General features: G+C 41.2%; 4 protein-coding genes across 4 annotated transcripts; 1 reads left to right on the top strand and 3 right to left on the bottom strand.

The window, feature by feature from the left end:
- Positions 1-21831: 21831 nt before the first annotated feature.
- On the bottom strand, positions 21832-27588 carry GEM (GTP binding protein overexpressed in skeletal muscle; the record flags this gene model as incomplete). The annotated part of the gene is made up of 4 exons (XM_079533215.1): positions 21832-22109; positions 23718-23922; positions 24409-24485; positions 27255-27588. The coding sequence occupies 4 exons, from the start codon at positions 27586-27588 to the stop codon at positions 21832-21834; spliced, it is 894 nt and encodes a 297-aa protein (XP_079389341.1).
- A 34374-nt stretch (positions 27589-61962) lies between these two features.
- RAD54B (RAD54 homolog B) lies at positions 61963-120565 on the bottom strand (the record flags this gene model as incomplete). The annotated part of the gene is made up of 14 exons (XM_079533956.1): positions 61963-62183; positions 64890-65090; positions 66238-66304; positions 67572-67833; positions 70014-70195; positions 71503-71793; positions 72363-72502; positions 73045-73252; positions 77600-77825; positions 78509-78671; positions 81456-81734; positions 83481-83681; positions 119547-119721; positions 120428-120565. 14 exons carry the CDS (start codon positions 120563-120565, stop codon positions 61963-61965), a joined length of 2754 nt encoding a protein of 917 aa, XP_079390082.1.
- Positions 99860-105050, bottom strand: FSBP (fibrinogen silencer binding protein; the record flags this gene model as incomplete). Its single annotated transcript, XM_079533957.1, has 2 exons — positions 99860-100385; positions 104680-105050. 2 exons carry the CDS (start codon positions 105048-105050, stop codon positions 99860-99862), a joined length of 897 nt encoding a protein of 298 aa, XP_079390083.1.
- Positions 120566-129841: 9276 nt separating the features above from the next.
- LOC306944992 (RING finger protein 151-like) lies at positions 129842-135738 on the top strand (the record flags this gene model as incomplete). The annotated part of the gene is made up of 5 exons (XM_079533672.1): positions 129842-130047; positions 131298-131437; positions 132717-132879; positions 134432-134552; positions 135502-135738. The coding sequence occupies 5 exons, from the start codon at positions 129842-129844 to the stop codon at positions 135736-135738; spliced, it is 867 nt and encodes a 288-aa protein (XP_079389798.1).
- Between the last annotated feature and the right edge of the window lie 118 nt (positions 135739-135856).

Raw genomic sequence — 135856 nt, 5'->3', positions numbered from 1 at the left:
TCTATGGAGGTGTGGGACATTCCTCTGTCTGGCAACTTCTCTGCTTCTCCCAGCACCTTCTGAATACACTGGCCAATTTCAACTGCATTCAATAGCAGACAGGAGCCTCAAAAAATGAATTACTTATGGTTGCAACTGGAACAGAAGACCTGGGAATAGCTTGGTTTGGGTTTAGGGAGAAGAGAAGGAGCAAGAGAGGAGAAAGTTTATGGATGCGGCATGTTCACCCTTAGCATAAGGAACAGAAAATACACTCTTTCATGTCCATCTGTGCTATGTCTTCGTCAGGTGTCTCTGCCCAGAACTGACTGCAAAGTTTGGCAGTGGAAATACAGACATTTCTTGGATTGGACACAAAGTGTCCTTACTGGAAATAAATATCATGCCCTAATGAGGTACCCTTTGCAGGGCCTGTTGTAAGGCAGTGATGAGTGGTATGAATCTCCATTGTGCATTTTTAGTGTCAACCATTGCATGGCTGAAAGCTGCTGCCAAGTCACAGCACTACCAAAGACCAGAGCACCAAAACACGTTCTCCTCTGTCACTTAGAATAGATTTTGGGTGTATATGAACAGATACATAACTTATCAGCATTAGACAGTTTCAGGATTGAAATAATAGCAAAAGCAGCCTGAGATCTGGATGAAGACTGGACCCGTATTTCCCCTTCATTTCTCTGTTTCATTGCACCCTATATCCCTAGTAATTTTTTTTTTGGTTCCCCTACCTGAACAGAAATCTCTAGGATAACCTCTAGCATGCACATATCTGAGCAACTTTCAGTAATAAACATTCAGAGAAGAAAGAACATTCCTGGAGGCTAAAGATCAGGAACAATCAGAAATATTTTGTTCCATGGAAAAAAAAAAAAAAAAGAAAGAAAAAAAAAGAAAAAAAAAGAAAGAAAAAAAAGAAAAAAAAAGAAAAAAAAAAAAGCTGATTTTCTTAAAATGATTGATTTCAGATGTTAAAATTCAGTGAAGAGAAAACAGGGGAAATAGATCCAAATCAAATACAAACCAGACAGCCCAGACAGCCTCAGCACAAGCAGACATCCATTTTACAAGGACAGCTGAGTTCCTAACACTGCCAGCAAAGCCTTCAGCAAATCCCTTGTTTCAGCCTTTAAAGTCTCTCAGTGAAACAACAGCTAGCTCACCGCTTACCTGTAACACAAAAGGCTTCTTTTGATCTAAAAAATGCTCCTTTCTTCCAGCCGTGGTGCTTGCCTTTGCACAAGTTGGCCGTGTCCGTCTGTGCGTCTCCGCACAGTGTAGAGTTTCTGAGACTCGCCCTAGAGGTTCAGCAGCTCAAACATTAACAGCATGGAGAATTATTGATTCTTAATGACTAGGTGTGGTGGCACAAAATGGCAGCTGCGGAAGGAAGCAGTTCAGCTCTAAGATAATTTACAGCCTTCGGTATATTTTATGTCCGTTGGGGTTTTCCTTCTGAATTCTGTTTTGCAGTGGGGTCACGAGGAAGGTGATGCACAGAACGTGGGTTGGGGCCACAGGGGAAAAGTTGTCCTTCTAAGAGGACGGGAAGTGGCAAGGGGACAACATGACCCCGGGTAGGGAAAGTGTTTGCTGCTTGCCTTGTCAAACAGACAGTTTGGAGATGGAAGACAAAGTTTTGGGCATAGAGGTGATGTGTTTTCTATGTGTGGGGAGGATTTGTCCTGTTTGTAAGAATACTCCACCCATTATGGACTCAGAGGGCTCAAATTCTTCCCAAGGTGTGCAGCAAATGAACTTTGGTAACTGGGCAAATCACTTGCTCATTTCCAGATGGGCCTCTCACAACAGATGTAATGGTTCCTCTCCCCTGTATGACAGCTTTCATGTCTGTTTAGGTGTTAGCCCAATGGTTAGAACCACTGCCTGCTGGTCTCTGTAATTACAGCACCGATGGTAAGGGGAGCTGAAATCAACTGGACTGTAAGAGGCAATAGTAAAATAAAAAATAAATAAAATAGCACTGAGATCAAATCTCAAAAAGCCCACAGAGACACTTAGAAATACAAGAATCATGACGCTGTACTTCCTGTTAACCCACTTTTTAACACCGTGCTTATTTCAGATGCTTTGAACAGACTGGTTTTGTTCTCTTATGAAATGTTAATATTCATCCAGATTCTAACTTCTGGTGTCAATTTCCCAAGTAATATTACTCCTGAACATTGTTCAATCATCTGTGCAGTGCATTAAGCATTTTCTGAATTAGGCATCCAAAGAAAGACGCATTTAGAGCTGCTTATAGCTAGAAGTTGTACAATTCTGGGAAAGGTGAACTTTCTGTTTGTACTCCAGATCACACTTTAATCTTGAAGATGGCATTTGTTTCTGTAGGAAAAAAACCTCTAGACAGTGCTTCCAGCTATTTCAAAAACAACTGCTCTTCATTTACTCACGTACTCAGAGTGATTCAGACATTCTCAGAAGCTGCCTGCTAGGAGCAAGTTATCTTTGGAGCACAGCTCAGAAACAACAGTTTCCATTAAAGCATTGATAATTATTTCAAAGTAAATATCATAAGGGAAAGGCAATTGGACTTTCTTGGAAATATGTTGATGTTGAAGTGATTTACATGCAGATTAATTGTGTATTAGTTGAACATAAATGAGCAATGCTTTCAAAATGAAGCCTAAGGAAACAAACTCTTGTGAACAGCTTCTGACCTTCACTTTTTAGCCCTCCTTTTCATTAGAAAAAGCAAAATAAGTCGAGTCGTAAGTCAGGAGCACATAAGAAATTAGAGTCTGCTTGGATGTCTTGCTCTTAAGAAGTGCAGTGGGGTACTTCACATACAGATTTAAGAAAGGTAATATGCTTAATTGAATGCATCTATTTTTTTTAATGGAAGAGGTGAGCTTACTCACTCCTCAGCATCTTTCTTTGGCTGAAATAATCCCCCAGCTGCAGAACAACCAGGTTGTAAGCTCATAGGAAAAAAAAAAGCTCCCATGTCAAAAATATTACAAAGTCCAGAAGCACTTAAGGCTTTAAAATAGTCATAACATGATGCCACAGATAAAATCACAAGAAGAAACTCAGCGCTGAGACTGGATCTTTGAGCCAGCTGCTTCTCTGAGTAAATCTGATGAAAAGAAGGCAAGTGTCCAGGTGTTTATTGTGTGAATCACCATCCAACACGTCAGTTTTTCCAGAAACAACTCTTCTCATATCATTAGTCACATCCTTTTTACTCTTCCCATTTATCAGTGCTGACATTTCTACCTCTTTACTGTCTTGCTTTTCCTTCTTGTCTTTTTACTTTTACTCTTTGTTTTGATTCACCTCATGCCTTTCCACATACCTCTTCTACTTCCAAAATTAAGGGGACCTCCCTTACCTCAGGTGCTCTCCCTTTCTTCTCATTTAGAAAATGTTTTTTGGTTTTTTTTTTTTTTTTTTTTTTTTGTCCTTTATTGTATGATAATTTCAGAACATCATCAATATGTGTCAAAAGGAGATAAAACCAAAAGAAAAAAATAACTCTGGAAAGAAACCTGAGTTTCCAGTCACCTAGCTCCTTCATTTCTCCTGAAACAGTGTCTGCTATACCTGGAACTTCCCTGATTGTAAAACATGAAAATAATGGCCACTCATAATCTCCATAGGTGGTACTTCCAGACATCTTCTTGATCATATCATTGTTCTCAGTTCAGTTGCTTCCCACCTTTGCCTATGAGCCATGCCTCAGATCTTCCCAGGCAAGACTTCTCAGTGCTGCCACAGACAGGCTCCTACAAACAATACTCCCTGAGCAATGTAACTCTTATCAAAGCCCCTATATAGTATTTTCATGTTAATTTCACTGCACTCATAGTTGAATCTCAGTAATTCTGATTTGGCCTGGATTTACCTGTACTATATGCTCGTTTCTGGAACTTACAACTCCGGTACTTACAACTACTCATGACTGTCTTTATGCTTCCTTGAGTGAGTTTAAGATCAATGAAGAGCCTTGTTTAACAAAGTCATTTATTCTTACTACCTAATACCACATCTATATTGGAACACATTGTCCCCTTCATTTCTTTTAGAGAGACATTATTATTCCTGGTAATTTTCTTGTTTTCTATAAAGCCCTTCTTATCAGTAACCTTGTTTTAAAGAAACCTTCTTTTTTTCAAATGTACTGTACTTCCCCCAACACAAGAATGACATGGAGCTGTTGAAGCAGGCCCAGAGAAAGGCTACAAAGATGATCAGAGGGCTGGAGCAATTTCCCCACAGGCACGGGTTGAGAGAGCTGGGGCTCTGCAGCCTGGAGAAGAGAACGCTCCAAGGAGACTTTACAGTGGCCTTCGAGTAGCTGAAGGGGCCTACAGGAAAGCTGGGGAGGGACTTTTTATAAGTGCACATGGCGACCGAATGAGGAGAAATGGTTCTAGACTGCAAGACAGTAGATTTAGACTAGATAATAGGAAAAAGTTCTTTACTGTGGGGGTAGTGAGACACTGGAACAGGTTGTCCAGTGAGGCTGTGGATGCCTCCTCCCTGGAAGCATTCAAGGCCAGGCTGGATGGAGCTGTGAGCAACCTGGTCTAGTGGGTGGTGTCCCAGTCTATAGCAAGGGGTTGGAACTACATGATCTTAAAGGCTCCTTCCAACCCAAACCTATGACTCTGTGGTTCTGTGGTTATGGTACAATTACCAGGCACCTACATCACTCCTCTCTTCTGTAGTCTTCAAAGCAAAGATTTGCATCCCCATCAGCATTTCATCCTTCTATACAAACAGTTCAGTCTTGTATTTCTCAGCCAAATCTTTATGGTTCTCACAATCTTGAGAATATATGATGAGTTTCAGAACTTCATATTAATTGCATTTAAGATGCTCTTCAGGCTTTTATTTTATCCCTCCCTCAGTTTTTCAAAGTCTTACCCTTTTTACTGCTTAGAACCCTGTCCACATTTCAATAATATATGTTTATAAAATGGTACAAAATATAGCATTGGGAAAAGGGAACTTGGATAAAAAGCACAAACTAGGAAGATCGGATGGACACTTAACTCACTCATAAGAAGGGTACCATGGTAAAGGAGATAAGGGGAGGTTACTAGGTGTGCACATGTTGGGATGGGAACAAAGGACGGTACTGCCTGTTCAACTAGTTCTCAGTGTAATTTTATACTGTGAGGTTTTACTATCACCTCCCTTTGACCCCATTTTAAACTCTTGTTCTACCTTAACCAACAGGAACACAGAAAAGACAAGCAAGTGTATTCAGAAGCTCAGGGCATCAATACTTGAAGTCACACCACCTATGCAGCCCCAGTAGATACATTCTTCTGACTGGCCCTTGAATTAATTAGTTCTTGGCCAAAACCTTAGTGTCTGCATGGGGCAGCTGGTAGCAGACCACCAGGAGCTCAGATAAGGTACCTTAAACTGTCCCCTGTGCTCGGAATATATTCTTTCTTCTTTGGAGCTATCATTGTGAGTTGTTCATCTGCTGGGAAACTCTAGTCTTGTCCTCCATCAGGAACCTAGTAGACCATTTCCAAATCACTGAGGGCCTCTTCTGTCCCTACTGCTGCTGGTGTATGTCTCCAGCACCGTCATTTGGCCATCCATGGAGGACTCCACGTCAGTTATACTGAAATTCTCATGGCTATCAGTACATCTCAGCCTTGCCACCTCAGCTCTTCATCCACGAAGTAGCTTGTTCTCAGCTCATGGTGAAACTGATGGCACGCTGCAGTTTAGCAAATCCTGACCAGTACTTGGGTGGAGATGTTCCAGTCTGGCACATATGGCCACCATTAAAGCAGGCAGAAGCTGAATCAGCCTGCCTGGCTCTGATAAGGTGTCTCCTCGAAGGCCTTGTCCAGCCCCAGCTTTGCAGCTGTTACCCCACAAAAGTTGTGCTCCTAGCCACATCCCTCACCTCACCCAGGCACAGATGTCTGAGCTCTCCCTCAGCACACAGACGACCACACCAGCTTGCATTCTTCATCTCTAACATGAGGCCTGATGTAAAATTCCCATTTGCTGCCATTGGGTCCTGGCCCCTGCTAGTTGCTGAGCTAATGCAGTTAAACTCTTGGGCTATTAAACTTGCCCAGGTCAAGATGATAGATTTTAGTTTCCCTTTTTCTTCATGCAAGCAATGACATAATGGAACCAAATAGCTCTTCTGGAATAAACAATGCATATTCTAGAGATTACTTGTGTTTACACTACTTACTGCAAGACCTCCAAAGGAGATTAAAACTTGTGCTCCATACTGAAATTCTCTTTTTTTCAGCATGTTGGTGTCCACTACTTAATTCTCAGGAGGACTTGAAGTGACATATGCATTAGAAGTTATGACCCACGTGTTTCAAAATTACATTTTGTTGCTAGAAATGCCGAAGAAAGAATTTTTTTAACAAACACTTTTGGTCATTATTCAACACATACGAAGACAAGTTCACAGTTTGCAAGGCTCAAAACGTAACACAAAGCATAACATTATGTCAAAACAAAATAGGAAACCAGTCTTTTCTCAGCTAAACCCTGTTTAGAAAACAGCAAGATAGTATTATGACAAGAAACAAGAAGTAAACTGCCAGGCTGATGCTGTTTTTGCTTATTCACATGCACATGTAAGTGCACGTGGCTTTAGGACCCGTGAAGCAGATGGTCTGAGAGCAGTTAATCACCTGGATATACATACCCACCTATAGGACTTTGGAATGGGCACAGTAAAGCAAACCAGTCTCTGGAGCTGTTTTTATCACTGTGATCACATATTGTGCTCTCTGGACATACAGCAGTCACTTCATAAATATCAGAACCTGGAAGCAAAGCCCAGGCACGAAGGCTCTCCTCTGCAAACCAAAGCAGGCCTTGGATATTCTTCCCATGTCCTCTCCTCTCAGCCTTTTAACAAAAATCAACTATGACTACATCCTGCACTGACTGACAAACGAAAAAAAAGCCAAAATACATTGGACTGTACACTGCCATCTGCAGTGGCTGGGCAGCCCCAAGTCCCACAGCTCTGCTGTAAGCCTGAAAAATGGAACATATTTTTCAAAAACCAACACAAGCAGCTGGACCTCAGTTCTGCAGCTGGAAGCCGATGCTGTTTGTCCTTCTCCCACTTGTACACCTCTGAGTACAAAATAAGTTTCTGCCTGAGACTTCACTAACTCTCACTTTGCCTAGACTATAAAAGCAGCAGGAGATCAGTTCAACTCTGTCTGCACATCTTTTCTGAAGAACTGCCAGATGGGCACAAATGTAATCCCTACTGGAAAATTAAGTCACACATCAATTCCATTAATCCCATCTCAGCAGGACCACAAGGTCTGACTGCAGCAGTGCCTTCCATTGGAAGCGTGATGGACTTGCACAGAAGAGCTAGAAGTGGACTTGAGCCTTCTTGAGATCTGGATCAATGCAGAGACTGAATATATCCATTTGAAAGAATATTACATGCATTAGAGGCCAAGACAAAAATAAATTATCTCATTTCAGTTTAATTATCTGTTTCTGTGATTAAAGCCTAGTTGCGTGGATGAGCCACCGGAAGATAAGGCTCACTATTTGCAAGACAGAACCGTGCACATGCACTGCAGCCATCCACGATTAATATTATTTAAAATACTAATTCCTCTGCTTAGAATAGAAAATGCCATAAATACCACATAGCTTCAACTCCTGCCAGCAGTGGATAACCAGCTTTCCTTGGCACGCCATGTACAAGCTGGGACCCCAAGGGACTGCTTCTGTGACTAAACAGCAGTGCTATTGGGCTATCAGCTTATGTACTTTTTGTTCACTTCTTCTGTACTTTCAAAGACTGCCGTGTGACCATTTTAGCTCTTTCTCTGCCTCATTTGTGACTTATATGGAAATGGTTCCCTGAAGGTATACCTCTGCTTCTTGACCTTAACTGAAATAGTATGACTCAACGCTCTTCCCCATCTCCTATCTTAAAGTCTCAAACTTGCTTGTCATGTAACTTTCAAGTTAAAAGTCAGTAGGAAAAATCCATCAGTTTAGATCTACATCTGACTTTGTTGTATCTCAAGTTTAATTCAAATAGAGGATAAGCCATGATTTTGATATTGCAGTGCCCGTGAGCAGAGGTGCAGAGGTGCAGAGGTACTGCCCTACGTTCCCAGTGTCAACATACATCCTAAACCACAGTGACCCAGGACAGACAAAGTTGCAACTATGTTGTGCATTCAGGCATTAATGTTGTGGTTGAAGACAGCAGAAAGGCAAGACAGACTTCCTTCTTGGGAGCCCAGCCACAAGGCTAAGGTTTCACTGAAGCAACAGAAGTGCAAAGCTGTTTCCTTTTACCCAAATGCTTCAGCGAGACGTTGCAATCAGTTTGACTCATGGCAGTATCTCTAGTCTGCTTTCAGGTTTGCACTTTCTGTCTGCATAGCTACTTCCCAGGCCATATCCCCAGAGCAGGTACAGCAGGGCAGGGCTGAGCAAACATGCACCCAGCACCCGATGAGCTCGCTGCCATGGCACGTTCTCCTCCCAGTCCAAAGGGAGACCTGTGCCTAGAAGCATACCTATTAAACAGAAATCAGGTTGCTGAGGTACTATTTGCCTCAACTTCTTCATTTTTATGGATCCCCAGTAAGTGGTGAGTGAAAGCAGCAGTTCTTGGGATACTGGTGAAATTTTATCAATTATTGGTTAGTAATACATTCACATTCAGGTAATGTGTTTTAGGAGTTCTCAGCATGTTGTAGACCTGAACTCATGCAGTTCTGCAAGATCTGTAAGAAAATTTATCTCCCTTCTACAAACATAAGTGCTGCTGCCTATTTCAGCAATGCAAAATAAATAAATAAATAAATAAATTCAGGCCCCAGAATACAATGATAGGTTTAGGAAGATCTAAGTAATGATGCCACCACAAATGAATGTCCTTGTATTCTTCGTTTGCTGTGTGACTCACAATATTTCTTTATAGTTATGGAAATTATGCTTTTTTGAACTAAAGAGAACTTATCACGTATTCGTAGAAAACAAAATGTGTGACCATTCGATGCAGTGCACTGGGAGAACAAAAATACAGCTTTGAACTTTCTGCATATTCTTCAAATGAATTAACTCTCTAGGACAAGAGGGTAATGGCTTTAAACTAAAGGAGGGGAGATTTAGATTAGATGTCAGGGGGAAGTTTTTCTCTTGGGCAGCGAGGCCCTGGCACAAGCTGCCTGTAGAAGCTGTGGGTGCCCCATCCCTGGAATCATTCAAGACCAGGTTAGATGGGACCCTGGGCAGCCTGAGCTGGTGTGGGGCAGCCCTGCCCATGGCAGGGGGTTGAAGCTGAGTAGGCTTTAAGGTCTCTTCCAAACCAAACTATTCTATGATTCTCTGATTCTATGCTTCTTGGAACCACAGATATTTAGCTGCTGTCTTTAGCTAATCTAAAGGATAAAAAGCTGTTACCAGTGTAAGGACTTTGAGTTATGTTCATGAAATAGTAATGTTGGCAGTAAATTCTTACGAGTGACTTTTGTTGCTAAGTTACACAGCAAGTGAACATTGTATGTAGAAAGAGAAGCAGTGCATGTCCAGTGTGTCTGATGCTCCTGTGAGCAACTGTGACAAGATCACAAAGAGGAGAGATGTAATGAGGGCAGGGTGTGGCACTTTAGACTCTTTGTTGCCCCAATATGTTTAACCATACTTCTATTTGTTTTGGAAACATTCTCATTTCTAGGTTGGTCTTTAGGTTTTTGCTAAATTTGTTTTAGCCTTAGTCTACTTAGTCTACATCTTTAGATTAATATGCTGCATTGTTTGTGCAGAAGTGATCAGTGCATACTTAGAAACAAATAAAAGTTGTCCAGGAGGCTTCTGTTACTTTTCTTCTAGTGGCCATGCTTTAGGAATTCATTCCCAGGTGAGTGCTGCTGTGCACACTCTTCATCCCAGCTGCCTGCACTGAAAGTGAGGTGTTCCCTTTAAACATCAGCTATTTTCAGGCAAACGCTGTCATATTACGTTGATATCAACTTCACTCACAGCACCGTGCAGTGCTTTGTGCCCCAGTGACTGAGACATGTGAACATGTTCCTGAGTTCTGCTGTGAGGGAGGGCTGTAATGCATTGGAACAGGCTGCCCAGGGAGGTGGGAAGTCAATGTCATCGGTTTGAGAAACGTGGATGTGGCACTGAGGGACGTGGGTCAGTGGGCACAGTGGGATGTGTTGGATCAGTTAGATCAGGTGATCTTCGTGGCCTTTTCCAAATCTAATGATCCTATGATCCTATGATTTCCAGGGTAATGGGCAGCTGTGGACAAATCCTCTCTAAATCTGCAACAGCATCAACTGCAATGCCACCTTTGTCAGACACTGAAGCTTTTATTAATTTTCTCAACATTTATGGTTTTCTGTTTTTTTTTTTTGTTTTTGTTTTTGTTTTTTTTTTTCTCAGAATTGTATTATCTTTACTTCAAAAATGCAAGTCAGGTTGTTTTAAATCCCCGTTAGGTTAAGAACCCATTTTCTTCCAGAAAAATCTTAACTTGAAAAGAAATACGTGAACACAAAGCTTTTGTAGCATTTTGTGTTCTTGTTATGTGTTAAAAACAGCATGCCAACAGCAGCATGTTTTGATAATTATATTTTACTTCATGTGAAAATAAAACCTGGACTTGTGAGCATGTAGTTTGACTACAACAGAAATTTATGGTTAATTTCTACAGAGCACTAGTCATTCTTACCTCCCACCACTGTAATCTTTTATTAAACTAACATCAGTGAGTATGAGATAAGCAACTTTATTGTCTTTATATTTTTGTTTCTTTTTTCATTTGCTGCTTATGGAATCCAGTTTAATTAAATCACATTTGCAGGCTTTCTGTTGTAATCTAAAATCACAGTATCATAGAATCATAGAATGGCCTGGGTTGAAAAGGACCACAACAATCATCCAGTTTCAATTCCCTGCTATGTGCAGGGTCGCCAGCCACCAGACCAGGCTGCCCAGAGCCACATCCAGCCTGGCCTTGAATGCCTCCAGGGCTGGGGCATCCACAGCCTCCTTGGGCAACCTGTTCCAGTGTGTCACCACCCTCTGAGTAAAAAACTACCTCCTAATATCTAACCTAAGCCTCTCCTCTCTCAGTTTAAAACCATTCCCCCTTGTCCTATCACTATCCACCCTCATAAACAGCCATTCCCCCTCCTGTTTATGTTCCCTAGTCAGCCTTGATGTTTTTAAGTTTGCTTTTCTTTGCTTTCAATATTTATCTGGTATGGAAGTTAGGTATGTGTATTTCTGTGCAGATATTTTCCAGGTTACTTGCAAAATGGAAAGCAATTTCTTGAGCAGTTGCAAGTATTTGACCTAATTTAAATGCTCTGACTGACACGTGGGACGGCGTGTTACGGAAATGTTAATAACTTCTATTTACATAGTGAACCATTATTGTATATAAATAATAAAGATCTTCATATAAGTTGTAAATGCACGTGGTCTTAGTTTATTTGTAAACGTTAGTTCTTTACCTCTTGTAAGGTTAATATAAACATTTCTTATGTTTAGCACAGTTCCATGCATATGTAGTAAGGCTGTTCATTTTTGGTGTTAATTTTTATCCAATCTGGAAATTAAAACTACAACTAAGATTTTATCATAGATCTCCCAGAAACATAGTTTCTTGCCGTTGGGAATTTCTGTAGCTGACTTTAGCTTCTGTATTTAGACAACAGTGACCGCTGTGTATATGTTCTACACAAAAGCATTGATGGCCATGCAGCACCAGCTGCTATCAAGATTTGCCTTTATGGGGATTTCTGCTGAATGCTGAAAGCTGGAGCTGAGCTGATCACTGGGGACCCACTCTTGGCTTGTACCACCTAGCACATGGCTGGTTTTCAGTATTGAACCTATGTAAGTGTAGGGACAATGTTTCTGGATATATGGCTGATACATCATTTTATCAGAAAGAGAACTTAGATTTGAGGACAAGAGCTTTGACCCTCCAGTGTGCCCCCAGGAGGGCTCCCAGGAGGGACTGGTCACACTGGTGACACCCTGGGTACTGCTGTCACACCGCAGCCAGCATGGAAGTGCTGAGTGGGCTGCTGCACAGAGCAAGTCTGCTCTCACCTTCATCTGCTGCTGCTGCCATATCACTTCAGAGCTGGATGCCAGCCCTGCACATTGCCACCAATTCAAATCATTTATATCATTTCTATAATTGTGTTATTATCCTCATAGGCAGAAAGGAATATTTCTGGCTGGTTGTGTTGTGGTTCCATTCAAATCTTATTACATGCAGTCAGAAAGAGAAGATTCACAGCGAAAGGCAAGCAAAGGCAAAGACAAATGAAAGGAAAGAAAATACAGCTTCTCAAGTGCTTTGATTATACTGGCATGGAAGAATTCAATGCCAACAAGTCACTGGCTCACTCCTTTGTTTTTCTTTCCAAGCACAGCAGTACTTCTTGTACACCCCTCAAGGTCCTTCCCTCTTTTCCATTTTGACAGGAGCTATAGCCGTTCCATGCCTTGTTGCCCAAGCAGGGACCAGCAGGGGTCACCTTCCAGCTGCCGTCAGAGCCAGAGGCTGGCATTGCACTTGCTGAATGGTGAACAGTAGGTTGGGCATCACCTTCAGCTGCACCTACTGTGCTGCTAGCTTCTGATGCCAAGTTCTGTTGCAAGATAGCAATGACCAGAACAGAGACAGAAGCCATAGGGAAAGAGCAACACTGGTGTTACTTACACAGCCCAGGAGCAGAGCTGGGTGGTAGCCGTGTGCTGTGCCCACAGGAATGCCACAGGCGCTGCTCACAGAGGCCTCGACTACGTCTTCTCACGCAGAAATGCTCACAAACAGAGCAGTCCCATTAGAAACACTGTGGCTTTTTTTATTCTTGATTTGAAGTTGTTTCATTTCCTTGAGATAGACTGAGTGCTATTTATGATCAACATTAACATGTGCGTCAATAGTGGACTGTTACACTCTACTTCTGTAAAGTGGTTAATATTTCTGCAGCTGCTTCAAACACACTGCATGCACGTAATAATGTGGCTTCTGAAGACACGCAATTTTTAATCTTACAGTTCAGATTCAAAATCTCTATGTTCTAAATGTATACATCTTAAATACGCAGGTCTACAGTCATTTTAAATTCTTTTTTTAACTAAAGAAGGAAGAGTTTGCTTGTTAGTTTTCTTTTATTTTAAAAAACTTTGGAAAAACTTTGCCAAGCACAGCCAAAACCACTATGGTAAATGCACAGTGACAGAGCGTGCTCAGTTCTGAGGAAAGGTTTCCTCTAGAACAAAGCATATATCAGAACAGACTGCTGTAAAAAAATATCTGATTGCCATAGTAAGGCTGGGTACAAGTATCCTTCCCCTCCAGGCTACCACCCCAGAAGCCAAATCTGTCACTAGTAGGGTGTACTTCAGCAGCAGAGCTTGTAGCAGGTTCCATCTGCCAGCAATGCAGATGTCAGTATGGTACTCCTAGCAAGTACTGCCTTCCAGAGCCAAACATTTAAAGCCAGCAAGAGTCCTTTTATGGATATAAAGCATTCTGGCCATTTCCCTCTTCTGCTCAAGAGTTCTATCAAAGAGCAGGTAGAAACCATTGTAGTAATGGCCTTCAAATACGGAGCTGGACCATGGCAAGCTTTGCCTGCACCTCTCCCGGCTGGCAGCTCCAGAAGTCCTCAGTCTCCCTATGACAGAGTCCACATTTCTTATCATCCTCCAGTTCCTGGCAAGTGGGCGTGATGTTCTGGGGGGCTGGCAGGGCTGGAGGCCACCTACTGTCTCCCAAAAGGCAGCATTGAGTCCTGCAAAAACATTCCAACTGACATCCTTCAACCATATGTATTAGAAAAGAAAGCAGTATCTCTCTGAGAATGCAGAGGGCGAAATGAGATACATGTTTGTTAACCTGGCTATAATTGGATCTGAAGTCAAGGACATGATCAGGAATAAAATTAGGATGTCATCCTGTAGCCTTAGAGCGGCCTCTTTCCAAACAAATTCTATGCATGAAATTACTCTTCCAAAGCAAACACGAGTCAACTGGTGCATCTATATGTTTTTTTCATGGTTTCCAGATATTTTAAATGGACTTTGGTAATCTGAACAGCAGGTTATGGAAGTGGCTGCCCAGAAAATCTGAGTGGAAAATTATACTTGCTCATTTCGTTTCTCCCCACCCAGTGTGCCTCCTGCTCTGAGCTGTCCAGAGAAAAGTCTCTATTTTGTTTCAATACAGTATCTTGTTTCAGTGCATGCCAAAGTGCAGGACAGTTCCAGGTCCACCCAACAGAGATAAGAGTACATCATACTGAAAGTATCTGATGAATCACACGAAACCATGATGTACTTCCTATTCACGTGGAAGAATGACATAACTTTTTAGTCACATGCAAAACAACAGATCCATCTTCTGAAAAGATGCTCCCTAGTTCTGCAGGTACCATTAGTTTGAATTATATTCACTGGACCATTTGCCTAAGCAAACATTTGCAAACACAGGCTGCAGGCATCCCTCCTTGTGTTCATTATATGATATAATGCCAGATACTAGCATGGTTGAAAGAGCTGCTTTCACCAACTTCTTTTCAGGTTTCCATTTGAAAAGGTCTACGAAAAGGTCTTGATCCAATAATCCTTACAAAAGCAAGTTTTGCAACACTCAGAATATAGGAGTTGTACACTGCAACCAAATACGCATTTAAGTCCCAAGTTTGGAGGACTATACAGTATGATTTGCTTGGTTGTTTTCAAAGCAATGCATTAAAGAAGTCTGTGGTGCATTTAAAAGAAGGATATTTTTCAGAATAAACTATTTTTGGTGATGAAGGATTTTGTAAAAACTAATCAGTGAGTAAAAAATATACCAGGTGACACGTCACTGACCAAAAACATTGGCTCATTTTACAATGGCAGCCAAAAATGCAAAAAAACCAATAACCCGCGAGCAAACAAAAAACCCCATCAATTCAGGATCCAATTAGAAATGATACTGAAAGCAGGAAATAAAATGATGCTTTGTCACTATTCAAATCCTAGCAGCACATAGTGCTGGAGCCTTTGCTTTTTAGGTAGGGTTGTGTTAGAGAAGGAACAGAGAAAGACAACAAATGAGGGTAAGCAGTTGGAGCAGCTCCTTTAGATGAGAGATTAAAAGTTTGGGGCACTACAGTTGGTTTAGTTAAAGGATAAAGGGGAAGTGATCGATATTTTCAGATTCATAAAGCCAGTGGAAAAGGTGAGTGCAAAGATATTGTTGATAAAAGCCCATAGGCGATATCCTTCAACAGCATGTCCTGCTGTCACTTTTCCTCCCCCAGTCAGATAGAGCATGGGGTGAGAAGCAGCTCTAGACCAAAGCAGTAGGGCATTTCTTCTAACTGGGTCCTTAAGCACCATGCTGATAATTCTTCAGTGGCAATCTGAAATTTATTAACAAAAAATATCAATGTGCTTTGACAAGAATATCAGAGGAGGGCTTTCTATATGGATAGAGCACTTATCTGGGATGTGAAAGCAACACATTTATCCCATCACCCTTCCAATCCTCAGATTTATTTACTGCAAGCTCTATCTACACTTTCTCTCTCTGGAGCCTAAGGTATCTGGGTCATGGATGGGAGCCCAGAATTCTCCTGCCAAGTTGTATTTGCTTTTTATGACGGGTAGTTTCAATACAGCCACAATGCACAGCTCCACTCCCAGGACATATCCTAGCCACAGCACAGGTGCTGGGGTAGTTTCTCTTTAGGAACCCACGTGCCAGAGTGTTTTGAGCATATCCTAGTGGGGATGGGGAGCTCCAAAGTAGCTTGGCAAAATGCTGCCAAGGGTGCTAAGAGAGCATCCCAACTGGATTCCAGCAGTTTGCTTCTGAATGCAACCATCCAAAGACCTGTTGATTGAAAGATATTGAACATGAGGAATTACGACACAGAAATAACATATGGCCATGGAAAACCTGTTGAGAAATCAGCAGAAGTTGAGCCATTCAGTTATTCAGCAAAAATCAGACAGTGTCAGAGAGGAATAAGTGCAAAGCTGAGAGGAACCGTAGATCTCTCCTCCATAGAGGCGGTTGCTTAGCTCCCTCACCCTGCACTGCAGAGATGAGAAAATAATTTCATTGTAAAATTACTCAGGCATAATTTGAGGAAGTGTTCTGCGCTAATCATTTCCTTAGCAAATTATTAACCAGGTGATGAGGCAGGCAGGCACAGCAAAGCAAGTTACCCAGGACTGGTGTGCTCTCTTGTGGGTGCATTGTTCTTGTTATCTGATAGCTAAAGTCACAAGTAATTAGTACACTGATTTTCAGTGTCTCTAGGCAAGAAAGCCATTGCTTTGATATCTTAGAAGTATAGAATTGCAAAGGTTGGGAAAGCCCTCTAATATCATCTAGTCCAACCATCAACCCATCCCAACTAACCCTTGTTCAAAGGCCACATCTACACAGTCCTTGAACAACTCCAGGGATAGAATGGAGACATCAGAAGATAAATGTAGAGATATTTGCAGGTGAGATGGCCACTGATGGAGGAGCTTCTGTTTGCCTTGATGTCTGTGGGAGATTTCTAAAGTGAGAGCACTGGGAGGAAGGGCACATTGGGAGGTTTCATGTCAGGTTACGCACATTAGCCCCCCAGCACTGGGTCCATACAGCTGCTGCTCACCAACCCATGGTCCCTACTGGATGTGATGGCAGGAGCAAGACTTCTCCACAGCTGCTCTAGAACATAGTGAAAAGTGTCACATAGCTGTGACATTTCCTGTTTTAACAGGAGGAGGCCACACTGAGAGACCTAAAGGTCAATGTATAAATATATCACAGTCTCACACATTGAAAAATGCTGGTGGAGTAATTTGAACATAGCCACATATACCTTGGGTGTTGCCACATACTTTGTACTGCATGAGTCCATCAAGTAGATAAGCACCAAAGAAACCAAAGAAACCTGTATGACTACACTGAACTAGAGTAGAAGGTGACAGTGGACAAGGAAGGCAAGTCTTATTAAATATCGTTTTGTGTATGTGGAGATATATCTGATGAATTCCAGCAGTGTGCAGAGCACAGTCGAGCCTGCAGTTCTGCATTGAGCAACGGCCTCTGGTAAGCCCAGAAAAGACAACTGGAAGAGAAGCTGCACATCTTACCTCCTGTGTAAGTAAAAGCATTTGCAGGTCAGATGTGGAAATTATTTGTGTGTTTAGTTCTGCAGCCTTCAGAGTTGTTGGAAGGAATGAGTGCAGAGTACACTTTTGGTGATCCAAGAATTTATTTGTCTGGGGATCTCATCAATAAAACGCTACTAGTACTCAGAGAATCATAGAATCATTTAACTTCTAAAAACCTTCAAGATCATCAAGTCCAACTATCAGCCTGGCCTACTGAGCCCCATCATTAAATCACAACCCTAAACACCACATCAACATGACTCGTAAATAATTCCAGGGATGACAGTCTATGGGAAGCTTGTTCTGATGCTTGACCGTCATCTTTCTGAAGAAATTATATCTAATGTCCAATTTAACGTGCGCTGGTATAACTTGAGACATTTTCCTCACTTTGTCACTAAGAAAAAAGACTAGCATCTGGATCCTGCAACCTCCATTCAGGGAAATGCAGAGAGTGATGGGGCCTCCCTTGGCCTCTTCTTCTCTAGGCTAAACAGCCTGGGTTCCCTTTCATGCCCCAGTTTTCCAGTCCTGTCACCAGCTCCACTGCTCACACTCAAGCAACTCAGTATCCTTTTTGTAGTGAGGAGACCAAAACTGAACACAGTACTCGAGGTGAGGTCTCTCCAGTGCTGCGTGCAATCACCTCTCTAGTTCTGCTGACATTATTTCTGATAGAAGTCAGGATGCCATCAGACTTCTTGGCCACCTGAGCACAATGTAGTCTCACATTCAGCCAGCTGCCAACCAGCACCCTCAAGTCTTTTTTTGTCTGAGAACTTTCCAGTTGCTTCCCCAAGCCTACACCACTGTATGGGTTTGTTGTGACCTAAGTGTGGGATCTATCACTTACCCTCTTTACCATCTCCTCTCTTCTCTGAGTGCTTTCCTTAAAAAGCCTTTGTAGAGAGCAAGAAGGGTCATCTGTGATCGTAGAGGCAATAGTGCATAGAAAACATCTGCTTCCTTCCTCTACTGCTTCTTTCCTCTGCTGCAGCCCTCTGTAGCTCACATCATCACTGGGACTGCTGCTGACAGGAGCCCTTCTCCCATTTGTACTTACACTCCAAAGCAGCCCAAGAGCAATAACTGTGGTCCACAGTCTTTGAAGCTTTTGAAGGAACCAATGTTGACAAACTTGTATATGTGAAAGTTAAATCCACATTGTATCTGCTGATTTTATTGCAAATGGTATTCTTTTAGTTGACTAAATTGCATTAACAATTCTGCAAGATCTGAATGCAATGGAAAACCTGCACATATGTAGTGTCCTAACAATAACAGTTCTTTAGCATCTAGCTTATTACAGTGCATAAGTAAATCTTCCTTCTTGCAGTAAAACTATCATGATTAAATTAGTTAAAGCTGGACATGCCTCCCAATTCTTCTTGTTGATCAGATCTGCCTTCTTAAAAAAAAAGAGATTTTTGTAAGAGCTATTACACTATAATTGGTATTTTGCGTGTTCTTAGGCTTTTTTTCTCTCTCTATTTGTTTTATTTTGTTTGGACTCAGTGAGTTTTGCCTTTTTGGCCTCAGTGTGCTCACTGCTGTGACTCATGTATTCCACAGCTACTGCCAGATCTCTGGGCCCGACACTGCAATTATTACATTAGGACCTGTCAGTGCAGCCCTGACTTAATAAATAGGGCAGAGATTAGAATCACTGATTGATCTGCTCCATGGTTTTGGACACTCACATCTGAGATGAACAGTGGGCCTGTGGATATTTAGGGTTGGAAATGTCAGCATTGCAGAATAGACTAGTATTAATTAGATATTTTACCTACACCAGCTGCTACGTATTGTGAGCATTCTGATAATCTGGTGGATTTGATAATTGCTGCGGCTGTGCAGCAAGGGGCTTTTCATGTGAAACTCAGGGTCCTTCAGGAGTGCAACAAATGCACTGCAGTCCTGGATGGGCACTCTGTCCCATAGGACAAGACCAGGCCTGATCCAAAGGAAGAAAATCCCCAAAGTGTGTAGATGCTCAGCACCAGCCTTCCCACTCTACATCCAGAGGTAACAAACAGTAACACACTCCAACACCTCAGTGAGCTGAAGCAACAACCCTCTGAGCTAGTGCTTGCTGCTAGCAGTTCTTCACCCTGTAGCTTCCTCCATGCCCAGAATAATAATGCAGATAATGCAGAACTGAGCAAGAGGGTGAGTGTCAGGTGGACTGGGATGTGCAATGTGGAGCACCTAAGTGCTTCAGTCCTGTACAACTGAGCACATAAGTGCTTCAATCTTGAGGAAGCACCATGCTAAGAAGGTGGACCAGCCCCAGTCTGGCAGCTACCCCAGGAGACAGACCTAGAGTGCTGACTGCTCCTCTTGGCTATGGGAATGATGCAGAGTTATGGCATGCTGTGTATGACTGTTCCATGGCTGTTGGTGGCTGCTCCACCATAGGAACAAACACACTGCATCGCCACGACTGCTCTGCTTTTAAAACGGACCTCCAGGATTTCTGATCCAGAGAAAAGCTTGAAAACACAAGATTATTTTAAAGGCCAACAAATAAAAAAATTTGATTTAAGAAAATTTTCTTTCAAAATGAAATTTCATTATTCTGATTCAGAGGAATCAGGTATGAAAACTTACTACGTAATTTCAAGTTATTATGATGCCTTGCATTAACCATGCTGTGAACACAGATGGCTATATGATCAACATGGATGTTTAAATTTTCTTCAGAACCTGCTTGGGTTAGAACTTTAGGATCCATAGCCTGACAGATACAGCAATAAGCTAAGAAATTGTCCTCCTTGCATTCAGCTTCACTCTCATCTCTTGAAAATAAACATCTGTTTAATTTGTGCCCATGAACAGGGGCGATATTAAGATTGCTTCAAAGTTAAGAAATTTTATACTGGAGTAAGCTGTATTCTCTAGTCTGCTCTGAATCAACCTCAAATTACATGCTGACAAAACAGAAGTGCTCGTTCAAAACCCAAGAATGGGGATCTTGTCTATTCAAAATATAATTTTCTCCTCATATCAACATGTTCTAAATTCAAAATTCCTTTCCAGGAAGATCTGAATGCTGCATGAGCACAGAGCCATCCTGCAGTGTGATATTTTACACCATATCAAGCTCTTCCTTACCAGAGCATTTGGTGGATAAAAGCTGCACAGATTGAAATGTGGAAGGCAGTCTTCATCCTACTGTGTCTCCTTTTCTTGCATTCATCCACAATGAAAATGAGCTGCCAGGCTGCAGATCTGGCTTTTCTGAGCTATCTGTTGGTAAAACAGAATGACTCTACATCTACCTGAAACTCTGAGGAGTGCCCATATAAACTGGCACAGTCAGGAAGGAAATCTGTGCTAACATCATTATGTCCAACATAAACTGAAGATTAGGGCATCTAACTCAAAGGTAGCATTTTGCTTCATTTAGACCCAAAAAGTGAGCTGATGGTTCTGAAGTGCTTTCGGACTTAGGAACACATACATTTTTTTAAGAATGGCTTATTTTTATCTTTGGCACCTCAACCTGTTTGCACACGAGGCAGCACAAATAGCTTTGAGACTGCGGGTGATCCTTGCTTAGTGGCTCTGGGTTGTTAAGTAGCCTCTGTGTTCAGAGACACAAGGAATCCTCCCCGTCCTTGTCAGGCAGGAATCTTCCCAAGCATTCAAAATATTTTTCTCAACTTGAAAGGATTATCAGGGATTTCCCACTGAGTCTCAAAGGCAGTCATATATTTTATTTGTTTTATTACAAGGCATGTAAGTAAAAACTTGCATATCTGAAAAAAGATATTAGATAGAAAACAGTAATAAAATTAACATTATTCTTTAAGAAACTTGGTAATAAATACATTTCCCCTCAACATTAAAATGCTTGTTATTTTGCACAACAATAAATACAGCACAGCTCTGGCATAGAGAAAGGCCAAGACTGGATACAAGAAGTCCGTGTGGTTTCTTAAAAAAGCTCAGGTGATTTATAAAGGTTTGGCATCCTGCACTTGATGTACTTTGATTAAGCTTGTGCTTTAATTTTATTTTGACTATGAGTTTTAAACAGGCCCCTAACATAGAAATATGAGAGGAAAATTTATTCGACTATAGGATTTTTCCTTTAAATATTTTTAAAGTAAGAGACGTGTGAACTCATTGAAACCAATCCTTGAAATAATAAAAAGAAGTGTTTGGATGGCTATTCTACAACAATGCATATTTTCAGCTGTGGGTGCTCAAGCCTGACCAGCCAATTGGCGAGGGATCAATGCCTAGTCAGTTCCTCAATTCTTTACACAATTTTCAAAAAAGAAAAAGAATAAAAATTAAACAAGTAATTACAGTGAGAAAGAGTAAAGAGCGTAGTATTCACTTCCCAAGTCATGACAGTTTGAGGTTCGTAAGCTATTATCCAAAGGTGAGTGGAGAAGAAATAGGTATATTCCGGAATGCTCTCCCAGCACAGTTTTGGATCATTCGGGTTTATACTTTTCTTACAAAACTACCAAAGAAAATGAAAGAGAGATATTTCCATGCACTGTGCTGTTCTTATGTCAGCACGTATCATCACAATCACAACTGTGAATCTAAATCATTTTCATAGCCCAATCTAATATAGATTATTTCCCACAACAGAGTTCGATAATGTCCACAAAATGCCACAAGCTCTGGCAGAGTCCAACATTCTTAAAGTACCGATAGGTCATGACAAGACTTGGACTTGAGTTTGAAGGCCATGTTCTTGTTGTTCTTGGCAACTATTTTGCCCCAAAACCGCCTGGCTTTTTTCGGGATGCTCTCCCTTCGTTTCTGGTAAGCCAGCCGCTTCTCGTTCTTTTCCTTGCTGTCCCTCCTGAGCCGCACTTGCCTCACAATGCCTTCAAAGAGCTCTTTCACGTTGTGCTGCACGGCTGCCGAGGTCTCGATAAACTTGCAGTCAAACACAACAGCGCACGCTCGGCCCTCTGCAAAATCACAACGGGGATCGGTCATGAAATGCCATGAACCAGAAGGAAGCAATATGGCTGTGGGCTGTCACAAGGGGGGTAGCCAGTGGCATCAGGGGAATTCCTCAAGCCTAATATAGCCACGGATAAGTCTTTAATCATCTAATGCTGCCTGGTAGGCCATGATTCATCGGCTCTGTGTCACAATCCCCTGGCAGTGAGGGAGGCCAATCTCCTGAAGAAGGCTGGTTCTCACCATTGGCTGTGAAGGGAGGGAGCTGGCTGACATGCACTGATGGGGTGGAGACGTCAGCCATGACTCAAAATCACCTGGTCATCATACGAGCAGACTTCCACAAGTCGTGTTAAAGGGTGACAGCAGTGCCCCTCATGAGCCCAGCACAGCTCTCATTAGCAGAGGAGGCAGGGCCCAAGCACCCTCCATAGACCATGTGTACAATCCAGGGTCTTCAAACAACACCAGACTTGGTGTGAACAGTCACAAGTACCAAATCCTTAAAGGCAGAACTGTGTCCATAACTTCAGAGGTATATCTGAAATCACAGTTCTTATCTCACACTGTTTAAGTATAAACTAGCCCTGGCAGATGTCTTTAACATGCAAGCCAATTCATGCTGTCTTCTAACTTGCTGGAAACTCATCGCCAGGAAGGCTAAATCTTTCAGGGGACTTTTCAAGTTGGCCAGAGAGACATGAGAAGGAGCATTGTCATCTCTGGCTTCCTGATGAACTACCTCTGTTCAAATCCTTCACTTGGCACAACCTTGACAGCAAACAGAGGAACCTATCCCAGTGAAACAAAAGTCTAGATCAATTGGGAAATAATCAAGATAGCTGCAGAGAGAAGAAAACATTGAGCCAAGAAACCCAGGTTTCCTGTGTACTCTAGCCAAGAAGAGATTATCTAATGAGGTACCATGTGTTATGTCACCTAAACCTCGGGGAAGTCTGCATAAGAAGAGATTCTACTGTCTGAAGAGCTTGAGGGTCAGTGGTAACTTTCCCAGGTATCTTTCTATTCCTATTTATGGGCTTAGGACTGCTCAAGCTTTGGGAGAACAGCACAAGCTCTTTAGTCATTTGCATGTAGCAGAGGGATGGCTGCTGTAGCATCTCAGAGCAAGGCACCAGACAGATCTGTCCTGAAAGGCTGTGCAGCACCTGACCAGGTCAGTGAAATGAAGGATGAGAGAGAATTTTAATTCATCAGGGAGTAAAACTTCAGATAAGAGGAGGACCTGGTTAAACAAGGAGATAATCTTTGGCAGCAGAAATTGGAAACCTAAGCTGTTCCCACCTTTCAGCTCAATCTGCTGTGGTCAGCTCAATCTAAGTAGTCTTACATGAGAAGCTGGAAAGGAAAAAATTCAAGCTGTTTTTATGAAGGAATTTAAATTTGGGAAAGAAATTATCTGACATGCAGCTAGTGGAGACTTGAAGACTTGGCAAACCTTTCCCAGTCCTCTGTCCTCTCTTTCAGCACTCTGTTTTATTGCTCTTTTGTTGCCTCGTCCTGATCACAGTGTACTCCAACCATTGTAATGTTCAACAGCTATTGTATGGCTCTTACGCTTACAAGGTTTTTATCTTCATCATTTCCCTTACCTGCTACTGAAACTTCGCGGCACCTGACAAGGTCACTTTTGTTGCCAACCAAAATAATGGGAATATCTTCTCTCTGTCTAGCCCTGCGGAGCTGTATTCTGAGTTCAGAAGCTTTTTCAAAGCTTGCTCGGTCTGTGATGGAGTAGACAATCAAGTAGGCATCTCCCACTTTCATGCAGTGGTCTCGAATCCATTCTCCTTCACGCTGTTCAAAGCAAACAGTCAGACATCATTATGCCCAGGGCAGATTTTGCTTAGAAAATATAACATTGGAGAATCTAAACACATTCCTGCTGTAACTGCTCTGGATATGGTTTGAATCACAGTTGTACTAAAAGCAATTCCAAAGCGGTGACCACATGAATACTTCAGCATAAAGGAGGGTGAAATTTGCCCCTGATAATTCATTATACTGGATTTAGATCGGAATGAACAGTGTTTAGAAAATGGCTTGAATGTTTTGTTTTTTCATTAAAAAAGTAAAGAAGGTTTGCTCTTCTCAGCCTCACACTACAGTCGTTATGCATGCTTGGTTTGCTATGGGGAGGATATTGATGCTGTGTTTTCCCTGATGCTGAAGTATAGAAAGGCATATTTTCTTTCCCAAAAGATAACTACTTTTTATACTAGCCCTCATTCATATGTACTTTTGTTTTGGCATTTGACTAGTATATACAAATAAATGTCATACCTTGTTATCCCACATGTCGAGCAGTACAATCGTTGCACTCTCCCCATCCACCATCAGGGTTCTTTCATATGTGTCTTCTGTAAGAAAAAAATAGAAACATTGGTAACATTATTTTGTGATATCACGTACATTATAAAAAAAAAACCACAAATAGCTTACTAAGTATAATTTTTTCACAGTTCAAGTTAGTGAGCCAAGTTTTGTGCTGGCTCATGTTCAGTTCTTTCCACATTTCCATCAGCACTAAACCTGCCTTCTGTTCATTACTGGTTGTCTTACTTTCCATGATATATGAAGGAGACAGAAAGATCAGAAAAGGAGATGTTCATTATTTTGGTTGATATTTTCTTTATCTTATGTGAGACAGAAAATAGAACCAGTGGAAGAAATAACCAAAGGCTGAACATTTGCCCCACGGGAGTAGCAGAGTCCAGTGAGGCTGAGTAATGGAAAATATTTGCTTTCACTTTAGCAGGGACAGTTCACGGGTGAACAGACACTGCAGTTGAGAGCAATGCAGCTAACAGCCCACCAAGCAAAGAGGGCAGTTTGTGAGGCAGGAGCTGTTGAGTTTTAGAGACTGAAATGACTGCTGCATCCCATTTCTTCCCCATTTGACAGTTTCCAGCATTACCTTTGATGTCAAAAAGAAAAGCAATCAACAAACCACAGCAGTATTTATTTTGTACTGAAACCAAAAGGACCCATATCTAGATTATAAATGCCACATTACTAAGCTCTGCCTAGATCTGGAGATCTGTTCCCACTCAATCACAATGAATCCTTGCTGTGAAATTCTCAGTCTAGTTTCCGCTTCAAATACTAATCCTTCTTTCCCCCAGATCCAAGGGCATTTGGATGAGCAGTATGAGGCTTGAATCCCTCTCTAGTCTTGTGTTCCAACAGTGAACGATGCTGGGCTTAGGGCTTCTCAGTGTACTGCATCTTTCCATGCACTGTGTAAGGAGTCTGTTCCAGCCATGCTTGTAGATAGGACCATGCCTTAACTTCTGCCTCATACAGTTTCTTCTAGGTATTAGCAGAGTGAACTTTCCCCCAAACTATAATCACAGGCTTTCCTCGAAGCCAGGAATCTACAACCATGAAAAAGACTGAGTCAAAAAATATCCTATATTTAAAATAAAATCAAACTTTGTAAACAAGAGCACAGGCTTGACACAGCTTAAAATGGAAGGATTCGAAGTACAAAGCTAATCAAGAGGAGCATCTGTATTCACGGGTTAGATGAATCTTATAGCTGGTTGCAAAACTAATCCCTCAGAGCAGCTGTTTTCCCTCTGTGAATTCGCTGTCCTGGAACCATCATCTCTTATTTCCAGTTTGTAAGCTCAAGTTTGGAGAATAGTTTCTTTGACTGATCAAGCATTGGCATGGGAACAAGATCCATCTGCATCAGAGGACAACATTTAGAGGACTACTTCTTTGTTCTCTGTGACACAGGGAGAGGTTGAGAAGTACATAACCACACTACTCGAAAATGTTCAGCCCCAATCAGAGAATCATAGAATCATAAGGAAGGGACTTCTAAGGGCCATCTGGTCCAACTCTCTTGCCATTAACAGGGACACCTACAGCTAGATCAGGTTGGTCACAGCCCCATCCAGCCTGACCTTAGATGTCTCCAGGGACAGGGCATCCGCCACATCTCTAGGCAACCTGTTCCAGTGCCTCAGATGGTCATACTCAGAAATTATTTGCACTTTGGACAATCCAATGGGACTTCAATAGGATATAAAACAGACTGCAAGTGAGCAATTAGTTCATCTCATGCTTCATTTGAAGTTGATATTAAAATAGGAAAAATAAAACAGCAGGTTTTCTGATACTTCCATAAACCTGGCCTTGAAAACTTGTCATGGCTACACTCCAAGCAATATTGCTGGGAGTGCAAATGAAGGAAAAAATCCATACTGTTTCCCATGAAGGAGAAGGAAACCATCTGACAAGGATGTGCAAAGCAAATCCTGGCATAAGAACAAGAAAAGCTGTCCCCAAAAAAAGCTCAGTAACACTCCATGCTAGCACGGGCACCAACACAATGGGAACAGATAGAGGAGTGTGTTGAACAGCAATGTGTGTTGAATAGCAGTAACAGCCAGAAGCTTGCAAGTGTTCCCAAGATGGCAGCACTTGTGTTCTTAGGACCACAGCAGGTTTCCATCGCTGCATGACCCACAGCACCTTGCTCACACAGTGTGCCTCATGGCTGGGTGCCACAGCCTCACCTTCTGCATTGACTTTGGCACTAAGTTTCAAAATCCTCACCAACACAGAGGAACATAAAATGAGGGGTAGACATATTTTGCTCAGACTCCCTACAGCCTATGCTGACACAATATATTTATATGTAAGGCTGAGATGACATACAATGGCAAATGTTTTGGAGAATTGGATAGGGCTTTTTTATTTTTTATTACGTGTTATTTCTGAGCGCTACATTCTTGTGGACCACAGGGAAAGGTCCTAGTTTTTCTCTGCCCTGTAGAAAGCTGGTGATGGTCCTGTGGTGACTCAAGAGTTGGACTAGAATGAATACTGAATGGCAGCTTCCAACAGATTCTTTGAAACAAAAGAGCATGAGAATCTGTATTGTTCCCTTACAGAGGCTTTATGTTGTTGTTAGAGAGTATCATCCTCTTTGTAGCTTGTTTTGCTCATTCTTGTTTTCTTAAGAGAGATGCATGTGTTGGAATTGGTTTTGACAATCAGATCCAGATGTTTGCTACGTCAATTTTAGATTAAATGACCTTTCTGATTTTCCATGCCAATTTCTGCTGCCATGGCTGATGGCAAGCAAACGCAGACCCCAGAGCATAGTGACCTACCTCCCAGCACCTCGCAGTCACTGTCAATGCTGTCGTGTACCCCTGCAAAGATGTTGGCCAACGACGACTTGCCCACACCTTGCTCCCCTATCAGCACCACTCTGTAGCAGTTGCTGCAGGACTCAGAGGAGATGACAGAGTCAGATGACTCCGAGGACCAGCTTCTTCTGTAGTATTCATCAGGGCTGATGGTGTATCGCTTCTGCGCGTTGTACTCATTGGAGTCCTTCTGGACCAGCAGGTTCTTCCCATCAGCAGGGATGCTCCATCGCTGCTGTTGCTGCTGCAGGCTGCTGTGGTGGGTGCGACGCATGGTAACGTTGTTGAGGGTCATTTTTTTACCCCTGCTGAGAAATATGGAAGCCACACACTTTATCCACAAAATTCTTACAGATGCACCAACACCTTATTAACTCAAAGCAGTTGGTCCTGCTCTTCTACAGGGATCCAATATGCAACAACAACAAAAAAGGGGACTTCACACTCTTTTGCAGTTGCTAATACGCAAAGAAATATTTCTAGCTAGTGAGTCAGAGGCTTTCTCCTAGGGATGATACCACCCCCATACACTAATCCTATCCGTCTTTCTTTAGCCTGTACACGCTTCCTGCAATGCTAAGTGCTTGGGCAGGGAAGCACTCAGCAAAGCTCACACAAGGCTTTATCCCCATCAAGAGATGGGCAGCACCTGCAGGCACTGCTCTCTTCCCTCCTGCCTCCTGGTGCAAGCAGAGGGACTCATTGAACTCAAAACCTTACACAGCTCTCATAGGAGAGGAAAGCCATGCAAGCAAGCACGTCTTTGGGTCTCATCTGGACGTGTCAGGACAAGCTTCAAACAATGCCTTTCTGTCTGCTAATGGGGACACAACCAAGTCCAGTGACTTTTTAGAGGAGGTATAGGTTCAAGCCACTAAAGAAGGTGGCACTGGAAGAAAGTTCATTTACAGATTTACAGATGCTTCATTTATTGCAACTACAGCAACTTCATTATTGCACAATTGGCTAACAGGTTAGCTCTTCCAACTTTAGCATGGCCCCTAATTACATTTAAATTAGCAAACTTAATTTTGCCTCGGTTGGAGGCAGAGCACAGTGATGTCATTCTCATGGACCACCAGCTACCATTTTTAGGAATGTTACTTTGATGCGTCCCAGTTCTCAGAGTGATGGTTATTCGGACATTTTGCTTTTTGGAGTATATCTGAACTTTATCAGCTCTCTTCTCCACGTCAGTATGCAGGAGAGCTGCCCATGAAATGAACTCTCAAACTTGAATAATAAGCGGTGAATGAAAATAAGCACAGCAACACATAAAAACAACATGTACAAACCACTACTCCTTTTCACACAAGCTATCTGAAAACTTCTTCGAATGAATGTAGATCAGGCTGGAGAATAAGCAGACCAAAGCCACTTTCTATCTGAACATATTACAGCACTCACAGTATTTTCTCTGTGACACACAATGCTTAGTGGCAAAACTAGATTACTTGCACAGTCCCAGATGCAATAACTTTGCCAACAAGAAATACAACTGACAAGAAACTAGGCAGCAAGCAAAGCCCGCTTCACCAAGTCAAATATTAACCGCAGTTTTATTTACGATGCATTACTTTCTTTCAGCTTCCCCACTGAAAAGACCAGATGAGAAAAGGCAATTCCAAATCAGTTACACATCAGAGCCCAAATAAATGATGACTGCCAATAAACAATCATTGTCGTGGTCATGAACATATCATGATTTCTTCCCTAACAAGCTATCATCCTTCATTAAACAAACCCTAATGAGACAAACACTTCTAAGTCACCCCTGCACATCTCAGTCCAAGCCCAGGTTTGACGGCATGCACTGCACTTAGCTGTGTGGGTCTACAAAGCCACAACAAACCCACGGACACACAACCCAAGGCACTGTAGCCAGAGCAGCCTTACTTTTGTGCGTCTGTCTGCGCCGTCAGCTCCGGGTTTGTGCTGCTCTCTGCTCCGTGGGCTGTGCTACACTGAGCTGCTCTGCTGGAGTAAATCCCCTCCCGCTTACGGGCTGCCTCTTTAATTCCTTCTCAGCGAATCTGGTTTATATTAAGCCCATCTGATCGGAGACAGGGCTTTTCCGTGACGTGGTTGGCCTTTCCATCCAACAGCCAACCCCCAGCTGGGAGGGAGCAGACATGCAGAAAAGCAAAAACTCACAAACAGCCTCAAAAGACTTACTTGAAATCATATGATTGTCTTTGTGTTGCCAGTAAAATAAACACATTTGGGTCTTACATGAGGAAAACAGGCAAGTGGAAAAATTAAAAAAAAACGTGCCCTTCCATCTCACTCAATTTTGCATTCAAATGCTAGTAGGATTAATGATGTTTTTAAAACTACATGTTTCCTTAATGCATTAAATGCAGTGAATGTGTAATGTTCTCTGTCTGCAAAATGCGTTTAACTCCCCACTGGACAAGATGTTTTTCTGGAACAAAATATCTGAATGTTATTTTAGAATTATCTCACAAGCATGAACATTATTCTGCTGGCTTTTTGTCTTTTAAAGGGATCCAAAACATACAATCCTATTTTCTCCGTCACCTTTCAAGTCACTGCCCAGACATCTCCCACCTCTTGCTGTAGCACTCCTCCTGCAAGGGTTCAACAGCAGAACAGCTGCCCACAGACTGAGTGCTGCTCCAGCTGGACGCTGGCAAAGATGGATGTGAATTAGAGAGCACAGAGCCCGGGCAGTACAGCGCTGATTCCATCTGTAGTTTATTAGGAGAGATGGCTATATAGTGTATGTGCCACAAAGCATGAGCCTGCTCCTCAAATTGTGACATTTCTAACAATGTGTGCGGAAATTTCTTCTCGATTGACTGAGTGGAGTAATAAACCTCCACAAACCACTTGGTAGGGATACCATCAGTTATATAGAAGTCTATGGAGAACCCCTACTCTTTTTCCTTATTTTTGCATTTTCCTAGTTTTTCTATTAGTCTCCTAACCAACCGGTGAGTGCCCTTCTCACTCTGCACTTAGAAAGTCTGAACAGCTTTGTTTCTGAGCTGGGAAAATAGCGTTTCATTTCATGATGGCTGCAGCCAAGCTTCAGCACCATTGCTGTGCAGTATGGGACACCCCTTCCCCTGGTGCTGCCTGGCACTCATGTCACAGACTTCTGCATTTTCATGTCTTGCTTAAGCCTTGCCCAGTGTATTATATTTCCTGTGATAAAGAGGACCTTTATGAAATTCTTCCACTGAGATACGCCTGCTTTCTTTCCCCTTCAGCTTTGTTGCCCTTCTGCATCTTTCATGAGGATTTTCAGGGATCTTTTGAGCCCATTCTCAAAGGGCCGAGAGCATTTCTCAAAGTCACGCACACTCACCTGTATGCAGAAATTACTTATTGAGATGTACTGGGTGGAGGCTTCAACCAAACTGTGTCTTGATTTTGGATCACTTGTGTTCAGCAGCAACTGCCCTGGCCCCAAGCCCTGCACCTCTGCGTAGGATGCACACAGCGGCTGTTTGTGCTCACTGTACAGCACAGCAAAACACGGCACAGCCTCCGTCAGGGAATGTTTATGGCAAGGCCAGTGGCTCTCAAAACAGTGCACTTTGCTCTCGTGCTGTCAGTACACCAAGCTCTGAAGTTGCTCCTCCTTTTTACAAAATGTACAAAATGATGTAGGGGAGTGGATAGCTGCAGAGCTGCGTGCTGCACCCTCAAAGGGTTCAAGGTCTCTTTATGTTGCCTGTCACTTGTCACCCCTTATAGAAACGCAAAACCTGTCCATCACAGGGCTGCAGAGATTTATGGCAATATGGATGCCAGCAGAACTGTAGGCTCTAAAGTCTTACCCACGTGTTTAACTTGTATTATGGCAGAAAGCACAGACAGCGGAAATAAATCGGTCAGAAAAGGCTTTGCATTTAGTTACGGTTAGTGATAGATCAGGAATTGTCAGACTTCATCTTGTGCATCGTCTTCATAGAATTCAAGGTAAAGAAAACACAGCTCTCCAGGGATCCCACAATACATGCCCTATTTGCTTACCAGGGATAAGAGTAGGTTAATTAAAGAATCATGAACGGAGCCCTACCCAATAAGGCTGACCATGGGCTTGCATTTCCAAACCTGCAGTCTGATGCGGGGCTCTGTGATCCTGAACTGCTCTGTCCTCTCACACTCTTTGCCCATCAACATTTCTGCAACAAAAACTGCCTGAGACACAGCGCAAGAAGAGAATAACCATAAGGCCAGGTGCTGTCGTAAAAACATGAGGGCTTGGATGCTTCTGGCTGGTGCAATATTAAACTGAGAGTGATCTCATGTTTGAATATTATCCGTTCTGTGCTTCAGTAATCATGTCTTAAAGGAATGCTCTCTGCAGGATGAAGTAAACTTCACACTGCCATCTCTCTCTGTCCACTCACAGTTTGACCAGGTGGTGCTTGTTGCAATTAGGCAGGAATTTTCCATCAAATATAAAACAGGAATGCTTTATAGCTAGTACTTAATTAGCTATTTTGTATTTATGTACATGAAGGCAAAAGTAGCTCCTCAAAAAGTAGCGCCACACCATCTAGTGAGAGGGTGGTGCTTAGAGTAGGTCTGAATCAGTTTGGAGGAGGAAATGTACCTGTTCCTGTGTCACCACCCATGTCTGCAGCACAGGCAGCCACAAGCAGCTCACTGAGCAACCATCATAAAAAAGGAAAAAATATAGCAAAGCTGACTTAGATCCGCAGAAATGGGACTGATGGCTTATGTACAGCAGCTCACGCCTCCAGCTTTGCCTTTGGCTTTCCTGCTTCAGTCCAATGACTGGGTGAGAAGTTTCACACCAGGTGAGAGAGGTAGCATAAGAAAGTATGCTGAAATTGGAGGTATGAGGAAGATAAATTAAGAATTGCCTGGGGAGAACTGCTGAGGATCTTAAATGGAAAATGAGAGGAAAAACTCAGAAATTAAGGGATAATAAAACTTGATTTACTTAACGGGAAACAGGATCAAAGAAGTATGATCCTGAAAGTGCTCCCCAACTCAAAAATGCTTAACAAAAGAGCCATTGCACCACAGAGGAGCAGACTTGGTAGCTTGCAAAGGGTGCTGAATTTGTTCTGTCAACTTCTTTTCTCCTACACCACAGCAGATTTTTACAGTCCTACAACTGATCGCTAAAAACAGAACACAATCCTCTGGTGATGGAGCACAAGGACGGGGAGGATCCCCAATATGTTCTTGTGTGCAAGAAAGCAGTAAGGTTGGCATTAGAGCTGCCGGGGAATAGGATTGCCTTTAATCAGCTGCCTCATTAGGAAACCCCTCTTTAGTCTATTACTTGCAGATAATCTGGATTCTGATGTACCAAAAGGGAGATGTGCTCCACATCCGTGCTCAGCAGAGCTTTTATAACTGCAATTGGTGACCAAAAGGTATTTTCTCATTAATGCATGAAAGTGGCACAATTGAAATACCAAGCAAAGAGTGAAAAATAAGCAGCCAAAGAAAGCAGTGCAGATAGGTTCATAATAAATAACAAGTTGCTTTTTAGTCTCATTAACTGGAGAGAATAAAAAGCACAACAGCAACAGTTAAAGACAGTGTCAGATGTAGAAAAAAAAAGGCAACAATAACAAAGAACAAATTGCGAAAGTGAATCATTTCAATAAGTTAGAAAAAGGAGGGCTTATTTCCCACCCATGCTTTCAGTGACGTTAAAGAATTCTCCTGATAACTGTCCAGGGAACGGGATGAAGTCATGCTTGACATAAATACATTTGCTTTTCAATTGGAATCAATGCAAATAAAACAAAATTCATGAAATGCTAATAATAGAAGGATGTGATTTAGCCATAAATGTTCCTCGAATACAGAGCTAAAAAAGTCTTCAGAGTAGTGGTACCAGCATAGACCGTTTCTGCAGCAGGGATCTTTGTGGCACATCACAGTCCACAGCTGAGTCTGGCTTAAAGTAATGGTCTCCACTTCAGACGCTGGAGACATGTTATTCCATAACAAATGCCTCTTGCTTTTACAGTAGAAAATCATGGTGATATTTAATGATTGGTAATTATGCACCATGCAAACCATAGGTTGGAAACTTCATCAGAATGGACTGGGCTTCTGATCATTGGAACTGCTGAATAGAAATCCACAAAAAGCTCTTTTGGTCCAACCACAAGTGCAACCAACAATAATTACTGAGATTCAGGGCAGCTGGGTGATACTGTTTGAACTTCCACAGAAATATGAAGAAAGGACTCAAAAGCCTGACGGTACTTCAGAAACTTTCCACGTGACGTCAGTTCTTGACTTTCAGGTCCCCAAGCTCAACATTTGACAAAAAACAGAGCTATACGATCAGAGGCCTCCCTGCATTTGGTCCCTCACTTTCCAGGGAGGTTTGCTCCAACTATCATCACTGCCTGTCAGCTTTTATTGCCATTTTCTCCTATTCTCCATGCATGGGCACACATTCACCAGCTATCATCCACCAGTCTCCTTTCTGATTGTGTTTATCTACATGATAACTCTGCCTAGAGCGGGAAAGGAGCCTCATTTCCCATGCATGCTGATTTGCTTTGCTTTACAACCCACATAAACATTGGATTGTGAAACTCCTCCTGGTTTCTTGCCAGTGAAGCCCGTTATCTGGGTGCAGGACTCCCTGCTACATGGGACATAGCTAATGCCTGGGTAGCATCACTGATTGCCCTGGGGCCTGCAGTGGTGTCCTGGGCCTAATGGGAAGTGAGAGGAGCCCTGGCAGAGGTAGGAAAGTCTGTGGATACCTCAAGTACTACATGCAGTTTAGGCACCACAATATAAGAAAGACATAGAACTATTACAGAGTGTTCAAAGGAGGGCTACAAAGGTGGTGAAGGGTCCCAGGTTGAGGTGTGTGAGGAGTGACTGAGGTGCAGCTCTGATCTATCCTGCCCTCACAACAGTTTTGACTTAAGAAAGGGTGATGACCCCTGGTTCAGGTGCAGGTGACACATGGCTGAATTCAGCCTGTGTAGACAACATGCCACGGGTGCGCACTGGAGCACATTAGGTTCTTCTGAGCACCAGGCAGCACTGCTGCACTGTGTGGGGCCAGAGCACTGGCACAGGTTGTCCAGAGGCTGCCTCTGGACCTTCAGAAGCCACCTGGCCATAGACCTGAATCCCCTGCTCTGGGTGTCCCTACTGGAGCAGGGATTGGACCAAAGCAAGATCAGGCAAATCAAGGAATCAAGACCAAGGAATATGGTAACTGGGTATCTTAACCCTCCCTTATTCTCTGTTTATTGCAATGGAGAAGAGCAGCAATGAAACCACAGGTAAATATGGTTTGTTGAGAGGGATGCAATGGCCGTCTGCTCTCTGCATTTACAGTTCTGTCCCACCAGTGCCACCAATTCAGGACAGTTTTGCTGTTGCTGCACCAGCACCTAGTGAAGTGATGCTTCATGTGATGGCTCAGTGATTCACCGTCTTGTTTGGATTTTCTGGCTCCCGGCTTGTGTTTATCAGCAATACACACTCACTCCCCAGCACCAGAATGTAAGCGGGTTGGAGCCGGACAAAATGCCTTTTAGGAAGATGCTGTATACACTCAAGCTTAATTAATGTCTATTTATTTGAACAATGGCACCTCTTTTATTTACACAGCTTTATTCTGCTGTCTTTCAGCACGCACTTTTCACTTTTCCAAAAGGAGAGAAAGAAAAAAGGAAAAATATTGCTGTTTTTTTTCTCTTTGAAAATCAAACTCTTCATCTCTGTTATGCTGTTACGTGACATGACAACTGAGTGCCAGGCCCCAGATAGCATCAACTTCCCCTCACTTAAAGCAGCCATGTTTGCTCCCCAAAGGGAACGAAGCAGAGTTAAGCAGGGGCCTCCAGGATGATTCATCCCATAGAGGCCATGTGAATCACCCTTGGAGATGCATTTCTCCCCAGTGACACAAGGAACCTAGGGAGATGTCTGCACTCACATGAGCTTTCACTGCATGAAGGTCTTACAGAGAAGTAAAATGAACCAGCATCTGGCAGCTTACCAGATAAGTTGTATGTGTATGTTTGCAGATGTACAATAGGTGGATAGGGTTTAAGATACACTCGCTACACTGGCAACACTGAATAAAAGTATTCTGCTGTGATACTGGAGGTGCACAGATGCACAAGCAGAATGGCCAGAAAGGTGAAGAAACCAGTATATGAGTTATGGTCAGTATGGATGTCAACAGGAATCTGCCTCCAGTAGCAACTGGGACACTTTTGAGCAGGAATCTTTTCTGTCACCATTCACATGGGCTGATCACCAGCTGCTGGCTTTTCACATCTCTTGACACCTGGCAGCATGGCTTGCAGCGACTGAGAACATCTGCCCTGCTTCTGCAGGCCACTGCGTGCTGTCAGTGAGTGCCACCATGCACCTCTGCATAAAGCTCTGTGCTGGTGCCCATCAGCAGCAGGAGCACTTAGCACACAAAGCTTTACAAGAAGCCCTCACTGAAATATGAGCAACGAGTGTCGTACACAGAGAACACTGCAGGGAACAGAGTGCGCACAAATCCGCGCCTCCCAAGGCAAGGAGGATCACAGCCAGCACGTTTTACAGGGAACGTGCTCAGTACAATACCAGCAGTTACAGAGCTGTCATCCTCAATCTTTCTTCACAACACCAGTTCCTTGGCACAGAATGCTCTTGCAGTCCTGCAGGAGTCAGAAAGGGGTGGCACAGCTGCAGCAGCATCTTCTCAAGCTGGGACATACACACATGCCCATACTCAGCCTGCTGGGTGGCCTCCTACAGCCACCTTTTTCTTGTCTTTTGCTTTTTCTTTATTGTTTACAGAAAACCTCCAGAGGAGAGCCACAGAGATGATCAGAGGGCTGGAGCATGTCCCCTACAAAGACAGGCTGAGGGAGCTGGGTTTGTTCAGCCTGGGGAAGAGAAGGCTGCAGGGTGACCTCTTTGCAGTCTTCCAGTATGAAAAGGGAGCCTACAAACAGGAGGGGAGCCAACTCTTTGGAAGAGTACATAACAGCAGGACAAGGGGAAATGGTTTTAAGTTGAGGGAGGGGAGATTCAGGTTGGATGTCAGGGAGAAATTTTTCACAGAGAGAGTGGTGAGGTACTGGAACAGGATGTCCAGAGAGGTCGTGGATGCCCCGTCCCTGGAGGTGTTCAAGGCCAGGTTGGATGGGGTCCTGGGCAGCCTGGTCTAGTATTAAATGGGGAGGTTGGTGGCTCTGTATGCAGCAAAGGGGTTTGAGCTTGATGATCCTTGAGGTCCCTTCCAACCCAGGGTATTCTGTGATTCTATGATTCTGTGATTCTATGATTCATTTTTTCCTTCTTTGTGGTGATTAGAACATCCTTTTATGTCTTCTGAGCATTTTCTATGAAATGAAAATTCTTGAAGTTCTTGAAGTGTTGTATTACCAAGGGAGGACACGTTCTCATGAAGCCAAGGACACTGAGCATGCTCATGACTGACACAAAGGTATGGGTAGCTAGAAAAGGCAACATCCTCCCCTTGGAAAAGCACATTTTTAAGGTGAGCTGCTCAGAGGTGGGCTACCTGAAGTGCACTGTTCCTGTGAAGCATAAATTTGAGAAACTGTTAGGAAAAAGCTTTGATTCCTTGAGCCTGAGGAAGTAGCTGCAGCCCTGCTTTTCATAAATCCTTTGGATTTAATTGGTGGCCAGGCTGGTAGACTTAGAAGCTAAGAGAAAAATAGCTCATTCAAAGTCACAGGCTCAAGGACCACAGCTCTGGCATGACTCATAAACTAGATCTGATTTTTGGTGCTTTACAAATCTCATTGCTACACAGCTCACATCATTGTGGTCAAACAGAGGGTCAATCGCTGAGCCAGAGTCCTTGAATCACATCACATCTGCCTTCTCCACCTCATTGCCCCACGCACTCCAGGACTGTGCTCTGATGAATTTTAAACAATTCCATCACGTTGTAAAGAGACACCCAACGTACCACAAACATGAATGATAAGATGATGATAAAACAAATCACAGCAAACAGAGACATGCGGGGGAACAATATGGACTCATCCCATTAAAAAAGGAAGGGAAAATATTTTGATCTCCTAGTTACCAGCTTACTCCTGTTTGACTTCTGACCTAAGACCACAGTGCTGGCGATTCCATCCCTGCAGCTTTGGGTGGTATCTGGGCAGGGACGTGGGATCCTCAGCAGTGAGAGCAGACCAGCTCTGCACTGCGTTGCTTCCTGCAAACCCCCTCTTTTCCAGGTTAAGAAAAAGGTGAAGCTAATATGAGTAGTGCCCTTAAGGGACAAAATATTCTTTTGTTATAGGATCACACTGCAAACACTGTTCTGACAGCTTACCTGAATGTCTTCACATAAGGTAAATGCTTCTTTCTCCTCACACACTGCAAGTATCAGAAGTCATCCTTAAATTAAGTTAAAATCAAACATAATTCAGGTTAAAAAACAAAGTACCTTAGGGGAAAACAGTGCTGAAAGTTCACATGCTCTGTGGAGGATGAAAATCTTGTGCTTCATACATTGCACATTTCAGGTTCATAAAAACCTATTCAACACAGGTTTCTAGTTGCCTCTCACATCTCACACATGGTACAGACCATATCCACTGTCTCAGCCACCCCACATTCTGCTCACACAGGGATGGAGTCTCTTGCTATCTGCCCTCACACTTCAGGAAAGCTCCAATCACACCTTCAAATTGTTTTTCTGATTCAACACATAGTTAACACCATTGATATGCTGAGTATATTCTGTGTGTTAACCTTGTGGCTGAATAAAATAAAAGTAGAGGAAAAGTTAAAAAGATAGAGAGGGCAAGAGACGGAGATACTTTCCCTCAGATCAATCTTCTTCAGATCCTGTAGATTCAATCAGTCCCTTATCTGTAGATGCTGTACCATCTGCAGAGTATTGCTGGCATTAAGGTGGCTGCCATGGGTTTCTACTGGCCTGCAGGCAGAGGAAGCCTATCTCCAGCTTTTTGGAAAAACAGAATTTTCCTCACTGCCCAGCACTGTCTGAGTGCAAAATGCAATACCCAGAGTGGTGCTGGCCACTCTACTCAAGTTGGGAGCCACGAAGCAAATACACAGATCCATGAGAAGTCCTTGTTCAAACCTAACAGAAAAGGGAGCCTGCAGTTTTGATGAACTTCAGGCCCCAAATCTATGCAGCAAGGAAAAAGACATGATGTGGATCTGAGGGCAGTTTGCATTAAGAACATTTTACCCATGATAAGAGAGAGTAGAGGAGATGTGATGAGACAAGATTACCTCTTCCCCAGCCTGGAAGCACACAGGTTCTGGAGATACCAGACATGAAATGCAACTTTCTGTGGAGGACACACCCGGCGTACAGCTGGATTTCAGATTATTTTACTTTCCATTTATAACAAACAGTAGGGAAGACTTTTAGCAGTAAGGGGAAATGTTCCTGAATTTTAGAAAATGTCAGTAAGTCATGAAATAGCAAATTCTCAAATCACAACATGTGGGAAGTGAGCCGCATCATGGGTTTGCTCCACATCCTGTGTGTACTTCATGGCACTCATCTATTGGCCTCACAGCTCTGATTTCACCTCCAGACCATCCCTGTGGTTTCCCCATAGCAGTTGCTGCAGCACATTCTCTGCTGCTCCCCTTGCACCAGTAGAGAGCCCGCTGCTGGGAGAAGCTCAGTTGCACGGTCTCAGCTATGACCAGTAGAAACGGAAGCAGCAAGCACATAGATGGATCCATAAAATATATAAAAATAAATAAACAATAATAAATTTAAAGAAAAAAAAAAAAAAAAAAACAGTAACAGTGGCAAAGACAGCCCTGGCCAAAGCCTGGCAGCCTCAGCAGGTCTCTGGCTTTTGTGGCAAAGACAGAATAACCTCAGGTTCAGATGTGAGAAGGTGAGATATAGTGCCTTGAAGAGTAAAAAACCAACACACTGTCTCTAGTATTAATTGCTGATTCCATTAGGGCCGCACAAATCACCTGGTAGTAACCTTTTTGTTTATAGTTCGTGCAGGGCCACGCTGTGCAGCCTGCGTCACTGCTTTAGTTACTGTCTTTCCATGATGCGCTTGGGGAGCGTGTGCTTCCCTGCAAGCACAGTGGTGAGTTCCCGCAACCCACCTGCTTGCATGCACAACTCCTGCTTCCTGCACTTGAGGGAAAACAGAATTATTAACCCACAGAGGAATGGCATCCTCCTGCCTGCTTGCCAGCTGAAGCGCAGTGAAATTGCTGCCAAGCTCCAAACTGCAGTGCAACTCTCACAGCAACACAGAAACTGCAGAAATTAGGAGGAAGTTTTTCACACAGAGGGTGGTGAGGCACTGGAACAGGTTGCCCAAGGAGGCTGTGGATGCCCCAACCCTGGAGGCATTCAGGGCCAGGCTGGATGTGGCTCTGGGCAGCCTGGTCTGGTGGTTGGTGACCCTGCACATAGCAGGGGGTTGAAACTGGATGATCATTGTGGTCCTTTTCAACCCAAGCCATTCTATGATTCTATGATTTTGCAGGGAGGTGGGATGCCAGCTTTGAGCCACCACTACTCAGATGGAAATTTGGGGACCATCGTGTTGTAACACATTCCAGCCTGTGTGACTATAAATGACAGTAGGCATTAAAAAGCTTAGCCAGAGTTTTTATTTAACACAGTGTGACTGAAGCATCTTAATGACACAAATAGGCACTGTTAATACTTAGTGTTACCCAACTGCTGAAGTAGGTTATAGTACTTTTTAGTTTAACTGGGGATAGCCCAATGTATAAATAAGTTGTGGCTATGTATAGCTAAGCACAAGGATTAGAGACCAGCTTAGTACAGAAGTAGATCCTGAGAGACCACTTAGGAAACAGAAAGAGATTAACTGGGCTGAAATAGCAGAGCCCTGGCGCAATGACAAACCTGACAACAGTGGGAGTCCCTACATAGGGATGCCTACTGATGAGAGCAGCCTGACACCCATCAAGTTTGTATCATTTCCTACTTAAAGACTAGGGCAGCCCTTAAGACTTACGAGATAGGTAAACACTCCACGGGACAGCATTGAAGGTTAAATTACAGCTGACTCTGAGGGCATACACCAGGTACTAGAAGGTGCGTGCCAGATCCTCACCCTGCCCTGCATTCAGCAAGGTGCTCCCTCTGCAGCAGCAGTTCCTGGAGGTCGAGATGTGTGGGATTTGTTTGGACTACGGGAGCAGCCAGTATCCTCATGTCTTGGGCATTAAACAAGTAAAATGATATGTGCACGACACAGTTTTTGTGAGGAGTATTGGAAAAAGCACTGGGACTGTTAGAGCAGAACGCAAATGATGTGAAAAAAATACAATTAAAGCAATTATTTGCTTTTAACTATTTAAAAGAGAAGTTCTGAAATGCTTACAAAGCTGAGGATTGAAAGAACTGGGAGCAACTATGATATTATTTGACATACACAGTCACCAGGATCCAGCCTGCCACGCATTATACAAATGTACATCAAAAATACTGCCTTCCCCCACCAGCTGCCAGCCTTGCTGTTAAGTCTGATACAAGGAAAGTGGGAGGAAACAAACAGAGCACTGGTAAATAGGAAAGGCAATAGCCAGAGCAGGTCAGCATCACCATACTTCAAACCATCCACAGAATGAGCAAAAAAGACTTTTACATAGAATTTAACAGAGAAGGAAATAGCTCCGAGGTCCTTTGGGGTCTTCAATGCAAAAAGAGGCAGCACAGGAAAGAGTATGGGGGATTGGAAACTGTAGTTCAATTCTCCACCATTGCTCCAGAAAAGAATGGGATTTTCTTTGGAGTATGGTTGAGCACGTTTTCCAGACAAGCTCTGAATAGCTCTGAAGCTTTTTGTGTGGTTTTATGCTGCCTATAGATTTATCATCCAATCTGAGGCCATGCTCATGATCTACGCCACAATACAGTCTGATTCTCTGAGACCAGCTTGTTTATTTAAAAGAAAAGGTCACAGATAATACTTAACTTGCCCATGTTTAAGTTTTTTCATTTTTATACTTTTAAAACTCCTTAGAACACCTTCAGTTAAATTTCCAGATGTTAGCATCAGTTTCTTGCTGCCTTGATGCCTCAATATTTTATTTCCTTTTTGAAAACTTATACTATTAAAAAAAATTGGTTGAAGACTGTTTTTTTTTACCAAGCCTGTTGAGTTGAGCATGAGAACCTATGTCTAGAAATGCAGAATCCTTTATAATAAAAGACCAGAAAGCGTTGCCTGCGTGAGAACATAATGAAATATGACAATAACCACAATGGAAAAAGTGGAATAGATTTACAGTTTTAAAATAGCATGCATGATACAAAAGTTCATGGATCTATTTAAATTTCAACAGCAAAGATTGTGGGTTTTTTCGTTAATGAAAAATGCATTCATTGTGGCTTTTAAGCGCCTCAATTTAGAAGTTGAAGGCAGCCTTTATTAATAGCACATGTCACCCCTGCACAGGAGATTCTTGTGGCAGATTCATTTGCTCCTAAAACCGGCAGCCTGGGCAGCAACAGGGATGAGGATGGAGCAAGAAGTACTTGGCTAGTGGCTGGTAGGCACGGTGGTGTAGGTCTGGGGACTCCAGTATGAGTTTCACAGATACTTCCCAGCCATTGGGAGGGATACTGACACAGTGCTCAGGGAGCAATGCGCTGTTCAGGTCACCTTCCTGGCTGCCACTGCCAGGAAGTGTTTTCTTACGCCAGGATAAGAATCTTATCTTTCACAGAATTATAGAGTTGTTAAGGCTGGAAAAGACCCTTAAGATCATCTAGTCCAAACATCAGCCCATCCCCACCATGCCCACTAACCCACATCCCTCAGTGCCACATCTACACATCTCCAAGGAGATCTTGAACATCTTGAACATCTCCAAGAGTGGTGACTCCAGCGCTTGTCAGGGCAGAGTGTTCCAACATCTCACAGCTCTTTCTGAGAAGAAATTTTCCCAAATATCCAATCTTTCCCACACTTTATTCCAAGAACTCCTGCAGCACAGAGAGACGGCTGGCAGCTTGGGACCGACACCATCACTGCAGTCTCTCTGTCTCTCTTGTTACTATGTATGACTGCATGTCAACCTTTTCATGGAAATAGCTCACATGAGCCAGGCAAGAGAGCACATACCCCATCTCCCATTCTGAGAAGGCAAATAGCTGCCAGGAAAGCCCTGCTTCCTGTACAGCTTACATATGTGACACTGAAGCAAGGAGTAATCAAAATAAATGCCCCAGAGCACTCGCTGCCAGGAGCCCAGGGGGATGCTGCGTTCCCAGATCGCAGAAACACAGAATCATAGAACACCCCAAATTGGAAGGGACTCACAAGAATCGCCAAGTCCAACTCCTGGCTCCATACGGGACCACCCAAAAATCAGATCATACGAATGTGTGGATGTTCATTCTCCCCTTCTTTGGAGAAAGCTGCCCTCCACCCCATATCCCACAGCACCACTAAAAAGGAGACTACATCTTGGGAATGGCAGCAGGCAGACTGAAAATTCTTGTCTAAAGCCTCTTGTATAAAGAAAGGCAAACAAGAGAGAAAAAGCAAGGAGGAAGCTTTAAGAAGGGTATCATGCAGCAGCAGAGCATAAGGGAAAAGAGCCCAGGGCTACAACGTGCCTGTCCCTCTTGTTGCCCTTTGAAGGAATGTGAGGAATGCCCACAGCTGGCCTGAATCTCACACAAAATGCTTATTTTTTCCGCTTATTATAAAATCAGTGCTCGAGTGATCCTTGGTCCTACCAGAGGAACTTCGTCCCATGCTGCATTTAAAAGGGCAGGATCCCTAGTTACTGGTGGAGTCTCTTAAATGAGCTACAGACAAAGACCGGCAAATGATAATTTCCAGCTGCCAATGCATCCAGTACACAGAACAGAGCTTCATGAGCTATGACAGCTCTCTGGAGAGGGGAGAGAGATGCCAGAATTGTAGAACCCCTTCACATGAATCATTTTTTATAAAGTTTCCAGTGGAAACATTTTGGCACATCTTACACATGAGAAGTGCATAAAAAAAAGAAGATTGTATGAAATATGTTTCTGCTTTTCAAACTTTCCCTTCTTCGTGTGTTCCCCTAACAGCCCCGTGTATGCCACCAAGCAGCCGCGAGGCAGATCTGAAATATCTCAGAAAGCTCCAGGATCCAACCTGGGCATTGAGGAGAGGAGGGAAAAAAAAAGAAAGCAGCTCATGGAGAGGACACCTGGCCCAGGCCAGCAGTCCCCCCTGGCTGTGCCACCTGGGTCTCAAGTACTGCACGTCTTCCTATGTATGGCCCAGTGCTTGTTTGCCCATAACCAATGCAGTACTGAGGTGATTCTGCAGTTAGTGCATGCAACAGGAATGTTAACAACACGATAAAAGCTTGAGCCATATTTTTTCTTTCTAACCTACTACTGCGATCCAGATGAGAACTGCCTGTACGATAAAAGGCCCATAGTGCCATGTGCATGATGCTATCCCAAATGTATGCATCATTCTCCAAGACAATCCAAAAAGTGAAAAATGATCTCAGGTGCAGATATTTCTTTATGTTATTCCCCTTGCATACCTTCATTTCTTCTGTCATAGGCACTTTCTGGTACTTATGTAAACAGTTCAGCAGATTGCAGGTCTGTCAGAAACCCAGGAGTTTGGCACGACAGTATCCTTGCATCCCCACTAACACAGCCCTCGTGGACCCAGCTGCTGATACAAGTATGAATAAGGATTTCTGCACAGGAAAACTAAGCTTAAAAGAAAGAAATGATGACAGAATGTGAGAATAATTTATTTAAAATATCAATATGCTGTCACAACAAAAACAAACTCTTCCCTTCTTTTTCTGTTTTTATTTTTATCAACAAATATGCTTGCATGCAGTGAAGTGTTGCACAGCTGCCAGCATCTCAGCTGATGATTGTGCACATGGGCTTACATGGGCAGTGGTGAGTGTGCAACATACGACTTGTGCAGAGTTACAATAGCACGCACACAGAGAAGCTCAGCTGACAGGCAGGAGTGCTTTGTTGGGAAGACATCTGTTTTTCCTTCAGTGCTAATAGACCATGAAAAGAAGAATCTGCTGGCATCACAAAAAGTGTAGGTAAGATCTGATCTACACATTGCAGACCATATGCAGGAGTGTATGCAAAAATATTTGTGCACAAATGGATATAGAGCTAAGTTTTCCATTACAGCCCAGGTTGGGTATTAGGAAAAATTTCTTCTCAACAAATGTGGTGATGCATTGGCACAGGCTGCCCAGGGAGCTGTGGGAGTCACGGACCCTGAAGATGTTCAAGAACCATGTAGATGTGTCACAGAGAGACATGGTTAGTGGGCATGGTGGGAATGGGCCGATGGTTAGACTAGATAATATTAGTGATCTTTCCAGTCTTAATGAGTCTATGATTCAGTGATTCATTTTATATCAGAAAATGGAATTTCAAGCAACCATATGGCCATAGAAATAAACATGAACTTGATAAAATCATCATTTTGGGTGGTCTTACTTGCTTCATTTTGAGTGTGCCATATACTGTTTCTGCTGCCAATGGCTTGGATTCCTACCCTAGGAGTTCTCCGTCCTTTGGTGCAGCAGATACCACACAGTACTGCTGGCTGCAACAGCATGTACACTCCAGTTTGATGGGTTATTTTTGGTTCCTAAGAGTATACATGATCCTAATCAAAATCATCTGTAGCAAGTCAAGTGCGCTTGATTAATTCCAATGAGGAAAATCTGAGGACATATAATTTGTTTTATTTGATAGAAGTTGAAAACACAAAGCTCATTTCTAGAACACTAACTATGGTTTGTCTTTCTGCATTTTAGCTGCAAGTACTGACAAGCTAGGAGCAGGATTTCTCCACTGCTACTGCAATGGGGCTATTCTTGTGGTTATATATTTGTGCCGGGTTCTGCAACCACATCATAGTTTGTCTCTGAGGCCATGAAATACTTAGAGGGATCCTGACATGCATTTGGATTGCAGCAAATTGCGTGGGTCCTCCATTAAAAAAATATTGAGACGTCTCACCCCCCACTGATTTCAGCACCCTGTACATCTGACAGGATCAGGGCCACAATCACTGGCTGCAGAGATACAGAGTACAGATGTTTGTACCTGGCTGCAGGAGAGGTGCCAGCCCCAGAGAGCCAGAGTGATGCTCCCACAGCAGTTTCTTTCCTGCCATTGCAGGGCTGTTCCCCTCCTGCCCTTCTGCAGAGGCAGTGCTTGCATGGAAAATCCACCACTGCTGTCTGACAGTGTTTTGGTAATCCTGTTCTTCACAAACAGAAGATGGTTGTCACTGCAGCTTGCACAACAGCTCATAGTACCACTAATGCTTTCCTGCCTCAGTGCTGCAGGGTAGGGAAGGCAGCACTGGAGCAACTATGCTGCTAAACCTGGACTTGGCCTATGCAAGGAAATGTAGGGGAAAAGTGGGCAGCCTACAGGAAAGGGCAGTGACTATAATAATATTGTGTATAGTAATGTAATAATAATATAATATTTGATAATAGGCAGTGACATCAAGCACTTGTGCAAGGAACAGTTTGCTTTGGTGCCTATATATTGCTGGGATTACAGAAAAGGCAGTGCTTATATCAGTCCTATATCTGGCACTTATGCAGTGAATGCAGCTGATAAAAAATTACATTAGAAAACATTACATTTGTTCCAAAAACAAAGTTCTTCAGATGCAACAAAGGGGAAATTTAGTGGACGGTGACAGAACAGGCTATCAAACCCCACCTGGTCCAAACATACACCTGAGAGCATATAGGGTGTAGGATTTTGCCAGGCAGTGCTCTAGGTTTCTTCAAAGCGTGCACTGTCTGTTCTCCTGTGTGCCATTTCTGTGTCCGTGGTTATCACAACTCTCTGAGATTCACATACTGCTCACATTGATGGGTGCCTTCTCTGTCGTGACAGTCCGGTCCCTTCGGGATTCCCAGCACACATCTTAAGTATTCAGCAAGAAGCACGTAGCAAAAGACATTCAAACTAGCAAACAAGCAAAACAAACAGTAGTTATTTCTATCCAAAAATAGCCAGAAGATGAATTCCAGCAAGTTTTTCATGGCAGCCTTGTGGACAGAGCACTCATGCAGGAAGTGGGAAAGCAGCATTTACTTCTCTCCCTAATTGGAAGGGACGCGGACTTGTATGTTGCCAAGGCTGTTCCTGTCGTCCCCAGGGACACAGTGCATAGCATGGGGCTGAAGCTCAGGCCTACTCCTCCCAGACAAGACTTCTAACTATTAGTAACCACTAGATGATTTTATATTAGACTGTACATGAATATCATCACTGCAGTGTCTCAGTTTTGGCAAGAAGTTGCTCCCTATCACCTGCAATTTGATAAGTCGGTGGTTGTAGGATGCTCTTAAGAAGAGGAAGCTGCAGGGTTCTTTAAGGAGAAGGATATCCTTATGGATTAGCAGCATAAGGATCTGGTTGTTTTGCAAAAGTTTGTCCTTGCCTTCTGAGGAGGTCTCTCTTTTTAAGGCTAAAAGAGAAGGAAAGATAAAAGAAATAGCTCGCATTTGCACACAGTGTGAGTCATGGCTTACTCACTAAGGTTAATCCTCATGATACTTGAGGGTGCAGTGAAGCTGAATACACGAACCCCAAGGCCAGTTATTTTAAAGGCATTTGTGAAGTCTCTAAGTGAAAGGCTTTGGGGAATTTGATGCCTGCCTTCCATCTACACACTCCCCACATTGCTGAGGGAATACCTGGCTTCAGTTGAGGAAAAAAACAAATATTTTTGTTTGTTTAGTACTTCCAAGGGAACAGATGCTAGGAGCCAACTAGCAGCAAGTTTGCTTGTCCATCAAATTTAACATGCATTTGTAAGTCATGTGCCTTTAGTCTTTGTGTTTCCAAATCTAAATGCGACCGCCTGCTACAATCTCGGGCTCTCATCATCATCAAATTGAAGAGCCTGTTCCAAACACCATTAGGCTTTGTTACTCTCCTCCTGATCCTTCTGTTTTACCTTCTCAATTACTTTCATCCAATCTACCATACCATCTTTTGCTGAAATTAAATTGTATTGATGGAAACATATCATATGGGCAACTCAACTGGAAACAGCAAGGAGGCTGCACTCTGAGACAACATTTTTGGCCCTTGCAAGAGGCAAGCCAAGACTCTCATTTGTGTCTTAAGACAGCTTAGTCGAGCTGCCTCAAAATCTGATCGAAAAACTTTGAGTTAAATATTCCCCATTTTCTCGAAGAGGAAAACCTTTGGTACTGGCAGAACTGTAGGTGTTTCCACGTCGCTGCTGTTCTAACAATGTGGGAGAGGAGCAGTTTGTGCAGAGCCCATAGAGCCCAAGCACTTCTCATGGGCCCCAGATTTGGGGTGTTTCTCGGCGCAGTGCAAAATGACTAACGTTTTCCTCAACTGCATTAGTAGTGTGTGTTTCTATAAGTAAAGCTCTTGGCCCAAAAGGAGTCCATCACAACTTTTGGTTTTGGAAATGTCTATGTTATATCGGCAGTGATAGCAAACAGAGAGCACAGCCATCCTGATTAATTAAACCCCACACGGCACCTCCTAGCAACCAAGGGCTGTTTTTCTAACACTTCTTGCTAGGACTTGCAAGAGCATAACTTAACCACACGGGAATGCACTATCTCATTCTCATGAGCTCAGAAGTCTTTAAAGGAAACGTTACCTACCAAAAAGTTTTCTGAGATGCCATCAGTGGCCAAACAGACACCATGACCAATAGATGGACAGGTCACGGCAGGTCAGAAGAGAAGGTCCTATGCTGGATCGTGTGTTTACAGTTAGCAACTCTCCTTTTGTCCCAAAAGAATAATGAAGCTACCCAGACAGACCCCAGCTCCAAACGTATTCCCCACTGCAAATCATAAGGAATTTTAGAGCACAAAATCGGTGCTTTTCTGAAAACCATGTGAAACACTTCATGTCATTGAATCCGTACAGAGTAAGTTGTTGACGAAAAACCTGAGATGTGCCCATCTGAAATGCACAGTAATTTCCAGTTTTCACAAGTATTTGAAATCCTGACGTACACCATCTATACAGCAGCAGCCTCCAGTAGCACTGCAGCTTTCAGCAAGAAGGTTCCCAAATCTACCATTGACCATAATGTGTCATCCCACCCTAAATCTGCTTTCAGCAATACTACATCAAATCCCTCGGCTTGTCTTGGCATTGGTGGGTTATGAAGGTATTACTTACATCTGCAACCCCATGCTTTTAAGATGTATCTTTTATTGAAAAATCTTAGCTAAGCAAAGATAGCAGAGAATCATTTCTGCATCTCAAAGCATGAGAAGGAAAGTAGGTGGCTGCCACTGCTGAGATCCAAGCCAGGATGTTCTTGTGGCCAAGAAGGCCAATGGTATCCTGGGGTGCATTATAAAGAAGGTGAGGTGTACTCTGCCCTTGTGAGGCTACATTTGAAGTACTGTGTCCCATTCTGGGCTTTTCAGTTCAAAAAAGACTGGGGTCTTCTAAAGAGATTCCACTGGAGGGTCACAAAGATGATGAGGGTCCTGGAGTATCTCCCATATAAGGAAAGGCTGGGAGAGCTGGGTTTGATCAGCCTGGAGAAGACTGAGAACAGATCTGATCAGTGTTTGTAAATATCTAATGTGCAGGAGGCAACTAGATGAGTCCAGATTCCTTTCAGTGGTGTGTAGTGATAGGACAAGGAGCAATGGCCAAAAACTGAAATGTAGGAAGTCCCAAAAAAATATGCAGAAGAACTTCTTTGCACTTTGGGTGACAAAGCACTGGAACAGGCTGCCCAGAAAAGTTGTGGAGTCTCCTCTGGAGATATTCAAGACCCACCTGGATGCTTATCTGTGTGATCTACTGTGGAGAGTTGCTTTAGTGAGGATTTGGACTGGATGATCTCCAGACCTCTGCAATTCTGTGATTGTGTGATTCTGCAATCAAGGTAATTGGTTTACCTAGAGGAAATGACTTACATCTAAATGCATACCCACCTGCTGTGCTTTACCAGCCTCAGAAGCTCAGCATGCATGCTCTTTGCTGAAATTAATTAACAAGAGAAGCAGAAATTGGTATTGTCATTAATTAATTTTCAACACTGTTACAGGGAAGCCTGAGGAGTATGTTTGTGACCACTAGGTCCCCAGTAAATAGGGCTATACACAGAGGGAAACTATTCAGGACCCTGCCTGGTGCCACAGACTTGAGCACTGGAGTAGCTGGACCAGCAAATAACCACAGGTTAAATTCGGAGACAGCATCAAATTTACCAATTATTATTTTAAAAAATTCTGTTTTAAAACTTATAAGTGATACTTGTTTAATTCTAGAAACTTTTCTTTTTAAAATCTGCATTTTAAAATATGTTTTATTGACATTAAGCTCTTCTCTGGTACTAAGAGGAACGTCAAACTGACCTGGGAAAAGCTGCTGCTTCTCACTCCAGTCAACACCACATTATCCATTTACGATGCTGGGGATTCCTCATCAGATTTTCCTCCTCTGCACTGCACATCTTGCCAGTAACCACAACGCCACATTTTCTGCATCTCCTCTCACATATACTTCCAGCAGCACAAACGTGCAACACCACTCCTAAAAAGGACAGGTCATTAACTAGTGATAGCCTGCCAGAGAACCACTGCAGGCCCAGCTCTCTCCACCTCTCCTCACAGGAGAGGGACTCCAGGCCCTCCAGCATCTTCATGGCCCTTTACTGGACTGTCTCCAGTATGTCCTTGCCTCTCTTGTACTGGGTGTCCCAGAACTCGACCCAAAATTCCAGGTATGGCCTCCCCAGGGCTGAGGAGAGGAGAATGATCACCTCCTTTGACCTGATGGCAACACTTCACTAATACAGCCCGGGGCTCTGTTCACCCTCTTAGTAGCATGGACACATTGCTGACTCACGTTCAATTTAGTGACCACCAGGACCCCCAGGCCCTTTTCTTCAGAGTTGCTCCCAGCTGGGTGCCCCCAGCAGGTCCTTGTGCCTGGAGCTGTTCCTTCCCCAGACTTTGCATTTCTACTTGCTGAACTTCATGAGGTTCCTGTCAGACCATTTCTGGCTCCCAGCCCTCTTAGATGGGAATCTGATGGAATTCAGACTGGCTTCCACAGGGTATAAGGATGATGCCAGACAGCTCTCCACAGCAGCAAATGAGCCATCAGCATGGGGGCTGAGCCTCAATGCCATTATGGGGGTCCCCAATAACAGCATCCCCACAGGACCACCCTGGGCACAGGTGACAGCTGAAACCCCATGGCCAGGCCCATGGCTGTGGGACACTGGAACAAACCTTGGGAGCTGGGCACAAGGACACAAGGCAGCCTTCCGTTCAAAGTAACACAAAGATCAGAGCTTCTTATCAGCACCATTGATCGGTACAACTGCTGTTTGTTACAAATCACATTGTGAATTCTTTGAATCGGAAGCTGTAACAACAAAGGGCCATATGTTTCCTGCTTTTGCAGGTCATGTGAGGAGTTGAAGCAGGAGAAGAAGTGACTCTGAATACTGTGTAGCTGAAAAAAAGCTAATTCCCCACCACCTTGGAACTGACTTGAGCCCCAGCATGGGGCACCAAGCCCAACTGCAGACCCCTTACCTGCCACGGCCAGCCCTGCACAGAGGAACTGAGGAGTGCCAAAGGAGGTTTGCACTTTATTCCCAGCAATATGGCATTTTATTCCCAGCAACTCATTTCCAGCCTAAGCAAATCTGCTCAGTGTCTCTCTTATCCCTCTTCCCAGCTCCTGGATTTATTTTTTTTTTTGCACCCTGACTTATTTTCCTGTATATGCCCCATGTTTAAAGTGCAGAAAACTGTAGTGTGAGTATTCCAAGAGGTGAAGAACACCATTTGGAGAGAGAGGGCTCCTACTGAGGACATTCATCAGGAAGCCTGTCACATCCCCAGGCATTGCCAGGAGCCAGCACTTCAGGTACAGAAAACCCCCGCAGGAAAGTATGGCAGCATCTCACATATCATGGGGGAGCTACCTCCACAGGGACCTCAAGCCATGTCATTATTTATCTGAGCAGCCACACTACTCATCTCCCACAGGAGAAAATCTGCAGAGGCCATACAGGATGCAGCTAGATCCAACAGGCAGAAAACTTGGTGGGAATGGAGTCTCCATTCAGAAGAATTTAGTTGTATTCCACCTGGCAGCACAATCACCTTCAGCACCCCTAGCACAGGACCTGCTGCTGACAGGGTGTCCAGGGGCTGGACATCAGGTAATGAGTTGTAACTTGTTTTTAAACCTGCCTGTACATCAGTGCCTTTGGCAGAGGCTGAAAGCTTACTTCTTTCAACATGAGCTCTCATTAGTCCCACCTCCAGGCAGCTCAATAGGTTCTCGTGAGTCTGGAAATAAAAGAGCAGCAAATAGCTTTGGCTGATGGTAAACAGTCTCTACAGAGGATTTCTAACCACCAGCCTAGATGTTGCAGAACGAAATGGAAGCAGCACTCATTTTGATAGACAGTTATCAGTGGCACAGTGTAACTGCTTCCTTTTATTTCACCAGACCTTTCCTCATAACCTGTCTCAGATGCTGCTTTCTTCATTCTTAGAAAAGCCCTTCAGATTCCACTAGCCAGGAATCAACACAGGAGGGTTCGGCTTCAACACTGTAGAAGATATACCTTAGTGGGATGTGTCCCATCCACATGGAAACTACCAGAGGTGGACCTGAGGCTGTCATACATGAAGACAAAAGAAGGACAACTCTGGAGAGAGACACACAAAGTCTCAGAGATCTTCCCTAGCAGCCCTCTTTGTCTTTAATCTTCCCTTCTCAATGAAGTGTAGTTGGGTACTCTGAAGATATGATGGCTTGCTGGCATAGAGAGAGTATTTGGGGAATGCCCATCTTGCTTGAACTGGCTGTGATGATTCAGAGAATAACAAAGGGCTGAACTTCAGGCATTGTTGCACTCCTCCTATTCAGTTCTTATTGAAGAGTTGCAAGAGAAGTGTGGCCTGAAAGATGTTTTGTGTGTGGTCTCAAGATTGTGTTGCATAATGGTAATGCGGTAAGATTTTGTTCTGCCCCATAGGACTCTGTCTCTCCCAAATGAAACACCATGATCTTGGATCCTGATGTGATGATTTGAAGTGGACAAATTCAGTAACAGAGAGAATTGGGTTCTTCCATGGTCTTAACCACCGCTGAGAGCATGTCTGAAGGTTTATAATGGGTTGTAGTGGAGCAACCTCTTTGGACTATTATGATGCACTGTGATTCAGAGAAACCCTTGGGCTGCTTAAGTTACTTATGAGACCCTACTTTTGTCTGCTAGCCCTGGAAATTAAAAAAATAGAGCAGTTCTATGCAGTCATTTCTTCCTTTCTCAAAATCATGTTGTGGAGGATGCCAGACTTGCAGACACAGGTGCTGTGAGACTCTGCAGGATGTCATTGAGCATCATGATGCCTCATCAGTGCCCAGGATCCATAGCCCTGTGTGAGGTGACAGGGGAGATCCGGGTGCCTCCGCGCAGAGTCACAGTTACCCACGGCATTAGCAGACAGACACAAGCACGCTCCCAGCCGCTTAATCACAGTGGCAAGACTTTGGCAGAAAAATACATACCTGAGATCACCCCGGAGACTTGGACAGACTGTGTGGGTGTTGGACTCGAGGTATTTCACAGATCAGTCTGTGGCCAGGCAGTGGCTGTAGGAGGGCACGTTTTCAGGCACCCACAGCAGCACCGGGACTGCACTGGGACAGTACTGACGCAGCCGCAGTGCCTGCACTCGCTCCCCTGACCAGGCATGGCTGCTGCCCAGATGTACAAACCATGCTCTTTTACGTCAGTTGCGAACCCACACGGGGTGTCCTCTGCATCAAAAGGCACAACCACATCATTAGCCACTGACGACAGAGCTGCTCACCGGACCAATGCACCTCATTCATTTGAATGCAGAATATGCAAATCAATGCAAAATACAGAGAGCATTCCTTATTTCTGTTTGGAAGAAGCAACAGATTTCACCTTAGCGCCTTCCTGCAATCCGGTGCTTCCCTCTCTCTCACAGCAGAGTCTGCAGTCTCCCTAAATCCTTGTGACCGTGCACTGCACGATCCAACGTTACTGTGAGCAGCTGCTGCCACCCTCAGGTCACCCTCGTACAAAAACTCGGTTTGCCTTTGGTGAATGCCGTCACTCACAGAACTATAGAAGAGAAGAATCATAGAATGGCTTGGTCTGGAAGGGCCCTCAAAAATCATCCAGCTCCAACCTCACTGCCATGGGCAGGGCTGCTGCCCACCAGCTCAGGCTGCCCAGGGCCCCATCCAATCTTCCCTTGAATACCTCCAGGGATGGGACACCACAGCTCTCTGGGCAGCTGTGCCAGGGCCTCACTGCTCTTACAGTGAAAATTTTCCTCTGAAATCTAATCTAAATCTCCTCTCTCTTAGTTTAAAGCCATTCCCCCTTGTCCTATCACTATTCACCACGTGAAAAGTCAGTCCCTCTTCTGCTTATAAGCTCCCTCCAAGAGCTGGAAGGTTGCAATGAGATCTCCTTGGAGCCTTTCCTTTGCCAGACTGAACAAGCCCAGCTCTCTCAGCCTGTCTTTGTAGGAGAGGTGCTCCAGACCTCTGATCATCCTTGTAGCTCCCTCTGGACCTGCTCCAAATGCTCCACATCTCTCTTGCACTGTGGGCCCCAGGCCTTGCACCCAATAGGTATGATGGGATTACTTGCCAAGGAGGGGTCAAGTTTTTGTAACCTCAGATGCTCTGCATCAAAGCAGGGGCAGCTCTGGCATGGCTAAAGCAGATGCAGGACAATCATGGACTGCTTGTTTCTTTGAGTCCAGGCCCTAAACTGACAGCAGTGCACCCCCACAGCCAGGCAGCTGCACACATTCCCTCTCTGCAGCACGATGCACAGCTTGCTGCTTCCCAGACATCTCCTGGCAAGGCCCAGCTGGGCAGCAGCCAGCCAGCTGCATTGGGCCTGCAGGAACATGGAGCTCCAAATAAGCTGTGCCTGCATGCCACTGCAAGGGCTGGGGCAGCAGGATGGAAACAGAGCCAAAAATGGGGAGGCCTGAAGTCACCTTCTATTTCCATTTCCAAACCCCAGGCAAATCCACGGCTGGATTTATTCACACTTAGGCTCTTACCCTCCAATTCCCAGTTCTAACAGTCGATTTGCAACCAAATCCACAGATGTGGAAAAACTTGGGAAAGATCACTATGTCAGGCAATATACCACCATGACTACCTCAGCTCATAGCAGCTGAAGGACATAGCTCTCAACAGCCGTGAGATGATACAGCAGTGAGAGAAAAATCAGAAAAGTGGGAAGGCATTGTGCTGCTCTCAGCATGCTGCAGGAGGAAGGATGAGTTGCCAACCACTAAATCAGGCACTGGAAGGAAGTAGTTGTACTCTACAAGGAAGTACATATTGGTTCCCAAACAAGTTTTGCTCATACAAGTTTCAGCTCAGTGATATTTTAGTCCCCAGCTTGTTCTTCACTCTTATATTTGGCTGTGGGGAACCACCATGGCTGCTGGGGAACCAAAGCTCTAGCATGGGGGTTTCTGAGCTTGTTTTGAAATCAGGGCTGACATTTTAGAACTTATAACACTTTAACATCTTCTTAAAGACCTTCTCAGGCTATTAAAGCTTGCAACACCTTTGGAAGATAGGGAAAATATGGTTTGATATATCTTTTGGTTTATGCTTTTTATTTTTTTGTATTTTTCTTTAATTTTATGGCTGTGCCAAATAGAAAAAAGTGTACTCTCAAAAGACACAGAGTAGTACTGTCGCTAAAAGCAGCTTGAAGAGAGCTGGAGTTATGATTTCAAGTGGCCTCAGGTTTAGGCAATCTTCCAGTGTTCATCTGTATGCCAAAGGCTCTTTGGTCAACTTCAGGGAGCTGCCAACAAGCTGTTGGCAAAAGATCCCACAGCACTTTGCAGGCTGCTGATTTCTTGATGCTGTTTCCCACCACAGAAGAGAATTCCTGAGTTCTTTTATCAGATCAGATCTTTAAATCTCATTGTGTCCGATCAGATTCTATTGTTTTGCATCCATAACAGATTTTAGATCCCAAGGAACTTTTGAGGGTGGCTACTCTCCTTCCCAGATCTGTACTTTTTCCATACTCCTGATGCAGCCCAAGAGATACTGAAAGCAGAACAACTCACACTGGAAGGAGCATTTGGAGGCCAACTAGTCCAGCCCTCTACTCAAAGCAGGGACAACTTCAAAGTTAGGTCAGGTTGCTCAGGGCTTTGTTCAGCCCAGTTTTGAAAATTGCTAAGGGTAGAGCTTCCACATCTTTCTGGGAGAGCACATTTCAGTGTTAAACTTTCCTCATGTGTCTTTTTTCTTCTTTATATCCAGCAACAATCATTTGAAAGTAACCTTATTTGTGACACGAACTCAGCTTATTCCAGTGTAACTGCCCAACCTCTTAGCTGGATAAGGCAAAGAAACAGAGTATGTATACCTGCAAGATTCTATTGTGATGCATATGTAAAAGGCTGTTACATGTTCAAAAGACAACTTCAATCCTGAGTGCCTGTAGCTTTCAGAATAGTATCAGTATCCTTTGAGAGTTCATGCTGCAGTGAAGATTGTAATCATTTCCACCTGGCTCATACTTTTAGATTCGCTGTGATTCACAAATCAATAGCAAAGAGACGTCAGTGGCTCTGCAAAGGCTCATAAGACATCAGGTGAGAAGAAGCAATCATTCTACCCACGACTTAAAGAGTGCTCGCCAAGAGCAGAACAGTGAGACTCAGGCATCACAGGGCCCATTACAGAATCTGGGGGACAGCATTCTCCCCCCTTTGGCCATACTTGATGCATTTTTCTTTTTAGTAGCAGTATCTTGTTCCAACCTTGACTTCTTCACTCTCTCATCCCCACTCACTCTGATCATTCAGCTGGATCTGGCCTTTCTTGGCTTCTCCGTGCCTCATCAAAGCCTTTGTCTGTGCACTCTCAACCCCCCATCCTGCCTGTCTGTTCCTTCAGATCACCTCCACTTGCTTTTCCCTCTCTGTGCCAATCCTGATATCGCCAGTTTCTTTACCCCATACCACCTTGTACCTAGTTCTACTGCTCCGAATGGGACCTGCTTCCCACTTGAGGCTGATGGGATGCTGGTAGGTTGAGTTAACACAGGTGACTTTGCTGTTACCTGCTGCATTTGTGCCCTACCCAGCAGAGAAAAACTGGAAGCCAGAACTTCAAGAATCCCTTGAAACAGCTTCACAGCTCTGGGTCAGACTATATTTAGTCACACACAGGATGTGGTGCATTCAGGGCCTGATCACAGGTAAGACTTAGGAGGGAATGACACTTGTTCAAATCGATAACATCTGCAAGTTCTGCATCTCACACAGTCCTGGTGTGGAAGGAATTAGGAGATATTTTAGCTGCTCAGAAGAAAGAAGCCTTTACCATGCATACTCCTACTGCCCTTTTCTTGGAAATATTTATAAAACTCTGCAGGTACTAAAAGGAAAAGTGAAAAACATGGAATGCTGTAGTGGAAGTTGTGCCTTCCCCACTCCCATTTTTCTTTAAGTCCTAATTCAAAACAGGAAGGTGAGAGATGGACAAAACAAACTTTCTCCTACCCATGGTCTTAGGGTAGGAGATGCATACCACATATGCAGAATCTTTCAGCTCAACATAAAAATAAACCAGAGGCAGAAAATTGATGGGGGAAATGTTTCAAACAGGAAGTTTCAAACTAGTGAAGCAGGAAAGCACTCTATAGCAGGAAATTGTGGCAAGCTTCAGTGTTAGGAAGTATTGCCAGCCCTTTTGACACGTGCATTATGTATTTAAGATACATCATTACTATGGATGACCCACAAAGATTCATCTACTTAACTCAATGCCTTGGGCACCTAATTCGGATCCCAGGTCTGTGAGGTTTATGGGTCAGCCTTGACACATGCACAGAATTCAGCTGACTTGATGAGGCTGAGTAGACCTGGTGTCCAAATCCTTTACAGGACAGGACTAAAACCCCATCAAAGGCAACAAATTCTAGTTCTCTAGGAGGAAGGATATTTCAGGCTGCTGCACTCTTATTGTTCAGCAATCTCCATCCATTAGGATGGATTGACAAGGATTGTACGGGAGATTCTTGCTACGTGCCATACCTCACACTCTATAAATAAACTAAAGCCTGAGCCAAGACAGTCATAATGAAGAGAGAAAAAAGATTTTCAGCTAACTGACAGAGAATACTAGAAAAACCAGCTTGCAAGGGCACAGGCTTTTGTCACAGTGACTGACATCTTGCCTGTTTGGGAGGAAATGAATTAAAGAAAAATGAGGAATGTGTGTTGTCAAGTGGGTGTAACTCAAACCAAGCAAACACAGGAGCACAGGAAAAACTCAGGCTGGCATCAAGGCTGCAAGAAAAGGAGAGAAGAGGCTGGAAGAAGGCTGCAGATACCCTTCCATATATATCCTTCATATTGTCTTACACTTCAGCACGTTAATGAAAACTGGGTGCAAGTCAGCAGCATCCAATATATCAAAGCTGGGGAGTTTCTGCAGAACACTCCCAAGCTGGCTGTGGAATTCACTGTTATTGCTTCTGTAGTGCTTCTGCTGACGTGTTACCTCTTATCCTGAGAGTGAACACTGCATCATACACTGCAAGTCCTGCACGTATCTATATCCGTATTTCTAAGTGAAAAATTGCTTTGGTACAGAAGAATAGCACAGAAGGCTCCGTTACAGCTTTTAGTTTAGCTTAGTCTTCAGTTATGCTGTAAAGCCAAAAGCAGTTTTTCTTATTGTTCCTTACGGCCTTCCCAGATCTTCCAGCCACAGACACATCATTAGTTTAAGCCACATGTAAACAAGCATGACTGACGTCAAATTTTCATTCAGTGGAAAGCACGTGAAAAAGCTACTTTCCTTCTGTGTGTTCTTGCCTACAAAGCTGGAATCTCTTCTTGTGAATTCCTGATGGTGACCCAAAGCAGTTGTCAAAGCCTGTTCCATATCTGGCATTTTAAGAAATTCCTATGAATTTATTCCCTTACAGAATCACTCCGTCACCACTTGGCACCCTTTTTGTAACAGATGACAAGTCAAAGGACTTTATGATCTCTGAAAAAGGCAAACCCTGAACCGGATTTATGTTAACCTCTTGTCATCATGTCTCTACTGCAGTTATACAAACGTCACTTTCTGAATCATTTAAAAAAAAGAAAAGAAAAAAAAAAAAAAAAGCAAGCCAGGATGGCTTAATATTGAATCCTGGACACCTACTTGTGCAACCTGGAGTAGGGAACTTGCTTTGGCAAGGGGGTTGGACTCGATGATCTCTGGAGGTCCCTTCCAACCCCTACGATTCTGTAATTCTGAGATTCTGTGAATCAATAAAAGTAGTCATGTGAAACCAGTTTGTTTTGTTTGTTGTTGTTTTTAAAAGCTGCAATATAAAGCAATAGATAAAACAACTTTCTGCTCTTTAGAATCGGGGTTGATTTCCATTGAGAACACGAAGCCTGTTTGCTTCTTTGGCAAGAAGAAAACCCAGGGAGGTGGTAGAGTCTCTTTCTCTGGAGATGTTCAAGACCTGCCTGGATGCCTACCTGTGTGACCTGGTGTAGGGAACCTGCTTTGGCAGGGGGGTTGGATTCGATGATCTCTGGAGGACCCTTCCAACCCCTACAATTCTGTGATTCTGTGGCACTACGCCCTATATCATAAGTAATTGAATTTCTCCCAGACCCTCCACCTAGCTAGGAGTTAGCAACAAACACAATATTGATTGCTGAACCTGAGGGCTGGCTGGCAGCACTCCCTGCCTGGTGTGACTCAAGGCCCTGCAGAAGTTGCTCTAGGATTAGTCATAACTTTACAACTTGCTCTCTGAAAAGGTGAGCACTGCTGTGTGTGCCTACTGGAGTCAGCCAGCTCATGCTGGTGTTAATAGGTGCCCTAGGACACGTTTCAATTCAAATGGAGTATTCTCTAACTTGACAACTCTCAATATCTCACACTTAGAGCACAACTAGGGCATCGCTGGCAGTGAATCCAGAAGCCAGGACCATCTGCTTGGAACTGACAACTAGTCTTTCACCACTAGCTACCCTGCCCACCCCCTAGAATTTCATGTTCCTTAAGAGAAGGGGCAACGTGACCTTGTGAAAAGTTGAAATCCTCAATATTCCTTACCAGGCAACAATCAGACAATGCTAAGTTCATTATGGGGCCTTTTCCTAGTGAACATTTTTCACCTGTGGGTGAAAAAAGTCACATGGCCACGTGCTGCACTTTGCACGCTAATAATGGTAATTTCACTGTGATTATGTGAGCAGGATGGGCTAATCTAATTTTACAGGCATTTTTAGACTCCTGTGAGAGAATTACAGATGGCATACTAAATTAGATTCTGTATTCATGCTTCGTATATTTTCTGCAACCCATTCTCCCAGTGTGAAGTATAATTTTCTAGGACAACAAATTCCAGAGTCAATTTCAATCTGCGTAATGTATAATGCCATATTCAATCTGTAATTTGGGTAGTTTTGATTTACCCAACAAGAAAGAAGCATGCTCATAATTCAGTCATGCCAAGCCATCACCTCTGGCCTCCTGAGAGCTCCATGGTGGTCCAGCACCAGCTTTTATTTATTTATTTATTTAAAAAACCGCCAGAATAAAACAGCTCTGCAGGTTAAATAATAACAGGACTTCCCTGCCAGACTTGTGTTCTGCCAGCATGCAGCTACATTTGTACTGTGTGGAGGGCAGGATCTCAACACATGAGATTGAAAGGCTTGAGAAAACCCTGGGGTCTTGGGAAATGAAACGGAGAAATGAAAGAAACACGGCATGGTGTGGGTCTTCCTTCTGTTATACACCCAGGTTTCCTCAAGTGTTGACAACTGGTAAGCTCCAAAACAGAGCATGCAAGTGGAGATGACCAGGCTCCCATAAACAAAACAGCAATGGATGGTACCTACTATTTCATGCACATGCACGAAGCCACATATAAGGTCAGTGTCAGCAGAGAACAGAGAAAGCTGGCATGCTTCCTTCAAACAGACCGGGACATAACTGACAAACTCATGGGCAACACTGATCAAGTATAATCTCAAATAACTATTAATTATAACAATCATTATTATATGGATTGGCTATGGTCTGTCTTGAGTTTCAGAGCTACATCAAATCTTGGCCTTGCTAATTAAAATAAGCTGTGGGATCTGTAAGCTCTCAGACAGTCTTTATCTAGCAGAAAACTGACAAAATAGCATAGCACCTGGATAAGCATGAACATCTTCTCCCCATACACAGGGTGAGGAACAACCTCTTTAACAGACAAACTAAAATGTTATAGAACTAAACTTTATTCAGTTCTTCATTCTTCAGTTCATCGTTCTAACTGTACTAAGGAACAAAATTTGCATGCCAAAAATATTCACAATTGTTTATATTCTCCACCATGCCCTCACTTTGTTTTTCATTATTTTCTTGACATCCAGTTCTCAGAATCAAAGGAAATGGAAAAAAAAAAAAAAAAAAAAAACACCTCTGAAACAGATTTCTATGGTGGAGAGAAGTCAGTGTATTTGATTTCCAGTTCCTAGACTCACAAGGACAGGCAAATGTATGATGATGGATTAGGTTGGACTGTGAATTCTATGACATTCATGACTGTTTTCTGAAAATTGCTTGGACTTTTTAATAATCCACTACTATCACAATAGGCACCAAATATCAAGAGTATGTACAACATGTAGCACAGTGCAGGATTACCACAATGGAGTCCTATTCTTGCTCAAGGTCTTTCAAATTCTCTAAGTTTGCAGTTTTTCTGAAAATTTTCTAATCTTCTGTTTCTCTGGGTCTTTTGAAGTACTTCACATAGAAGATATAACTCGATTTCAACCTTTTGTGCCTTCAGAAAGAAGGAAAACATAGTCATAAAAAAATCATAAAGTGAAAGTGTGCAGTACTCCAGAGTTTGACAAAAAGGGTCCTTAAACAAAGTAAGCTAAGTATTAGATGAGTCTGTACTCAATGTGCCTGAGAAATGACGTTTGTTTATTTTTCCAGGTAAAAGCAACAGGTGAATTTCACAACATTTTGGCACAGCAACAAACCTGGTCTCAGAAACTTGGGCCTCAGTAGCTATTGCTCCTATTTTCAGTAAACTGTAAATTCCAGGGAGCAAACATTCCTCTTGTAATAAAGTCACAGTTATACAGACACACAACTTTTCATTGTCAAAACAAAAATTAAACCAGAGCTTTGTAAACAGCATATAGCACTGCATAATATTATAAAATGCGGATGAAGAGTTGCCAGCTTTACAAGTAATAAATCATTATAGTCAAACAAAAACTATAAAACAAAACAGACACACATAGGGATGTATATAAAAACAATCTTACTAATTAAGATATCAAAGGAAAGGACTTGAAAGCAAAGTTAAATCTGAAAATCTGTATGATTATTGCAATTATTATTAATTTAATATTACCCGTAACTTTTTTTTAAACACCAGGACTCACAAAAACCTCATCAAAACCACACAATATAGAATTTGGCAAAAATAACTTTGTACATCAATTATTTACTACTCTGAGGAGAGTACATCAATTATATCCAACTCTGAGGAGAAGGATGAGAGCGTTAGGGAAAGATACTGTAGTTTTATTGGGTAGGGGAAGTTGGATTGGTTACATTCTGGAAAAAGAAAGAAACATTTTCCTTTATCTTTTCAAGAAAAGGATCAGGTAGAGCTTGATGTTGCCCAGAGAAATGCTTCCATTGCATCAGCTGTGACATGGAGAGAGGTTTCTTTAAATTATGCTTCTCTTGGTCTTGTCTGAGCTGACAACATCTAGACACTGAAGGCTTTTCTGAGGAAGGATCTGAAAAAAGGATGTAGAAAATTAATCAGGGAAAACTAAGAATATTTCAGTGTGAATCGATAAGACGCTGGTGATAATGAATGCAAAAATAGAGCAATGTAAAGAATCCTTCTATGTCAATGAAAACCGAACATTTGTATCCATAGTAAGAGAGGAAAGGCTGTTTCTTGCTCATGGATCAAGTTTATCAAAATCACCATATGCTAGCGCAAAGATGAATCCTTTCACAAATAGACAGGAAGGGAAATATCCTATCTGGCAATTTCCTTTCTTCCATCTTCCTAATTCTGCAGTATTTGAGTTTCTTCCCATTCTTTAAGTAATTCTGAATAGAGAAATATCTTGCAGCAAAACTCAAGCCAGTTTCTATTTCCTCCCACAGGAGTCATTCCAACCAGCTGAGAAGAGTTTGAACAGTTATTTCACTGAACTTCGCACACTAGAGGTGGATCTCTAGTGCACTCTGTACGTTCACACTATGCCAAGTTGCTCAGTAAATGCTATACTGTATACTGTATATCACAGTAAGAAAAAGACAATTCCCTGTCAAGCACAGAGAGGAGAATTCACTTTGAATTCTGGAGATTCTAGGGATTCTAGAGTGCCAGGCAACAGTAGGTCATGGCAGGGTATGTCATGGTTTGCTGACTTCACGATCCAACTGATGCATATGATAAATAAAGAAATCAGTTGTGATGGAAAAAAACTGCATCACTGCTGTTATTGATTTAAATCATGTCATCAAATAGTTTCACAACAGAGCTATGTGTTTCTCAGCAAGTGACATAAGCAGCATGATGACTCAGTGTTTTCAAGTTTTTTAAACTTTTGAAGAGACCATAATGACTCCCATATGCAAGACTTTCCTTTTGACTGATGATGCACATTTGCACTAGGCTTGAAATTTATTATGTTACTGTCCAGCAGAAAAATAAGATTAGATGCACTTCTCAAGTACTTATAGATTCTGCATTCCTAACTTCATAAATAAAACCAAGATCAAGTAAAATAATAGTATCATACTTTGCAGCTGATCTGACAGTCAGAAAAATAGCAGGCAACCCATCTACACAACCCACACATAGTTAATAACTTCCTTTCAAAACTCCTGTGGCTTGCTAAAGATTGCCCCAGTATGAATTGACAACAGGAGCTTGGTCAAGACCACACAGTCACACTGGCAGATATAATGGAGACTGTGAAAAGTTCATACATCGTGAAGCCTGTATAGTATTGTTTAGCTCCAACTTAGTTCATCTTTTGAATCATACTTGCTAGAAATGGAGACGACAAATCAGTAATAGTTCTTAGCACTTTCTATGTCACAATGTCTTTTTCCAGGAATCAGGAGCTGGTTCCCCAAAGAGGTATCTGACAACTTTCTCTTCTTAGTAATGTCAAAGAGATCAAGTAATGGTAGCTGCATTCTGACTCACAAGCATAACTTGTAAGACCATGACTCATAACAATTTGACAAGGAAACTGATGAGCCAATTTGTTCTCTGCTCTTTAGGAAGCCAAAACTTTCCCAACTCATTCTATCATTTCTAACATTAAAGTTTAAAAATGTCTTTCTGGTTTTCCCTTGATTTACCACCATAAATTTTCCATTTGCTGGGACCAAGATACAATTACCCTTGAAGGAATCCTGGTTACATTCAATGCCCTGAATCCCAAGAAATTGATGCTGTGGTTGAATAGATGGAACCAATATGCATTCAAAGCATAAAATAAGCATTCGAGAGTGTTAAGACAATTGCAAAATCCTGATTAACACTCTATGCATTAGTGTTTGTCACAGAAGAAATATCAAATTTTTTTGGTCTCTGAAGTCCAGAAGCTCTACCTGCATCACTGCACAACAGTGAAAAAAAAACCAGTAAGATTTAACACCACAGCTGCATTTTCTACACAGATCCTGTAACAGCACCTAAATGGAGGCTGGCACAATGCAGAACATCACTTGCTCATATGACAAGTGGTTTAATCTTTCCAGTCATAAAGAAACATACGAAGACTATGAAATCATTGTGTGGAGCAGAAATAAGGAAGAAACTCAAACTCAAATTGTCATGGATACAGAAGCATTGTGCTTTCACTAACCAAATCCTTCCCGTTTTGGATAGACTGAGACAGCTTTAGCCTATTTTCCAAAAACATGAAAACTACCAAGCAAAATAGTCATCAGGTCTGTATTACTTAATTGTGTTCTTGTGTTTTACTTAACTGTGTTAACATGTGTACTCATTGCCATTCCTTCATGTTTTTTTTACTGTGATATTTGTGGATACTGTATATACATATTTCATACTCCAAGAAAAGAAATGTACCCAGGCAATAGGCACTGTTTTCTTTAGGGAATTAGAAACTGAAGCTGTCATTACTGTCCTGGAATATTTAGAAAAAAAAATACATAACACTTGTTGGTTGTAATGAATCTCTACCTAAACAGGCCATAGCTAATTCAAATAATTAAGAGGCATAATATATGAATTAGTTGTTACTGCAAGGAATTAATATTTCCTCTATCTTATGAAGGGCTCCTGTGTATCAGAAAAAACAGGCAATGTCTGGCTGATCCCATAATGAATCTCATTGCTTCAATTCTGTTTTACTGAGCTTTGTAGTTTTCTCCAAAGAGAGGCAATATATTCCAAATGGATATAGTTCATCATAATAGCCAGAGATAATGAAAAAGAAACTCACTTTGATGGTCTTTGTTTCCCATACAATCACATTCAAGTAAGTCATGGGTAACACAGCTGGAATTCTCATGAAGTGTAAAGAGATTTCTGAGCTCCTCAACAGAAAAATGGATATGTTCAGATGTCTTGGAAAGGTCTACAACTGCCCCCGAAAGGTCCTGTTTGCTGATCTGTCTTTGATAAATCTTTTCTTCTATTGAGCCTGTATTGAAAAAACAATATATACACTGGAATAATTTTTGACCTGTATATGTCAAGAAGAAAAGTAAAATCCATTTCTTGATAACAGGCACTATGGAGGGGCCTGGATAGACTGGATTGATGGGCCAAGGTTAACTGTATGAGTTTCAATAGGGCCAAGTGTCAGGTCCTGCACTTTGGTGACATCCACCCCAGGCAACTGTACAGGCTTGGGGAGGAGTGGCTGGAAAGCTGCCTGATGGAAAGGGAGCTTGGTGTACTGATGGACAGTTGGCTGAATATGAGCCAGCAGTGTGCCCAGGTGGCCAAGAAGGCCATTGGCATCCTGGCTTGTATCAGAAATGGTGTGGTGAGCAGGACTACAGAAGTAATCCTGCCCCTGTTCTCAGCACTGGTGAGGTCTCACCTCAAGTACTGTGTTCAGTTTTGGGCACCTCAGTACAGAAAGGACATGGAGGTGCTGGAGCAGGTCCAAAGAAGGGCAGCAAGGCTTGTGAAGGGCTTGGAGAATATGGCCTATGAGGAGAGACTGAAAGAACTGGGGCTGTTTAGTTTGGGAAAGAGGAGGCTGAGGGGAAACCTTATTGCCCTCTTCAAAGACCTGAGAGGTGCTTACAGTGAGAGCAGGCTTGGTCTCTTCTCACTGGTGACAGGTGACAGGATGAGGGGAAATGGCCTCAAGTTGTACCAGGGTAATTTTAGGTTGGATATCAGGAAACACTTCTTTACAGAAGGGTTGTTAAGCCCTGGAATAGGCTCCCCAGGGAGGTGGTTGAGTCACCATCCCTGGATGCATTTCAAATCTGTTTGGATGTGGTGCTCAGGGATGTGATTTAGTGGAGGGTTGCTAGAGTTAGAGTAGTATGGTCAGGTCATGGTTGGACTCTATTATCTTTAAGGTCTTTTCCAACCTGAGCAATTCTATGACTCTATGGTTCTATGATCAATATTCATAGGAAATGCTAAACCACTATTTTCAGATACAAAAACAAGAGCACAGGAAAGGCAAATGAATCAAGGAGATGGATCCAATTTTAACTGAATTCAGAACAAATTACATATATCTTTCAACAATGATTTATTTCCAAAAACTCCCTTTCTTCTACTGGCAAAATTTCTATAGAATATGTTAGAGCACTATCTCTGACCTGTGGTTAGAAGTCTGTAGATATGTACAGTATGTTTCTGACCATCTCTCCACACTCTGGCCATTGCCTGAAGAAAGGGAAAAGATAAAAGAGTATTAACAGCCTATTCTAGGACAGAATTTCTGCTAAAACTCATAGCCTCTGCTGATCAAATTACTGGTTCTGCTAGCTCATACAGAAAGATGCTGTCCAAAGAAATAATAGCTGTCATTGACTGTTTTTATGAAAGTCTTCTGGTATTAACTGCAAATTATTTTGAAAACATAACTTGCTTTGTCCATCTGTGCTCCTCTTTTTTTTGTGTATATTACAGTAGGAAAGCAGAGGTTTAATTTCCTTTCTGTCAGCAGCCCTTTCTTCGAATCTCTTTTCTAACCATTAGCAACAGTTGATTATTTCAAGAATACATCTCCATTTATTTATTTTTTTGTCACAACACATCTTAAAAAACGGCATTGCCATTCCTTTTAAAATTGTAGAATCAGTGTTTCACATGTAACTCTTAAACAAAAAAAGTAGCTGAGTACCATTATATAATTTTAGTAAAAGATGTAAAGGTTACACGTACATATTAAGTACAAGTACCCACAGTATGGTTTGCAGTTTTTGGCAAACTGCAGCAATTTTGGCTGATGTAGCAGATGGTGTTTAAAGCAACAAAACAAGTGACCACATGGGGGTACTAATTCACTCTTGGAACAGGATCAGGGCCGAGAATCAGAGGTTATTTCATGTATCAGGTATTCAGTATTCCTCTACAGAGAGACGTTTCTTACTTTATTTATAACAATATATATTTTTAATTGTTATTATTAAGGACTATTTTAATTGAACACTTTTATGCCAATTAAATAATCCCTTACAACCAAGGGCACTGTTACAAGCACAGCATGGCACTGGCTTTGCTTCCTTTTAATACCACTGACACATGTTTACTTCATTCCCTTAATTCTGATTGGGATCTCTCCCTTTTCTGAAGTATAGCAAATCAACAGTAAGACATGCTATATATTCTAATCATAGTTTTCTTTTCCTTATAGGAACACAACAACTTTCCAGTTAAAAAGTGGGCAGGAAAAAAAGGGGATACATGACTCACACCTCTAAAGAAACCAGACTATATTCTTCATGCAAAGGGAGTTCTAATGATACAAATTTATATATTAACAACAGATAAATTTTTCTTCTTTTCAGAGTTTTCCTTCGTTACTGTATTTGTCCAGGCACAGGGTGATAGCTGGGTAGCAATAAGACATGTTAATTCAGACATCTCAAAATCAGTCAGGAGCTCATTTGATGCCCATCACAACCCACAGTACGCAATTATATCAGACCTGAATATCAGTAGCTGGATTCCAGTCGATATCATAAAGGATCAAGTGAGAAGCTCCAACCAGATTCAGTCCCACTCCACCAGCTTTTGAACTCAGCAAGAAGATGAAAGCTGGACTGAATTTACAATTAAAACTATCAACAATCTGTTGCCTCTGGGAGACAGGAGTATTTCCATCAAGTCTAGTATAAGAATATCCATAACGTTTACATGTCTCCTGCAGTATGTTCAGTGTCTGAGTGTAAATGGATACCAGTACAACTCTGTCAAACAATGAAATAAAGTTATCTCAAAATCAGGTAAGGTTAAAGTACAATAACAAATAATTGAAGGCAATTAAAAAAATGGAATGACAAATCCAGCAAAAATTAAACACCAACCTGAGGTTACTCATATTTGCTAAGAAATAGAACTCAATATTATTTGAAGCACACACTAAATTTGGATACATTATGTCTTACCATTAAACATTCAGATGTTAAATAATCAATGTTTTCCTTCCTTGGCTTAATGAATAGATTACAGGGATCCAGAACCAAACACAGAATTTTTTTTAAAATCTACATTTATACAGAATAGCTGCTCTTAAGGCAGCAGTTGCAGAGGACGCTGTAGCAATTAATAAATAATGTAGATAACTCTACTTATGGAAAAAGCTAATGAGAACTGCTATAGACAACTGAGAAAATTTCTGATAAACAAGATCATGAAAGCCAAATAACAAAGCCATTACTCCTTCCTACATTGTTTGACTGAAAATAAATGGAATGAAGCACGATGAAAGATATCACAAACAATATAGTTTAATTGTTTTTTAAATAACTCAGTTTCTTGATTGACTAACAACACATCCTAGACCAACATTATTTCTCTTAATTTTTGAGTAAGTAAGTTTCACGGATCTAAAAATCTAGAATTTCCATACTATGAAGTACTGAAGGTGATACTACTGAGAGGACAAACATCTTTTTAATTTAAGCCATAAATAAGACAATAAGCACAGTTAGGGCATTTTTTCTGCAAGAAATCTAAATCAAGTAAAAAATTCCATCGAAAATGGAATTTTAAAAATATATTTTTTTAAATTAAAAACAAGTACTGAAGAACTATAAAAGCAGTTTTGGGGAAAATCTGGTACATTAACATTTTTAAATTGTTATAAAGTTTTATAATTATTGTAGTTGCCTCTACAGTCAAATTATATCTAAAGCACGTTTGTAAAGACATTGCAAGATACGTTTTTTTGTTGATTAACCTTAAATTCACACCTTTTCACTCAAAAGTAGAATATAAACTTCAAAAGAGCACTGGAATTGAATCTATATTGCAAAAAAACTATTCAGTGATAATGAGAGTTGGGAAACAGTAGGAAAAGAAACATGAACAGTACAGTATTAAAGCAAAAAAAAAGTTGTAAAAGAATGCCTCAAAATTAGCTGTAACTCAACAGCTCCCACAGCACTGAAACAAGGAAAGATGCTTTTTCCTGATACCTCAATTCTTTTGACTTAAAGGAAAAAAGACTGTTACGTTTAGATATTTAGCTGTCATTGGTTTCAATGCATGCAAGGCACATAAGCTCCCACGATGGGCTCCAATTTCTGGTTTGTAAAAAGAGAGCATCAGGAAGAAACAAATTCCATTACATCAGTGCCAAGAGATCTGCTGTAACTTCTCACTACTGAATTACAGAACATCCTATTTAAGCACCAATTAAAATAGAAGGTAAAAGGAACTACTTTTAGAAGAGCTGGGCTTCAAGGCATGAGTACATAAAAAAGTTATCATGAGACACAAGGTTGTGTTGAGTTTTCCATGAATCAGCAATTTCACAGTTATAATCAACAATGTGTATCCCATTACACTATCATAAACAGAGGTTTTCCTGTGTGCCAGTGACATTCACCACAGGGCAAATAAGCAGTTGCCATGCAACTTCACCTGATGAGTGTTCTAGCCCTGGATGGAAAAGACAGCAAGCACTGAGCAGCTAAACATGATTAAAAAGAAAAGAAACTCATACTCCTGTCATTAAAAATATTTTTGTGAAATTTAAAATATTGAATACATTAAATAATTGCCTTAAGAAGATACAAAGCATTGGGAAATTTCTGTAGATAAAGATAGTATGTCACAGTACAGAGGCTGTAGCTAACTCTACTCTAACTCTACTCTAACCTTAGTTGTGGGAACTCAATATGAAAAATACAAGTATCTTTATCTGGAAATCATAGAAGAGCAACTTTGAAAATTGTGTCAGCTACAAATCCTTGATGAAGAATTAATGAGAAAGAGCCAGGAGTACAAAGCATAAATACACCTGGTACCTCTGCAAACAGCTGCAAAGGCTTTATTTTGAATAGTATGTCCCTATTACACAACTGAAAAGCAAAAGGATACGCAGCAGGTCACTCCTATTATTTGCCTTCTACCTTTCTTTCACACTTGCCTTTCAGAAGAGCTGAGCTCTCGGATTGCTGCTAACAACTTCACCAGCACCTGCAATTTTCCTGAATCAGTTTCAGAGAAAATGTCAGAAGTATAATCTTGTGGAAAGACATCTGTTAGACCTTCGTAGAGACAGGACTCAACATGCTCATCGCTGTTCGGATCACAGGATTTTTCCTATTAAAAATAAAAGGATTCAAGCTTCACATCCCCACTAAAATATTTGACATTTTTTTTGTTGTTGTTGTTTTTGCATTGCCTTATTTCTAAAAATTTGCTATATTTTCATTACAAAAAGAGGTATGGAAAGCTATCACAAAGTAGTGTATCATATGAGCACAGTAAGTTTCCAGTACCATATGGACACAGTTTTAAAACAATGAGAGCATTTACTGTGATTTACATCCTCTAATTCAAGATTTTGTTTACAGTTGGGTAGAAAGCAACATGAAATACTAAAAAGTGAAAAAAGGAATTGACTTCTATTTCTCTACTTCTACAACTACAAAGATATACATCCACAGCAAAGCCATAACTAAAAATTAGGGGAAAAAATCAAGATGCTGTCATTAGGTTTCCTTTATTGCAAGGGAAGTGGGGAAAAAAAAAAGAAAAAAAAAAAAAAAGGAAAAAAAGCTGGCAAATAATAACGTGCTGAAACTTGCAAACCAATGTTTCACGGGGAGGAAAAAGCCAGACTAATCAAACCCCACAACAGTTATGAATGACCTGCATATACAGTCCTTTCCATGCAGATAATTTCCAAAAGGTTATGTTTTCATTTACGAAAAATTCAAATGCTTATACTATGAAGTGAAGGCAACTCACTTTACTTGTCAGAGTTGCAATTTACAGAGATGTCTGCTGTGGACATTCCTGCAAAGTCATGAAGAACATTTTTAAGGAATATTTATTTACATTTGCACTCACCTTACTCAACTTGGACTACTACTGAAATAAGTTAGTAAGATTAAGTTCTAACTATCATACAAGTTACTTGTAGGAATGAGAAGATTTATGTGAAACTAACAAGGTGTAGAGGGTGATGGGATTCCAGGAAAAAGAGAGGCAGCTTGTACCAGTGATGTGTCGAGCCTGCAGCTGTCAATATCACTGAACTCTATACTGTATCAGAGGGAGGTTTCATGGGAAACAGCAGACAGAGTATACAGAATAATCTTTAACTGAGTACTCTTTGTAAAGCTCACATTTGAATGTATTTTTACAAATATTCAGGGACCATACTAGGAGGGAAAATACATGCAGGTAAGGAAGAACAAGAAAATAACAAAGGTGGAGACATACCTACATTCAGATTCCCTAACATTTACATTTTTGAAAGCCAATCTCCTAAAGCAAGTCAGATGTGAAAACAGCATGGAAATGACCTTAACTGACATGCACATTGACCATAACATATTTCTAGTGACCTCTGTCAGCTGAAATGACTACTTGCAGGCACCCACCCTCATGCAGATAGATACCTTTACAGCTTTAAACAGAAGACATGGATGATTGCAAAGTTTTTTCAAAGCTCCTATACATATTAGGTGAGGACTATTTTCTAGCCTGCCTTGTAGACAGGAGGTAATAACATGAGAACTGAGCAGTTTTCGATACAACTCAAGCTGCAGCGCTGTTGGTTGGCAGAAGATAATGTTCTCCTTTTTTGGTGGAAGAAATTTGTTTATAACCTCTTGTGTTCTCCTAAGAACAAAGAGTCCGGTGAGGCGTGTGAGTTCTGCTGCTCTTTTTTCTCCTAAATCCTTTTCCTCCTACAAGAACGAAGCACAAAATTAATGCTCATCTTGCATTTCATCAAAATAATTTTCTATATTATTTTCATTAGGTTGTTAGTGAATATTTTAAATGCACAATATCACTTCCAGCATGGGAACATAATGATCCGTTCCAAAATTAGTACCACTGCATTAGCTTAATTCCAGTTTGGTTTCTACAGTCTTAAACAAATGAAGATAATGTCCCCAAGGATACACAAGATTCAGATTATATTCCACAAATCCATAAATTTCTTGACTGACGTAATAAAATAATGCAGTATTGTGGAGAAATTAAGACATAACACAGTATCCTCATACGGTAATTTACATGACAGTTTTGGAAATTCAAGATGCTGGATGCCTAATAAAGAGCAGCCATAATCTCAATATGCGTGTATTCCTCACCTCCCTTTGGAAAACAACCAAATTTATTCAAACAAGAAGCTGAAAAGCTTTTGCTCCCATTAATACTCCTGAAGTTCACCTGTTCCACAGAAAGCAAATTTCCCATTCTTCTCTATTAATTTCCTTCAATAAGTGCTTTTTTTTTTTAAATAACATACCTTTGTTGCTGAAGGTTCTCTGGATCTGACAATGGGCTCCTCATATATCTTTCTGTATGTGGATAAAGAACCAAGTACTCCTGGATTTACAAATTCTATTAAAGCATAAAATTCTTGCAAGTCATTTTGGATTGGAGTACCTGGGAAGAGAGAAAAATAATTCTGTATCTATAATAATGTATTCATAACAAAGAATTCTGACAGAAGTACAATTGTTGAATGCAGAGTTTAAAATTCATAATGCATCTTAAAAAGTTATTTTATTTCAATGGGAATTACTCAGAATATTGAATGAACCTAGAACTCCACTCTGATTAATAAACTACCATCTTCCTAACTGAATAACTGCATATCTAGTTGATTTGACAAAAGGATTGATTCTAGAAGTTATTTTGTTAAATAGCTGCAAAGGAAAATAATGAGTGTATAAAAATGGAGTCCTCATTCCCTTACAGAAGTTCCACAGCTCCTTACCCACCCCCTAAGATACACAAATTTTACTTGTCACTCTTTTCTTTTTAAAATCTGTTTTTAAAAGATCCAATATTTGTGCACTTAATACCCATTGCAAAAGTTTATGTTGTGTTCCTATCATATTTACAATATCCTCTTTCCTTTACGCCAATCTGATACTTTTAGCATAGCTACATATTAAAATTTATATTAAACTACAAATACTAACCAGTAAGGATAATTCTCCTCTCACAAGACAGACTAGTGAGGGCTGTAGTTGTCTTAATAGAGCTATTTTTCAGACGATGTCCTTCATCACAGATCAGGAGGTTAAATTCTATAGCCTGAATTTGATCCAGAGATCGTAGTAGCATCTCATAGCTGATTATCATAACTGAATAAAGTGGAGAATTGATGAATTCTTCTACTTTATGGTCCTACAGGGATAAAGAAAAATATAACATACAACTGTGTTTTTTGAAATCACCCATCATACTACTTACAAATCTGGTGGCTGTAGAATCTTTTCCAGCATGACAAAAAACATTGACTATCTCCTTCAAGAGCTGGATTCTTGACTGTGTCTTAATTTGCAAAGCAAAGAGGGAATCTGATACAGCAATTTTTTTTTTTTAGCTTTATCACCTCATTAATAGACAATTCATTACTCTTTTAGACCTTGAGATCCTTTGAGACACATTATCATCAAGGTGAGAAATTGTTACAGACTCCCTGGAATAACTTCCCAGTCCTGGTATTTAGGTAAACTAAACAACTACAATCGAGATAACAAACAGGCAATTGGCTGCCCAAACATCCACTGTGGGATCCAAAGCTGCAATGTCCAGCAGAAAGTTACCACGCTCTGCCAAATTAGAATTTCTCTTGTAATTTTGAATTGAACATGATATTCAGTTTGTTAAAAGCCTTTACCATTGATGGGTTGGTCAAAAGGAAAGCACAGTGTTGGACTCAGAAAATTAAGCCTAAAACTAAGCCTAGGAAACAAGACTATTCATTGGTAAATATACACAATTCATCTCTGAATCACACATTACTGGTCAGAAAGCATCTCTGAGCCACTCCACCCTTAAGTGCCCTTCAAATCCCCCCTTTTTTTTTTCAAAGGACATTCAGATTTCCTTTCCTAAACTCTTAAATAAAACAACCAGGACCAAATGTGACAAAGAGGAAAACTAACAACAGTTATCCAGGTTAGAGCATTCAAGTCTGACCAGAATTGAATCTGTACAGTTCTAGAGCTTGGAGACAGAACTTTGAACAGAAACATATTAAGTTAACAAAGCACTGTAATGTGAAAGGGAGCTTCTTCCAAAAAAGGCTCCTAAAAGTGACTACATTTATTTACAGATCTGTGAATGTAAAAATAGGATTGCGCACCTGTCTGGTAATCACACATAAAAGTGGAAAATTCTTCTGTGGCCCATCCCTTGTCTCCACTTGAGCTCCACTGAGCTCAAGAGACAAAGGCCCTGCACACTCCATCCTGTGTGCTAACGGTGTTCATTGCCTATACATGCAACAGTCCCAGCTGACAAGCTGAAGAATCTCTTTGATCTTTAAAGCAAATCAAGCTAGAGCTTCAAAAGGTAGCGCTATTTCCAAACAAGATCAGTTATCAAACATAAACTACTAAGTCTGGGGCATAATGCACTCAAAGAACAATAGCACTTAGTTATCAGAGCCTTCAGAGCCTCCTATTTGTTGATTCAGATGAATCTATAGGCCAAATCTGGCAAGTTAACCCCCCAAAGTACCTTGCGGTAGGTGAATCTCCACAGCATGCTCATGGAGAGGCCCTGCACGCAATGGAGGAAGTGTGAAACAGTGCAGAGCAGGTAACAAGGGTGTGGACAGATTTCCTCAAGGTTTTGAACTGAGCCACAGCATTCCTGCTGATTCCAAGTCTGCAAGACTGGAGGTAAGTGCTAGTTTTCTGTCCAGTATTTTTACTGCCAGTTTTGAAATAGGAGAAGAAAATTTCCCTTGCCCTCCATTCCCAGCATAGGAACAGAAGAGCCCTGTAGGCATCCTCCAGTGTTATCCCCATTTCAAATTTGGGCTCCACAGTGCAGTCCTCATGACAGAAGCATCTCTGATCTTTTCTTGGAAAGCACCAAAAGATGAGCAGGGTCTGGGAATCTTCTGCTTTCTCACTCTTTCTGGGTATGAGCTGAGCCTATAGGCACTGGGAACTGCCTGCAGCTGTTATTATATACAGCAGTGAAAGACGGACTGAAAGTTAAAGTAATTTTACAAGCCAATTTCAAGTAATTAATTTATCCTCTTAACTAGCTCCAAGATACGAATGTATTATAACCTCCATTTTCACAATTACCCAAAGTGACTTGACAGATTTAAGAGAGGAGCCTGGAGCTACACACAGAGCAATTGTCAGCCAGTGTTAGGGTTCCATAATGTCCCAGACTTACTCTCTGAACAGACCCTGCCTTGCACTGGTTCAAATCCAGTGAAGTGTAAATTAAAAAATGCTGAATCATGAAGTAGTGTAAACCTTGAATTGATTCATTCTCCAGAATTTTCACTTAAAAACCTAAACAACCACTGTAGAAGTGATACTCTGCAAAGAGATCATGGAGTTATTCTCTCAATCACATCTCAAATGTTGACTGTGTGGATTGATAAGACCTAAATGCAACCTTTGGAGGGAAGCCTTCATTTTAAAAGCAATGCCTTCTATCTGACATCTGCATTTCAACAGAAGTAAACTGCAATCACATTTTAAAAGCAGATAATGTCCTGTTTTTTTAAAAGAATTTACCACTGAGGGGTTAGGATCAGTCTTCAGTCCTTCAGTGTGAAAATGAGGAAAATATGCCTAATGCATTTTAAAAGTCTCCCACGTCTTCGAATGTATTCCTTGTAGGCAAGAATGGAAAAAGGAAAAAAAAAAAAAACACTGAGACAAGCTCTTCCTTTTAAGTTATACTGAAGGAATAACAGTATGATAATTGCTGGTTTTCTGCAGAAGATAGACAGTAAATTATTTTAAAACACCTCATTATACTCCGGGCAAGTCATACTGCATCTTGCTTTTGCATGACAATGTATTCACTGCTATTTGGGAACAACAGTCTTAAAAGCTGCTGAGTGTCCTCAATCCAAACAGCTCCAATGAAATGAGTAAGAATATTAAAGTTATTTAAATTAAAAGTTGGATAAAAGCTACTGTCATTTCAGGTCACCGTAACTGTCAGCAAATCCAGATTTCTTTCTTCCCAACATTATTCAAAAAAAAAAAAGAAAGAAAACATTCAATTTTTTTTTTTTTTTAATCACCTTTACAGGTAATAATGTTACTCTATTATATTTTGTCTTCTATCCACTTTCCTTAGAAAATTCTGTATTTCTCCATCTCACCTATATTACATTACAGTTCCTGACAAGTCAGTTTGCTTCATTTCCACATCTTGAAACAAGTTACTGAGAAAAACAAGTGATGCAAAGAGCACTTCTTACTGAAGTGCATGTGGATGGGCCCCAGTGGAAGATGAGTAGGTTTAATAATTTCAGAATTTTGACAATAGTAAGAATGGAACTCAAATAATTACTTTTATAAAGTACTGTACATTCTACAAAAGAGTTTCATATAGTTTGAACACTTCCATCTCATCTGAAATTTTCATTCTTCCATATAGAATGTAAAGTGTCCCCACTTTCTCCCACTGGTACATTTTAATCAATAAGGACCAAGGAAAAATCGTAAAATCATAGAATCATTGGAAAAGACCTCTAAGATCATCCAGTCCAGCCATCCACCTACCACCAATACTGCCCACAGAACCATGTCCCAGAGTACTACATCTACCCTTTCCTTAAACACCTCCATGGACGAGGACACCACCACCTCCCCGGGCAGCTTGTTCCAATGCACCACTACTCTTTCTGAGAAGAAATTCTTCCTAATACCCAACCTGAACCTCCCCTGGCACAACCTGAGGCCATGACCTCTCATCCTATCTCTGTTACCTGGGATAAGAGGCTGACCCCCACCTTGCCACAATTTCATGTCAGGCAGAGGGCAATGAGAGGGAGAACAATCCTTCTGAATAATCCCAGCTCCCTTAGCTGCTCCCCATAAGACTTGTGCTCCAGACTCCTCACAGCTTCATGGCCCTTCTCAGGAGGTTCCAGGTTGTCGATGCCTTTCTTGTGGTGAAAGGCCCAAAGCTGAACACAGTACTTTAGTTGCAGCCTCACCAGAGCTGAGTACAGGAGGACGACCACCTCCCTGCTTTTGCTGGCTTTACTACAGGAGACTAAATCATCCTTACAGAAACCTAACTCTCACCAGTGTCAGTAAAAGGAATAACTTCCTGAGATAACCAGAAACAGATGAAATAAAGGTTAGAAAGTTCTCAGTAAAGAGTAACAGTAACTACCAGAGAAACACAGTACAAGTCAGTCAAGGTAGAAGCTGTGTTATATAAAGCAAGGAAGGTGTGCACTTCAAGGTACAACAGAAAGCTCTTCCTTAAACTAGAGGGACAAGGAAGAGAACGTCCCCTTTGACATCTGCAAAGGTGAACCATGAAACTTATGCTACATAGGCAGGTGATCTTCAGCTGCTGACAGCTAAATGCACATATGGCTCTGAAGGAGAAATGAAGAATTCCAAATAAATTTTAACAGTGAATTACTAGTTCACGTCCCTGCTTAAAAAAAGAAAAAGAAAAAAAAAATCACAAGTCCTATATTCTGAGTCAGATAGGACCTAATCCCTTCTAGGAAATAAATCTTACCTGATCAACTGTAAAGACTTTGATCCTTTCGCTTCCCAACCATTTCTGAAATTCTTTTTTCCAGTTTTTTACCAGACTCCCAGGGGTGACAATTAGTGCTCGCTTCAGTACAGGTTTACATCCATAGACCCCTTGACGCAGAAGAGTCCAGACAAGTGAAATGCACTGCAATGTTTTTCCTAAGCCCATTTCATCAGCAAGAATAGCTCCAAATCTGCCACTAACTCTGTAAGACATAAGAAGCTATGGTAACATTTTAAAAGACGTATCTGTAATTACTCACAACCAGTTTAGGGGAATTGTTTCTCATGTCATTTCGTTTACTACAAAGAATCTAGTTATACTTACTATATGGTTATATGGTTATTATAGTCAGTTAGGACCAGAAGTCCTTAGAGTGAAATTCCTCATTTTCTGGACTAATGCACTAGACTTCCAAAATCAAATTAAAGCTTAAATCTCCTTCTAGAATTTAAAATATAACATGTAACGCTTGTATATACCTTCTCTTACTTTCGCTGTACATACTTCCTCAGCTTCTCTATTCCAAAGGACAAAACTATAGATTATACAATTATATATATATAATTTATATATAAATATATATAATAAATGATTTATAAACCCCAGAAAGTGGTGTGATTTAGCATGAGTCAGATGGGTTTAGAAGATGTATTTTCAACAGAACTGACAGGCCCTTTGCTGTACTAGCATCTGGCAAAGTCACAGCAAACACAGTGCTTCACAAAGGTCAGAAAAAAACCTGTGCAATCTTTACTGGAGAAAGATAATTAATATTAATTAACTGATCAATTTTTCAAATGCTCCCCTTCGAATTGTCTAATTTTTTAAGATGGAACATGATAATATTATAGGCACTGAAAGCCAAAAGGATAATTATGTTCTTACCTCATTCCCATTACACATTCATATAGAAATACAATTCCTTCTCTCTGATGTGGTCGGAGATTATTTGCAACGTAAGGATCCACCACTACATCCACCACGGGTAAACCAGCCTTGTTGAACATGCACTGATGACTTGCATTCGGTCTTGGCATAACTAGAGAATCTTGAAGTACAAAACATATGCAAATATTGCTCTAAAATTCTCTCAGTCTGTTAGCAAATGGTATTATTCCTCTAACTCAGCTACAGCAAAAAATCAATAATGTGATGACCGCTGAAAACACTGGTTAACATATTGACCTTTTTCAGACAGAAAATGCATTTACCAACAAAGTATCTAGATAGCCTCCAAAATAAAAATCCTTTTACAGAGGTGTCCAAAATAGTTTGCACTTTTCTCAAATGCAATGGTGACAAAGTGAGCACTCTGAGCATTGTTTCAGGAGATGAAACTGCCTACCTAACAAATGCAGCATGAGGACTTTGAATACACAGAGTTAAATCAGAAGAAGGTCTAAAGAGCTTCTGAAAGGAAAGTTTAAGAAAACACTGACCCACAGAAAGACTAAACTTTACATTTCAAGGGGATATTCTTGTAGCCCAGATTTCTGTAGTCCAAAAAGACTATTTTGTCTGAGAAACAGAGAGAGATAAGACGATTTGCCAAAATAGAGGGGAAGAATGAGAGTGAGCTGACAAAGGCTGCCACAGTGCATAAAAACAAAAAGTTGACAGGTTTGAAGTCATACAGAGGCAAGCAGAGCATGAAGCTATATCCTTTGGCTACATCTGAATAACAGTTTTGCTTGCCATAATTTGTTTACAGACTCTGATGGCATTACTTTGCTAGACGATGTCCATACACAGTTGCTGATATTGATGCTACAAAGCCTCACTGACAAGTTGTATTGTCAGAAGACAGAATGAGAAAGCAATTTACAGCTTCTAATATTTTTATGTTGCTAGAGTAGACCTATATTGATAATTTATTCATGGGAATAGATCTGTTGAAGACTTGAATCACTCAGAGGGATTTTGTTTCCTACTGACAAAAAGCAGAGTTCTGATGGATTACACCAAATTACATCTGGATGTATATAAAAACCCAAGGTGATGAAAATATCTGTCAAAATTTTGCTGCCTCAAAGATGGGAAAGAAACAAGATTTAGATGATTTATGGACTAAATCTTAGAAATCATACATGAAAGACATGATGTCATGTCTTTGTCACTGTAGTCTGTTCTGTTGAGCACACAGATAAGCAGCATTCTATTTTGAGAAAGCTGCTTTTTAATCAAGTATTTTCATTGACATCAACGTGAAAACTTCTGAATGCTCCCATCACAAAGCCCTAGTCTAGGAAAATACCTCCAGCACTTCTGAAAGAGATTATGCACCAAGGCATTACATAAATGATATGATTCTCCAAGGTTGAGCATCACTAACATGTGAGTCCAATCTACTGATGTCTTGAGAGTTCTCTGTATCAGAGAGAACTCATTTGAGTACAGAATATGTCAGCTCTTTGCTAGATTTTAGATTAGAAAGCTAATGCAGAATTGTTATAAAAATGCAGATGCCTCATTAGACCCAACAAAACCAAGATGAATTCAAACTAGAAGACAGTGCTAATGAGTTTGCTCTTACCCAAGTGCCAATGATATCACCAATTACCGTATAATCAAGATATCATTGTTTATTTATATAGTTGTTAAGTAGCAGTTTTGTCAAGATTTGGGGTAAAAAGCTGGATAGAGCTATAATAAAAATGCAGAACAACTCTTTATTTAATAATATTTCTTTTAAATCATCTTCCTCTTTCATCTGAAAAATAAAGCCATCAGCACAAGGCCTGCTCTGAAAGTAATGCCTCCTATTTTACTATGTTGCCCCACGATGTCAGAAGCAGATGTTGCTGGTATGGCAGCAGAGATTGAGACTTCCCACCAATATTCTGCCACATCTTGTTGCCATGCAACAGATGGCAGCAGAGGGGCAGTCTGACAAAACAGCATCTGACACTGAAGCGCATATGAAGCAAAGATGTGCACCTGAATTCCTCCATGCGGAAAAAAATTGCACCCACAGACCTTCACTGACACTTGTTGAACTTCTGTGGAGACTAAACAGTGGGTGTTAGCACAGTGAGGTGGTGAGTGGTACATCTGAACAGTGACAACAGCAATGTGAAAGACAAGTCATGCTCTGGATAGCCATACAGATTTTTACGAGTGTAGCACACAGGCTATGATTCATTGCTGGCAAAAATGCATGGCTAATGGTGGTGACTCCACTGAAAAATAGTATTCTGTAGCTCATAATTTGCTTTGTCTAATAGTGTTACGTTCTTTGTATCTGTTGTAGTTTCCACGGAAATAAATAGGAGACATTACTTTCAGAGTAACCTACGTAATTTAAGAACTCATGATTCTTCAGTACAGGGCAATTTTAGCACGACATAACAAAACTTTTATTCCAAAACATATCTGGTCAAGTTTGGTGCAGTAAAGTTACACTCACTGGCTGTTAAGGATCAAGCACCATCAGGAGCAGTTATCTGCATTTGGCTTAACTGCTCTATTACTGACCCCACTGGGAAGCTGGAACTCATCTAGAACTTCTAGTGTACATCAGATTGTTTCTCTGAACGACATACACATTTTTCTTGGCAGAACTCTCAGAAACCACTTCTACAGAAGAAACCACTCAGAAACCACTTGCATCTACAGCCATCTGTAACATCTGTGAGCAAAAGTGATGCACTGCAGAGCATTCTACTTGTTAGAAACACATGATAAAATCCTAACGTTTTGTTGACAGAAAAACGACTACTGTATTTCAGAAATACTTCAGTAATATGTTAAGGAATGTGAAAATTTTGGTTACACATTCAACTTTCCTGAGAGCCAAAGGGTGCTTAAATAAGCTTAAAACTTTGAACCTTACTTGCATCATTTGGATTGTGACGAGGTTTGCGGCTCTGAGAACTGAGGAGGATATTCTCTTTAGTACTGGGTTGGCAGGCACTTTTGATTGGCTTACAGAATTGTTTCATGGTAGTTTGAGGTAAAGCAGTGTCATGAGTCGCTATTCCAGTCTGAAAACACCTGCCACTGCTGAAGTCATCTGCTGAAATTACACCCATCACTTCAATTTCTTTTCCTCCAATCATCAGTGTTTGACCTTCCTCAAGACTGTCTAACTCTTTAGATTTATATCCAGTACCTAAAAAAAGATCAAAATTTAGGAATTAGGACAACACAGCAAATACTACTTCCTTAACATCGCTATTTATCTGCATGAAGGATACATAAAACTGTCAACAGGTCTATCTTCGTGCAAGATCATTTGAATTCCAGTCTGAAAAGCTTAGTTCTAAGTCAGGACGGGCTTTAAGGGTAGATGTGAAGTTAAGAAAGACAAAAAGTGAATCCACAAAGCTAAAATGTTTATGCAGCTCCCTGAAATAATTGTTTCCATAACACACAGCAGATTAAAAGAGAGAGCTTCCTAGATTCTTAGTAATATACTATTAAGAATTTAGGACACTTGCAGAGAAGAAGAGCAAGAAGTTCTGCTGTCTAGCTTTAAAAACAAGCTAAGCCAATGCTGTTTTTAGGTTTCCATATTCCTTCTTAAATCCTGCTCTGGTATGCCTAAGTAAAAAATAAACCAAAAGCTTCCTTTTACTCCTTTTTTCCATTTAAAAATAGTAATTCTGGATGCTCATTCACATTCACTGTAAAACTGCTAGTGTTAAATGCAATTTTGGAGGTAAAAACCACTACCCCTCACTCAGACTGCCTGTAGAATAATCGAAGAAATTTTAAAATTACACTGCTTAAATTGGTGAATTTATGTTTTTCTTAGAATCCATGAACATGGAAAGCAGATCAGCACCAGTGATGTTGGTACTGCTGTGCTTCCTGACACAAATAAACACACAAAAAACTTTAGCATTGGGAATCAGAATATTTGTTTTCCTATTGTGTTTTCTGCTAATTCAAGAAGACACAACAGGGTGGTGGCTGATGCATTCCAGGCATTGCTCTCTTTCTCTCTGCCTTTTTCAAACCCAAGCAAGTCTGTACATACATCGCTTCGCTATGGCTGAATTTGAATTAACTTCTAAGTCACTGACTTAAAACTGCATGGTCCTAACAAGGCTCACAATGTCATGATTGTAATTAAAAGAGCAAAGGAGCCAAGTCAGCCCCAAAATTAATCAAATTATATTTTGTAGCAACACTGTCCAATCCAAATTCCTTACTAAATATGTTTGGCTTAGTTAGCAATGCTAATTCTTGCTTTTCTTTCAGTAAAAAATACTATCTCAAATTGATTGCAGCCTACAGTTTGCAAGTCTTATTTTTAACTCTGATAACAACCCAAACTGTGTCTTACAGCAGCAGCTGCTGCTAAAACTGCAAGATTAAAAATTGCTACACAGTTGACTGTGGCTGGAAAATGTTGCTGTTGTTCATCTTTCTGACAAAGACAATAGTTTTAGCTGCTTGATTGGATGGAAAGTACAGATCCAACCTCAGACATTCCCAGTTCCCATACTACTGGCTGGAACATCTACAAGAAACTTACTTGTCTACCTTTTGAATTCTCACACTTTCTTCAGTGCAGTACAAGAGCAACCAAAATCAACTCCTGCCTGATTTAGCATCTCTGCTGAATTACTACAGCCCCATTTCCAGATCCTCTCCTTGGACTACCATTTGGTGCTTCTGTGAAGAATGTTACACAGCCTGCTACAGACTCCCCCATGCATCTGCTTTATACGTAAGAAACAAAAAGCTTTCTTTCCATCTCCCTCAATAAAAAAAACCTAATCTTTTCTCATCCTGTGTTCAACTTCAGTACTGAGAACTCTAAAATATCTAAGAAGTTTTTCTCTGTTATTCAAAGCATATTAATTTTAAGTCAGCAGTTCACTTACACACACATGCAAATGTACAGTACCTCTGCCAATGTCTTTGCCTTCCATGTCTTTCAATATTACTGACTTTCCTTTTGTTATAAGAATAGCATCCCCTTCCCACTTCTTGTGCTTCTTCTTTGATGCCTTACACCACATAACACTGAAATACTTTGTGAGGCAGTCAGGTTCTTCCTGCGCTGCTGCTTCTTTTGCCATCCCTGATGTTGGCAAATACATTGCATCTAAAAGGGAAATAAAACAACAAAGAATATCTCAAGTTCTCTTGATGAAGCGTATATTCATTTCCATTTCAAACAAATGCATTTCATCTTACATAAATGAAGTGGCATGCTTCCTCTCCTGGGCTGTTTATGTTAAGTATGGACTGAGACAGAATAGCACGTAAGGACTCATCCTGAAATAAAAACCATTAAATTGGTTTTGGAAAGTATGTGCTTTCTGGAAAAGGACATTTCTTGGTGTGTTACTCAGAGAGATCCTGATTTGTCAGAATGGATGATAACTGTGTAAAAAGAATAAAAGGAAAGGCTGGGGAAAAAAAAAAAAAGGGAAACAAGAATGAGAGAAAATGACCCGTCCTGATGAAGTGGTGCTGGGCAACGTTCTGGAAACAAGGGCAGGAATACAAGATTCATGACAGGAAATAAAGGAGACCAGTACACAGGTCTGAAGCTGAAGTCATTAGTACTAAAGTGCAGAGTAGCTGTAACTAATAATGCAAGAGATTACTTCAACTGCTTTCCTCATTCTCTTTAAATGTAAGTGATTATGTAAGTGTTGAAACAGACCACGTCCTGAGCATGCAGCAACCCAAACGCTGTTACCATGCTCAGGCTGACTTTGATTTGTCAGCAGTTAACTCATTCTAAGCAACACAAATATAAAAGCTAATACAACATGTTTAGCTTAATAAGGTTAAGAAATTATAATAGAACTGACAGCAGTTGATCATAATATCGATTAAGAATAAATGCATGCTTCCAGGAGTTAGCTATCTGACATGAGCCAAGTAATGGCAGATAAGTCCTCAGCATTATCTAAAGGAATATCTGTAGCATTCCTTTTCAGCACATGCACAGCTTCAAAGAGAGAATCAGACTAATTTTCATTAAAATACCCCCGCATGCTGGTTAAAGGCTTAAATCGGTTTGCTCCTTTGATTCCATCTGGGATTGAACACTACAGAAATCTGTTACGAAAAAGCGCTTATGCCACAGACTAACCTTTCCACAGTTTCCAAGTGTGCTGGTGTTTAAAGGAAAGACGGCAAGAGCAGAGGGTTGCTTACAATAAAAATGAGGCAACTTAACTGTAACGAGGTGAATTCACAATAAATAGAGGCAACAACATAACAACAAGCCTACATCTTCTTAAAACTGAGAAACACTAGCATGTTATATGCCTAAATGAGTGTGCAATTTTTGATATTTTATAAGTGCTATCTAAACGAAAAATTGTTTTTCAGGGCATTAGCCAGTGTCTGTGCTATCTCTTGTGACAGGTGCCCATCTCCAAGGGGTAACAGAGCAGCTACTGGGTACAGGCACAGCAGGCAGGGATCCACTTAGATGGAAGCTGGGGAATGAGCCAGAGAGCAAGAACAAATCCTTGCAGTTTTGCAAAAAGGTGTAAGGGTTTTACTGGATCTTCAGCAATCACAAGAAATATGATTTGGAGGAGCAATGGATAGAGAGGGAGAAAGAGAAAACTCTTACTGTGCTAAAAATAAAAGATATTTGATTCTGTTTTAAGTTTCTATACATCAATTGATTCAACAAAAGAAATACAAGACAGTTTTCTCTGTTTTTCTTGTATTTTAATCAGCAACTGCTATTCCTGTCATCATTTAAAGATTTTATATAAGTTACTGTAAGAATGAAGGAGATTTTGTTGCAGAACTTTATTCTCTTTTGAGGGACACTCATTCACAACCAGAAATGACCTCCTGCAGTGTGCCCTCGTAGCCAAAAAGGCCAATGGCACTCTGGGGTACATTAAACAGAGTGTGTCCAGCAGGTCGAGGGAGGTGATCCTCCCTCTCTCCCCTGGTAAAGCCTCATCTGGAGTACTGTGTCCAGTTCTGGACTCCCCAGTACAAAAAAGACAGGGATCTCTTGGAAAGAGTCCAGCGGAGGGCCACAAAGATGGTGAGGGGCCTGGAGCATCTCTCCTATGAGGAAAGGCTGAGTGAACTGGGTCTGTTCAGCCTTGAGAAAAGACAACTGAGAGGAGATCTAATCCAGGTTTATAAATACCTGAGGTGTGGGGGCCAATCTCTTTTCAGTGGTACGTGGAGACAGGACAAGGGGAAACGGACACAAGCTACAGCACAGGAAGTTCCGCACGAATATGCGCAAGAACTTCTTTACAGTGAGGTGACGGAGCACTGGAACAGGCTGCCCAGGGAGGTGGTGGAGTCTCCTTCTCTGGAGATGTTCAAGACCTGCCTGGATGCCGACCTGTGCGACCTGCTGTAGGGAACCTGCTTTGGCAGGGGGGTTGGACTCGATGATCTCTGGAGGTCCCTTCCAACCCCTACAATTCTGTGATTCTGTGATTCCTGGTCTCCTCCATTGACTTCCCACATGAGTTTGGTGATCCCTAAGATCTGTTTTATGGTCAGTGCTCTTATACTCAGGGAGTCCTGTTTGTTGTTATATGAATCACCAATAGATTAACTTTCAGGTCCAAACAATTCCTCAAAGTCTTCTTAGCCCCACTTTATGTAAAAATAATAACAGAAGAATAATTTAAAAATAGTATTGGAAATTGCTAGCATTTTGTAGCTGATTTTTGGAGAGATAGATTTCTAAAGCAAACTGCCCTCAGTGAGCAGCAAACTGGATGCCAGTATTCCATATAATACTACCATGTTCCTACTGAAAAACTGAAAATGAACAGAATGTGATGCTCAGGTTTCTTACCTCAATTTGTCTTTAACTTACTGTAATTTCTGTTTATAACAATACCCAATAATGATTTGTTTCAGTCAGTGCCACATAATGTATTCTCCTTTTACCTGTAACTACAGTAGAGTTTCAGATAACAATGTTAAGGTCTTTTTCTTTCTCTGCAGCCAAAACCTTACTGCCTGCTGATGGTAGGCACCACCTTAGAGCTGGTTTTGCTGAGATCCTGACTGCACGTTTCAGTTCTGCACTGCACTGTTAATGAGTTGGGATGAGAATAATAAATAACAGGAACTCTGTGTATGCCAGACTAAGAGGAAGATCAGGAAATCATGCCCATGCATCTCCCTCCCAAATGGCTAACTGCCTCCCAGGGAGCGCAAGAAAACACAGCAAATGACAAATCTGTCCTCCCACAGTGAAGGGCTTGGGAATCTTAAAACCTTGGGTGATAAGGCTTTAAAATCTTTCACAAACAGGAACATACCTGGCTGGAAAGCAACGGATTAAGTTTCAAGATATAAACTACTGCTTACTCGATATGAGAAACAGCTTCAGCCACCTTCAAGGAGGTGATGATTTACAGAAAACGGGACAGGATCCAGGAAAGGGGATGGGGGGAGCGTTCCAATGGCAAACCAGCTTAACCAGTTTCGGTAGGGCAGGAATTGAAGAAAACCTATCGATTAAATGTGCTGGGTTACTCCCAGTGCGCTGAGAAAGCTGCATTATCAAACACCACAAAATGTAAATCAGCGTGCATTTTGAGGAGCCTTTGCAGTGTGGCTGGCAGCCGTGTAACTGTGCATTGTAAGGAGCTTGGCATGCTCCAGTGAACAGCACACCAGACCCTGAGCCCGAGGTGTGGTTTAATGGATGGCTTAACCCCGTCTAACTGCAGGCTGCTGCCAAAACCCGTGAGCGTCCTCCTCCTCCCTGCTCCCACACTGCTGCTCGTCCAGCAGCTTAGCAGCTGAGCAGCCAGGGCACATGGATCGATGAATCACATGAGCAACCAAAGTCAATACAAGGAGAGGGAAACGTGGTTCTCAACAAGGAGACGGCCTCTTTCCTTGCAGCTGCCACTGTTAAGCTGAAGTGGTTTTGGAACCATGGGATCTGTCAAGTTGCTTATCAGTTCCGCACCTGGACTTTCACACTGTGACTGAGCCTCTTAAACAAAAACACATTGTCAGAATGCAAAAACTGGAGCTTAAAGAAAACAACATTGGTTCAAGTTGTGTTTTACAATACAAAAGAATAAATTATTAAAAAAAAAATAAGAGAGAGAGAGAGAGAGAGAGAGAAAGGGACAGGCAGAGCCAAAAATCTGGACTGAGATAAAAGGAGATTTGGCCTCTGAATCACAGCTGAAAAGCAATGACAGTGTCTACCCATAGTCTCTGCAGCCACCTCTCTGCATACGTGTCATCCACCTGCTCTGTAGATCCAACATTGGCCCTGTCTTCTGAGCAGAGGTGTTTTACAAAGCTGAGAGAGCAGAAGTGTACACAGAAGTTAAGTATCTCGCTCTATATGAAATATCTGTGTTAAACACTTCTAAGATATTCCAGGAATGTTCAAAGAAATATTAGACAGAGATAGCATCATTGTTCATTGCAAAGCAATTTCAGTCTAATGATATCTTTAATATTAAGCTAACATGTAAATGCATATTACTGTGCCTTGAAGATAGAAAAATACGTCATTAAGTCTTCTCATAGAGCTTCTATGAGACATTTTATGGGGGTGCAGCCATGAAGATTTGAGCAGACTTGCCTTTTTATCATAGGAATCAATGACAATGGGATCACATCTGAGTTGCCTGATTACAATCCAGTGCTTCACGCCCCTATTTTGAACACAAAATGTGTAACACAGAATTTGTCCTGCACACATCAGCATTGCTGCCAAAATGAAGCCACCATTACCAGAGAAGCCCATAGCATAAAGCACAATGCTATCAGTATTCAAGTTCTGTGGATGAGCTGTGGAGTTGAAATCCTGACAGAGAAAAGTCTAATTTTAATAATTTCATCAGCACTAAAGAATGCAGGACATTTCTTGACGTGAGACTTTCTAAGATTTTTGTTTGTTTGTTTTAAAAGCTAAAGCATAGACAGTTTATTTTTTGCTATTTTTACCTATTTCATAGAACGGAATGAGCTTGTTGAATGTGAAAATTAACTCACCTAAAGAACGTTATTGCAAACAGGAATATTTTCTTTAGAAAACACATCATTGTTTTACATACAGATTTATTTTTAAATAAAAATACAAATGCTCAAACACTGACCATAAAATACTGTTTTATGAGAACAAAAACCAGAGATGAATGCAATTTTAGTCAGAATACATACTATTCCTTGTAGAATTTCTATTAACTCAATGCTCTGGAGAAGAATCTAGGGATCAGGGGAGAAGGCAGTGTTTCTTTTTTGTTTTTGGCCAGGCCAAAACTTTTTCCATCCCTGAGAGCTTAAAGCTTTTGGAAATAAACGCACTTTGCACATTCTGTGTAACTTAATTTCCCGAGGATTACACAGTGGACATGCTCTAACTGAGGCTAACTTCCTCTGTAGTCACAGCTCTCACTGCTTGGACCAAAACTCTGTCCCTTCCAAACACGCCAGCAGGGAATTTGTTTTTCTCAATCAGAGACAGTATCTCCCTTGCTGAGACGAACAGGAAAACATGGCAGTAGGGATAATGAGCAGATATGTGGAAGTGCTCCTTGGAGAAGAAGCTTGAAAAGAAAGTGTGCTACCAGAAAGGAAAGCTTATTGCACCTCGTCTCTGTCCTTCAAAATTCAAGGTTCAGTAAAACCACATGGCTTGCTGGAAGCCACCAAGGGAAATCAAGGAAAGACCTAGGAGGAGGAGATGAGAACAGAAGATGTCAGGGAAAATAAAGGAAAAACTTACAGTGGAGAAAACAGCCAAGGACAACAGAGTATTGCAACATAAGAGATGGCAAGCAGGTGAGCCCTGAGTTGAAATGGTGATACAAAGATGTAAGGACACTCAGATCAATTCACCTCCTGATAAAAAGGGCCCACATCATTTCCCTCATCCTTCTAGTATGATTTCAGTTTCAGTGACCTGGATCCATTCGACAGATCATATCACATGAGACCATCAATTCTGAGTTTAGGGCTCATGGAGTCAGGCAGATGATTGGTAATGGCTGAGGCAGTGTAGACCAAAGAAAAGCTAAGGCTTGGATTTTCTTGCCATTCACATTCAAGACCCCTTGGTACTTTCTGTTCTTCAGCTTGAACCTTTTTCAGTCTTTCATCTTGTTTGTTGTTAACAAAAGTGCAAAGCTCACTGGGCAAAACACTGCATGACGCTGTAATAATGGTCTACACTGAATGCAGCAGTCTTTTAATGAAATCATTCAATTTCTTACCTCAAAGGGTAAAGATTAGAGTTTCAACTTGGTCTGCCTTACTCAGCTAAAAACATTAAATGATATGGAAAAATCAATTTAGAGATGTTGATTTGCTCTAAAAGCCCAAAGAATAGTAACTATAACCCCTGTGGTGCCAAACTATCCTACTCTCTACCCTCTCAAAAACCAACTTATTTTATGTGAATAGTTTTAAGGTAAGATAAACTAAATAGTGCCTTTGATAACAGGATACCACTTGTATTGGTTTCCAGCGTTCCTTTGTGGTGTAAGAAAATCATTTAACCTTAAACTTTTCAGCAGCAGACATTTACCTGAGTGTTTGATTTGAGATTCAGTTTCATTTGTAGTAACACTGAACATTGTGCACAGAGGCAACTGGAAGTTGTGGTTTTAATAGATTAGCTATAGAATCATAGAACCATTGAACAGTTTGGGTTGGAAGGCACCCACCAGCTCAGGATGCCTAGCACCTCATCCAACCTGGCCCTAAACGACTCCAGGGATGGGGCACCCACAGCTTCTCTGGACAGTGCTTCACCACCCTTACAGCGAATAATTTCTTCCCTTTATCTAATCTGAATCTACCATATTTTATTTCAAAGCCATTATCCTTTGTCCTATCACTACACACCCTTGTAAAAAGTCCCTCCCAGTCTTTCCTACAGACCCCAGTAGGTACTGCAGGTCACAATGAGGTCTTCCCAGAGCCTTCACTTCTCCAGGCTGAACATCTTTCAGCCTGTCTTCAGAGAAGAGGTGCTGCAGCCTTCTGGCCATCCTTGTGGTCTCCTCTGGACTCGCTCCAAAAGTGCCTCATTTTTCTTGCACTGGGGGCCCCAGACCTGGACAGTTTTCCAGCAGTTTTCCAGCTGGGGCCTCACAAGAGCAGAGCAGATGGGGACAATCACCTCCCTCACCCTGCTGGCCATCTCTCTGTTGATGCAGCCCAGGATACAATTGGCTTTCTGGGCTAGAAGCACACACTGCTGGCTCATATCAAACTTTTCATCCACTGGAACCCCCATGTCCTTCTCTGTGTGGCTGCTCTCCATCCATCCATGCCCCACTTACTGTACAGTATATGGAAGCTCTTAGATAACACAGTCCTAGCTGATTCAAAATACACCTTCAGTATTAATGGAGCTTTTTGATCTTACTCTCTCTGTGCCACACTTCCCAGTTTATCTCCTAGAAAGCAGAGATAACTGCAAACCTTCATCTCTCAATGCCATTGTGGAACACAGTGCCACGCGCTCAGCAGCTATTGTAATGGGCACCAGAGGAAAAAAAAATCAGGAAATTAAATAACATAGCGTGATGAAATCATGGCATTAAGGCTATAGCTGACCAAAAAGGAGGAAGGAAAACACGGAATAGTTGTTCACTGAGTGGACACAGTCCATTCTTTAAACTAAAACTGGCAAGGAAGCCAATAGAAAGAGAATATACGATCTTGCAATTAATCGCAAGGCACAAGAAGCTGTAAACAGGCTGAGTACTTTTGATACCTGAATTCGTAGCCTTAGTTTTCCTTTGCAACTGGAATTTTCTGTAAACAGTAAAAGAAATGACAGGTGTACTTAATTTGAACAATGAGGAACATTTGCCTCATCACCATTTAATGAAACTTTTAGTTCTTAAGGGTATCAGCTGCAGAGGAGGAGGAAAGCTTATACTTTGAAAATTATAGCTTCATGATAGAAAATTATTCTTCTTAAGCCTCTCAACTGTCTAAAAATCCAACTGACTCCAGCTTCCACTGTAAAAATTTAATGAACTAAGCTGAAGCTTCTGTCAAGTCCACAGAAATAGATGTGCAAGTCCTATTATCAAAGGAAAAAAAGCAGCATCATTGAGAATTCTGAAATGCTGCAGGCATCATACGGTGCAGCAAGCCAAATCAGCTCAGTAAAATACTGGAAACATTCAAATGCCATCCAAGTTCAGTGTTTACTACTCCTCCTACTGTTCCTATCCACACTGAAAGTTTACATTAATCAACTAAAGGCTCTTCTTTAAAAACAAGAACAAAACAACAACAACAAAAAGTATGTGGGACTTGGAAAATATACAGTCCTGCATTCTCTAAACACTTCCTATTGCCTCTGAGGTTTTTATTGAAATTAAAACTGTCTTTCTGATCTATAATATTTCATTAATAACATCTAAAGGCTTTTAGATATGTAGGAAGCAGAAAGCAGGGAGAGAGGGATTTATTACAATTATGTGTACTTAATATTCACATCTATTTTAGCACATATTAAAAGGTAAAACATTTTTCAGCTACCGTTTGTGTTTGTTACTGGCCATCTTTGATTTTCATGGATTATAACAGCGAGTCTTTAAAATAATGAACAAAACTTACATTCACTGTAATAACCATGAAACATAATATATTCCTATCTAAATTATTTAAACAAGACTGTTTAAAATTTATGACGTTACCCTGGAAAGAGGCACACAGAGGATGAGTCATGTTTTTGAGCGTTCTCGTGTGTTATGCAGCAGTGATTACTTACAGAATGGCTGACGAAATCTTTGGAAAGGGAAAGAGTAATCTTTCCAAATCAAGTTATATAACTTTGATTTACATAAATGTAATCCATTCAATAGGCCGAGCAGAAAAGTAATATTTATGGCCAAGGCATAAAAACTTAGGGCTTTATTTGTAATTCTTACAAGAAAAGCAAAAGTAAAAGGGAAAATGAAGGAGGAGAGGAGAAATTTTTCCTGTTTGGAGGTATGTGGTACTTACTGTGCTGCCTTGCCACTTCTTGGTGTAAGAAAATTGAACACGTTTTAAATTGCCTAGAAGTTCCAGTGCAAATTAATAAGATGATTCTATAATGGAGCCATAAATTCAACATGCCTTTGACAGAACCCACTTTGTTTCACCCTGTCTGGTTATGGTCCTAAACTGACTGCTCAGCCAACTAAAATGCATGGATACGTGGCAGCTTTCATCAGCACACGGCCCACTTGCTATTCCCAAGAGCCTCCTCTGGCCCTTGATGTCACCTGTATGATGTTCAGCCCCTGCAGCACACACAACTTCAGCTCTTCTTATCAAACTACCATATGGAGTATGTGTAAGTGTGCAGGTACAGATGTACATGCGCATAGAAAAGGATGAGACAGAACAACTGACTTAATCTCTGCTATATTTCAGCTGAAAACAATCTTTACAGCTGCCCATTACATCTTCAGAGGTAACCTATCCAAAACCACCAAAATATACTTCTCTTGAGAAACATCTCTAGTACCATCTTAGAATTTGATTCAGGATTTTCAAAACTAAACTACAGTAAATTAGCATGCACAGTTATATAACAGTTATATAAAAACTCTTCTGAAAGGAAAGAATTTTATCTATCAGAAATAATTACAACAAACAACAGTGGCTAAATTCCCTAAGCAAGCTTAATTCAGCCTTCGTCTGCACACCCACTGTGCAGCACTCTGAACCACATAAATACAAATTATATTTTCCAGTGTATTGCTGGTTTTGAAGTTTTCACAGAAGAGCCAAGCCACAAGCTGTTTGGTTCAACAGTTCCATAACTCTGGAGCTGTCCTGCCAGAAGGGCCGAAGCACTCAAAATCCAGGCTGTCTCCTCATCAAACTCACTACATTGTCAATGCATGGCTGGACAAATCTGGAGACAAATCTTGCTTTCATTTGTGCTAAGAAATCACTGTTGGGCTCTCAACAATTCACTGTGCCCAACTAGGACAGACTCTGAAAAAAAGTTCATTTATTAGGGTCTGTAACTAAAGACTTACTGCAAATGACCACTATCTGTGCTCGCTAATGAATTATGAATTAGCTAAATGGGAGAGAGCCTTTATAGGAATGGCCACAGACCACGTTAATGCCAAATGTCAGTACTTTTTCAAAAGCACAGAGAAACAAGAATGCTACAAAGGAAGGATCATCAAAATTTAATACAAAACAATGAGTTGTGCCTACAAGTTGGTTCACAGAAACAAAGCTGAGCTGCTTTGAGAAGACATAAACAAAAGCTATAGCACACACACGTGAGATGGGGTAACCCAGCATAAAACGGTTTGGCCAAAATGAAAGTAGACACTACCAGTGTTATATGGAAGTCCATTGTGACAGACAACCTACTGCCGAAGCCCATCTACAATATTGTCCCCCTGTACTTAACTATGGTGAGGCCTCGCCTCAAGTACTTTTTTTTGGCCCCCCCACTATAAGAAAGACATGGAGGACCTGGAGCATATCCAGAGAGAAGCTGTGAAGGCTCTGGAGCACAAATCTTATGGGGAGCAGCTGAGGGAATAGAGTTTGTTTAGTCTGGAGGAGAGGAGGCTCAGTGGAGACCTTATCATTCTTCACAACTGGCTGAAATGAGGTTGTGGTGAGGTGGGGGTCAGGCTCTTATCCCAGGTAACAGAGATAGGATGGCCTCAAGTTGTGCCATAGGAGATTCAGATTGAATATCAGGGAGAATTTATTCTCAGAAAGAGCGTTGAGGTGTTAGAAAAGGCTGCCCAGGGTAGTGGTGGAGTCACTGTCCTTGGAGGTGTTTAAGGGTAGATATAGTATGTAGGGACATGCTTCAGTGGGCAGTATTGGTGGTAGGTGGAGGGGTGGACTGGATGATCTCAGAAGTCTTTTCCAACCTTAATATTCTATGATTACAATGAAAAACAACACAAACATCACTTGGATGAAACACGCAGAGTTCACAAGTCAAACAAAAATTGATTTTTTTTGGCTTACACATGCACCCCAAAGTGAATCATAGAATCATAGAGTCACAAGGTTGGAAACGACCTGTAAGATCATCCAGTCCGACCGTCTCCTCATCACCATTGCCACCACTGGTACTAAACCATATCACGCAGCACGTCATCCAGACGCCTCTTGAACACTGCCAGGGACGGCGACTCCACCACCTCCCTGGGCAGGCCATATTATGATTTAGAATATATCAACAGTAATAGCAACTGCTATTGACATCTATATTTTAATTCTAATATTCAATTTTATTCTAATATTTATACGGACTTCGGATCTATAGCATGTCCCATTTTAATTCTGTATTTCTGATACACACCGTAGATTAACTCCAGGGAATTGTGTTAACAGTAGCTACAAGTGGACTAAGTAACATTTTTAAAACTGCTACTGAGTTGTGATAAATTACTTTCTTTAGCATGATCTCTTCATCAATTAATAACATTATAACTTGAAATTACTGCAACAGATTTTAACACAGGAGAAACAACATTGCCGTAACTAACCACAAACAGCACAAAATCCCTTCTCCCCTACCCCTACATCAGATCAGGACTTTGTCCTACCATTTCACCGTTCAACTACGTCTAAAAAGATAGCTGACAATTTGTAAACTCACTTATTTCAAGTACACAGAAATTCTGAATGTTAAAAGAGACATATTTTGAGAAAGCACTAACAATACAGACAAGGATCACACAAAGCCATGCATGGTGTGCAAATGGCAGCTCACAGGATGCTGTATACAAAATGATTGAGCCTTGACCAAACCAGACCTTGACATCAACAGCATATGGATGGGCATCACAGTCCAGAGAAATAATTTTTTAGACGTATTTTGTTAAATTATTATTGTTATTGTGATTATGCTAACTAAAGATGAAAATCAAGTACAATTTGAAGCACGATATTCAAGTCTGCAGTTTTGCTGAAGAGCAAGCAGAAATCATAAGTAATGTAGAGTAACTGGTGATTAAATACGGAACAAAAATCCCCTCAAGGAATTCCTCATGGAATAACAATACTCCTCATGTGTGACTAATACAGGGTCAGGCAAGGTGTCATGTTCACCCAGAAATCTTTGGATGGGTCAGCAAATCATTCCATGCAATCACAGGGATAAAACAGCATGCAACCCCACAGCACTTGAGAAGGAAAGAACATTGGAGAGAGTCAATGTTTGCACATTGCTGTGGATTCCCTGTCCCTTATCCATCCCCATATATGAAGAAATCACAACTAACGTTTTCAACAACTTTAGCACAGTAGGTATCAGATGCAAGAATTCTACCTTTAAGCTTTTAAAAACACCAAAGCTTAACGTCTGAATGTCCTGGGGTAAATTTACGTGAAGTTCTGTTAGGTTTAACCTTTCTATAATGCAGTTTGGAGCACAAATAATTTTCAAGAAAAAGAAAAAAGAAAAAAACTAATTATGTTTACAATCTCCTTCTCTAGCCTTGGGCAATATTATGAACTTCATCAACATGAGATTCAATCACCCTGTGAAAATGTGTTATATTTGAACTGTGGAAAGACAGTTTGTCAAAGCAAAATTGAGCCTCACAATTCTCCATTTGTTCCTCCTATTCAGAAACAATTCTTTTATAATTACAAGCAATATAAAGGCTCTGCCTCTTGGAAATCACAAGGACACAAAATATTTGAGCTCTAGTCTATGCATTCCCAAGCAAGAAAATAGGTGGAAATATAAATGAAAGACAGCAGTTGAAACTAGTGAGGTGGAGAATGCTAGAAGAGAGGAATATGAGTGCAAGATGTGCTGAAAGTAATATCTGCTGGTCTTGAAGTACCTCTCCTTTCTGCCATTTTTACCCGATAATGCTTCTGATATAGGGCAAGCACAGCCAACAAGACAATGCTGGAGGAGCTTGGGGGAGGGAAGAGGAAAAGATAATTAGGGAACAGTTGATAAGAGTGTAGACTGATAATTAGACAATTACTCAGATGGATAAAGTTACACAAGATGTTATCACAGTGATCACAAGGTTATCACAGTTGTAGTTTTTTCATCTAATCCTAAAAAAATAAAATCATTAGATGTTGAGAATTAAAAAGTACTCCCAGAGCCTGTTTATTTCAGTTAACTTAGTAGAAGGACATGAACATATGGTAGAAATTTGCCCTTGCCTAAAATTACTCTGCTTGTACACAGTACTTTGTAAACATGCAGACAGGGAATGCCACTGCCAGATACAGCAAAGGAAACAGAAGGATAAGAATGGGGGTGAAGGAGGGAAGGGCTTCCAACCATCCCTTTCACACATGCTAATGGAATATAATTTGCTGGAACAGTAAAAATTCATAGCACTTTAAGGTCCAGAAGGACTTAGCCACAGCTGTACGTGCACGTCTCCGCATCAGTAATACATAAAAAAACCTGAGAACAGGCACTGAGAAGTGCAAAGTCTGACGCAGACAGATAACCTGATACTGAGAAACAGATGTGGGGTGAGAAAGAAAAGACAGATCCATCAGCATGGGGAGGCATAACAGAGTCAGCACCACACTGCACTGCACTGATGTCACTGACAAGGCACAAGAAGCAAGCAAACTACTATGGGGTTCAAGAGATCTCCCCCACAGATCCTCCTCCCCAACCCCTCCAAAAAATAAAATAAAATAAAATAAAAAAGAAACACGACAGAGAGCAAAGAAAACTAAATGCATGAGATCTCAGAATGAGAGATGCTTGCAAGTTAGAATGAGAGGCCTTCCACAAACAAAATTAGAGACAAAGCTAGAACAACCAAACATAGAAATATGATTAGAGGGAGACAGTTCTGACCAGGCCTGTGCATTTTATTATTTCTTTATTCATCTGCATCCCTTGCCCTCCATTATCAGCAGTATAACGGGCAATATGCTCTACCCACAATCAACGCATTTACTTTGCCTTCCAGTTCAGGAAGGATTACAAGCTTTCAAAGACTGGAAATTCCTCCAGTTCCAGTTCTAGAAATAAAAATACCACACCACCAGACTCCCTGGAGGTCACCTCTTAACCTATCTCAGAGGGAATGGATAACTCAACCCAAAATATTAAAAAACGTCTGCAGAGAATTTTTGTGGCCAAAATAAGGCTAGCTATAATTTTGAAAACATTGTTAGATATTAAGCAACTTGGGAATTATTTTCTAGACTAGAAAAAGGTGTCAAATTGCAGAAACAATAACAGGAATTTTTTTGTTTTCCACCAGAAACTAAAATTCTGATTTTCAACAGAAAAATCAGGCATTTCCAAACTATAAGATAAGTGCAGGAAATTTAGTGCTGTTACCAATTTCCAAGAAGCCACACTTCAGATGGCAAAGTAGAACAAATAAGATGTTCTAATGTTTAATAAAGTGTTTATTAAAGCCAAGATTTTGACTCTTGTAAACTCAGGGAACTGAATGTCTCATTGAAGTGTTACTAACTATACAAAAACAGATCAATGTCCTTGAACTGAAAAAGGCAGAAGCAAGCCAAGGGCCGTACATAAACAGAAGCCACTCATTCAGACATCATCATTGCAAGCACACGCAGAAACTCCCAAGAGAACCGATCCTTGAAGGACTTTTCTCTCTGCCACACAACTGGAAAAGCATGGGGCAATTCTGTACTGATGTCATCTGTTTTCACAATCTGTATTTTTCCTCAGTTTTCCTCCTGTAACCTGTTGCAGTTCTTCTAAGCACTGAAAGCCAAGATGATTTCTCTCTCACCACTCTTATAAAATTTTAACTACAATGCTTTAAGCTCAATTAGTCCCTGAACTAAGTTACATGGTTCCAGCCTTTAGTTTTTAATAAGCATTTATCCCCGAGGTTACAAAGGTAACCTGATTCACTCAGAAGTCTGACGAGCAGTGTGGTTTACCTTCAAACAACCTGCTAAGGCACACCAGTGCCCTGTACTCATATACCAAGGTTCTGTGGGAATAGGGAAAGAAGGAGAGTTGGGACAACTGTGACAGGATTGAGAGTAACAAGCAGCTGCAGGAAAAAACATTCTTCCTATTGCTTTGATACTTTCTATTTTTGGAGCCCTCTGAGATAGGAGAAACAGAAAGAATTACATTTCCTTTGCTCGCGCTTTTTCCTCGTTGCTGGGCTTAATTTCCTTTTCCTATACTACAGCTTGGAGGAAAGAAAAAGTGTTGCTACAGGGGATAAGGAGCCAGAGGTCTAAGGAAGTTGTGGATCTATTCATAACAGGAAAGAGACCAAGAATTACAAAGAAATTAATTGTTAAGGAATTAGGCTTGCCAGTATTTTTCTTCCAGTTATGAATGCTGATCACAAATGCAGAGGAAAGTGCTGCTTCCAGGACAGACAGAATAATCTTTTCCATTTGGGGTTTTTTATTTGAAACTAATCAAAGGAGCAGAACAACAGCATTTATAAAAGGTACCAAGAATAACAAAGAATCTTCTGTTGATTTCAAGCCACATAACTTACATACAGAAGCTATTCCATTTTGATAGCTTATAGTCATATTGATATCGATCAAAGGCACATGCAACTGTCTTGGCTGCACATGCACTGCAGTAATTATACATGCAAGTGAGCTTATTAGACTTCTCTGGTTGAGGACCAGTATAATTACTCTAAGAGAATATACGATCATGGTAACTGTACACACAAATTATGCATGCATGCACTTTTAAAATTGAATTGTTGCATTCATTGTCTCTATTTTCATAATATCCTATGGAAACACTCATCCACTGAAAACAATATTAAAAAGTATTAACTTTTTAAAAGATGTACATTTATTCAACTGTCTACTGAACATTAAAAAAATATAACAATCCAGTAATTTTGTTTTCCAAGCTGATACATCAGCAAAATTTCACCACTGTCACAAAATTTACCAACATGAAAAGAAGAGCATATTTAAACATAGCTTCTTACTCCTCCTCCTTTTTATATGTTTACTTAAGTAGTAAGTTCGTTAAGGTAATAAAGGATTGGTAATTATTTGAAAAAATAATGCATATGATCAAATTTTGAAAAAGAACCAACCTACATTGCTTTCTGCAATTCTATTAGAGATAAGTTGAAATATTTAAGAAATTGGGATTCTCACCATCCTTAAGTCTATATGATTTGTTTATACTTCAGATCAGAAGAGTTTATGTACTCAAACCCATACAAGGTGTTTTTATTAAGGTACGTAAACAACAACATGGAAAATAGGCTTTCATCTTTCAAGACCATATTAACATAAGGAACAGTTTCACTAGGGCAAAAGCATTTATTATTAAGTATTCCAAGGGATGTGACTGAAGTAATAAAATATTTAGATACTGCTGTATTCTGGCAGATCACGGCGTAGTCGTATTGCCTTTAGCTTCTCTACTTTGATTTTTGTTCGCAACAGTTCTTCTTCCAGCTGCTGCTTTCTTTTCAAACCATCTCTTTTTTCTTGGACATAAAGCCCAATTTTTCTTTGATTTTCTAATATTACTTGATGCTCTTCTTTCAGCATTTGCAACATCTGTGGGTCATACCCACACATCGGTCTAAAGCGTTCTCCAACCTCAAGCCTAAAAAACTCATCTCTTCTTGGCACAGGAGAGGGAGACATCATAACTCTCATGTCAACTGAAGATACTGACGTTGAAGGAGACCTTTCCATAATGTGCACCAACTGGTGATCTTCCTCTTGTTCTACGTTCTCACTTGGCTGTGAGTCTATAATCAAAGAAGGAGGAGGTTTGACATCCTCTTCTGATTGCAAATCCATCATGACTGTAGCAGGATGGTGATCCAACATTGCCTGTGGTGAACTGGTACCAGCAATTGTTTCTTTATCGATATTAGTGCTAGAACACACAAAATCATATTTAAGTAATTCATTAAAAACTATAAAACAAACAGACAAACATAGTTGTAAGTAATCAAAGCTTCACTTGAAATATTACTCTGTGCTACCCATGCCTGGACCTCTGCTTTGTTACATGACCACTATCTGCATCCCTCCTTCCTTCCACCACATACACACAGCCCCGTATGATTTAGATGGCATTGCTAATCTGAAGGCAGTGCAGCCTATAGTGAACAATCCTGGGAGGTTCTTATTCTGAAACAGGATAAGCAAGCATTACTGATAAGTGAGAATAAAAACAAAGCGGCAGCAGAAGGTGATGCAAGTGACAGAGGAAACATTTTGTGTAATCTAGAAAGTGATTTTAAAAGGCCATAAACCTGCAGAAACATTTCCATCTCCCAAACTTACTAATCTCCTCCTGTTCTAATGCATTCTCTGTTTCTGACTCATGAACCTAAATGTTTAAGCTTTTCTTTTTATTTGTTGCTTTTTTGGTAAAACAATCACTGAATAAAACGACTCAAGAAGCCTGGGGAGAAAAAACCACAGCCCAGATGATGACCCTGTCAGTAGATCAAGGAGTCAAGCTAATCCTTGTTCCTTCCCTTTGAACCAATGATCTCACTGGTTTTCTGAAGTTTCAAGAGAGGGCATGGAAATGTTACCATTAAGAACAAGCCCATAGTTCTGTGCAGCATTTTTCCAGCTTTTCTAAAGTACAACACCCACTTGACTCATCTGCCTTTGTGTAAACTCCTGAGTCAGCAGCACCTCCAGTAATGATTTGACATTACATTGGCTCTGATTATATTAATGGCTCAAGCTGCTCATGTCTATTTCTCCACCATCAGTTGTGTCTGAAACCCTATAGTTCTGCACATCACTCCTTTACAGACGTAATACTTTTGTAAGCCCTGATCCACTTTTTGAACTATTTGACAGTATAGATCTACAAAGAATACCTTCAGCATGACTTGGGAGGCAGTACAGTGTCATATGGGAACAGTGAAGTGTTAACCTGGCACTGAGAGCAAAAACAGTGCACCACCACAGCCATGACTGTTTAAAAAGGAGGCTATGGCTAGTGATTGCAGATGGGAGACATTCCTCAGCCCTTGAAGAACTAGCAGCTAAATGCAGTGAGTGGATCCATGATTAACACAACATTCACAGATGTGCCCTAACCCTGGAGGACATGAGTGCTGTCTATTAAAATGGATGCAAGTGTGTGAGTATACATATTTTTTATTTATTTATTTTTAACTCCTCGTGAGCACTACAAGCCACAGTCTGAGGAGCACTATCTGATCATTAAGAACACTGCCTTGGTTAGCAGCAGATTTGGGTTCAAATTCCCAGAAACACGGGAGAATTCTGATTTGTGTATCATACTTCTCGTGTAAGTGTGCTGACTCCTTGCAGAGACATCAAAAGAAAGCATTATCCCCTTTGCATTTTGCTTTGGTCTTCAAAACTTTTGATTCAACAGAAATAAGCAGCCACGGCTGCAACTTCCAAAGGATCCTAGCTAGTCCACCATCCACTAACATGAACCAGCAATTTCAAGAACAAAAGCATAAAAACTGCTAAATATTCAACTGTAAGAATGTTCAACAGGGTCTGAGAAATGTGTTTCCAAAAATCAGTTCTGCCAACCACCCAAACCATTTAAATTAGGGCTTTCAAAAAGAAAAACTCTATCTGGAGCAGGAATTGAAAACAGAACCTTCATCTATCCCTGAAGAAAGCAATCTTAATTCTGCCCACTGTCACCTGAGCTGCATATCAAGCATGGATTCTACCACCTTACTCCCTCTTCCTCAAGCCTCAAAGCTTCACCTGCTTCTCTACACCTTTCTCACACTCCATTCCCTCCTTTCTTGAAGCATCAGAAGTACTTTCCCGCATACAAATTTTCACTGTTTCTCCCCTTGCTGACTGTAGTTCTGGGTCTCCCCCTTCCCAACCACAGCTTCGAACGCAGCTTCCCTCTTATTTATTTGCTGGCTCCTGGCCAGCTGCTAGCCTGAGAAACCTGGAAACAACTTAGTAGGAGAAGCAGATCATTCTGACAAAAGGGAACAGAGGGAGGGGGCAGAAGGAGAAAGTGCGAGAGGTTAAGAGAAGAAAGAGAAGTGAGGATTGGTCTAACATAGAGTAGGGCCTCTAGTGACAAATTGATCTCTTACAGCATATTCCACACAGGATTTGAAAATGACCAAGTCTTCAGGTAACTCAGATGAAGCTGTTGGTTGGGTTTTGTTTTGTTTTTTTTTCCCCTTAGAATCAGCCTCTTAAGAAGAAACCAATTAGTGAAGAGAGAAAGAAGGAACTGAGAAACAAAAGGAACGCCTGCACGGTGGTTACTAATGTTGTTTCTGACAACTTGACTGAAAGAAAGACAAACAACAGTTACCACAACTGGGGGATGGTATTTATAACCCCAGAGGCACCCATGATTCACTCGGTTTTGTTTAATCACAGTGAGCTAGAAATTGCTTAAAGGTGCAATTAAGAATTTGGATTCATTATAAGTTGCATTCCCCTCCAAAAAGCTGAGCCATATCCTAGAGACTTAAAACCCAATATTGGATTCTCAAAATCAGGATGAAATGCATCTTAGTTAAAATCAGAACTACAAAATAATGATGTATTTGGGCAGAAAAAAATATTTAGATGATATTCTTTCCCTTCCACAGGCAGTGCTTTGGCTGTCCCTAGGAACTGCCATTTGGGGTAAGCAGTAATCAAGTCAACGTTCCCAGAGCCATAAAGGACTGCAAAAAACATTTACATTACAGGAGACAAACGATGGAGATCATTAGGTCTTAATCATTCATGAAAAGCGGCACTGCTTTTCATAAGCCGATCTGCAAACCAAAGTTCTCCCACTATTGTTTTTTTTTCCTCTTTACAAAAGTTGGTAGTGGAGACACTGCAACCTTTATTAGCGCAATTAAAAGCCTCGTTTTGTTCCAGAGAATTCTTTGGAACTGTTCCTTCAGGGGCATTCACCAGGAGCAGCAGAGCAGCCCAGTTGCTTCAGACTCCTTTACGCCAAGGACCCACAGCAGCATATTTTTAGAGCATCTGGCATGTTGGGATTTACACAATTGTTACCATTCAGTTCAACCAGTGGCACCGTGAATCAAATTCATCCTCTGTACACATGCCAGCTTTTCTTAGAGCATTTAGCTGTTGCACCAACTATCTGTATATCTGATTGAAATATGGAAAGTTCACTTCCCATTAATCCGTTTGTGAAAGGGAGAAAAAAAAAAAAAAAAATCAGAGATTTCTCAAGATTTGTGGGGATTTATTTGGCTTTTATCCCTCCTGCCAAGCTTACTTTTGTATCTGGAGGAACCAAAACCTGACCCCGGCGTTTTTGGATCCCTCGAGGACCAATACAGAACCAGCAGAGTGCTGCAAGTCAGATACAAGAGGCATTTGCCAGCTGTGTAAGAAAGCCTGTGTGCTGCCTGCCTGTATTATGTCTGGCTTCAAATCTAGACAGTGTGCCTCACTTTACTGAGCAGTTAAAAAAAAAAAAAAAAAAAGAAAGAAAGAAAAAAAAAAGCCCTACAAAAAAAGAAAACTTCTATTGCTGTATCTCTCAGTTTCTCTTCGTGTGCGTTTAAGCTGCCCAGCATACAGCACAGAACTGCTTGGAGTTTAGACTGCAATTAGCTCTGCTCCAGTTTCAGAGAATTACCATCAATGCAAGAAAAGTAAAATTTTTAAAGAACGTCTGCACTCACAAAGTCACTGTGGTGTGAGGAGTAAAGGATTGATATCAGATAAAACAATGTGCACTTAAGAGCAAACGAGGCAAAACGAGCCCTCTGAGCAAGGTTTCCTAGCTCTGCAAACTAACTTTATCAAAAATCTTACATAAACCGATAACAGTTGCATATGTTGTAAAATGACTGCAGTATTGCCTTAAATGGAGGAGAATAGCCATCACTTTGCCAGTGTTTGAATAATCTGCCTATTAAAAGGTAGGGGAGGGGTAGAGGTTAGAGCTACTATTTCTCTTTGATTCTCCCTTAACCCTCACTTTCCGGAGTATGACAAAGACTGAAACAGGCTTTGAAATGAATGCAGTGCTAAGTCACCATAAAGCTGGCCATAAAACAAAAGCAATATGATTTTGTCATTGTTCCCAGCTTTGGGATTTTCCCTTGCAAACACTTCCTTTAGGACACCGAACACACAAGAAGCGTTACACGGCAGATAGGAGGCGCCATCATTTTCATTCAGTAACAAAATAAAAAGAATTCTCTCACCTTTGTACACCGCTCCTGTCTCTTAAACACACATTGGAAATCTGTGGAATCATCTCCACAACTTTCTTGGTTGGCTCGGAAATGCTGCTTTTACAGTCTGAATGAGTCTCCTTTTGCTGCAATAGCTCCTGTTTGGCATATTCTTTGAGCCTCTTGTACAGCGTGCGCAGGCCCTGTGCGGTGCGAGGCGGGCGATCTACTCCGATGGCATTGTAGTTATCGGCTATGATATCCCAGCATTTGTTTTTTTCCACTATTACAGAATGCTTATTGGTGTGTTCTTCGAGAATTTTAACATAAGGCTTCACGAGTTTTAGCAAATCGAGCTTTTCAGATAAGGTGAAATTAGAAGATCTGGCCTTCCCGACCATTGTTAGCTTTGAATTAAGGAAGCAGCTCCCGAAGCCACCATGCAGTCCCTAGCTCTGCTCAGCTCTTTTTCACAAACAGAAAAAGATCAGGCTTAACTAGGCTAGTCTCATTTAGGCCCACGCCTACAAGGGAGGGTTTATTAAAATTCCTTCAGCTTAAGCTGACGCAGGTTCAGGAAATCTGCTTAAGCCAAGCCTGACCTACATAAGGCTTCAGACTGAAGAAGACGAGAAGAAACAAGCAAAATACACTTTTGTATGAAGAGACCAGACGTACGCAGGATTTAAAAACATAAAGGTTTAAAGATTAGCACATTACCCAGCTAAAAATTACCTAATTTAGCTTGAGTAACGAGCTCTGACACATAGCTCCGGCTCTCTCACACGTATCTCAAACTGAAACCGCACTCGAGATTTTACACGCCACGACGTCCCCAAAAAGCAACAATTGTTTTGTGCCGTTTATTGACTGTTAAACCAGGCAGGAGGAGCAGCGAGCGCAGCACGTACAGCGCGCTGAGCGCCGCGTGTGTAGAGAGCTCCCTAACAGAGCCCCCAGCACCGCTCCCCGGCTGCCGCCGCTCTCGCAGCATTTGCATAATGCTGGTCCTGCTGTCAATCAGCAGTTGCATATCCCCTAGCTAGTTAGGTTACACTCGGGCTTCGCAGCAAAGCTAAGCTTCCCCTGCATTCTGCAGGCTGCTCCTGCTACCTACACGGAGGCTTCTTAAAGAGGCAGTTTCTATTCCTGGCCGAACGCTGAACGACAGCGAAAAACACCAAAATCCCAGCGAGAAAACCCCAAACACTGCAGCGTGAGCCCTGAATCAGCTTTTTATTACAACTTCAGCCTGCAGCTGTGCCCTGCTAAAACATGCCTGCCTTGTAACGCATGTGTCATCGCCATTCAGGCCGGGCGGCTGCGAAATGGCATGAGCTAACTCTTGGGCTACATGCAATAAAGGTTACATTCAATCACGACAGATTTACTGAGCGCACTGCGGCGTGTGGATACCAGGACCGAGGAACAGTCTGCTTTCATGGTAATACTTCTAGGCATTCTCTCAGGATACAAATCTGATTCTTTTTAATGAGATGGGTGTGCATTTCTCGTGTTTGCTCAGAATTCTATCACCTTAAGCCAAGCCTTAGCACAAAAACGCACACCGGTCTTTCCATTTCTGCGGTCAAAACTAAATTAACAAATCAGAAAAAAGGAAAAGAAAAAAGAAGCCCACACATAAAAGGTGCTCATGAAACCCAAAACCAAGTCTGAAAAATGACATACGTCATTGAGAGAGTCCAGAGCGTGGAAACAAACACAATCTGAGATAGCGGCAACAGCCTCTTGAGCTTAACATGTTCAGCCTTGAAAACAAGGGAGACTGGAAGGGGGGTGAGGGCAAGAGGAACCTAATTATAGTCTAAAATATCTGAAGGCAATAAAGATCTGGGTATAAACTTGCTTGCTCTAAGGGGGAGAAAAGCCAAAGCAGAGGCAAGACTTCAGCTGCTAAAGATCAGCCAGCAGGTAGAACAAGAAGCGTGTTTGGAACAAATGCTGACACCTCACCCATAGCACCTCGTGTTTGCGACTGGCCTGCTTTGCTGGCACTGCTTTCAAGCCAACATCAAATCAAGCATTTTGTAGTCTGAAGCCCATTTCAGCAGACTTTGAGAAACAAAATACTTGTGTGGTTAGAAGCACTGTATGAAAACCAGTACTTTCAAACTCCTAATCCTTCCTTATTTCCTCTCCCTTTGCTCTTTACTACAGTAAAGAGCTGGATGTTGGTGTTTTTTTTTTATTGCACTTGGTTGCTCTTTTGTAAGTACAAGAAATAAAAACCAAAATGGATTATGCCTTAGGAACTTCAGGCTGCTGGCAGTGTTGGAATCCAGGAGTCATAAGGGAGCCCACACTGTGCCCTCATATGCTGGAACAGCTGTGCAATCCCCAATCTCATGACTTTTCAGTGACAAAAGAAGACAGTTAGGTTGTGTGATTAAAGGCTCCTCCCCACAAACACAGAGCAGCACAGATAACCAGCATTGGACAGAGGGACCCCAGTAACTGGAGCAAAAAGGGCAGAGCTCTTAGTCTGGCAGTTACCGTGTCTGCTGCAGAAGCACAACAGCACAAGGGCTCAGGAGTGGGGCTATGACAGAGAGCTGATGGGAGAGGCTCTCTAGATCACCTTGCAGACAGGGGAGGGGGGGTTGTGACTGCCCACTGGGACATGGGACTCATTATGAGCTGCCAGAAAGAGTATTTTAGGATTGCACAAGGCTTAGTACAGGATATTTAAAGGAAGAACCAAGGGCAAGAAAAGTGAGAGATGAAAGTATTCGGGGAAGGAAGAAGCACAAGCAAATACTGGAGAAATGGGATAAGAGGGGCCCAGATGCACATCAGGAGTGGCTCAGTACAGTAGTCCAGCCATGCCCTGGGCCTGTCACTGCTGTTTGTCCTCACTTCTTATTAAACTGCATTTGTAACTACTTTCCTGGGTGAGAGGAATCCCTACTCTGTGTGTTCAAGTGTGAATGGAAGTGCGTCCAGGAACTGGAGCTGGACCACAGGTCACACACAGGGACCCAGGTGCACAGGGTGCCAGCAAGCAGAGGTCAGAACCCATGCACATTGCCTTGGTACATGTCTGTGCACGATCCCTGACAGCACCGAGCCAGAGTAGCCAGCAAATAGGGTAAGAATTGTGGGAGCCATAAAAAGGAGTAGCTTTGAGTCTGGCCAGATGCTGGAGAGAGCAGAGAGGTTGTGGGCTGGCTACTGGAAAGGTGATAAATCAGAGCAGCTGCCAGAGACCACTCCGTTTGTGTCTGTGGGGGCGAGGCAGCTGGGAAACCAGGCAATGCAGAAGAAAGCATCTAGAACTTGTCATAGAAGGATCCATCCTTTCATCATGGTCAGCCACAGAAAGGAAAAGATGAGGCCTTTGATGCTGCTGCTGCCTGTACAAGGGCTATGTTTTCTGTGCAGCTGGCCACGTATGTAGTGTAGTGCATGCATGTGCCTGTGTGCCTCCTGGGAACAACTACATACCCCCTCACTGTGGGTTGGAGCCAGCCCCAAGGAGCTGCAGCAGCCCCTCTTGTGCCCGGCTGCCAGGCGTGGCAACTCCAAGCACAGAACCCTCTGACCTTGGTTACTCACCACCTGACAGCTTAACACTCACCAACCTTCCACACTAATGCCATTACCACAAAACACCACCACAATGCTTTCTTTCGAGCAAGTGCCTGAAGGAATCAGTCTGAATTACTTACTGTTCTGCAAGAGTGTAAAATAACCCTTGTAAAAATGAAGCTGGCTGCCAAACAAGATTTTTTTCCTGTTTTTTTTTTTTTTTTTTTTTTTTTTTGTGGTGGGGGGTTATTTTAGTGGTTTCTGTTTGTTGTTTTTGGTAGTTCTGCTCATCAGCCTAAGGTCACATCAGTATTTGGGTGAGAAATCACAAATCACAGAAGGTGAGAGGGCTGCATATTAACATGACATTCAGACTTCTTCGAGCTCCGAAGTTTTAGTTTGAAGGGGATTACAAACAAAAAGCAAAGTTGCCACAGTCCACCCTTCATCCTAGACTGCCTACCAACACGCACACTTACTACACAACAGAGTGCACACAGCCACTTCAGGGAGATGATCCAGCTAAAGACTAATCATTTTATTTTATTTCTCTGCCAGGCATACAGCTTAATATTTTGCTTAACATAAATGTGGGACATTGCCAAAAGTGGAATTTCTTTCTTCCTCCAGCCCTGTTGTGTTTCTGCCCCTTCCCTGTGCTGATATGAGTGCTCACAAAACACTGGCTTTTATTTGATTCTTTTAAACAAACCATATTCTTCCCAATTTTAATGTTAGAATTCTTGGTTTTGAAGTGGATGCAATCTTCATATTTGGAAATTCATGAAAAATGGGAGCTGCGAGATTAGGTTATTCAAGAACTGAGCAACAGCCCATTGCTAATATTGAATTTAAAATAGTTTGGCAGTACTAAAAACTACAGGTAGAATAAATTTGGGGGTTTGCGGCAGGAGAGTCTAGAATAAATACAAAAACAAAAAAAAAGACACAAATAGTGCTTTCTGGAGAGCTATCAAGAGGTGAATGAATCGCAGATAGAAGTAGATAGGGATTAAAGTGGCCAAACTACTATGAAATAAATTGTTGAAAAAGTTCAATGGATCCAGATTTTAGAAGCCAAGTGACAGATGTGGATCATGACCAATAATTGCAGCAAGTGGCCCATTTCACTTTAGACGTATATGAGACAGAAAATCCTATAAAAGATAACTTCTTAAACCAGAGTGAGAAAAGAGAGGGAAAGGATCCTTTGGAAAGGATCCTTTGCCAAACAGAACTGAGGGAGAATACCTCCATATTTTCAGGCTTTCTGATCTCTATAAAGTACACAATTAAAAGACAAATAAAATAAATTACATGATTAAGGAGGAGACCACAAAAAGAACATCATGAAAGATGACGTTTAGAGCAGACTTGAATGCAGTGAATTACAGTGGATTAAAACATTCAGGCAGGGTCCTCTTAGAGCAAGAAATACCAGATCAACAGATAAATGACTACTGAACTCTCTAAGGGTGCTCTGCTCACAGAGAGGTAATCCCAAAGTAGGTCTGAAAGATGCCTATTTTTGTTTAACACTGTATAGGCAAACTAGCTCTGGAAAGACTGGGTTTGGCATTTGTAGTTACCCAGAAGCCCAAGAATCTTAAAAACAAGAGAACGATTGCAAGACTGGATCCGAAGCCGAAGTGAAACTCTGATACCCCTGTGCTTATTAGAAACTCTAAGAGGATTCTGCAGCTAAGAAGGGTTGTGTTACACATCACTGAATATACTGGGGTATACTGGCAGCAAAAATATTTGGCAAGCATCGAGGCAGTTGCTCACTTGTGCAAATGAACTTGGCAGCTGCATAAGATGACTTGAGAGTGTCTGTGGGTATTAAGGGCTGCAGAAGTTCCATTAGGTCATCCTACAGTCTTCTTTACTGACCTGACAGCAAGATTGTGCCAAGTCATTCCATCGGTCTTAAGAGTGTGCTGCAGCAAAGAGTGGGTGAGAAAGTTTTCAGCTCCAAAGGTCTCCCATTGTGACAGCTGTTTCATGGATAAGCACCAAAATTAAGACTTGCAGGCGTTATTCATTATGGAGAGTTAAGAATGACAAAGTTTTGAGAGCTAAAAAATGCAAGAAGACTTCACCTGGAACTTACTGTGCTTAAACAGACTCTCTCCGGAGTTTCTTGAATTATTTTTAGAACAATCAAATTTTGTTTCAGATAGCTAACAGAGCTATCAGAGCTAACAGAGCTAATTTCAAGCAATTTTATTATTGTCTTTATCAATTTTCACAACATTTTCACCATCAACTTCACCCTTACTTGTCCCTACCCTGGCTGTACCAGAAGTCCCAGGATCTCCCTTTTTCCTTCTCCTTGCAATAATATTTCTAAATATCTCTAAACCTCTGCCCTCCATTTGGGAGATGCAGGGCAAGGTTGGAAGGGAAGAACAAAGGGAAGCTTTAAGTCTTTTTTCTGCTATTTATATATTTCTATCCTTGTCATCACCGTCTACCACGTATCAACTCCTAGCATCTAGCAGTTCTTGCAGCTCCCAGGTACATGCATCACAGGACAAGTCCTGAAAACCCAGCAGTTGACAAAGTAGTCACCTTTATATTGCTCTCATGAAATTAGTCTGAATTATGTATGGGCTACTCCAGAACTTTCACATCACATAAAATTCCAAGCGTAAAAGCTAACTGCACTTCCATTCTCTCTGCTGATGCCAGGTGTTGCCCCATGAAATGGGAAATACTCAGATGAGACAGTTACACCAGCCTTCTCCAAGCCAAATTTTAAAGAATTCATCTCAGTCTGAGCCCACACATTCAGATCTGTAACCATCCTTCAAAGGAAGTTTAACCTAAAGTTACAGGACTACATATTATAATGAAGTGACTATGTAGCTACCATATAGCACCATAAGTAAGTTATTCACTGTGTAAGTAAGAAAAAGGAACAGCATCATTCTTCACAAGTTCAGAAATGCCTCCGGTTGCTAATACACACTTGCATTTTCTCCTTTTCAGCAAGCTTTTTTATGACTGACCAGAAACAAGCAGCAAAGAAATACAGAAAGGTTTGGAAGTATAATTTTTTTTTTTTAGGACATTTTGCTTAAGTTCTTAAATTCCCATTTGCAAGATAGACTCTAGAGAAGCCAAGTTGCTGCATTTCTTCCGTCTTTTAGAGATTATTCTTCAAAATACTAACCTCAGAATACTTCTCTACTCACTATTCCCAGCATTCGACATAGGAGCAGCTTTCTCTATTCTTCTTATTTGCTCGAAGTGGCAGTTTTGAGGACCTAGAGAGAATTGTCTAACCACCACCATGTTGATTTTAGGAAAGTCATTTTGCGATAATGCTTCTATTTCAGGGGGAGACTTAAGGCCCAAAGCCAAAAGCTGGGATCGAACTCTGGTCATGCTGGCATAGCAACAAAGGCATCCAGACAATGAGCACAGCTACAGAAGGATATGAAGGAATCCAGGCAAAGTCTGTAATAATACTCATTATAGCTCAAAAACACCTTCCGTTTCAATTGAATGAGGCATTTGTCCTTTCATCTGATACCTACACTCTCTCCCATCTTCCTTTAAATCCAAATTTGTATCTTATCTAATGGGGGCAGGAGGGTGCTGGGGAGAAACAGACTTTCTAAAAGGTGAGAGTAGAAATGAAAAAGATCTAAGAAATTCAGGACAGCCATGAATTTCTTCTTTTGCCCATCTTCACTCCTTACACACAAAAAGGCTTGATAATAAATTTCGATAAACAAGAAATTAAGAAGAAATCACATGGACAGCTTTCCTCAGAATGAATAGAGAAACTGATAGAATCTTTACTGCTAAATCCAAACTCTTAAAAATAGTCTCTAGGCAGAGTATCTCTTAAGTTCCTTCTTTCAAAAGTTAGAGTACTAGATCAATGTTTTTTCTACATATTTCATATATTTGCATGCAATTCCCATGGAGCCAAATAATAATAAATACATTGGCATAGTAAGTTCATTTTCAAGGCTCATTCCCACCCTGGAAAAGTGAGCTCCCTTTATCTTTGTGAGATTTCCGTATTAAAAAAAAAAAAAAGAGAGAGAACTTAGGTCTTTTTTTTTTTCCTTGTTTACAAATTTTTTGATTTTCAGTAACTTAACACATTGAAAAAAAAAAGGGAAAAATGAATAAAAGATGGTTGGATGCCTACATGTGGCACAGCTCTCTTCAATAGTGTACCTATCACTATTCAAAAACAAAGAAACAAGCAATTTTTGTCTCAAAAAAGCTAATGCTGTTCAGTTTAATAGGCAAGTTGTTACTGAAATGCTTTCACGTTAACCCAACTGTTTGGAAATTGATATCATCTATCTCATAAAACCCTGATGGTCTTTATTTTGTGACCATCCAATACCCTTCCAATTTCTAGTATCCTTCTTCTCTCCCCCATTATCTCCACTGATTCAAAGGCATACATCAGAGCACACGTAACTAGGACACAAGAAAAGTATACTTCACTGTCAATTCACTGCCGTTTTCACAAATGTGTGAATATCCTGGTTATGTCATCTATCATTACATAAAGCCTAGTTATTCTCATGGCAGCTAGATACGATCATATCAAGTTATAAATTATGTCATGCTAACTGTGGAAAGATCACACGAGAATTGCGCAAGTCTGGATTTGTTTTACAGCACCCATTATACTGCATTGCACATGGCTGCCCCGTCCAGGAAAGCAGCTTTGCACTTGCTGAATGCTATATGATACGTTGCTTCTGGAGGTGGAACTGGCGTAGTTTCCTTCCATCCCTCTCACACATGGTAGTTTACCTCTGCAACCGCAGCGCATCTTACTGCTTGACTGCTGGACAGTCCGAAGTTGAGATAAGTGACACTGGTTACGGAGGAGAGCTTCTTCACCAGGCCAGTGTATCACATCAGCACATCATACTGTTTTCCTCATGTTCAGTCTATGGTAGTGAGACGTAAGTTATTTGATTACGGCTACAGTTCAGTAATGGTTTTTCCCCTGAAGACTTTAAAACTGAAGAAGTGAGGGAAGTCGTGGCTGCTGCGTTTCGTGCTTCTCAGCACAGAAACAGAAGCCCTTAAATACAGGGTACTGTTCTGGCCACTACCATAAAGCAGGTGAGGAATGTAGGATAGCAAGGGGGGAGGGATACACTGAAGAGTCATGAAAACAAGCAAGGGCTACACCAGTTTTATTCAGAGCTGTTTGCGGTAACTAAACAGGCACAGAACCTACTTTATAGCTTGTGGGAATATTCTGATCTTGAGTAGACGGAGGTGGTGTCACCAGGTGTGTTACTTGTGCTCTCAGAGCTTTGGGAACTTCCTTCTTGGTCCTTACGGGTCTCTTCCAACTCAGGATATTCCAGTTCTATAATGCCAGCCCAGGATACAAGAGTGGAGAATATCTCAAGGTTTTTTTTTTCCTTTTTCTTCAATTCTAGGAATTTTGAATACTAAGATTACAGTAGGAAGGTTGTTTGGCTAAAACAATGCTTCCTGCTTTGCTGCCATACCATCTGAATGTGTAACTGAAAGCACTGCATGACCATAGCAAAGGGTTCTTCCTCTGGGGAGCCCCGAGCATACAGAATTGACTGGGGAAGTGCCAAAGAAGTTCAGATGCTCACAGCAGAGTAGAGGACGTTATCTCACATCACAACAAAGAACAGCAAGCAAAATGTGTCACCATGAGGAGATGCCACAGGTCCAACACTGCAGCCCAGAAAACACAAATCATCTAGAAGTAAACCACAGAATCCTCAGCAAAAAGCCTGCCTGCAAAACGTTGATTGCTGAATAGTGAGGCATGGGCCAAACTGCTAACAGTTTGTATGAATCCCTACCATGGCTGATGCGTAAATGAACGCTTCTGGAACAGCATCACATCAAGAGATACAAACAATTTCCTCTCCTATAAACTTAACTTAGCATCAATCTAATTTTCTTAATCAATCCCCAGGTACAGGTGACACCTATGCAGAACAGAAACTACCTTGAATTTAGCAAGAGCTGGCCTCTTCACTACTACAGACCACTCTGTCTATCACCCTGCGGGGAGAAGCAGTTTATTTTATATAATGGAGAACTGGCAAAATTATATCATTTTGAATACAAGATGATAACAAAATTTAAAAACATAAAATCTAACAAGAGCAACGTGGTGATGAATTATTTCAACTGAGGCATCCACTAATACCTTAGCTGTACTAAGGTATGGTTAGTTGTCATTAAGAGATGTTTATGCAGTGTCTTTTACCCAAAGAGTTAACTCCTTTACCAACTGTTTATAAAAACATTTGAGGGGCCCACTGCACTGAAGCTATACATGCAGCTCCACCACTGACATAGACAGATGGTAAAAATACCCGACTGGAATATCTTTTCCAGTTCAATCTGTAAAGTGCAATAATGGAAATGAAGGAAGCAATAGAAATTACAATTAAGTTACAATGTTTTAAAATGCTGATGGAGACAAACAATCCTATTATGAAAATAAAATTCACTTAAATGAGGAAGGAGTTTTAACATTATAGGCCGACATACTCAGTAGACATTAATATTCCAGGGCAGTTGAAAAATGTATCCAAAACTGTATGTAAATAATAAATACAGTGAATACTATAAGCATGAAAAATATTCAAGAACATTCTGTCATCGTAGAGCGAATGTTTTAATCTTGTTCTGAAATACAGATACAATCTGTCTGCATTGTTAGTTCAAAGGTAATACCTGAATATGACTTCTGACAAAATTTCTCTTAGAAGGAGCATTAACAGATGTTAGAGGTGGATGAAAGACAAGGTACTCCTCAGACAAAAACGGAACAAGAGGTGGGTTGTAACAGAGAGACAGACTCCTTATGCAGCTTTTCAGTTCACCTACATCAGGCCCAAACAATGGATTCTCAGTGCAACTTGAATGTCACGTCCAAGCACACAGGTGAAAGAGCTATTTGTCTCCACACGTGATATAGCAAAGTCAGAGGGAAAACAAGACAGCATTCTCCTAGATTAAGAAGTCCAACAGAAAGTAAACTGAAAACTGATAAAAAGCATAAATTTGATTCATTACATATATAAATACAGATGCATATACATAAAGTGTTGCATTGAACAAGGTAGTGCAGGTGAGAACCTCAGTTGTGGCCACTGCCCCTTACTAGCAGTATATGCGCACTGATATCTGCTAAAATAAAGTCAAAAAATTTAATCCAGAATACTGAGGGGAGTTCAGTAGAGTTCAGAGATTTGTCTGTCTGTGGATAGTTCAATCACAAACTATTTGTCTTGTAATTGCTTACAGGACCTCAGAAAGTAACGAGGACAAGTAGAAGCCAAGGAATTTTAAGAGCCACAATAATTCCAGATGTATAATTTTCAATTTCTGGGATATACTTTTGGAATGGTAAAATAATCTTCATTTTTAAAGAGCATACAGACTTATCCAACTGAATTCTTTGTAGGCATATGAGAGTAATAAATTGCCTTCTCCCACCACATCTGTTGGCAGTGTCAAATAGTCATATATTCTGAATACCAAAAAAAAAAACAAAAAAAGGTACCAAAGTGATTCCCACAGTTTGCCTCATGGGAGAGAAAAAAAAATAATGATTCATAAAACTGTAGTAAAGTTTATTTTCTTACATTGATATTTACAAAGAAGAATCATTTTTCAGTATTCAGAACTCATCATAAGCATGGTTAGCTGCTTGTCGAACACTATGTTTCTATAACCACGCATCTGAAATATCTTAAAATCCAAACCCTGATACCACTAAAATGGCCTCAAGTTGTGCCAGGAGAGGTTCAGGCTGGATATTTGGAATCATTTCTTCTCCAAAGGAGTGGTCAGGTGCTGGAATGGGCTGCCTAGGGACAGAGCAGAGTCACTGTCCATGGAGGTGTTCAAGAAATGTTCAGATGTTGTACTGAGGGACATGGGATAGTGGGAATTATTGGTGATAGGTGGATGGTTGGACTGGATGATCTTGGAGGTCTCTTCCAACCTTGGTGATTCTATGATTCTATTTAAAAACTTTCTTGAAATTACAACGCATAGGCAGGTTTCACTCTACAAAAGCTGACACCGTTTTATTAAAACCTCTTTAGAAGCTTTTATCTCATCTGATAGACGTTTAGATTTCTTTTCATTATCGTGATATTAGGATAGAAGAGAAAAAGCCTGAAAAAGCAAATTTTTTTAAGCCAGATATGCTATAATTTAAATGGATGTTATCTAACCAATACCAGGATACTGACACGGTGTGTCGGATAAGTTTCACTGAAAGAATGTGCTGCATTTTCAGGGCTGGGTGAACAGAAATGAGCAATGAACAGTACAGTTGTCCAGCTGTCCGCAGGTGTTTCAGAAGAATTTCAGTGGAAGATGGAGTATTCATTTACACGTTCCACTGCTGTACTGGAAACCCAAACACTGCAGCTTTCAGTGTGATATAAAGTTAACAAACAGCTTATTATCTGTGTAAAACACTATTCAGGCAGTAAACCAAAATAATGCATACACAGGCTCTTTAAATCTTGAAATTATCTTAATGCCCCTTTAAGAGAGAAGTCTTTTTTGACTGAAGATATAATTCCATTACAATAGTAATAATAAACAAATACCAACTCTGGCTTTCACAACTGGTTTCCATTACTTTTGAATTTCAGTTTTGTCAAAACAATTTAGTTTCACACTACGAAAGAGGTTATAGTTTTTACACAGTCTACAGAATGGCAATATCAGCTGTAATGAATAGCAGATAAAAGTAACATAAGTGGCAGAAGCTGTCTTGGAGAATCTATGATATTAAGAAACTGTTTAAGATTTAATGAAGCCACAATGCAAGACTGTTTCCACAGTGCAGCATTTATACCAGCAGTGAGTCTGATGGCCATAACCAATGCTTACTTGTGATAGCCCTTTTCTTTTTTTTCCTTTTTTTTTTTTTTTTTTTTTTTCCCCTTGTGCTTTACAAAGAATTACAGGATTAGCCCCATTCTACAGACATCAAAAGGCTCTGGCACAAAATGATTTGTTTGGTTACTCAAGCAGTGCAACAGAAACAGGTCGCTCAGTCACACAACTGTTCCTTTTACTCAGGTAATTGCAGACACCCCTACCAGCTGTACCTGGAATACACGATACTGAAAAAGCATTTAATACCTTTTCCACTTAACCTTTTTTTTTTTTGTTGGGAAGATGACAGATTTCCCCGCTTGAGGCCACAGGAAGATTATTTTGGAAATAAATCCATTGATTATCCTTCAAGTGCGCTGTTAGAATCAGCAGACAAATTTTTGCAGATGTATCTACAGGGAAGCAGGATCACTCAAAGAACCTGTTATACACACACTGAAAATTTTCTGTGAGCATGAGCATCATAGGAAGAGTTGGAAGTTACAGCACACTGCAGATAAACACAAAACCCATAGAACCAGAGAAGCTTAAGACATACAAGACTGGTAAATCTTCCCACATTGGCTCTGCAAAACAGAGCACTCTGAGTCACGCAACGTAATTATGGCAGCATCTCCTCAGGGCTATCACATGTGACCAATCAACATCATTTTCTGAGGATTAAATCCAACGAGAAGAGTCAACTGGAGTCAACAAAGTTGTTGCCTACTTGGGTATGGAACTTACAAAATGTTAGAAAGAGCATAATGGGATTGCACAAGACATTATAATGAGATTTTTAGGAGGAAAAAAACAAGATAGGCCAAAAGGAAGGATGAAGGTGGTTCAGGAAGAAGCAAGTGTGGAAAAAAGGAAAAAGAAGCCAGCTTTAAACAGGTGTCCACCCGTGCTCTGCACCCTATCACCACAAGCTGTCTCATCTTATGAAACTACATTTCAGTATATTTCCTGGGTGAAGGGACTCTTATTATGTGTGCATAAATGCACATGGAGTCGTGCATGCTAGAAACAGGGGCTGGACCACACACAGGTGCTTAGGCCCCTCTGATCTGAAGTGCCAACAACTGGCAAACCCATGTATATTGCCTGGTTATGCCAGTGTGTGATCACTAGCAAACATCAAAGGGGACTAGCTGACAAATAGGAGATGAGGTTTGGGTGTCAGGTTTTGGAGCAGCCATGAATCTGGGCCAGATTATGAAGAAACCAGAGGGTCTGCAAGGTGGCTACTGGAGGGACCAGAAAGTACAAATGGCTTTCCTGGAAAGAGCAGGATATCTGAGGGGAGTGACTACTGGTTGGCTGGCCACTGCTAAGTTTGGACTAGGTAGCAGACTGTCATGTTGATTTGTATGCATCTGTTGTGAACAAGGTAGCTGGCAGACCAGGAGATACAGCAGCCAGGTGTCTAAGGCCATGTACTGGAGGGATCTGTAGTGTGTAATTTACATGAGTGCAGGTCTGAGAACCAGCAACATGACTGAGGCCTTTGTGGTTCACATGCCCAGGGAGACAGAGGGCAGTTCAAGGGAGGGAGGGAAAGGATTGTGTAGAACTATCGTAATTATCAAAGTAATTAATTATGAAGAGAAAACAGTGAATTAACAGCAAGATAGATGTTAAGATGCGTGAGTTGGCTCCAAGGGGAATGATTTTTATCCATCAAGGCAAGTACTTCAGGTAAAGTGCAATGCTTCTCATATGCATTTGGCAGCAGAGCCAGCACACCCGCATTCATGCACATCCGTGATCACGGCACATGAAGAGTAGAAAAAGAATATATTCAATTCCGTGGAGTCAACCAAGTCCATCAAAGTGCATTTTTACATTTCAGACACTTCACCAACTTTGCAGTGCTTACTACCTAGCTTTTGAGAGGAACATTCATTACCAGGGTTAAAAAATTAATGAATGGTACACATGAGTGAGCACAGCCTGTCCTAGTTACATGAGTTAATAACACATGCTTGAACCTGAACGGCCACCAGAGACACTGTCATCAGATCAGATCTTACACTGAAGAAGCCCTCATGGATTCTGAAAAGTGTGAATCCATTCAGTATCATTTGTATTCTCTGCATGAGGCCAACAGAATATCCAGACTGCGATACTCTTCTAAAAATTAGGGAATCCCAACTCTTTTTATGATATTACTCTCAGAGCAACTTGACTATAAGTACGCTTATAGAAGACATACCTGAATAGCAGCACTAGCAATTAATTGGCTTGTAAAATATCAGCTTTTTTTCCTTCTTCATTTAAGAGAATTGCTTAATGCTTGTTGCTGTTACACTCTGCCCAGCAGAACAACAAATAATGCTCCCATTGCACAAGACACAAGTATTTCATAAAAGTTTAGAAAGCAGCATACCAGACACGAGCTTTTAAATTCTCACACAACTCACAGCACTAAGTAGGAAAGTGCATCTTACCAGCTTTGGGTGCACTGTGTGTTTTCATTTCCAACTTGCTGCACTTACTAGTGCTGTTCCATGCTTTTGCAGACTTTATTTTTCCAGATGACTCAACAGACTGTGTAAAATTTTCATTCTGATTCTCGCTGAACATTTCAGAAAACAGTGAAACACTTCCATGTTTTTCACCTATCTGCAAAAGAGAAAGAAGTTCAGGATAGCATTTCCTTCAGGCAGTTGAAATGAAATAGAAAAGAGAGCAACAAGAAGAGATTTCAGTAGTTTGATAATGAGGATTACGTGTCTATCTACGCTGATATATACATTCAAATATATATATATATATATATATATATACACACAAATATATACACTCCCATTTTCAGAACATTAAGTGCATGATCACAAAACCAAACACCATCCATGCAGATAGATTTTGAGCTGCATTTAATAAGTTTCCAAAGATAAAATTAATAAAAATTCTGGAGCTTTTTTTGGTCAATACTATAAATTTCAGAGAAAATTTCTTACAGCAAAACTGTGACTGAATGTATTAGCATTTAATTATTAAATGCCTTATTTTGGAATCTGCTTTTGCCAAAGCATCACAAACCATTGAACTCAACAAAGTCCAGGCCAATACACCTCAGGTGCATTAAGAATTTGGGCTCAGTACTGATTCCCATTATTCATTTCAAAAATATTTTCCTGTGTGCACTTCACAGAGTGAAAAAAAAACCTACCCAAGATGCAAGATCAAATTTAGTAAGAGCAAAGTTATCAAAGCCTAAAAGTACTGATGATCTTAACCGGGACTGCATGCTGTAAGCCCAGATGCTACCTTTTATTAACAATACTGCAGAAACAAATGTAATTTTTAGCACATTCTTCATTTTTACCTCCTTTAATTTCATGTCTTGGTCCGTTTCCTCATTTTCAACCTTGGGACAAACTGCATTACTTTTTCCTGGTGGTATAAACCTTGGCTTTTTGGCTACATTTCCTAACACTTGACTTGGAGCTGCTGATCGCCTCATATTTTGTTTGTACCACTCTGGAGGGAAGAAAGCAGGTTACAAAAACACAGTCAGAAAAGGCTTCAGATGTGGAAATACAGCCATAATGAAAAATACAAGTAGTCTTTTAACACAAACAAACAAACAAACAAACAAAGCAACTTATGTGAAATATTTTCAAATGACTTTTTTTATTCACAAGCATAACAACTTACGAGAAAGTAGAAGAACTGCAACATTTTAAGTACTAAGAAAGACTACTGCAATTTCTGCAGCTTCTTTTTTCATTTGGAGAGCAAGTAATGCAGTTCTCAAGAGCAAGATATGCTCTGGGGATGATCGATGTAGGGCTTTTTATCAAATTTTCAAATTGTTCTTAACATCGATTGATATAAAAGAATCCACTACTCCAAACGCTTAAAACATAATTTTAAAAAACCTAATATTAGTAAAACAATGAATGCTGAATTTCCAGTTCCTGTCTGGGAGCAACATTTTGCATTAAACGATCAGTGATATTTGTAATTCTGACACACAGTAAAAGATTAGAATTCAGTTGAGATTCTCCCTCCATATTACATTCAACTGAAGAGTGAAAGGAACGTACTGTAGGTTTTCCCTCAAAATGCAAGGCCATTATTCCTCTAGCCAAGCTCAGACAAAACTAAACACACACCAAAATTAACATGGCAAAGGATGCTTGCAACCACTGCAATGAAATGTTATAATCTTAATACTTAAATTAGTAGAAACAACAACGACAAAAAAGAAATCCAATGGAGTGACCCAGAAGCTCAAATGAAAGAAACAATGGAACAGCAATTAACGGAACATACTTTGGTTTAATTCTGCATTCATACATCATTTTAATTGATTCCCTCCCACCTCTAATTATCAGGTAAGAATACACCATTAAAGCAATCGCAGACACAAATACCTCTATCCCCCTGAAAGCACATTTGCATCTCATTCCAAGAGGCACTGAGTTCCTGCACTTCAATTTTTACACTGCTGTGCACTCCAGTGGCGTACCAGGGCACAGCAACCTTTGTTTCCAATATTTACACAAAACCAGCAACACAGTACTACTGAAACACTTTGCAGACGTTAGATACAGCTGATGGTACTACTTTATATCTGAGACATGCAGACGCTGACAGTGCTGTTGTCTTCTCTATACTATGACTGATGACACATACATGATGCTGTTACTAGACATAAACCATTATGGTAAGGATCAGCCATAAAGTAGGACCAAGGTAGTTATGGCTACATCAAGGAATACCTTCACATTCCAACTACTTCCACCAAACATTAAACATGCTCTTTCTAATGAGACAGCCACCACTAGACCAAGCTACCCTGCAGCTGCCATGCCATTACAGATGGCACCAGGGAAGCTGCAGGAAGTAATGAGAAAAGCTCTGCTCCTGCTTTTGTGAGCCACCTGGCCAGACCAGAGTAAGCATCCCGTGAAACCACAGCCTGCAACGTCTCATCACTGCACCTGTTTCTGCAAGCACTGAATTCAGCAGTTACGTTTCTCCTTAAAAATATCTTACCATCTGCATTAAAATAAAACATGCATGCAAGAGGTATTTCAAAATCAAAGAATCACAGAATCATAGAATGGCGTGGGTTGAAAAGGACAACAATTATCATCCAGTTTCAACCCCCTGCTATGTGCAGGGTCGCCAACCACCAGACCAGGCTGCCCAGAGCCACATCCAGCCTGGCCTTGAATGCCTCCAGGGATGGGGCATCCACAACCTCCTTGGGCAACCTGTTCCAGTGTGTCACCACCCTCTGTGTGAAAAACTTCCTCCTAATATCTAACCTAAACCTCCCCTGTCTCAGTTTAGAACCATTCCCCCTTGTACTATCACTATCCACCCTCATAAACAGCCGTTTCCCTTCCTGTTATATGTTTATAAATTTGGCATTTTCAACTCAGCACTGAATCGTAACAGAGACTGTAACATCAGCCATTTTAGCCCAAATTTAACTTTCCTCAACACCTGAAGAAAGATTCCTGGCAGGTATGACCAGGCTTACTGTACTCAGGACAGATGTGTAACAGGGATCTGCTTTGCTGCAGTAACTGCAGGCAGGCAGCGTTAGTGCCGATCTGCATATATCGGTGTTGGTCAGAAATCACTTGGAATGGGCAATATCTGTAGGAGTCTGAAGCAGGCACGAAGAGCAGTACTACCCATAGTGCTGCCAGCCCAAGTCTCTTCATCATCATAGAGCGGCCTGTGTTAAACAGGACCACAATGACCATCTGGTTTCAACCCCCCTGCTATGCGCAGGGTCGCCAACCACCAGACCAGGCTGCCCAAGGCTGCTCACAGCTGTAAGTCAAATAACTATTTAAGGTCTGGCTTACAGAAGAGCCACAAAAGATACCCAAAAAGACACCTGACAGAGGAAACTTATCGGTGAGGAATTATTTTGGGTTAGGCCGCGCCATCCCCACCTTTACCTCAGCAGCCGCGCTCGCCGCGCTCAATTGTCCCGCCGCTCGCTCTCGTCAGCCCGCCGGCCGCCCTACGCATGCGCCCCACTCTTCCACCTAGCGCGCATGCTCCAAGTCCGTGCCTGGCGGTACCTCGATTGCGCGTGCCCGACACGAGCCGGCCGGGAGGCACTGATGTGCGCACGCGTGCTGTGTCCTGCGGGGCCGTTGCGATGTAGCGCCACACACAACATGGTGGAAGAGTTGTGTCGGGTGGCGACGACACGCAGCCGTCAAGCACGAGCGGCTGCAAAAGTAACCTCGCCCTTCTTACGACAGCGGGCTGAGGGGCGGTGGCAGCAGTCCTGAGGGACTGAGGCGGCGGCGGGAGGCCTGGGCGGGCTCGGCCCATATAGCTGTAACGGCAGTTACGCCCGCACCGGCCGTCCTGTGGCGCAGCTGGAGCGCGCTGCTAAGGGACGGAGCGTTGCACGGGGATCGGCGGCCGCGTGCGGGCCTGGTGCTGGGAGCACTGTGTCCGTGCTCGGAGGCCCCGAGGAGGCGGCGGGAAGATGCCGGTATGTGGGGGCGGGGCGGGGTTCTCCGATGTGTGTGGGCAGGGGCAGCGCCAGCCGTCTGCAGCCTGCCCGAACCCGGCCCCTTCTCTCACCTGTGCTCTGAATTCGTCGGGTGGCTTGTACTGAGGAGCACAGACCTAGTGTTGCTCGTGGCCTGTCCTGCCCCACTTCCGTGGTCACCGGAGCTTTTCCTGAACCGTTTACATGACACTCGAGTCCGAGCTGTTTCGTGTGGTCACTCGTCTGCACCGGGTGAGGAGAGGGCTGCGTTAAATGTTAAATGCTCCGTCGATTCAAGGCGGGAACAGGAGGGAAATGAAAGGACAGGGCTTGGCTGAGGCTGCTGCAGAGTGCTGTCAAATACGAGGTTTGGCAGTTCGCTCTTCAAACAGGCTGCTTACCGAGTGTGATAGTATGGGAATGGAGTGTTGTTTCTGCATTTGATATTAAAAGGGGCAATTGGTTTGAAGAAGTAGAACATAATGTATTTGTGTTCTGTAACTTACCCTTAGAAATAGTTGATCTAAGAAGTAAAAATACTGTATGTGTTAGCAGCATGTTTTAGAAATATTATCACTGAATTGTGTGATTAATTCTTTCTTGCAGAACTGTAATAGATGTTAAATGTTCCAAACAATGTGAGTATAGTGTTAGGGATTAGAAAACATATTGTAGGATTGTTCTGTTAAGATACGAAACTCCCAGCAAAAGAAGAACAGATTTAGCAAGCATCAAAGAAGCTAGGGCCTCTACACAAGGCCAGACTGTCTCCGTGAAAAGACTGGGACATGACAGGCAAGCACCAAGATACTCCCCTCTGTCCTTCTCCTGAACCTATCTTTGTGGAAGGAAGGACAAGCAGATATCCACAAAACGATCAAGTGTGGAATAAGTTAATTAATTAATTACAGATTTACGCTTAGGCAGCAAAGATTTGGGTTTGTCTGGTGTTTGCATGTTGAGTGAAGCGTCGAGAAGATTGTGAATCTAAAGTACTCAGCCAATGAGGAACTAGGGGAGAAAGAGATAAGCGTCAGGCAATAGGAAATAAAAGATATAACACTGTTTTCTGGGTGCTCTCCTGCTTGCAGGAGGCCCGCCATTGCAATTGCGAGTAAAATCTGCTTTATCAGAGATACCGTCCTGATAAGTTATTTGGATACTTCCAACAGGAGTGGCAGGAGTGAGAGCTTGTGCAGACACTGCTGAACAGATGCGTCTGCTTCTTTGGCCATTAATGCTACCATAAACTGCCTTGCAGTTGCACAAGGCATCCTGAAACATGGCTTTTGTATAGCAGGATTTAAAAGCACAGCGCATAGTTGTGAAAACAGATGCTGAAGCAGCAGCATGTTAAATGTCACCTCGTTACTGGGCCCTGTGTAAGTTATTTGTACTTCCACTCATTCTGGAAGTGTTATACCAGTGGTGCACATCTGCAGTTCTGTCATGATACCACACAACCCTTCTAACTGCTTTTATTTTGCCACAGGGGAAGAAAGAATGTTTAATAAAATCAGAAACTACTGTAAAAGAAAAAAAAAAAAAAGCATTTCACTAATGGCATCGCTGTCCTAATTTTGTGATGGAGTAGCTTTGATTAGTTCCAGTTATTTGGCAAGATTTATCATTATGTTATTGGGAGCTGTATCCTGTCTGTATTTTCCTTGCAGCTGTACCCACAGTCTGAAGGCAGAGCAGACCATAGCTTGAAGCTGGCTTCAAGCTTCATCTGCCTGATGAACAGCGTGGGACAGCAACTCCTGAAGGAATGAATTCATATCTGTGCTGCTTTTGGCTGGGATGGAGTTAATGTTCTTAATAGCAGCTGGTAGGGTACTGTGGTTTATATGTGTGGTGAAGACAGTGTTGTTAGTACATAGGTGGTTTAGTTGTTGCTGAGCAGCGCTTACACTGCATCAGGGTCTTTTTTGTTTCAGCTTGCAGCAGAGAAGGCTTTGATGAGAGCTGGTAGTGGCCTTTCAGTGTGTAAAGGGGGGCTGTAAAAAAGAAGGGTATAGACTCTTTAACAAGGTCTGTTGTGGTAGGACAGGGGGAAATGGTTTCAAACTAAAAGAGGGAAGATTTAGGTTGGATATAGGAAAAAAGTTTTTTCTACAATAAGAGTAATGAAGCACTGAAACAGGTTGCCCAGAGATGTGATGGATGTCCTGTCCTTAGAGACATTCAAGGTCAGGCTGGACCAGGCTCAGAGTAACTGCTGTAGCTGTCAGTGTTCCTGTTCATTCTGACTTTGACTGAATGGCCTTTAAGGGTCCCTTCCAACTTAAACAATTCTATGATTCAGTTTCATGCTGCCTCACCAGTGAGAAGCTGGGGGGTGCACCAGGAGCTGGAAGAGGGCACAGCCAAACTGTCCCCAACTGACCCAAACTGTCCAAAGGGGTATTCCGTGCCCATTGGGTTATGCTCAGCAGGGAGAAGCAAGGGGAGTGTTTGCCAGGGCTGCTGTTGCTCAGGGAATGACGAGCTATCAATATGCTGGTGCTGAGCAATTGTGCTTATGTTGCTTGTATTCCTTGTTTTTTTTTCTCTTAGTGTTCTGTTTTTAGGGTTTTTTTCCTCGTTTTATTTTTTCCTTATTAATTTGCCTTTATCTAAATCCCCACATATTCTCACTTTTACCTGTCCCATTATTTTGCTGTGGGGGAAGTAGGCAAGAAGCTGCATGGTGCTTAGCAGCTCACTGGGGTTAAACCCCAGCACTGGGAGAGATTGTTGCATGTCAGAAACTATGAAGAGAAAAAACACATTTGAAACAATGAAAAGAAAATACCGTGTAACAGTTGTTGTTTTTCTGCCTTCCAGATTTGGCACTTACAGATTCCAGGTTTCCTTGGAGACAACGCTGCTGGTAATTGTCAGGTGATGGGAAAAATTCAGGACCAGAGGAAGCAGACAAGGCAAGGTCTGGAAGTGTTATTGGAGTGTAAGAAGGTGGTGATGCCAAATGTAGTTTCTAGGTACAAACCAAAAGGAGCGTGAAATCTGTGAATTGTAATAGTAGTGGAAGAAGAGGTTTTGAGGTCAAAGAGAAAAGAGAAATTGCTTTAGAGAGAACAGAAATTGAAGGCGGTGGTTTGTTGCGGCAGAAGTACTGACTAAAACCATCTGTACTGCTGTAGTGTGTGCCATGTACATCTGCCTGATCTTCTCCCCAGTGTCTTGAAGATTGAATGTTTGGGGATCCGCAGCATGAGCAAGCTGTAGCTTACAGCATCCATAATTGCAGTAGAAAAGAATCTGTAGAGTTACAGAATTACATGGAGTTCCCAGAACATATCTTGTACCTCTGTGAAAGTTTTCGAAAAGCTGAATCTCCTGACATCAACAAGCTAAATCAAAATGTGAGCCTCACAATTCAAATCACAGAACATATATGTTCCATTTAACAGTCTTCTGGTGTAAGCATACTGTATGTTTCAATGCTTTCATCAGTATTGGGAGCCTAGAACTTGGCTTCACATTCTGTTACTATTAGCATTGTTCTCCTGTTCCTAACTTCCCCCTGTTCCCTTCTGTCCTCACAGTGACAGCTTTGTGCAAACATAGTGCTTGTTTTGTTTACCCTGAACTGGCACAGCCCTGAATTTCCTGTTTTTGCAGAAGAGCTCTAAAAGCATGTGGGGAAACAACAGTATGAAGAGAACTGTTTATCATCTTCCTAATACAGTATTTTCTTGAGCACACTTCTCTAAAACATAAAACATCCATGCTGTGATCAAAGGATTGGCATATCAATGATGCCTACAGATTTCATTTGTATATATCGTGGATAGCAACGTAGCCAGAGAAGCACAGAGCTGAGTGCACTCTGAAAATCTGCTTGGGATCTTGTCAAGGGCCTGTGGATTGCACTGTGTGCTGCTGTGGCTGTGCTGTAAGCGTGCCAGTAGAAAGAAAACACAGTGTGAGAACTGTAGCAGGTGATGTGTTTCATGTTTGGTAATATACATGCTTACTTGTACTATGCTCACTGCAGGTTTTATTAGCTTTAATTTTAGCAAGCACCCTGTTAACACAAGTAGCTCATATTCACTGATAGTATGTTTTGCTACTCAAATATGAAAGATGTTCCAAATTCCAGATTTATGATGTATTAATTAAAAGGAATTGCAAAGCTGTTTTGTTTTTGTGGGTTTTTTTAATCAGAGAATAGAATACTAGAATTGCTCAGGTTGGAAAAGACCTCAGAGATCAAGTCCAACCATAACCTATCTATGCTACCCTAACACTAAGTTACAACAGTTCTTTTATAAAATGAACACCCACATGCACACACACACCACAAAATCTATTAAAATTGCACAGATTACATCTACACTTCTTTCCCTGCAATAAGGTCAGTGCCATGGGAAGACTTCTCTCATCCTTACACTTGATCAGTGCTTGCAGAAAGGTCCGGTCCCACGTTCACTGGTCAGCCACATATTTTATTTTGCTTTCTAGCAACTTAGATGAGTTAATTTGAGCTGATACTGCTCAGAAACACTGCCTTTATTATTATGGTCATGGAGATTTTTTTTTCCTTCAGAGCAAAATACGACTCCAGTCCTTAGAGATCTGTGCTGTTCTTCAATAGGTCTAATTCCAGTTGAGAGCAGTGTAGATGAATAAATCAGAACTGCCTAGCTAACACATTCTCTTTGAATCTTCTATTACAATAACTAGATATAGACCCTTGGGATTTAAGTGATGACTTCATTTGTAATTTTTTAAGTGAGCAACCTTAGTTATATTGTGTATCAGAACAATGTTTTTAATCAGTTCTGTGAACTTGACTGTGATGCTTCTGTTTTGAAAATGAGCTGTATGTCCTGCCTGGATGGAGCTGGGTTAAATAAAGTTTCAAAACTGTAAAGAATATTATTTTACCAGATTTCAACTGTTTATTTCAATATAACTGAATTCTGTTAACTTCAATCCTACGAATGAGTCTGTAAGGGTTTGAAATGAAATGCTGGCTGGGTGTTTGTGTTTGCAATATGTGTCAGCATCAGTAATAACTGAAAGACTGATTTTTGTGTGTGTGTTGTTTTTTGTTGGTTTTTTTTTCCTGGTCTAATCAGATCTCTTGTGTTGAATTGTAGGCTTTGGAAGCTGTTAGGGCAGCATTCCATTCAACATCTGGCTGATTAAACATAAGACTCATTAACTTAGGAAGCACAACTGAGCCTTTTTCTTCCCAATTTTTCTCATAGGCATAATAAAGCAGTGAAGAGAAACTGAAGGAAGTATTGTATATCTTGCTAATGAGAAAACTGATTCTGCAGTAATTGGGCAAACTAAATATATATGTAGCAAAATCTAAAAAGGTAGGATATTCTCATTTATTGTTTTATTTAAAAAACCTGATAGCTAATTAAAAACTGTTCTGAGTTTACAAAAGTAATTTTGTATGTTAAGGAGGAAGGCAAAATCTAACACTTTCTCTTAAGTGAGTTCTGTAGAGTTTTAGCAAATTCTAATCGGCTTCTCTTGGAAGGATTTTGGTGAAGATGGATTGCTTCTTAGTTCTTCTTCACAAAACTTTTAAGTCGTTTTAAAAGGAACCCTGTTTCATAAAATAAATCCAGTAGGAGAGAATAATAATAGCTTTCCATGATTTCAGGGCTAGCTGAAGTCTTGGCTTTTTCTTCCTGAATATTAAATGTTCCTCTAGACATATGAAGATTTTGTGCTGTTCTCCTTGTAATGAGAGTCTACAACTATTAGAGAACCTTCATCTTCCTTTTTTCTTCAGTGAGAAAGCAACACGTTAAGTCATGTGCAGTTCAAAATGCCCAATGTGCTGGCTGATAGTACCACGGCTGTGGCTTGTAGGGCCACCGTTCTGTAAGTTTGTTAGGCATCATATGGAAGGCCTATATTATATAGATGGAATGCAAACACTTTTGAACTTCTTTAATATTTTTGCTTCAGGTAGAATTTGAGTAAACAGGAGCTTTGTGTTGCATGGTGGCTCCTAGAAGTATGTTTTATAACAGAGTTTGGGATGCATCCACTGAAGTCTTTGCTTTCAGGCTTCAGACATCCTTGATATAAAATGAGGATGCTGACATCCAGCACTACAGTTCTCCAGTTCTCAATTAAATCTTGAAGTCTGTAGCGTCTTCTCACCAGCTCTGCATTTGCTTTAAGATCTCTGTATTTCTAGAATTGCATCCAGGCTGTTGTGTAGTAGATTCTGATCAGCCTGCTTTATTCTCTTTGTTAACAGGTTGGAAGTGCTTGGAAAGCATGGGTTACGATATTGAACGTTTTGTTGGTTACGTTAATGAAGGGCTCCTGTGCTCCATCTGCCGTGATGTGTTGGAAGATCCACTACAGGCTCCTTGTGAACATGCTTTCTGTACTGCTTGTATACATGGCTGGCTTGTTCATCACAGTAACTGCCCCGAAGACAGACAAGTGATTGATGTCTCTGTGCTAAGACCTCTGTACAGGTATGCAGTAGTCTCATTGTATGTTGGAACTGTATGAATTTAGGATTTTTCAATTTTTCTTGCATAGATTCATCTCTTTTCACCTACTGTGACTCAAAGTTGTCTTGACCCAACATATCTGTGGTAGAAAGCGATCACTTCCTTGGAGCCATTAGCATTTTCTATTTGTTATAACCACCTTTTGAGATACTGAGATTTCTAAACAAAGAGAACACTGATTTTTGTTCTCCACCTTTGCATATCTTTAGTGCAAGTTCTAGACACCTGTCTGGATATTATTCTGAACATCTACAGCAGCAAAATTTTCCCAAACAGTTTTAGAGAAAGCAGGCTAAACAGTACCCTAAAATATTTTCAAATTCCATTATGTCTCCCAGGTTCTTCATAGAATCATAGAACGGCCTGGGTTGAAAAGGACCACAGTGATCATGCAGTTTCAACCCCCTGCTGTCTGCAGGGTCACCAACCACCAGACCAGGCTGCCCAGAGCCACATCCAGCCTGGCCTTGAATGCCTCCAGGGATGGGCCATCCACAACCTCCTTGGGCAACCTGTTCCAGTGTGTCACCACCCTCTGTGTGAAAAACTTCCTCCTAATATCTAACCTAAACCTCCCCTGTTTCAGTTCAAAACTATTCCCCCTTGTTCTATCACTATCCACCCTCGTAAACAGTCACAGTAAACAGTTCTCAGGATTAACAGTCACTAAGCATTGTATATCTTTTATTTTTCTTTTTACTCTTATAATTGTTGCCAGTAGTCACAGTTTTATCCCTTGACACTGCTTGGTGTGTAACTCCTAAATTGTCTGTCTTACACAAAGTAAATAAGGTTGTGTTTAAAATCTGCAGCCACAGGCATTGGGTTTAACTCCTTTAGTGCTGAGAGTATTGAGAGGTTAGCTGTATGGAAAGCTGAGGTATACCATAGGCAGTGGCAATGAAGGAGTAGCCAAAGTATTTGGGAATATAGCTAAGCTAGTGAAAAGAGTTGAAAATAGTCAAAAATAACTAATTTGTTTGCACATTTAATTTTGGCAACTGAATTTCTCATTTAATATTGTTTCTTTTGTTAGCTTGTTCATTTCCAAAATATTCACTTGAATGCTTAAAATATATATATATGGAAACTGATTGTTCGTATGTTTTCCTGATTACAATTTGAATCTTAATTTGTCTTCACACAGCAGAAAATTAATATTTTTTCAATAATTTTCTGTCTTAAGAATAATTTTTTTTTTGTATGCGTAGGTATATGAAAAATGATCTAAATCGTCTTCAACTCCATTGCAAAAACAGGGAGTGTGGCTGTGAAATGGTTTGCTCCCTCGAGTCTATAGACCGGCATGAGAGGGAGTGTGAATACAGTCAGATACCCTGCTCCAATGCTGGTGAGTAACAGTCAAAGAAGTTCATCTTTTCTGTTCAGCAGATGTGTTTTCCATCTTCCGGTCAACAGAATGGCAATGATGGCCATTCATTTTTAAACTGAAATCCAAGTGTTTATTGAGATGTACTTTTTGCAGCAGACATTTCTGAAGAGAACTCATTACCCATTTATGGCAATCATGGCCATTAGCAACAAATTCTTATCCAAGAACTAACCTAATGAAGGAGAGCAGTGAATCTCAAAGTTCTGAAGATTAAGCAGCACGTTTGTGTAGCTTTCTGTCAGTTTGTCAGATTGCCTTTCAGTGGCAGCGGTTCATTAAAATGTGATGTTTGACTTCTGTCACACTGATTTGAACAGCTGGTTTTCCTGCTGCATCTGCAGCCATTCACCATCTCTTGACTTTAACAGAGAAGTATCCTGGGAATGGGATTTTTAACTAAATCTTTAGTGGAGTTGAGATGTTTGTGTTAAGGTCTCTGAAGCAAACCTGTGCTTCCTGAGGAAGGAACATACTTTTAAAAATAAATGTACTGTTAACATTTCCCAGCTGATTTGATTCAAAGTGTGATGTGTTTCTAGAAGAACTTAAATTTCTGATTAAAGAGGTTAAGAGCATAGTTGAGTCTGCCACTGTAATTTATTGGGAGGATTTTGAGGTGCTAGAGTTGCTCCAGGAGAAGTTAGAAGCCTATTAGAAGTCTCAGCAGTGACTGTTTCAAATGCACTTTTCACTTTCTACAAAACAGTAATGTTTAATGAGCTGCTGCATCTTGTCTCTGTTGTGTGGTACCAATGTGTGAACACATGTAAACCTCTCATGGTCTATTGGATAGACATAAGACTGACCAGTGATCAGGAAAACAGTCTCACCACTGTTGTACAACCTGTCCTCGGACTATTTTTTTCTAAATGTGACACCTTATTTATTTATACATTTACATTCTTCATCCATCCCATTCATTACAAGCTGCTAGTCTTGTCCTGCTATCAGAGTTGTCATTACTGAAGTCGCTTTAATGACAGACCAATGGCAGAAATCTTTACAAAAGAATACTCCTTAATTAAAAGTAAATGTTTTAATAAGAGTCTGTATTATGTGTGTTATAACTATTGTACTTTATGCTCTAAAGAATATGCTTTTTCCCACATTTCAGCAGATTGACAGTTGCTTATCTCATGATATTACAACTTCATTACTCACTTAAATGGTTATGTTGGAACTAATGAAAATGCTTCTGTTAGTTGTAAGTGGTTGGCTTATCTTGTTCCCTGTTCAGGCTGCACAGTTCAGATTGAGCGACGTAACCTTGATGGCCACTTGGCGGTGTGTGAATATCGGAGCCGAGAGTGCCCCAATGGTTGTGGGTACACCATCCTCAGTGCAGAAGACACACAGCATAATTGTGTAGCGGAGCTGAGAACTGAGCTAGAACTACTTCGGTACATATCTTCTGTTTCTTTGATGTTTGTGTTTGTCTGGGCCTAAAATCACTGCATAAAGCACTTCACATTACTAGCACTGAGTTCTGGTATGTGTTAAATAGTCCTTTAATCGATTAATACTAGAGGCACAGGGTATTATTTGTCTGTGCAGGCTTAAATTCTTACTGTTTTGATTGTTTTTTTTCTGTTACTTATTTGTCCAAGTTATTACAAATCCTGAAATACCATTGGTTACAGCTGAACAAAAGTGAGCTGGCTGTATAAACTGGCAAAATACCTGCCAAGAACTGGCCAGAAGTTGGCAATTTCCTTTTTCCATTGGTGTGATATAGATCCAAATCCACACTGTTTAATTATTTCTCTTCAATTTCTGCAAATTGTCCTGAAGATAAAAATGTTTTGATTATTTTGTTAGGTACAGACCAGTAGATTTATGTAAATGGGAGGGGAGCCAACTCTTTGCAGTGGCAGGTAATAGCAGGACAAAGGGAAATGGTCTTAAGTTGAAGAAGGGAAGCTTTAGGTTGGACGTCAGGGAGAAGCTCTTTTCTATGAGAGTGGTGAGGTGCTGGAACAGGCTGCCCAGAGAGGTTGTGGATGCCGCATCCCTTGAGGTGTTCAAGGCTAGGTTTGATGGGGCCCTGGGCAGCCTGATCTAGCATTAAATGTGAAGGTTAGTGGCCCTGCCTGTGGCAGGGGGTTGGAGATTCATGATCCTTGAGGTCCTTTCTAATTTGGTCCATTCTATTATTTAACTTCATAGAATCTTGTTTATAATTTCAATTAAAACCATGGCATAACAGTTGGTCAATATGAATCTTCTTAGCAGCATTCTCTTATTTCCTCTTATATATTTCTGTAGCTTTTCCTTTCCATGATATTCCAACTGGAATATCTTTGTTTCTTTGCTTGTTGGATGTTTTTTTTTCCTTTGTGTTTCCTTCCTATTTTTAATCTTTTGACTCTGGAAATCTTGTGCTCCTGAATGTTGCTGTGCAGTCTGGCTCAGATCCACTTTAAAGTCATTGAGACGTGAGGAATTGAGGTACCTGGTTACTGAACTCAAAAGGTTAATGTAGTAACAGTGAATTTTTGGCAGTTGATGTGTATGTGATCAGACTATGACAGATACTGCTGTCATTTATTGTCTTCTTTAAAATGACAAGGTGACATGTTTAGCAATACAGTAGTATTTACATTTCTTTTTTTATCTTGACTACATAAGCTCAGAAATAAGTATATACTACAGGCAGTAAATTATTTAAAGTCATAAATATCTGATCTCTAACTCATAGAATTACTTCACGAATGTGATACGTTTGTCCCCTATAACACTGTATGATAAGCACCAAGAATGTGTCACTGAAGGCAATTTATGGATGGTATAATTCATAATTTATAATTTTATAATTCCTATAATTTATGGTATCATGTCTCCAGAGAGATGTCCTGTACAGATCAGGCTGCCTGCAAAAAGTTTTTGTGGAATTTGAAATATTTTTGTTTCACCCGTGTTAACAAGGCTTAAAAAGGAGAAATGCGTTTTTAGGTCAGAAATGATCTGCAGAGTGGAGGAAGCAAAACATGAGATGGAGTCGAGATTAGATTCACAAAGAAGACATATGGTCCAAAAAGAGAGTGTTCTGCAAAATGAAATTGAGGAGCTCAAGGTGAGTATGATCTTTTGATTCCCCAACCCCTTATAGCAGTGTAGCAATTAGCTCTTCCCAGAAAGTCTTCTCTTTTGTACATACAGGGCCTCAGATAGAGGCAAGTTTTATGAAATATGGACGCCAAAATATGCCAGCACAGCCCTTTGCCTGGGCTAATCAGCTCTGTTGGGAAGCAGACTCAATGTTGGTTTTATGCAGTTTATCTGCTTCAAATTAATTTGGAGCTAACCTGAATATCGCTGTACAGGCACTGCATTGTTTGATGCACACATAACCTGTCAGCAGATAATTTCTAGAGTCTGAAACTAGGGCATACGTCACAAATCAAATGTGATTAAATAGCTGGCCCCTTTTTTAGTGCTTTTCAAAGTGTCTTAATCCAGTGCTGACACAGAGCCCTACTACAGACAATGGTGTTTATGCTGTACTTCTGATCAAAAGGTTGGAAAGCTCCAGTGTAAATCAAATAAAATAACCAGGAGGGCTGTGTTGTCTTTTGATACATCCAATCTTATATTATATCATGGAGTCGTGATTATTAAAGCCCAAAAGAATGGAAATGCTGTAGAGGTTTTCATTTTCAAGAATTTAAAAATAAAATGAAGTAAGAATGTACCTGAACGTAACCAAAATGTTGCTTTGGTTGGGGTCTTGACGTACCAAGTTTAAGCAGCAACCAGGTAAATCCACACACAGTTTAAGATATTTCATATTTTTGCACTTGGAGGAAAACTTTGGGAATTTTTGAGAAAAGACCCTTCTTAGATGAAGGTCGGTGCTGGGTTGTGTCTTAAATTGTTCACATTTCTTCTGCTCACAAAAGCAGTCGCCGATTTCAGTGTTGTCAGTTTATAATCCATTCCCTTATGTGCGTGAGCTGCTCAGCGTTGTTACACCATCTTCAGAGAAGTTCATGCATTGCAGTAAACCGATACCTGCGTTTCAGAGTCAGATGTCACGAGTGATGTCAGATGTGCGTTCCCTCATGGCCGCAGAGCGACAGCATCGACAGGAACTGGAGCAAGCAGAGCTGGAGAAACGGGAACTAATGGAGCTGCTGAGGGGGCTGCAGAAGGACTGTCGGTTAAGCACTGCAGAGGGAAGCAGGAAGACAACAAGCTTCCGCCCCCTGACGCGACTAGAGAGTGCAAAACGAAAACCTAGGGAAGTTACAGTTATCTAAACACAAGTAAGCTCAAAAAGCATTTTCTTCTAGTTTCTGTGACCATCTAGCAAACTTTTCTACTCTCCGTGAGTGATTGGTAAATTATTTCTGGTACGCTCACTTTCTTGGTAAAAAA

This window comes from Tetrao urogallus (assembly GCF_951394365.1).
Source record: "Tetrao urogallus genome assembly, chromosome: 3".
In the NCBI taxonomy this organism is placed as follows: domain Eukaryota; kingdom Metazoa; phylum Chordata; class Aves; order Galliformes; family Phasianidae; genus Tetrao; species Tetrao urogallus.
The sequence above is the reverse complement of the archived record's forward strand: the minus strand, read 5'-3'. Positions and strand labels throughout refer to the sequence as shown.